At 41.1% G+C, this 144,179-nt stretch overlaps 2 protein-coding genes across 12 annotated transcripts; both read right to left on the minus strand.

Annotated features, from left to right (window-relative positions):
* Positions 1–19,242: 19,242 nt before the first annotated feature.
* On the minus strand, positions 19,243–41,461 carry NFIL3 (nuclear factor, interleukin 3 regulated). Of its 7 annotated transcripts, none has more exons than XM_078386211.1 (2): positions 41,327–41,461; positions 19,243–21,207 (listed from the first exon to the last, which is right to left on the minus strand). In XM_078386211.1, exon 2 carries the CDS (start codon positions 20,999–21,001, stop codon positions 19,613–19,615), a length of 1,389 nt encoding a protein of 462 aa, XP_078242337.1. In that variant the 5' UTR covers positions 21,002–21,207; positions 41,327–41,461; the 3' UTR covers positions 19,243–19,612. The 7 variants fall into 7 exon arrangements, with proteins under 7 accessions (XP_078242337.1, XP_020653208.1, XP_072848481.1 ...); XM_020797549.3 differs by lacking the exon at positions 41,327–41,461 and adding an exon at positions 40,910–41,317; XM_072992380.2 differs by lacking the exon at positions 41,327–41,461 and adding an exon at positions 40,154–40,810.
* Positions 41,462–45,462: 4,001 nt separating this feature from the next.
* Positions 45,463–116,554, minus strand: LOC144586986 (uncharacterized). Of its 5 annotated transcripts, none has more exons than XM_078386213.1 (4): positions 96,092–97,886; positions 95,764–95,837; positions 54,353–54,530; positions 45,463–47,071 (listed from the first exon to the last, which is right to left on the minus strand). In XM_078386213.1, the coding sequence occupies exons 1-4, from the start codon at positions 96,120–96,122 to the stop codon at positions 46,986–46,988; spliced, it is 369 nt and encodes a 122-aa protein (XP_078242339.1). In that variant the 5' UTR covers positions 96,123–97,886; the 3' UTR covers positions 45,463–46,985. The 5 variants fall into 5 exon arrangements, 2 of the variants coding, with proteins under 2 accessions (XP_078242339.1, XP_078242340.1); XR_013542100.1 differs by lacking the exons at positions 45,463–47,071; positions 95,764–95,837; positions 96,092–97,886 and adding exons at positions 52,727–52,971; positions 110,665–110,732; positions 116,436–116,554; XM_078386214.1 differs by lacking the exon at positions 45,463–47,071 and adding an exon at positions 52,727–52,971.
* Between the last annotated feature and the right edge of the window lie 27,625 nt (positions 116,555–144,179).

A 144,179-nucleotide genomic window follows, 5' to 3' on the forward strand; every position in this document is an offset into this window, starting at 1 on the left:
ATGGAATGCACCTGTTTTACTTCCATAGCAAATTCTGTACTATTTACCAATGTAATTGCAGCCTCACTGTGGGGCAGTCACTTGAAGCAGCAGATACAGGGTAGTGTGAGGGAGGGGCACTAGCTCCAGCATTTCTTTGTGTGTCCCATGCAAACTGCCCTGCATCCTGCAAATTCACCTGCTGCCTCAAGTGAGACAGAGGATGAAATCCCATCGACAATGCTGAAGGAAGTTTCAAGGAGTAGCTTCTTGTCCTTCACCTCACGCAACACAATGACTGGGTCATGTTGACACAAGTAGCCATGAGAATAAGAAAAAGCAGAGAAGGTAGTTTGAGCTCTTAGAAGGAATGGCAACCATACAGATGCCTACTTTAATGTGCTTTTTGAATCGATTCAGCTTTAATGTGTCTACATGTTGTTGTTGTTGTGGTGGTGGTGGTGGTGGTGTGCTGTCAATTCAATTCCAATTTCTGGTGACCCAAATATAATTGTCGAGATATGTGAGATGTTAAACTCTGGTTCACAATTACCACCCCTCAATATGTTTCCATAGCTGAACAGAAATTTGAACTCAGGTCTCCTGACTTCTAGTCTGACACTCTATCCAGAATACCACACTGGATCTGGGTCATACTTAAATAAAACCGGCTGAGCGCTGCCAGTGCTAAGGGAAGCTAGGATTGAAGAAACATTTGACATTAAAAACTATTTTTAAAAGTCTCTGAGAACACTGAATTGCTGTACTTTTTCCATTCAGTACAACTGCTGGTGACTAGATGGTGGAGGAACTTGTGGTCAGGCTAGCTGAAGAATGAAGAAAATATGTGTGCAAGTGTGAATGTGCATGTATGTGTGTCTTTGTCTTTCTGCCCAACAAAATTCCAATAATGCAGAATAAGATGAGACTAATTAACTTTGTCCTCAAATTTCCATGATTCACCCTGTGGGATTTCAACTATTTGCCTCAGATAGAATTCTATATAAAATACTGGGGTCAGAAAATTACAGATCCTTCAGAAGTTAGTTCTTCAAAAATGACCTTCTCAGTTTACAGGTTGAGATATTTACACATTATTAAGAAGCTGACTCAGTTAATCTGCTTTACAAAGAACTCCTTGTCATGCAGTTTAGCTTTTCACATAATAAATCACCCTCAAAAGTATCACATTTATAAGCATAGCTCTGCTTTATCTCCACATTCAAAAGACATCAAGAGCCAAATCTTTCCTAGCCTGTGTAATGTATCCCGGAAAAGCTAGCTCGAGCAGCATGTGTTTGCTTATGTGGAGTGTAATGTAAAACATTGATTCATCCCAGAAAATGCAGCCTAAAATTAAGGTGTCAAAGACAGAAAACTACTTTTGGGGCCTGCAAGATAAGGAAAAGATTTTTTTTTTGTTTATTTACAGCACCAAAGCTATCTGTGGTTATCTTGTTGCATACAGTAACTTCTAGTTCTTTGGAAGACACAACAAAAGCACAACCATATGTGGGGACCAAGGAGCAATTCAGTCAAGTGGTGGGGAAAGCACTTGGGGGCCAGGAACCGTGGGCAGCTAGTCTTGTGGCCAGGAGGACTTCAGCTAAAGGTTCCCTGGTGCCACTGAAATGCCTTTGTTTGGATCACCTTCCTATCTGATAGTGCAGACAGCTGAAGAACCATCTTTTCAGACAGGCTTTGAATAATCACGACTGAGTCTCTAAATCCCGTTTTCACTACAGATAGTTTTGAACATTTTATATATATTTTTAATCATTCTTGTATTCAAATCAGTTTTACATTTTGCTTTTAATGTAGATTTCATTTTGTTTTTAATTCTATTTTTTTCATATTGTGAGCCACCTTGAGTCTCCTTATTGGGAGAAAGATGGCCAATAAATAAATAAATAAATAAATAAATAAATAAATAAATAAATAAATAAATAAATAAATAAATAAATAAATAAATAAATGCTGTCACTATGAATGGTGTGAAGACACATCTGTTGCGTCCACCCAATGTCCTTTGTTTATTTTCCCTAAACACAAGTCCACCCACTGGGTGCGTTCCCTCACTTCACGCTGCCACCAGGTATTATTCCCTCAATACCAAATAGATAGATCTTAGACACGTGCTGCCAATACAACAGATTTATTCTTCTTATAAGTTATGCAAATCACAGGAATAAATCACAGATGTTTAGGATTATACATTAAATATCATTTGCTTTTACGTTCGTTTGTATGTGTACTGTATTTATTCACTGTTACAATATTCTTTGACTATCTATATATTCTCTATACTTTAAAACTCCTATTCTCTCTAGCATTCTCTCTCAACTTTCTAAATTCAATCTCCTAACTCTGTCTCTTCAATTCCCTATCTGCAACCTCTTTTCTCCAACTCCCCTCTCTAACTGTCTAACTGTCCTTTTTCGTTCTGCCCCTCCTGTCCTCTCATAGGCTCCTGCCCTTGAGCTTACCATTATGGACAGGCATGACGTGGGGGTTCCACCACAACATCTTTTTGGATTGCTATTATTAGATATAATTATTTTGATTGTTATTTAATATTATACTATCACGAGTCCAACAATATGAAAGGGAATGGATATTTTCTTGGCTTAATCCATTTTCCCTCCCACAATAAGGTTTCCTCAGACAAATGTGCTTTGACAATCACATCCACAAATAAAGCCTATAGTTACTTTCCAAACCACATTAAATACATGGCATGTAGGTGAGGTTATAAAGACACCTGGTTATTGTCTTTCTGTAAGTTCTGCTAACAACATTGCTGTGTGCATCTTGTTTGGCCTTATTTGATAATGGATTAAGGAAACATGTCGAGTAATCTCTGATAAGGTACCTTATCTGGATCAGGTAGGAAGACTTGAGACTGTCTGACTATAATATATTTACAGTGGTGCCTCTACTTACGAACTTAATCCATCCCATATGTTCTTAAGTAGAAACATTCGTAAATCAAATCAGCATTTCTCATAGGAATGCACTGAAAACTGATTAATCTGTTCCAGCTGTTCTTTGTTTGTATGTAGAGGTGCCGTTTGTAAGTCGAAGCATTAGTTCCCATAGGAATTAATGCAAAACGGTTAATCCATCCTCTACCACTAGGGGGAGATTTTTTTAAAACCCTAAAATGTATTTATTTATTTTTATTATTTTATTTATTTTATTTATATCCTGCCTGTCTGGTCGGTTAAGACCACTCTAGATGGCTAACAATGACTCAGGTTAAAAAAAGAGCAGGAAAGGAGGGAGGGAACTCAATGGGGAACAATTTTACACCAACACATTTTAAACCAAACACATTTTAAACCAAACAAATCACCTTTTAAATCAAACACCTTTTAAACCAAACGAAGCACCTTTTAAACAAAACACATTTTAAATCAAACCAAGCACCTGGGGAGCATAAAGAGAGAGAGAAGACAATTTGGGGGGGGGGGGGAGAGAGACTTGAGTCTAAACTCCATTTTAGAGCAAACCAGCCAGCACAGAACCTTGCAGAAAGGGTCTGAAAGTCCCATCAGAGCACGGAAACATAACCCCCCACACCTAGCCCAAACCCAAGCTGCAAGGGAAGCATGCAGGAAGCATTGCAAATGCACAGGAAACAAACGGAGCAGATCAGAAATGCACAGAGAACAAAGGGACAAGGTCGGAAACGCACAGAAATCAAAGGAAAAAGCAAGGGAAGCATGCAGGAACCATTGCAAAAACAAACAGAGCAGATCAGAAATGCACAGAGAACAAAGGGACAAGGTCGGAAATGCACAGAAATCAAAGGAAAAAGCAAGAGAAGCATGCAGGAACCATTGCAAAAACAAATGGAGCAGATCAGAAATGCAAAGAGAACAAAGCAAAAAGCATGCAAGACACATCAAAATGGGGACCCCCCCAAAAAAGCAACCAACACCCCAAAGACCCATCAGAAATGGGGGGGAAAACCAAAAAACAAACAACCCCCCCAAGACCCATCAGAAATGGGGATAAAACACTCCAAAAAGCAACCGACCCCCCCCATCAGAAACGGAGGGGAACCAAAAAACAAACCCCCAAGACCCATCACAGCACAGAAACATAACCCCCTAGCTGAAAACCATGCTGCAAAAATACCCAGAACAGTTTTTTAAAAGTATAAAGCAGCACCTTACATTAGCAGGCAACCTCCTCGGATCGCACACTCTCTAACTGCCGCGGCGAAAGAGCTACAAAGTAGCAGCCTCGTCGCCACCTACAGTTAGCAATTTAAATTTCCTGCCCCTTTCCCCTGCCTTTTTGTGTTTCTAAGTGAAAGCTCCATTCGCAAGTAGAAGCAAAATTTTGCGACCGGAGCTGTTCATAAGTCAAAATGTTCGTAGACAGGGGCGTTTGTAAGTCAAGGCACCACTGTATTTAAAATGGAAGCAAACCCTAAAGAACAGAGATGGGTTCTTTCCACCCCCTTAAAAATAAATTTGCTGTTCATTAAGGGACCTCAATTCCTAAATGTGATCTATTACTTAAAAACAAAACAAACACAAGCCCACACAAACACACATCAGATTTGATTGTGATGTTGTACGATGCCTTAAAATGTTTCACACAAATCAGTTCTTTGGTGCTATAGTATCTACCAAGTTAGTCTCGTAAGGGAAAACAAAATCTGCAAAATGAGAGTCCATTGATAAAAGATTGTGAGAACAGAGACACATACTTCCAGGAAATTATTTGCTGATGATAATGCTTGATCGAAATCCTTTCTTCCCCCCCCCCGCCTTGTTGACAATGTTCTAAATGCAAACCAAAGTCCATCGTCCAGCGATCTCTGTCATAAAGGCCAAAGTGTCTTCCCCTCCCTGCAGCCTCCTCCACGCTCCAAGTAGTTGTGGTTTCAGTTTGACAGAATCTGTTCACATACAAAATTCAACCATTTGCAGTGAAGGGGTTTGTGAGAATATAATAGTCAGATCTAGCTATTTTCCCTTGCACAGTTTTTCCCACGACTTTATATTTACTTAACTTCCAGCACTATGTTGTAGTTAATCAGCTATGCTGAGAGAAATTCTTTTGATTTCATTATATTTTTTGTTACCAGTTTAATGTTAGTTCCCATAACCTTTAAGTGCCAGAATTAGTCACTAGAACAGAGGAATTTGTGTTGCTGTAGTGGAAGTTGGGGACATGTGCTAACGCATAAAACAAACAACAGACCGTTTCTAGTAGCCAGAAATGGGGTGGATGGGAGGATATCAGTACATTTGCAGAAATACCCTGCAAAATTTATATACTAGCTGAAACTACAACAAAACATATTCAATCAACTGCTTAAAACATAATGCATATTTTAACTTGGGTTTATCATCCGTTTCAGAGAGAAAGAGGAAGCTTGGGGGCTTTTTTCTTTCTTCTCTTGCATTCAGATCTCATCATTGTTGAGGGTCTTGCTATCTTAATATTTACTATCTGGACATTTGACTTGTTGTACTGGAAATATATTTCTTGCATCATTGTTCCAGAAGAATAAACCAACAAGCAACTAGGTAAGCCACCACATTTCCAAGAAAAACACTTTGTGTTTCAATAATCTGCCTTCTTCTTTACAAGTCATGTGGTATTATTTGCTATCTCTTCCCTCCCTGTGACTGTCTGCTTGCTTCTTAGTCATCAACATTTGATACATGAGTATTTTTTTGAATTTTTTTAAAGTAGCTGTCATTTGATTCTTCTGTTCTAGTCAACAATATGTTCCCAGCTAAACTTAATTTTAACCTTCTTGCACCAAAATGGGATATTTTTGTTGTTTTTATTTTTGTTGTTTTGTTTTGTTGCAGAATCTACACTAAATGAGGTCTACAATGTCATGCCTTCTGCACCTTCTGTAAACAACAACAACAATGACTATGATGACTATGATGATGATGACTATGATGATGATGATGATGATGATGATGATGATGATGCATTTCTCCCAACAAGGGACCCTAAGCAGCTCACAACATTCAAATTCACACTATTTAAAAACACAATAAATATTAAAAGATAAACTAAACAATATATGATTTAAAACACAATCAAAAGATTAAAACATGAAAACATAAAACAGATTAAAATTTCTGCTAAAATGTGCTCAGATTCCATTCCTTTGCCACATAGATTTTTTTTCCACCAACAAAAACAGCAGGGACAAAATTACTTTAAAATATTGATGGATTTTTAAGCCTACAATGATGTTTTGTCTCTGCCAATATATTGTATTGGTACAAACAATGGATCTCTTCACACTGGCATATAGGTATGATATATGGATTGCTGATGGTACAGTTTGGATTGGGGAAAATCCCTTGTCTGGGAGTGTTTCTATTAGAATAACCCATCTTTCCCCTTTAAGAGCTGCCACACATCTTTCTGGCCCAGTGATAGGACAGACATTCTTTTTGGCATGCTTGTTGTTTATCCTAGAGATAGCCGCCCCCATCTACCTCTGCCATTGGGGCCACAAATTCTGAGGGAAGAGAGAAGAAGTGTGTGTGGGGGGGGGGGGAGAGAACAAGGAAAGGGAAGTGGGGAGGAAGGACGAAAAAGGAATGGAACTGGCAGAGGGAGAGAGGAGTAATGATAAAAACAAAATTTCACTTCTATGGCCCTTTGCAGGGAAAGCACTTCATTGACAGCTGATTGGACTGCAAGGGATTGCTTGCTGTTCAGACAGGAGGAGCATGCCAAATGGCACATTGCTCTTCCCTCCAAACTCAACAAATCCTTTGTAGCCTGATTCACCCCACACCCCAAATGGCCTACTGTCTCATGCCATCACTAAATCATGACATTCCCTGATTTGGTTGTTATCAGTACATTGGTCCTGTTCAAGAAAAATTAACATTTCTTCCTGAAGCAGGAGAGACATTGGACTGAATTGTGTAAACAAAATATGCCACAATGCTGGTACATTTCATTTCATCTGGTTTTATTTCACTTTTAATTCACTTTCTGCATTCTGTCCTGAGCATCTTGCTCGGAGCAAACAGACACTTCTTTGGACATGGGGCACCATTATAACTTTCGGTTAATTAGAGATGGGCCTGAAACAAACCACAAACCAAAACAAACAAACAAACAACCCCTGGGCTAGTTTGTGGTTCATTTCATGGCCCAATTTGGGAATCCTGTTTTGCTCAAGCAAAATGAAGCACCACATTTTTTTCCCCTTCGCACTTCATTTGCTTCAGCAAACCAAGATCAGCTGCCTCCCCCCTTCCCCCTTCCCTCCCTATTGCCTTGGCCTACCTGCTGCTGTGCTGCTGCCATAACCACTGCTGCCACCCGGGCAGTGCCCTGATCCCCGTGTGACACACTCAGAGGCAGTAACCCTGGAAGGGAAGCTGGGCCACTGCCTCTGAGCATGTGCCTGGCACTGAGGTGACCACGGTGATCAGCTGGGCACTAGGCGCATGCTCAGAGGCAGCTGCCCTGCTTTCCTGCCAAGAACTGGGGGGGGACTGACTCTGCCCATGTGCCCACTGCCCAGCTCACTGCCAGGGAAGACCTAGAGCCAGACTTTCCTGGCAACCAGTGTGTTGACAGGTGCATGCACAGAGGCTGCAATGCAGCTCCTCTGGCTGGCTTCTCTGCCACCACCCTCGCTTCTCTTGGCCACCCAGGGAGGCCTTAGGCAATGGCAGCCGGGGATGCAGAGATGGGCCTGAACCACCGCAAACCGGTTTGTTTTCTGGGTGGTTCGTGGCGGTTTGTGGTTAGCCCCAAACCACGAACCCTCACAGACTGCCATCTTTCTGGTTTGTTCCCATCTGTACTTTCAATACACTTAGTCAGAAAGTACCCCACAATTCACATAATGCAAAACTGAAAGAAAAGAAAAGAAACTGGTGCCAAAGGGTTAAAAAAATCAGACACTGTTCCTGACCTGGCCTGGCCCAAGGTCTTCAGCAGCGTGAGGCTGAGAAACAATTACCCAAAGCAAAGCCAGTTATTTTTGGCACCTGAAGTAGAAAATGCAACAAGAACCTCTCCCCAGTCCCTACTCAGTAAGAATGTAATAACAATGAATCAAATAACATTTTTACTCCTCTTTTATGACATCAAAAACTACTTGCCTATGGCAGCTGCCTCTTACCCTCTAACAGTAGAGCCAGAAGTTCAAAACCCACCTCCTGGCTTGCACAGATGGCTGTGGTGGGAGATCCAGTAATATATAATATTTAAACAGAATCTGTTTTATTGAAAAGATATATTGTGTTTAAATTCTGAATAGGCAGTTTGTCAGCAGCCAAATACATTGCTGAGGTAGGACTTTGCTTGCAAGTTTGTAACAGTCGAAATAATAGACATTTTTAAAATATATTTGGTTACCTTCAGGATGACAGAAATCTTTCTGTCAGTTGAGGGGAGCAGAGTATATGTGATAAAAGGGAATATTACTATTTAATATATATGGGCATGAAATATGAACTAAAATTAAGCCTTAATCAAGGTCAGGTTATAAAAATATTTCAATCTTTTTAGGGTTCACAGTCAATACCTTATCCTGCTTGGTTCTTTGAGCCCTACCTTTAGTCTTGTTCCATGTTTTCCCAGTCCCAGAACTGAGATTTTTTTCTTTCAAAAATAATTGGCATTATTCATTATAATAACATTGGAAACATAGTATGCTGTTACCCATTACAATTTTGAAACGGTAACTCACCGTGTTACTTGTTGTGCTGGTTGTTGCTTTTTTGTTACTTGCTGATTACATGCAACTTTACCTCTCCTTCACCATCTCTGCAGTGGATTCCGTCTAGAATCTTCTGTGATGCCTGGTTTTGTTTCTGGAATAGACCAGGGCTAACAGGCTCAATTTGAATGTGGACAAGATGAAGATTCTGTTCCTGGGAAGGCCTTCTGACAGGTCAAGGGGGTTGATTATGTTGTCTTTCCATTTAGGGACCAAGTTTCTAACTTGGGTGTTCTTCTCAACCCGGCTCTTTCTTGGGAGTCTCAGATGGTAGCCATGCCCAGATCTGCCTTTAAGCAGCTGAAGTTCATCACCTGACTCCACCCTTACTTCAACAAGGGTTCGCTCAGAACACTGGTGGAACTGGCCATCTCCCGGATTGACTACTGCAAAGCTTTTTAGGTAGAGCTTCCCTTAAGACTGACCTCGAGACTACAACAGGTCCAGAAGGCAGCAGCCAGACTGGTGGCTGGTGTGAGCAAATGTGATCATGTCACTCCAGTTCTGGCTCATCTCCACTGGTTACTCATTGTGTGGAACATCAGGTTCAAGGTTTCGGCGCTTAAAGTCCTTCATGGTTTGGATGATTTTACTTGTCGGAGCGCCTCTCCTGAATGTCATCTACCCAACCTGCCAGATCCTCTAAGGCTATGCTCCTCTGGGTATTTATTTATTTATTTATTTATTTATTTATTTATTTATTTATTTATTTATTTATTTATTTATTTATTTAATATCCCGCCTATCTAATCAGTTAAGACTACTCTAGGCGGCTTACAGTAGCAAAAACGACAACAATATAATTAAAAGCAATTTTACATAAGGAAAACTTTCAGCAAGATGGGACAGACAGTAAGGAGTGGAAGGAGAGGGGAGGGGGGAGGGGGGAGATCAGGAATTGACAGAAGGGAAGGCCTGCCGTTCTGAAAGGCCAAAAGGGTGAAAAGTCATCCAGAAGAGGTCAGGCCTTCTTCGCAGTGGCACTAACTTTGTGGAACCAGCTCTTGGTGGAGCTATGCCTGGCCCTGGTTAACCTTTAGAAGGCAACGTCTGCTGCTTTTCAAGGTCTTCCACACTGCCCCTACTTTATTTTACACCTCTTGCCATGCTGTCACATATGGAATTTGCCTTTGGTTGACATTTGTTTTTAACCTGCCTAATATTTTTAATCTTTTATTGTTTATTTGTACCTTATTATTATATTTTTTTCTCAAAGGCTTTCACAGCTAGGATTTGATGGTTGTTGTGGGGTTTTTTGGGCTCTTTGGCTGTCTTCTGAAGCTTGTTCTTCCTAATGTTTCATCGGTGTCTGTGGCCGGCATCTTCAGAGGACAGGAGTAGGAACCCTGTCCGTGCTCTGTTGCTGTTTGTTGGATAGATGAGTATAGTGGTGACTCGCAAGATGAATGCCTCGCAGGAGAAAAACCTTGCAAGACGAAAGGGTCTTGAGAGATTTTTGGTGCCTCACAAGATGGCCCATCTTGTGATGTTTTTTGTCTTGCGAGGTGCATTTCCCATAGGAATGCATTGAAATTTAATTAATTTAATTAATTCTGACTTAATTAAATTTAATTAAGTCAGAAACAAAAAAAGTCACTTACCAGGTAGCCCCGGAACAGCCTGAAAAAGAGTGCCAAACAGCAGAGACTTGGCAACCAGCAGGGAGCCGACAGCCATTTTTTAGTTGTCTCTGTTCCTGCCCCCTCCCCGCCTCTCAGCTGATCAGCGCTGGGTCTAAGTGTCTTCCCGAGGTTTGCCTAGCAGGGAAAAAGCCTCTTAGATCCAGAACCGATCAGCTGAGAGGGGGAGGAGGCAGGAGCAGAGACAACCACAAAATGGCTGCCGGCTCCCTGCTGATTGCCGAGTCTCCACTGTTTGGCACTCTTTTTCAGGCTGTTCCAGGGCTACAAAGGCACTGTGAGGAGCTGGGCTCAGTCTACAGTACCTGGTAAGTGACTTTATTTTAATTTTTGTTGGTTTTGGACTTTTTCCCCCCATAGGAATGCATTAATTAAATTTCATTGCATTCCTATGAGAAACCGTGCCCGCTAGACGGCATTAACCATGGAATGGATTAATTTCGTCTTGTGAGGCACCACTGTATTTATAGCTGTGGGAACAGCTTTTGTCCTTTTCAGGAGATTGGGTGATTATGGTGATCAGCGTGTTTTTGTTGTGGATGTATTGTTGTGATAAGAGGGAGAGATTATCTGTCACTGCGATTGATGGGTATTGTTAGCTGGTCTTTTGTGTGCAATGGTCCCTGGTCCTTGTGGCTGGGTAGAGTAAAACTCAACAAGGCCTGGCTCCCAGCACTGAAAAATACAGCCTGCAAAAGTTCAATGAACTCTACCCAGCCACAAGGACCAGGGATCATTGCACACACAAAAATATTGTAAATAAAAAAATAAATACTTTCTATTACATTTCCATTACTCCAAATCAAGTTACTAGTAGACCGTTTTTTTCCTAATAGATACTTATAATTTCTTCCCCCTACCAAAACCTAGTTACAGGTAATTGTTTCATTTGGAATCTTACTTCCAAGCTCTTCCTAGCCATGCAGTCCTTTATCTATATTTCAGCTTGTACAAAGCTTTCACTAGTGTTTTATATCACCTACTAGCAGATTTTTAGATAGCTGATCTGTGAGCAGTTAGAAAATAGTACTGTGGTTTCTAAGACCAAGCATTGATTTCTCAAAAATAAGTCATGTCAAACTCATCTCTCTCTCCCCGCCCCCCCCCCCACTTAGTAGATGAGGGGAATGCTATGGGATATAGGTTATCATGCTTTCAGCAAGGCTTTTGACAAAGTTACTCATGATATTCTTGCAGCCAAGCTGGTAAAAAGTGGGTTAGATTATACTACTGCTAGGCTGATTTATAGCTGACCAATGGGCTATGTTCAAAGAATGTTCACTAATGGTTGCTCACCATCAATGACAAATGGGGAGCCACATGGTTCTATCTTGGTCCTAGTGTTGTTCAACATTTTTATAAACAAGTTGGAAGAGAGTGTTGAAGCTATCCTCACAGATGACATCAAACTGCTTGGAGTAGACAATACTTCATAAGACAGAATAAAAATTCAGGTTGATGTGGAGAGACTGGAAAACTGAGCCCCCCCCCCCAAAAAAAAAAACCAAAATGAGTTTTAGCAAGGGAAAAAAATGCAAAGTTCTACATTGAGGCAGTTAAAACCACAGGCACAGATATTAGATGGATGGAAGCTGGCTTGGCAGTAGTACATCTAGGGATCATACGAGATCACAAGCTAAAGATGAGTTAACAGTGTGATGTGGTGGCAATACCTAAGCAAGCAAGCAAGTAAATAAATTCATTATATCAATAGATTATATTATCTTGGTCAAGGGAAATAACAGTATCATTCTATTTTGCTTTGGTCAGAACTCACCTGGAATGCTGTGTCTGGTTCCACACACCACAGCCTAAGAAGGATATCTGCAAGCTGGAACATGTCCAAGGGGGGAGGGGTGACCAGGATGGTAAGATCTGGAAGCCAAGCCATATGAGGAATGGTTGAGGGAACTAGATATATTTACCCTGGAGAAAAGAAGACTGAGAAATCATGTAATATTTGAAGGCCTTTTATATGGAAGATGGAGAAAGTTTATTTTCTGTCACTTCACAGGATAGGACCTGAAGTAATGGCTATAAATTTCAAGAATGGAGATTTTGCCTGGACATTAGGTGGAACATCTTGACAATAACAGCTATTAAACAATGGAATGGACTGCCTCAGTGGATTCTTGTTTAATTGGAGGCTTCCAAACTGAGGTTAAATGGCTGCCTGACAGGGATTCTTCCACCTGTAGGTTTCCTGCCTTGGCAGGCATTAGACTCATGCTCCTTCCCAGCTCTACAGGTCTGATTCTACAACAGACTGCATTCTCTGTGTCACTCACAGCTACATTTTCCCCCAGTGGTGTTACAGCCTCATAAATATACCTGTGGCAAGAAAACCTAGCAATTTTTTCTGGGTTCCCTCTTTTCCAGAATAGAATCTGAGGGAAATATTCCAGTGAAATAACAGACCAGCCATTATACGTCATATGATATTTTAAACTCAGGTAATTAGGTAACTGTTTCACTGTTTAGAAAGGGGCTTTTGACACATTTCTGTTAATTTTAACTGATGTGTTCTTGAATTGCTTGAAAATCTTTTTAGTTTCATTTTTGTTTATTTCTATCTGTACTTTTTAAAAACTTTCGGGAACTAATAAAGTTGTGTGTCTGGAAGAAAGAGAGAATGTGAATCAAATCAATCAATCAATCAATCAATCAGGCTTTACACAAAATCCCATCTGTGCTGCTAGATGCCTTTAGCAATAATTCTGTAGCCAAAAAATTAAGCCTTCATCATTATTATTCATGAGCAAACACATATGTGTGTATTCATTAATTTTAAGTACACTTCATTAGCACAGAGCTCTGTTGGGTGGATCTCTAATAAATTCCACAGTCTGCCCACACTGAAATAAGTCGTGGAATCACTCTAGTGCCATAAGCATTTTGATATGTAACTGTGAACCCTGACCAATCCACTTCTTAACAGGACAGCAATGTGATTGGCTGGGTGGTATATGTAGCCAGCCTAGCCTGGAGCATGAAGGAGGACGGGGTGTGTGTGTGGAATAGAGGGCTGCCATAATGAAAGCAGGAGAAGCCTGGATGTTTTGAGGGGTAAAATAAAGTTAAAAAATTAAATATAAGGGTTATGATGAAAGGGGGGAATTTAGAATTGAGCAAATCTTAAAGCTAAGGTGCAAGATAAGGAACTTGTGACTATGAATTATCTTAATTGGCTGTTGTAGCTGAAGAAAAACTCAAGCTCAAATTTGTTCCCTGTCTATTGTTCCTATGTAATTAAAAGTTATCATTTTCACTCTTCAGTTACCAGGTCTGGTGTGGTTAATCGCTGGTGTCAGCCACACTCCTGGAAAAATGTTTTAAAAGGTGACAGGCCTGGGTTGGAGCTGGTCACGATAACTTTTGAGAATCAGCAAGTGTTCTGATAAATGTATTGTATTGAAATTTGAAAGAGTGCTACTCTTACGTTACATAATTCCAGTGACTGAATTTGCAGCTGTATTTTTGCCAAGAAATGATAGCTTACTTCTGGCATGGCTCCAAAAATGTCCCATGTCTTGTCATTAAATGTTTATTGTTTTTCTATCCATGAGAAGAGGAAAGGAAGCTCAAACCTACATTTGCTTTCCCATTGGTATCAATGGGAGGGAGGGCAACGGAAGCACTCCCCCCACCCAAAATGTTTTTATAAATTTAATGTTTGTGACAGATATACTGTGTTGTAGCAACAAAAATACGCATGTGAATGATGCTAACACAGCACTGTGCAACTTGTGCCCTTCCTTAAAATTCCCGCAGATAGTCTTGTGCATCCTTTAAAGTTAATCCTACTGTCTTCAGCGGGGCTTTGCTGACGTTTCATCTTGTTAAGTCAGAACTGAGTTATAGAGACCCTAACAGGACTTTCAAAGTAAGTGACATGTTTAAGTGAGTTTCCACAACTGAGTGGGGATTTGAACTCAGGCTTCCTGAGTCCTAGTCTGCCACCCTATCCACTACACCACACTGGGTATCCCCAATGGAGCTTACTTCCCTAGCAAGTGCTGCCTTAATGCACTGGTAGATTTTTGCTGTCAAGGCTTTGGAGTGATAGGCATGATTGTCACTAGATCTCTTACTCCACATAGCTTTGTAATGGATATCCACAGGTCATTAAGTTCAAACCTTCACATTCTGTATAAGAGGCTGTGGCACTGTCCCCTCTCTGCCACACTTGTCACACCATGGGTTATTTTAAAAGGATAAGACAAATGTTATTCCTGTGCTGGAAAATGAAAGCTGAGAGCCCATGTTTCCTTGCAATCAGAGACATAATTGTACATTAAATAAGGATCTCAGTGCTTGGCCTTGTATCTTTTCCCCTCGGACGTGATGTTCTGTTCCAGAACATTCGTGCTACTTCAGCTTTTGCAATGAAATTTGTTTTGCTGTAATCATGTGGTTACTTGGCTTATGTTGTGCAATGAGCTGTAAAAAGTATTTTTAAAACAATATGGCTATAATAAAAGCCATATTTTTAACTTAGTGCTTCACTAATTTTACTGGCACAAGTCTAGCGGCACTTCTTCCTTCTTTTCAACATCCATAGCCATATATCACTATAAAGTAATTAAATGGAATGTCATGTTGGTTTAGCCACAGAATGCTGCATGGAGGAAAATATGTTTGCATTCTCATCAGGGTGTGGCTGTCTCTATCTTTTTTTTTACATACACAAAAAACCCAACAACATAGACAAGCAATGCAAGTATTGATGTCTGAGGGATGAAATGTGTATTAAACCGAAAACAAAACTTCCCCCAGAGCAATGACATCCTTAGGTCACTTTCTTCACTCAACAGTATAGTGCTGGAGCAATATGGATACCTTATGCTTGTATTACATGTTAATAAGACTGGCATGAAGCATACCATTTTCATTTTGCGTTTTTGCCCTAATTTTTATGTGAGATAGTTTATTCTGTGCTATGGCATCATTGTACATTTCCTGGCTTCCACATAGTTGGCTATGTCTCTGACATTTTGTGCCTAGGGTGCTCCACCCACTAAAACCTATGCCAAGGCTTCACAGTGCAGCTCTTTGGACACCATTGGAGTGCAACGTCTAACAGCCTTAGCCTAATCAGCGGTGAAAAATGCATTATCTGGAAGACTACTCAATATTTGGAAGATAAATGGTTTAGGGCCTCGATACTTGGTGGAACGCTTACTTCCACCCAGTTCTACCCATGTCACCCGGGCGAGTCAGGAGGTGAGGCTGAGGAGCCTGACGCCGAGGGAGGCCCGGAAGGAAAAAAACAAGAAACCGGGCCTTCTCGGCGGCGGCTCCTCGCCTCTGGAACAACTTACCTCCTGACATTCGCACAGCTCCCTCGCTGGGTATTTTTAAGAAACAACTGAAAACATGGATGTTCAGGCAGGCCTTCCCCCTTTCCACCTAATACCTAATTATTCTTTTTCTTTCTGTTATAATATACCCCGTTTTTCGCCATCTTTGGGAAAAATTTTATTCTATCTTTTAATTATGCAAATTATGTTATGTTATATGTTAAAGTTTTTAGTGTGTGTTGTAAGCCACCTAGAGTGGTCACAACTGACTAGATAGGTGGGGTATAAATGAAATAAATAAATAAAATAAATAAATACACTTTTCCAAGGCCTGATTTATATGTTAATTGTCCGTATATAGCTGCGCTGGCCACATGACAACGGAAACTGTCTTCAGACAAACGGTGGCTCTACGGCTTGGAAACAGGGATGAGCACCACCCCCTAGAGTCGAACACAGCTGACTAAAATGTCAAGGGGAACCTTTACTTTTTACCTGTGTATGTCTAAAGTCAGGGCTGTCACAGGCCTGCAGTGTTGGGGCCTGGACCAGCACCACAGCATCACTCCTACTTCATAGTGTGAATGTCCTACATAATGAATAGGACTGTTGTACTTCTAGCCATGTTTGCTCCTTTAAGTGCCTATATAATGAGTGCAAAAATTAAGCATACCTGTACGATCATATCTATGCACATTATAGGATCTATGTAGTGAATAATCAAATATCTGTCATTATGTTTTCCAATAGCAAATCTTACATATCTTTGTTCAGAAGCCAATCACTCTTTCAGTAAGTGTCTTTTACACTGAAACATTAAAAGATATGGGATATAAAATATGTGGATTTCCTAATTACTATTTCTCTATTAGGCCAAGACACTTTTTTAATGTGACTTGATAGCACTTTACAAACAGACAAAAATTAACACCTCCATTGTTTCAATGGGCTAACTGCAATTGGAACTAGTCATGAGATGTAGGCCTTCCCTCCCCATCTTCCATGGCACATATTTATCTACATATCGCATACGCACATAGAGATGAAAAAATAAATGCTGTAATTTAAAATTACATACAGTACATTTCATGGTAATGGGGAAGACTATAAATTGGTTTGTGTGTGTGTGTGTGTGTGTGTGTGTGTGTGTGTGTATTTAAAATATTTTTACCCCGCCTTTCTCTTTAAAAGAACCCAAGGTGACTTACATCATTAAAAGACAATATGAAAGCTAACAACAGTGAATATACAAACACTAAAAATATAAATGTGCTCCGAGTGTTAATTCTTGCTGGGCAAATTCAAAACTCTAAAAAGGGTTTCAAATATGACTAGCCTTTCTAAAGACGCATGACCAGATTTCAGCTATGTTAATTATTAGCTAAGTGAAATTTTGGGAGGTTTTTATGTCCCTTGTAATTACTCTAGAACTTCCACATGAGAAAGGTTTGAAACACCGGGTGCATCAGTGATTAAATCCATAAAATTTTCCATGTGGGTTTAACTTCCATAATCCAAAATAGCACCAGATTGACATATAACCTGATGGGTTTATTCCTCTGTATTGGATTCCAGTGCCTTTGGTGATTGCTAGCTAAATATGCTACATTTGAAGTGATGTGAGAAGATATGAAGGATCTATCTGAAGTGTTACACTGTCAGTGCTCCAATCATGTATTAAGGTAAAATTCAGAGTCACAGTCATCAAGCAGTGAGCATTCATGTCTGAAATAACCCTTTGATGCTAATTTTGCCTAGATGTAAAAACAAACAAACAAGCCCCCCCCCAAAAAAAAAACCACAGGGGGGAGCCCTGTATGTGCAGTTTAGGAAATTCCAATGAATTTGGTAAATGAGGGACTGAATTAGAGACATAAACTGTCAGCTGGTGAAGATATCGTAAGACAGATGTTTAGATAATTATTTCTTAAGGATAAAAGGCTTTATATTGATGACAGAAAAGGAGGAGGAAAGCTGCTAAGTTTAATGAAAATGTTTCCACTGCTAGCACTAAGCAGCATGATGGAAAGTTCAGTTCATGAAGTGCTTGAATGTATAACATTTTGCAAAGGATTCCAAAGAACATAAGGTGCAGCCTAAACACATTAGCAGCATTTACTAGTACAAGTTATTCAAAACACAGTGTACATCTAGATATTCTTTTAGCAAATTACAAGTCATTAGTCTAATAATAAATGTGTATTCCTGTTTTCAAGTGGGGGCTAAAGAGAAAGACTGTAATCTTCTTTCCTTGTCATATCTAATTCTCTCAAATGCTAGTTTTCCCAACTATCATAGTCTGTTATGGTAAGACTTATCCATATTCATTGGCTCTCTTGAAAATACTGTATGTCATTAAGGGCTCTGGAAGAACCAATGATGGATCATTTAAAAATATCATCTCAATTGAGAAGACTTGATTTTAAAACCAATTTAATAATTTAGAACTAGTCTGTGTCTATTAAAACAAGTCACTGTAATGTGGCTTCTTGTGTACTTCAGGTCTTTTAGTCTTCAAAAGTATATGGTCCATAAAGCTACACCTCATTTTGTGCTAAGGTCAGTTCCTGATTGAAACAGGTTAACAGACTATATAACTAAAATGATAATTACGGTACTCCATGAGTATATTGAATCATGTAGTTTGGAAATGGGCACATTGTGCCTCTTCTTACATTGTTGGACTTGAACTCCCATCAACCTTATCTAATGTTGAGGAATGAGGGATTTGCAGTTCAATGGTAACTGGAAGGCTACAAGTAGCCTGCCTCTGCTTTAGTTGTGTGATTCCTCCTGTTGCCTCTAGGGAGAAGAACCAGCCTGTGTAGCCTTGGCAAGCTTCACAGCCTCAGGGTGGCCACCGAAGAATGGTAAACCTCTTCTGTGTATTCTCTACCTAGTAAACCCTGGGAAGGGTCACTGTAAGTTAAAACTGACTTGCTGGCACACAATTATTGTCAATAATGGATTTAGACAAATTAGCATATTTCATTACTAATCACTTCTTAATGCCCTGGAAGCTCACTGATTAAAATATTTGTCAACTATCTTGAAGGTTTTGAGTCTTCAGTGTGAAAACATGTAGGAATACAAAGTCACTTGTAATCCTTCAGGAAATAGTTGGAGATAACATGAATTAGAGAAGCCGAAAGCTGGCCGATCAAATCAACAATGTCCACATCACTCCCTTCTATACAATGGATCTCAGTTCTACAAATAGATTTATCTTTCTTCATTCTCTTTATGAAGTCTCTGTGGGAAAACACAAATGCACTATCTTTCTATATCCACTCATAAGTTCCCCTGCATTTTTGCTTCTTTTAAAAAAATAACACAAGTGTTCTGTGAACACAATAATTTACTAAACTACGCTAAAAACACAAGGGCCGCGATCTTAAAAATTCCCTCTGGTGTTCCCAATGTTTCTAGGTATCTTTTGCCCTTATCTTGCCACTTACCTTGTGAGGCCTCCTTTAAAATGCTTTTCCTACAACCCACCTGTTTCAAAGACAGGTTGCTGTGCAATACAGCGGGAAGGGAAAGCTTCCATGTAACTAATACATATCTAAGAAAATGAGGACAGTTCTCTGCTGTGGCAAATATTTATTGGAGAACAGAAAGGGACTGACAGCATACTAGTTCTGTGCTTGTCACCAATTGTTTATTATAACTGGCAACTTTCACACTTTATAGTAACAGAAAAACAGAAAAATAATGTTCACTATATACAACCTTCGCACAGGCTACTTGACTATACACAAGGCATAGTGATCATGACACTCTAGTCTCCATAGTCATCTGTGCACAAAAAGACACCATCCATCAGACATTATGTGAACATTACAGTGAAATGACATCACAAGTCCAGTGAGAATTCAGCATAATACAAAAACATACCATTCTACTGCAAATTTGACATCCCTTAAAACAATAAGCATTTATTCAGTGGTTGTTTAGCCAGAGTCTGAAGGAGAGATGTGTTGTGTAGTTATAAGTCTTTTAAGTGAAGCAACCTCTGCAGACAAATTTGCTATGCCCTGCTTCAAATACAAGTTCTCTGTCTCAGACATTTTGTAGGAATTGTCTTTAACATGACCTACTGCAGTTTTGCAGCCACCCTGAATTTTTTCCGTGAGTTCTTTTTGATGATGCCAGTGTTCTGGCTTTAGAGACCAGTCCTGGATATTTGACACTTGAACAGAGAATGGAGTGTGAGAAGCATGTACCAAATTTTGTGCATTGTGCTTTTCAAGTTCTAAATTCCTTTTTGATGACATATCAATTGGTGACGATAGTTTTGGGGTAGCATCATATTCATTATCCAATGTTTCCACTTTGATTTGCATGGCCTTGGCCTTAATTCTCAGCTTATGAGGCAGCGCAGAGGAACTCACCTCTGGAACTTTAACTGTTGTGTGCACATTCTTCAGTTCAACAGGAGAGTGGATTGGACCTTTAGGAACTTGCTGCTCATCTTCTCCATCTGACGATTTCCCCACAACACCATCATCAGCCTCTGAAGTTCTTGGAGAGTTACTGGAGGACCTGTTAACTTGCAACAGTGGAGGGGAATGTGAGTAACTACTAAAGTTGCTTCCCATAAAGGTTGAATACATGGAAGTTGTATAGGAACCTCTTTCATCTCGAGAATCTCTTGCATAGTTCTCCATTTCCAGGGGCTCTTGCTTTATGATCTGAAACTTACTTTCAGGATTTCTGCAATTACTTTGTATAGGGCTGGCTTGAGTAGGGTCTATCGATGACACCTCAGATACATCAGATAAAGAACTCTGGGGTGAGTGCTTGATGACAGAAATACAGCTGCTGCCCACGATACTTGGTTCATGTTCATCAATGAAAGAGTTAATACTTGCTTTGGAATTCTGATACTCCTGAAAATAAACAGCAGTTGAATTGCTGAGTTTCTGGACCTCTTGGGCATATACTGAAGAGCTAATTAAACCAAACTTTAGCTTCAGTGAAAGTAACTCTGCTTTTAAAGTAGCATTTTCTTCTCCCAGTGCAATTAGTTTGTTCTCTAACACAAGGTCATTCAGTCGTCGCTTTTCACGAGACCGTTTGGCAGCTTCATTATTTTTCCGCCTTTTTTCCCAATACATAGCATCTTTCTTTTCATCAGGAATGAATTCTCGTTTTCTCCGACATGCTGAAGACTTGCTTTTTACAATACCTCCTTCAGTGAGTAGCATTTCATCACCAGTAGCTAAGTCATCAGATCCATCTGTTAATGTAGCATTAAGTACCATAATTTTGTCCACATTGCTACTTGTATCAGCAGGTGCTTGTTCTGTTTTAATGGACTGCATTTTTCTCAGCTGCATCAGAAGCAATTTTTAGCAGGTATGCAAACAGTAACAAGGTAAATTAATCTTCCAGGACTTCTTGAACCATAACAACTAGATAAATACAATAAATTTAAATCCCTAAGCATTCTGCTGTTTATTCCATAGTTTCCGATTTCAAGCTGGCTTGGTCAAATTTTCTTCTGAGTAGATTCAGTGGCAATCTTCCTTTTCAAAAAATAAACCTGTGGTACATGAAAGAATAATAAGAAAGATTTAGTTATTGATGTTATAGTCATAGTTTTAAATCATTTTCAAGCAAAAAGTATCATGAATCACTGAGCAACTTTATATACTGAAAGAGCTGAAATAATGCTAGCATGGTATGTCATCTTCTACCATTACAAGAGAATAGTAATCTTTGGTTTTACACAGTTTTGCATCGTAATTTTTTGGACACTTACTATAAAGTTATTCAGATGGCTGCAAAGGTACGTGCCTGAAAGGGTTGCTTTTATGGGACTGATCTTCACGGAAGTGACCTTTCCATCTGCTAGGGCAGTGGTGTCGAACTGTGGCCCTCCAGATGTTCTTGGACTTCAACTCCCAGGAGCCTTCACCACCACCTCTGCTGGCCAGGATTTCTGGGAGTTGAAGGCCAAGAACATCTGGAGGGCCACAGTTCGACACCACTGTGCTAGGGAATCACTCCAGCTCAACCTAAATAAATAGAAGCCCTGATCAAATGTTCTTATTTGGAATAAGAATGGGGTGGGGAAGAGTCAACTGCATGTCTGCCAATTCACTATATCCAGGGATACAATCAACACATCTATTGCCAACGATAATAGAATATACCAGATGGGCGGGATATAAATCAAATAGATAGACAGACAGACAGACAGACAGACAGACAGATAAGCGAAGTCTAGAAAGCTTTGTTCCCATAAATCTGATATGCTATTTCCATAGGTGTGCAGAGTTTGGTTAAGTAGCTTTTTTGGGCTACAACTCTCAGAAATGAGGGATTCTTGGTGTGTTCAAATTACTGAAGAAGGCATCATGGAGCACTGTTCTTCACTTCACTTCACCTCAATGAAAACATGGTTTGGCCCTGTAACTTTTTGTCCTTACGGGGTCTTTCATTCAATAATCCAGAGAAATAGCCCTTCCAATATATAATGATGCTGTATTGTGTGGTGTGTTTTTTTTTCCATATTTTTGGACTGCAATCCCCAGAATTTTCCAGGAATTAGCCCAGGAAGAATTTTGGAAGCTGCACCCACAAACATCTTGTGATGATGGGGTGGCTGACCCGCCAAAAAGGCACACACTCCTGAAGCTGGAAGATGATGACAGTCACAGCTCACTGCCCATTAGGCTTTCTAGAAGGCGCTTCCCAAAGATATCCAAGGAAAACCTATGACTCCCAGGTCATTTAACTTCTTTGTTTCTGAAAGTAGAAACAAGAAGGCAGCAACAAACATAAAAAAACTGGGAAGCTGGTCTGCAGGCTTATGTTTTTGGGTTACACTCCTCAGAATTCTGCCAGAGAAATTCCTGGAGAGTTCTGAGGGCTGCAGTCCATTTTCACAAGAAAAAGCAAACTTTAAAAGCAGAAAAAATCTCTTGTGCTATTGATTCCTGAGTAAAGCACAGTCCTGGCTATAGTAGAACCTCTCACTACCAGTGTCTTTTGATGTTTCCCCCATGAAGAATGAATATAATTATCTTCATATTAAATATAAAGGAATGGTTGGTAAGAAAAATGTCACCGATTGTGTCCTGAGCATTCTTCACTGGTTTAGGTTACTTCACACTTTAAGTTGGGACACTATACTGAATGGGATAGTCTGTTCCTCTTTATTTGAATGTCTGTTCTCTTTTTGTCTACATATTTTAGTGTATTGTTTTGTGATTGCCACATTTCACTTTAGGTGCTTTCAAAAGCTCTGTTCCTGACACAGGGGAATTAATAAGTGATAGCTTGGAATGTTAGGTAAATTAAGCCAGATATGCATGCTAGGTATCTGGAAGAAAATTGATTTATGTGCTCTAACCTACTGAGTGATACTGAATGTACCTTAGAAAGGTTTATATGACCAAATGATACACGTTACCTAGAGCAGCCTCCTTTCAGGTCTTGCTGCATTAGCAAAGTTCAAAGATGTTTGTAGCAAACTGTCCAGCTCCTCAATTTCTACACCTAAAAACATTTATTAAAATAGCAGAAAATTCTGCTAGTGCTGCTAGAAAATGGCATTGGCAATGCTAACACATAGCAAATGTTTCCCAGTGCACCATCAGTGTAAAAAGCATTTGGAATTCTTATCTCATACGTTTCCCTATAAAGACCCCATAACAATTATTTTCATTTTCAAATAAAAATCGGAGATAGAGTCACTTGCAAAGGAAAATTTCATGAGTTTCTGGCTAACCTTATCTTTTAAACCTAAACTCCCACTTCCTGGTCCAGGTGACACTCTACTCTGTTCAATGGACCAACCAGTTCTGATACTACAACTTACTACAACTTCATTATACAAGCATATGTGGTGAAAAGGAAAAATTTGGAACTCCCAATTTACATTTTCTGTTCTATTTTCACAAGCTGGAGCAAACTTTAAGAGTACACATGAAGCATAAATAATCTCATGCGCTATTAATACTTGAGTAAAGTGAATGTAATGTGTTAACTAAGCTGGCTTACTTTAAATAACAGACAAACTTGCCAGGTAATCAGTGAAAGACATTCTGCTAATAAAACCTGTTCAAATCATGCCCAAATGAAAATCATGTTATTTCATACCTGAAAAACTGTCCCAATTAAAGTGAAAATTAACTTCTAAGCAGATTAATAAAAACATTCCGAAACTACTATTTTGCTTGCTGTGAAAGCACCGCAGGTGTGAACCTGGTGTGAAGTAGTAAAGTATTCTCCCCTCAGCGAGCAAGACATTTTTGCCATTAGCGCACTGCAGCTCTACCGAACAGACATTAGCATGGCAGGTCCACAGAGCTAAAAGGGACTATCAGTGCCATAATTGGGGTCATCCAACAAGATAGCACTATTGTAGGATCCTGAAACTTAGTTGTTTTCTGAATATAGGAGCAAATCAGCAGATGAAAGCCCAGGTAATGGCGGGTTGTTCAAAGTATGGACTTGCTGAGATGACAATAGCACATCATGCAGGGCTGCCCAAGTAAGACATGACTGCACTCGCTGCTTATAAAAGGCCATTCTAAATCCATCACTTACAGCAACAATATCTTACAGATAGTCAGATGTATTCTGAACCTGACCTTAGAATTAAAAACATATTTTCACATATCTACACAAATAATAATAGGTGGTTAGCACATCTTCCAATTTAGAAAAGAAACACAATCTCATAAGCATTACCACTATGATGATATAGAAACCCATAGTCCACATTCCTTCAGGCAGGAGTATCTTGGGATGTGTAAAATGCAAGCTTGTTGCAGAGACAGAAGTATTACACAGCCCATATGTACTAAATAAAAATTACTCTGAATGAAGAAAATGGTACATGAAATGCTATTTCCTCTGTAAATGTGAGAAGTTCTCTTGAGGTCAACATTAGAATAATTTTCTGATAGCAAACTTGATATTCACACTAGCCAGAAAGCTACAGTTGTTTGCTTTCTCACATTGTGGAGAAATTTGTTATTTATTTATTTACCCAAAATTGATACCACCTATCTGGATACCAATAAGAGCTATTATTCTAAGCGATGTGCATTTGATAAATCCACTCAAGCTCTGCAGGTCTGCAATGGCCTTGGACAGTCTGTTGGTCTCAGGCTGTCCAAATGGCAAAGACCAAGACCCTCCCCACTGCATACTTTCTTTATATATATCTCCATGCTATCCGATAATAATGGCAATAATTATTAAATTAATAATTTAATAAAGCAAGCTATTTTTACCTGCCTGTTCCTTATAATTTATTGGAAAACATGAATATTTACAAATAAACAATAGAAATGCAATGATTCCCATTAATGTATTTCAAGTTCTAAAATTTCTCCTTAAGATTAATTTTGCAGATACTTTTTCTCTAAACACAATAGTAAGTGAATACTGCTATACATTAGTCACTCTTGAAAGAGCAACTCCTGCTAAATAATACAATTAAAGGTTGTTTGCCATCCTGAATGTCAAATTCAGCAATGTAACAAATAACAATTAATACTCATCCCTATTCACTTAATGATATAATCCTACTCACAGGTCTACACTGGGAAGACTTAATTTTAAGATAGCAATAAGATGTTTATGATGGAAGAGGTCTGCAATGTGGTGTCCTTTGGTTGGAAACCCGAAGGTAAACCAAGAGAAAGACATCCCAAACATGCATTTTGGGGCCAGCTCTATCATTAGGTAGAGTGAGCTAATTACTTGAAGCAGCAGGGTTTGGGTATAAAATTATTAATGCCTCTATAGCATTTTTATGAAATTTTACAAGGAGGGAAGAGGAGCTTCTGGGATTGTCTGCCTTGGGTGTCAAAATACTTACCTGGCTTTTGGTACTACGTATATAAGCTGACCCGAATGGGTGTGTGGGAACTGCAATTTATTGCTCAACTTGAGGCAGCAAAGAGCCTGTCCACACTGGCATGTAGTTATGATATATGGTTCCCTGATAGCACTGTTTGTCACAGAAAAAAGACCACATCCATTTGTGTTTCTATTTAAAACTATCCATCCTTCCCCTTTAAGAGCTGGCCTGTATCTTTCTGGCACAGTTATAGGGCATGCAATCTTTTTTGAGATGATTCATTAAGATGCAAAATAGGTCTCTGTTCTGCCTTTGCCCATGGGTGCTTGGGTTAAAACAGATTGCACTGAAGATAAGGATCTTTTAAGCACCAGCTGGATCACACCAAATTTCAGTGTGGACAGACCCAAAGTGTCAAGGTACCAGGTACCAGGTTATGCTCTTTTGTTTTGCCTTCTTGCCCTCCAGTGTGAAGGATCATTTAAAAATTGAATGGTCTGATCTTTATTCTGTTACAACTATATACTGTTTATTAGGCAAATAAATAAATTTTTAAAAATCCAGATACAGATTTGTAAAAGAGCAAAATGACACCTACAGATGAAATGGGAGTGCTAGCACTGGACTGATCCCATGGCTAAGGAAATGAAAGAAAGCTACATCAATAAGATTGAGTGAAAGATATTTGAGAAAATGTGTGTTTTGCCATAAATAGCAGAGTAAGATGCCCTCCTACTTGCATATGTGTACAAGTGACTGCAGGCAAGTAGCAACACCTTTTGCTTCATATCCTTTTCCTTACCAGTTCAGTAACCAAAACATGAATAAACCTCTAACACAGTTCTTCCCCTGCTATCCACTTGCTGGAGCACTGTTCATTTGCAATAACAGAACATTTGTACATTATGCAGTTGCAGGGTTATCACTATCAGCACCACCACCATCACTGTCCCAGGTTTGAATGTTGTCCTCCTTTATCTTTCCTGCTCTAGCTACTGGCACAAACACAAGCTAATATTTCTCCTACTATATTACTTGTGCATGAGAGTGCAGCAGTATATATCGTACAACATAGCAAGTCAGCATTTGATAAAGCAATTTAAAAAATGGGGTCACCCAAAGACAGAAGTATAACTTTGAAACTTGATCTCTGATGGGCACAAAATCTGGCCTATGCATAGCAGATAGTCTGCTTTTGCTTACTGTCAAATTTGGGGATGTTTGGGCAAATGGTTTTCACATTATGAGGTTTTTTTTTAAAAAAGTAAAACTACTCCCATGCAGATATCAACAACCTTTTCTGTCTGCAGATTGAAAACAGATGAAATACACTGAAAATACCAAACTTGCTTATCTTGAAAGACAATGGTCACTCCTAGCACCTTTTTTTATTTGGAAGGAATTTCAGCATGGGGGTGTGTGTTTAAACTAAACCCCAGAAAAACAATTTCAAATGAAAAAATATCTGACTTTCTGACTTTCTTATAAGCACCATTCTAAACATAAACAGTGTTGCAAGTTTCAGAACTTGGAAATGAGGCCTGAACTTTTAACCTTGCCAGTTAGAACCAAATTAAATGATTCTCGGGAAGAAAACTTTTTAACTCCTTCCTGGCCTAACAAACATTTAAGAGTTTTTGTTTCTCATGCAAAAATATTTTAAAATATATTTTAAAAAACAGAGAAGAAATATTCAAAAGCTCACTCATTTAAGCTGTGAAACTACTTTTTTTTTCCCTTTGTGGTGTTTTAGTGTGTTTTAGGATCCATGTTTCTAGAGACAAGTGCTGGAACATAAACTCAAGCAGCTGTTAACATGACAAACTCTATTCTACATACTAGAAACCTTACTTTCTAATGATCTTGATGAAACTGGTTTGTAAGTCAAAGCAGTTTAGATTCTATGCATTTCCTATAGGCAGAGTAGGCAAAGAAAATCCAGTAGCAGAGCTTGGTGAAGTTTGTTTAGTTCTTTAAGAGGCCAGGAGAGACTAACTATATCTCTCAGAAACCTCCAGCCCCTATAGCTGTATTAGAATTAAGGATTTACTGAGAAAATATCTCAATTAGTATTATATCTCTTACATCACAGTATTAATTTTCAGCCCTGTGTTCCTGACGACACATCATTCTCATGTCAATAGCTGTATAAGGGTGAAACCCAACTAGTGTCTCTGTGTCAGGAGAAAGCTTCTGTCAGAAAAACAGGGGTGACTACCCTCTTTCTGCAGCCCCATCTGAGAGGATGGGATGCTCTCTGGAGTACATCTGAGGTTCGGGAGGGAGGATGGGAAGAGAAAGTTCTCTTGTGTGTGAGTGGCTTGTTTAAAGTTCAAAGACTGCAAGATCAATCTGTAAGTAAAAATAAACTGGTGGCCAGTTTGCACACATTGAAGAGATTTCTCCTCTATATGATCACCAAATTCTAAAAGAAAGAGGAAAAACTGAAAACAGACTACAAACAAACACAAGCACCTAACTCTTTAGCAGCCTGTCTGCACTTCAAGATGATTTGGGATGGCAAGGGGATATGGAGTGAGACCACAGAGAGCTAGTAACCTCAAATATCTCCCTAGCATCTCATCCCAAAGAAGGGGCAGATCCAGTCCTTTCACAAGACAGCAATTACCTTGCTGGCTGTCAACCTTCTACTTGGGCCATTAGAACTAACATTTCTAGCTTGTGGCCTGGTTAAGGAAGATTCTTCTCAAAATAGCATTGGTAGGTAAGTTTACATGATAAGAAGGAAGCAACATCAATTGTAGAACAGGTTCTTCTTGGAGATTTGACACCAGTATGATTAGTACTAACCTGATTTGTGTGCCCAGACATATAAAAAAATTTTATAACCTAGCTAATATGAGCTATTTTATGTACTTTCATTGTTGTGGCATATTTTGTTTCACTGTTTCCATTTTATCACATATTAGGATTTTATTACATTTAACATGACCTGGCATTGCATGATGAAGGACGATATTAAAATATTGTTTCTAAATAAGTAAATAAATAAACTCATAGTCACAGAAACATAGATGAAAAAATTAGGAACATGCACAGCAGCTATGCTTCTATTTTGTCCAAATGAAACATTCAAAAGATGATGCAATGTAATCATAATAAATCACCCAGATACCAATAATTATAAATTAACTAATTCATAGTAGCACTTTCCAATGCTATGTTATGCAAATTGCATGTTTCAATTACTTTTCAGACACCCAAGTTTAATGGGCTCACATATGACTTATTTTCCATTGATCTGCAAAATCTAGTTTAGCTTACAATCCTAAACAATGCAAGAACCTTCCATTCAGTCTAATAAGATTTACTTCCAAATAGACATGCACTCAGGAGAAGGTTCATCCAAAATTGTGAGGGAAGATACTTTCCATATACTACCTAGGTATGCTACATACCTTTTTCCAAAATAAACAATATTTTATTTTTTACGCTATGTTAATCGATGCTGAGTGCCTAACAAAGGCTGTGTAATTAAACCAAAACTATATAAGATATATTATACTGTACGTAGATGTTTAAAAGGGGAAAGGAAAGAAGTAATAAAGCAACTGTTTTGAAGGTTTGTACTGCTTTAAAAGCCAATTGCCAAATCCCTTCTATTATGAAGGTTAGTGAAATTCAATAAGAAAATTGATCAGTGCACACAAACAGATACATGCTAGATACCCATGTTGTATACAATTTTCCTGATTCTATTTTGCTGTTCGTAATTATTTGCTAATGTGATCTTTATCAAATATCTCAGACTTCATGCAATATAAGCTTCTGTTGTTGCTATTGTCTTCCTCCCAAAGAGCAGACAAAGGGATAACAGAATTCTAATGATCTTCCTTGCATAAAATTTCTATTCTATTTAAAAAATGGTTCACTGCTAAATTAACTTTAGTATATTTCCATCATAAGAAAACAAACCCTACACTTAGCAAACCAACCATAGATCTCATGGTTCCAGCTGATTTCCACTATGTTTGCAAGGAAGCCACATCTAATCTATACAATAACCACATCGAAATTTAGCTGTACCATTCACAAAACTTTAAAATGTGCTTTTTCCCCTTATAGTGCTTTTATATTGATACTAAAGTGCAAAACTGCAATAGGACTTTTGTACCTTATCTTTAATTTATATAGGCAAGGGTACCTACTTGTACGAACTATGTCCATTAAAAATCTATATTTTTTACAACATCAAATAACACAATTTCAGAAAGCCTATTTAGATTGTTTGAAATGCAATAATATACCACAAAACTTTGCTGCTTTCTTAGCAATTTATTGGGGGTGATTTATGGTCAGTTGGTAAATCTGACTGAATAAACATTTTATCCAGGTAAAGTCTACTTGATATGTCCCAGGGTGGATCAGCCATACACAGCACAGCTTCCATTTCCCAGACACGAACTTGCTCTCAGACCAAGAGAACTGTAGTAGTGTGACAAAAACCTCAACTAGCCACAAAAATTGACAAATTCCATTTATCATATGGTGAGAGATCATATCTAAGAAAAAAACTGTACTGAATTATAAGCATTAATAACTAAAGAAAAAAACGTTGGGAATACAATACACTCATGAAAGACACCTGTGCTTGCCCATAAACTAGTTTTTCTGAGAGAGAAAAAAATTTAAATTTCCCATGGCTACTACTGAACATCTAGCCTTGATATGGCATTCATAGTTTGATAATAGAGAAATATAATAGAGGGGAACATGAAGCAGTTCTGTATATATAAAATATTGATTGATACAGTTTTCTAATTGCAGCTATTGCATACAAGGAATTGAGAGATGTGAAATTAACAATATCAGACTCAAAGTTGCCTCAAGTCTATTCAGTTTCATTTATTTATTTATTTATTTATTTATTTATTTATTTAGTAAAAACAATATTTTCATCCTGCCTTTCTCCTTAAAAAGAACCCAAGGCAGCTTCATTGTTAAAGCAAACATTGTGCCTTTTTCCAGTTTGAAGAGATACAAGTATATATATAGATACACATTCTACAACAGTCACAAAATTTCAGCTACAGCAATTAAGGATGTAGCAAATTTGTTATATTTCTGGAAGAGCATTTTGACACTGAAAAAACTGCCAACACTTTTGAGCTTTTTTGCTCCTAAATAAGAGCGAGAAGGATCATGGCTTTTTGGTTGTTTTTGTCAGCAACATTATTAGCAAAAAAATATATTTTTTTTGAAGAAAACCTCCTTAGATTTAAATAAACAAAACAAAATAACACTTGTATTTGTGTAAATAAAAAGCTTTCATGCACTTTCATACATTTTTGGGGAATATTCAAGTTTTTGCACAAAAAAGCACTTCTGCGGGGGTCTTCCCCCCAAAAAGTTGATGAATGGGGTAAATGCATAATCTTGCCCAGTGTGGAGAAGAGCATTTACATTTTTTTAAAAAAAATCTCATTTGAGAGAATGAAATAAGTGAAGATTTAAATCCCTAACAGTAAAGCTAGTCATGTTTTAGTGCACTTTTTCCCAGCTTTTCCAAGGAAAGTTGAAGATCTCATTAAATCTAACTTAAAAAGCACATTTCATTAAAGACTGTGGTGGGAGAAGAATGTGAAAGCAATGACAACTTTATTCTATCAGCATCAAGTCTTCCCTCAACCACTCTCACACAATGCAGCTTAAAAATGAAGGCTGAATAATTTTATAGCAGAATCCTACACATGTCTGTTCAAAAGGAAAATCCACTAAATTTAACAGGCCTTGTTTGTTATATGTCAAGTCACATTGTAGCAACCCTAATAAGGTTTTCAAGATACTGTATGTGAAAGTGGTTTTACTGTTGCTACTCCCAATGACTTTCCATGACAAGCACGGATTTGAAGCAACGTGTCCTGAATGCTAGTCTGTCACTCTCTCCATTACATCTCACTGGCTCTTACAAGATACTTAACTCCCAGTTAAGTTCATGTAACATTCCAGCCTTAACAAAAATATGATCAGATTTCACTATGACATTTCATTACAAAATACATTAAAAGCTTGGTTATCACAAAGTATACTTTATTGTTTTAAGGAAACACAGAATTGAATTTAAACTTCAAAAATTACCTGCCAATATCTCACACTTTTTGCAACAAATAGATGTCAATGGATTTCATAATATAATGCACTCCCAACACTGAAGTACCATAAAATTACTACACCTTTTCTAGAATAATGATCTATTTCATTATATCCATGCCAAAACTTAATGTTATGCAAATTTTGGCAAAGACCAACAACACAAGTGCAATTTACAAAGAACCACATACTATATCATTAGAATTGATTTAGAAAATATTATTTCTTTAGAAAAGATCCAAGGTTTTTTTGTAGCCATCAGTTTGAACAAAAGATAAACATGAATTTCAGTTGTTCGGTTTCTTACTTTTGGCTATCAAACATGTTACTGGTGTTGATTAAAGTTGCAAATACTCCACTTGAAATGTTTCTACAAACTGACATTTAAGCTAAATATGTTATTGGTTAAAATCCATCTGAGGTTTTGCCCGAGGACCTGCAGGATTTGTCTGTAACAAAAGACTGCACAGTCCTGGCAAGGGCTTCTAGAAGAATCTGCTAAGCTGATGAATCAGATATGTTGCCTAATAATATGCAACAACTCTGAAACAAAGCATTTTATTGTTGAGGTTATTGCATCACAATGATGTTATAATAACCACAGAGCAGAACAATAATGTAGCAAGGCAACCATCTGGAAAAAGAACGTCACTTCATAAATTAAGTTTGCACAACTTTTAGCAAAATAAACCCAGTTTAAAATAAGCAAGAGGTGTATGTTTTGTTTCAAGATAAAAAGTGCACAGCAGTTATTGATGTCCTGTAGAGATTATACATGCATTGCTAACACTGTTTTCCTTCACAGGAGAAGATAAATTGCAAGAAGCCTAAGTAAGCTTATATTGTATGTAGGGAGACTCAGCTTTTATTTTATTCTCTACCTACTACTTAAGAAAATAAAACAAAAGAAATCCAACAGAAATATTAAGAGTGTTAATTCCAAATCTAGAAAACTAGAGACCTTGAAGACTAGTAGCCTGTAATCCTTTAAAAAGTAAAATAGATTAAAAACAAATGCAATTGAAAATGGAAAGGAAAGAATAATTGGTGTGAACCATGTTAATGGTGAATCAAAAGCATGCTCATAATGGGGCATTAATTATCTGTATCCACTTGTATAAGGGATGTAAATGATTCATTATGGCAAGAGTAGAATTGTTAATGGAAAATTGGCCTTAAAACTGGGATAGTTTTTTTCTCTTTCGTCTGTAATCTCGGAGGGTTATCGGAGTCAACATTAATTTTCAGCTTCAGTTTTTATGTACATGCACATGGACCTCCAGACATGAATTGTGCAGTGTAGTAGGTTGCACTAGAGCAGCCCCTTGAATCAGTTGGGATTTGATGAGTCAACTCCTCCATAAATTCCATTGATTCAAATAGACCTACTCATGACTTACTTGTGGAACTTAAGCCGACTCACCTAATTCCCATTGATTCAATGGCCCTACTCTAGTGCAACTAACAAGATTTCAGCCACTGTATAAAAGATGCAGCTGAACAGAATTACGTTCTTAATGCTCTGATGCACAAATGAGTGTGATATTTAACCTCATCACCAGTTCTGCTAGCATGTCAGACAGTATTTCCCAAGTCACATGTGAAGATAACATCAATCTATAGTTTGCAAACTAAGCACATACTACAGTATTTGGAACTCAGTGCCCATCATCAGTTGATATTTACACTTGTATGATCTCTACAGAAATTAAACACACTAATGTATTTTATTGGCCAGAATTCTGCTGCTTAGCATAGTGATTGCACTAAAGTAGGCAACTGGATCAGTTAGTATTTAAAGAGTCCGCTCCTCTTTAACTTCATTGATTCAAATGTGCCTAGCTAAATAAAATTTCAGAAAACCTGACTGGAGGGACTGAGCCATAGCTGATTTTTGTGTGGCTTCCCCCCCTCCCAAACAAATATGCTGCCATATTGTAACTAACTTCCTAACAGAAAGAGAGTGATGATAGTGGAGAACTTGCAAATCTTTTGGTCTGTAATACATTTTGGTCCCAAATAGAAAAGGTCCATTGAATCCATGGGATTCACATAGGTTTCTCACTGAACATGTCTGATGAATTCAGTGAGTCTACTTTAGCTAATACAGTGGGGTCTTGACTTGAGAACTTAATCTGTATTGGAAGGCGATTCTCAAGTCAAAAAGTTCTCAGGTCAAATCTGCATTTCCCATAGGAATGCATTGAAAACCATTTGATCCGTATCTGCTCTTTTCCGTCCATAGAAACTAATGGGAAGCTGCTATTCCGCCTTCGACCACTAGAGGGGGATATTTTGTTTCTTTTTTTCTTAGGTCGAGAAAGGTTCAGGGAAGGCAGGGAAAATACAGTCCAGGCAGTACCAGGCATTGAAGATTGTCTCCCAATCCACTCTCTAAACGCTGGGAGGAGTCAGGAAGCAGACAGGCACCCTTTTCACTGGCCAACAGTTAACTGAAAGTTCAAATTTTGCACTTTCCCTGCCTCCCACGTGGTTTTTTTTCAGTTCTTAACTCAAATCTAAGTATGTAAGTCAAGTCAATATTTTCCTATGAGAGTGGTTCTTAAGTCAAAATGTCCTTAACTCAAGCCGTTCTTAAGTCAAGACCCCACTGTACCAGCAATTGAATTTAGTCCTAGAGTGGCATTGTTCTGAGAACTACAAAGGACAATGTATTTTATCTCATGTTTACATAGCTAAGTTGTGAACCTGTGTGTGTGGGGGGGCAATGTAGGTGATTAGAATTTAACAAGAGGAATCTTGAAGTGAAGGACAAGCATAACTATGAAAACAAAAACCTGCTTATGAAAACAGGCACATAAAGATGCATCTTTATGTACCTGTTTAGATGAAGATGTTGTACCCACCTTTTCAGAATTATGCTTGTCCTCCACTTCAAGATTCTTCTTGTTAAATTCTAATCGCCTACATTGCCCTGCGCGCACGCACACACACACACACACAAGTTCACAACTTAGCTATGTAAACATGAGATAAAATGCATTGTCATTTGTAGTTCTCAGAACAATGCCACTTTAGGACTAAATTCAATTGCTAGTGTTATATATAAAAACTGGCAAAAGTTATCCATGCAGGCAGAAAAGCAAAGGAGAAGAGCACTAGTGAAGCAAGTCAGGAAAAAAGTATAATAACCACATCATTTCATTGGCTGAAATTCTGTTGCTTAGTATAGTAATTTACAACTAGGGTAGGCCCGTTGAATCAATTGAACTTAGAGAGGAACTGACTACCAGTTTCCCATCGATGAGCCTTCTCTAGTTGTGACTTACTATGCTTAGCAACAGATTTCAGCCATAATCTCAGACCATTCAAGAAAAAAAGTTTAGGGATATAATTTTTTAGAGACTATCACAACATCTACTCCAACCCAAAACAAAAATGAGAAAAATATGCTTTCTCTCGTCACAATTCTTGACCCCAGCCAAACATCATGGCATAAACAGACTCTCATCCTTGCTCTGGCCACCACCACCCCCAATCCATGCTGTTTATGTAGCATTTCACTGCTTTTCTAAGAGCCTGTCTAACATTACGAACCAATGAACCCAAGTTTCCCACATCCACGATGAGCATATTGGTATGACAGGTGTTTGCCAGCAAAGAGAATGTCATATTCACAGTTAGATTTCAAAATACCATCCTATGAGTGTGACCTTAATCTAGTTATAGTAAGAAAGCTGCATTTTCTCTTCAATAGTTCCAAAATGATGGAAAATATAACCCTAAAACAAGTTTTCAACATGATGAACTACAGTTCCCTTCACTTCTCACCACTGGCTATGCTGGCTTAGACTGTTGAGAGTTTCTGGATGGCCACATATTTCCCATCTCCACTAACGTTTTAACTTTAAAAGTATGCTATTCAATAGCAGCACATTAATATTCATTTCAATGTCATTATTTGGGTGCCTGACTGAAATGTGCAGCCTCAGAGTTGGTACACAATGAAGTCAACAAAGAAGCTGCCTACTCCATTTCAATGCACTGCAGACCAGCCACAGATATCCATGGGAAAGCATTTTAATACCTCCCTAAACATTTTTATAAGATTATCGGGGTTGTCACAATGAAATCAGGGAATTCTCTCCACACACTCAAATAAAAGCTAGAAATCCTTAAAACAAAATTAGGGAGGGGTATCACAGAGGGAAGTCAAACATTCACCTTCTGCATCTCACTAAACTCCAAATGTACAGAGACACAATGCTTATCACTTGCCCAATAGTGGCTGTGTGTGATTGTGGTCCACAACATCTGGATAGTCTCAGCTTTGGAAAGACAAATCATTCTAATATATTAGAAGAAAAGGGTCAAAAGATATATATGCTGCATTTTTAATCATAATCATGGCATCTTCACTGTATTATTAGCTACATGAACTGCCCTCAATTAATTAACTTCTTTTTCTTATATGGCAATAGCTATTTGAATTATTATATCAGCGTTATATTGGAGTAACAAAAACTAATGCCTCTGTGACATAACAGCTGAGGTAATCAGACTGGGCTGGTTGTGTAAACAAATGGCACAGTAATTTTTAAATCATGGAAGTAATCTTGGTTACCTCATAGCTATTTACCAGCATGACTTGTAACTGCTGTCATACCTGGGCTCAGACTTTTGTGTGTAACCCCTCCAATTTAGGAGGCAATCCTATGTGCACTTATTCTGTAGTAAAATCCAATGAACTCAACAGACCAACACTTGCTTAGCTTCATAAGTCACACTAGAGTAGGCCTACTGAATCATTTGAGATTTGGGGAGTCAACTCCTCTGTAAGTTTGACTGATTCATAATGATTCATTTTAGCAACTTTCTATACTAAAGCAGGTCACAAACAGAGTAGGCCCTTTTGAATAAAAGGAATTTATGGAGCAGGTTGACTCACAAAACCCCACTGACTCAATGGGTTTACTCTAATACAATTCACTGTGCCATGCAACAGCCTATGTCTACTACAAATCCCAATCTATACTTGGGGGAGGGGGTTCTTGTGCATAAACATTTATGAAACCATGTTGCTTTCCAAAGCTTCTTTTTCCTGTCAACATTTAGCACCAGCAGGAGACCAATACATTTGCAACCACTGTGCAGAACAACCCTCCTGTATATTCAGATGCTGGGAATGACAAAACCAACAACACCACTTGGAATAGCAGTTAATCTTTTCTATTCTGAAAATGCCACCTGTTTTATTTATTTAATTTCCTCTCCATCTTTCTCCCTGTACAGGGACCAAAGAGGCTTACAAATGATTTATTTTAAAAAAGACCCAAAGGTTAAAAGAATTAAAAATATTAAGAACAATTAAATATATTCATTCTGAAGAGATACTAAGTAAAATTCTTTCACAACGATTGAAAAACTCATTTTAAAAGATTTTTTTTAAAAAAACCCAACAACTCTCCATTTAAAATCCCTTCCTGAGCAGCAGTTTACACGTTAAAAAGCAGAAAGATAATAAGGACAGGCTAGTCTCTCCTGGGCTGTTCCACAGTCTGGGAGCAGCCACTGAAAAGGCCCTCTCCCAGGGTGGCACCAGCAATACCTGTCAGGACAGTGGGACTGAGAGGCCTCCCTTGAGGTACTTAAGACCCAGAGGGCTGATATTACTCCCTGGCCGTTTATATAGGATCAGGCAATAGGTATGTAAGCTTGGGACCACACCACCACTGTTTTTATCCCCTAATAGCGACAACTTTGTTGCTTCACGTAAAAATCCCCTTAAAAGGAAAGAACACTGCACCACCCCCACCCTCCTCTCATGAAACCAACAGGTAAACCTGTCCCCAAGTCACAGGACGCCTCTGAGGGAAAAGCTTGGGCTTAGGTGATGCAGGTGAGCAAAACGGGCTGGTTTTTGCTTAGCTACAAGTGCGCTATGCGGAAACCGATAATCCTCTTAAAAAAAAAAAACTCAGCCTAGCATGCTTGGGGCTTCCCCTTTCCACATACCATCCATTAACAATATGATTTAAGAAATTAAACCAACGGACACATCTTGCCCGCCTGGAAAGGAAAAGCCATGCCAGCGCCGGGCATTGAAGTGTGAGAGAAATCCTCTCACGACCAGCCAATTCCCAGCGGACAAGGAGAGGTGCCCCTTTCCGTCTGCCAAAGCGAAGCATAAAGAGGCCCGAGGTCCTTCTGGTTGGCTCCGAAAGGAACGTGAGAGCCGCTGCCTGCCTGCCTGCCTGAACACAGCTCCCTTCCCCGAGCCAGAAGGAGCCGGGAGAGGGAGAGGGAGAGAGGGAAGGAGAGAGAGAGAGAGCCGCTCTCCGCCTGCCTGCTCGCCCGCCCTCCCGCCTTCCTCCCTCCTTCCTCTCATCCCCGTGTTGAACAGCGCGAGTACACACACTACGTGACTGGAGACGCATCCCTCCCTCTGGCCAGCTTGTTCTGCTCTCGCTCCCTGTCAGTACAAAACAACTGTTATCCCGCCTTATTTACTCCTCTTGCCTTCTGCCCCCGCTCAAGCCAGCCGGGCCCCCCTCGCTCCCCACCAAACCCCCCTCCGCCCCGCTGGAGCGCTGCCGCGTCTCGCTCTCGCCCGCCACAGAACAAAGGAATGCGAAGCGCAGCGGCGGCGGCGGCGGCAGCGCCATCCAGCCTCTTTTCCAGGGCGCGCTCCCTTCCCAGTCATAACAACCAACGCCAAGGGCTTCTGCGAGCCCTCCGCCAGCAGCTCCGCCGCTCCCGGCCCGGCCCTCCCTGCTCTCCGCCGCCCTCTATGCTCCCTGCCATGGTAGCCCAAGACCCGGTTGCCCCTGGGGGGGGGTGGAGAGCCGGCGGGCGGCGGGGAACTACGCGCTCTGGAATCTAAAGGGGGGGCTTATCCCTGCCCTCCTCTATCCCCCCCCAGGACGCCCCCCCTCCGCACCTCCCACGGTCTGCGGACTCATTTCAGGATGCTCCAGCTAGCCGGGGGGCGGGGCGGACATATCCATGGCAGCAACGTTTTAAAAGTGGGGGGAAAGCATTCAGTGGCACTGATGCGCGCGCCCCCCCCCTCTCTCATACACACACAAATACAGAGAGAGCCACCAACAGCCAAGCAGTAGAAAATAAACAATTGTTGAATCCCATCCCGGCCCCCCTCTCGTCCCCACCGCCCTTGGCAACACGCTAAATGGAAGTCGTTCAGGATTAGATCTCCCCCCCCCCCAAAAGAAGATTCCCAGCGCAGACGGGCTTAATTGTTGCAAAAGTCAGGGGGGGAGGATGAGGAGGGGGAGGGGTGGTGCACGTAACAGATGTTACAATCACGCGTTAAAATGACGGCCTTTTGAAACGTAATACTGACCTAGATCGGTTTCCCGAACTGTTACACAGATCACAATATGCCCGAATATAGACAGACCGCCCTTCATCATCGCCTCCCGTGTTACCCCGAGTCGAGCGCTGATCATTGCCCTTTGCGGGGCGGTGATGAAACGAGACACACTCACTTTTCCCGAAACGCGTAACAATCTCCCAAAGGGCCTGTTTTGCAAAGAGAGGGAGCTCTGCTTTTGTGTGTGTGTGTGTGTGTGTGTGTGTGTGTGTGTGTGTGTGTGTGTGTGTGTGTGTGTGTGTGTGTCTCTCTCTCTCTCTGTGTGTGTGTGTGTGTGTGTGTGTGTGTGTGTTTCTGCTGAGAATCGTACATGAAAGTCAACACCTACCAAGCCACTTGGCGTCTGGGCGAAACGCCTTCCTAAAAATACCAGCCTTATCAAAAACGTCTCCGAAGGCGTGGAGAGTTCAAAATGCACGCAAATGTCCTTGAACGTCTGTTTGCACAGCTCTGGAGAAAAGACCAAAAATAGCCCACGAAGCTACAATTGCTCAAATGTGATAGGGCTAAATATAGCCGTCCGCAATCTTTACTTTAAGGGACATGGCACACATTCAACAAGGCGAGCTGCCTGCCCGTTTACACAGCGATCTACTTTTTCTTCTCGGGGGCGAGGCGGGCAGTGAGCAAGAAGAACGACTTCGGAAATCAGTTACCAAGCTGACGTTTTTAAGACTGAGATTGTTCTAGTTTCTTTGTGGCCAGATTTATAAAATCGCGTAATTAGCTTCCTAGCTTGACTGCCAGCAGATTCTGTGATTACATAATACAACATTTCCAGGAATGATCAGCAAACGCAGCGCCTGAAAACCAGTGGCCAATAGGGAATAAAAGGCACCGCTGACCAATATTAAACACACACACACATATATATATATACTCTGTTTAAAAAAAATTGGGAAGATCAAAGGATTTGTATTCTTTTATAGCTATTTCAAAGTACAATCTTGGGATTTAATGTAAGGATTTTTTTTTTTGAAAAGGAAAGTCGTGTGCACAAAAGACACTGACCTAAACCCTTGCTTAAAGATTTTTTTTGGTCTTGTAAAATATCTAGAACAGATGTAATGTGCAACTGGTGACAGAATTCCCCAGCGCTGCACCAAAATTATCAAAGCATTGCACGCTCACGTTGTATCTTAAAGCCTGCCAATAATTCAGTGGACGGATTATGCAATCCATGAGAGCACAAGTCCCACTAACCTCCTCTCCGGCTGTAAAGCCATTCACGGGGGCAGGCGCATGTTTCAAAGCACTCTTCTCAAAAATATGAAAACTTACGAACAGAGGCGCTCCCCCCCCCTCGCCCCTTCTCTACCAGCAAGATTTTTTTTGCCTTTCCTTCCCGTTTCCCCGCGGCAACACCGAGTACTGTATTCTCTCTCCCGCATCTCTTCCCCTTTGCCAGCCCTGCTCAAACAGGCGGCCCTTCTCCTATCCTGGCGAGATCGCTCAGTGTCAGGATCCGCTCTCCTCCGCCCGCGCCCCGCCGTCGCTGGTCTCCTCTAAAGCACCCGCTTTCCCCAGACAAGGAGACATATTATGCAACAGCAACGTAGAGAGCCCAGAGCCAGCAAACAAGCGGCGGCGGCGGCGGCGGCCAGCGACGCGCGGAGTTCCCAGCGCCGCTCCGAGGGGCGCTGCAAACAAATCAGAGCCCCGGCGGCCACCCTTCAGGGGGCGAGTCCCGGCGCTGACGTGCCAAAGGGTGGGAGAAAAAAAGTTACTTTACAGATACAGATGCAAAGAGAGAACGAGAGGGAGGGAGCGATCGGCACAAATGTGCATTTTTTTCACGGACAGGCACGTGTAGAGACCTAATTAAGAAGAAGAACTCGAAACAGGCGGCAACACAGAGCGGTCCACAACGAGCAGAGAGAAAGAGAAGGAAGAAAAGGAGGAGGAGGAGGAGGAGGAGGAGGAAAAACAAGCTAGGGTCCCAAGCAGGGTTCTATATACCTTGGCAGTTCCCACCAGTGGTGAGAGCGAGAGTCGAGTCCCGTGCCTTCCCCGCAGCTCCTCGCCGCGTCTCCCCGCTGATCACCTCGGAGGGGGCGCGGGCTGAGAGAGAGAGGGAGGGAGAGGGAGAGAGCGCTCCGGGCGACCGTGGCGGGAAGGAAGACCCGCCGCAAGCCGGCTCCCCTGGGCGCTGCCTTTCCTTCCCAGCGCCAGACCCAGAGCCCTTTTCCCGGGCGCCGAGGAGAGCGCGGAGCGAGCGAGAGGTCCGGGAGCCCAGCGGAGCAGCGGACGCGTCGCCTTCCTCCTCCTGCTGCACCGCGGCCGCCTTTAACCAGCTCCGCCGCCGCCACCGCCGCCGCTGCCGCTGGGGAGAGATGTGTGTTAGTAGGTCAATACTGTATACTCCTCACAACGTACAATCCTCATGCCAGCCTCGGCGCTGATGACTGGCGGCGGCTCGGTTCCAATCAGAGCTCGGCGCTTCTCGGGGAGCAGCCAATGGATGCCTCTCGGAGGGACGTGACAGGGGCAGGAACAGACTTGAATTGAACCCCTTTCCCCTCCTCCTCCTCCTCCTCCTCCTCGCCCCTTCCCTTCTCTCCCAGCGCCCCTCCCCTTACGCTTTCCTCCCCCCGCCCTGTTGGAGCCGGGCGTGTGTGGTACAGTAGATGTGTGCGCCTGGGTATTGCATAACTAGGCAAAGCTGGTTGGAAAGGGGGGGTGGAGGAATGAAGGGAGATAGGCAAGAGAAGGCTGCTGACATTTACGTAATTGCCCAATGGAGAGCCAGAGAGGCCAGAACTGAAGTGGAGACTCGCGCCCCCCCTCCTCCTCCCCGCAGTCAAACGCGCCCGCCCGCCCGCCCGCTCGCAGACAGTGAGAGACGCTCGGCAACATGTAGTCATATTGTAGGACTGACATCACGGACGGGCCGGGGAGGCGGGGGGGGGGTTTGGAACGAGGCTTGAAAATAACACGGTGAGGCGGCGCCGACGCGCCCTGCTCTCGGCCCCGCATCTCCCCCCCTCCCCCGCAAAATTAGCACTGGAAAAACCGGTAGCTGTTGAGTTGTTGCTTCGACGTCAGCGGGGGTGGGGTAGGTTCGAGATATTAAGCGCCCAACACAAAGGGGAGATTGCGATCCCCGGTGGAAAAAAAAAGAGGTCTTCTTTTGGAAACCAGTTCGGTATCGTGGATAGAGCGCCGGGCTGGGACTCAGGAGGCTTGAGTGCAAATACTCGCCCAGCCATGGAAACTCACTGAGGGACTGGAACCGGTGAATCCACTCCTTAAATAACTCGCTTAGCTTGAAAGCCCTCATAGGGTCGCTATCGATCGGTTCCGATTTGACGGCAGGGAACGCACGATCTGTCAACGAAGAGGACTCGGCAATTTCACAACCCCCGGAGGAAGCCTCAATGGGCAAGAGGCCGGTACATAAGGGCTAGCGTTTCGTTTGCATTTAGGGGGATGCCCAAGATGAAAAGAACCTTTTATTTTATTTCCCATGTTGTGGAATAAATGCTTAAGGAAACAAATGGCCGAAACTAGAGTGGTGGTCCTATTTCATTATTTTCTGATCACTGATGTTAAACCTTGCCACTGATAGAAAGGAGACATATTCCTTTTAATTAAAATACAGGTAAAGATATAAGGCTAAAAGATATGATGCTGGAAGATGAGCCCCTCAGGTCGGAAGGCGTCCAACAGGCTACTGAGGAAGAACGGAGGACAAGTACAAGTAGCTTCAGAGTTAATGAAGTGGTTGGACCAAAGCCGAAAGGACACTCAGCTGCGGATGTGCCTGGAAGTGAAAGGAAAGTCCGATGCTGCAAAGAAAAATACTGCATAGGAACCCAGAATGTAAGATCTATGAACCTTGGTAAGCTGGAGGTGGTCAAACAGGAGATGGCAAGAATACACATAGACATTCTGGGCATCAGTGAACTAAAATGGACAGGAATGGGCAAATTCAATTCAGACGATTATCATATCTAGTATTGTGGGCAAGAATCCCGTAGAAGAAAATAGAGTAGCCCTCATAGTCAACAAAAGAGTGGGAAAAGCTATACTGGGATACAATCTCAAAAATGATAGAATGATTTCAATACGAATCCAAGGCAGACCTTTCATCATCACAGTAATCCAAGTTTATGCACCCACCACCAATGCTGAAGAGGCTGAAATTGACCAATTCTATGAAGACTTTACAACACCTTCTAGAACTGAGTCCAAAAAAGATGTTCTTCTCATTATAGGAGACTGGAATACTAAAGTAGGGAGTTAAGAGATAAAAGGAACAAAGGGTAAGTTTGGCCTTGGAGTTCAAAAGGAAGCAGGACAAAGGCTAATAGAGTTTTGTCAAGAAAACAAGCTGGTCATCACAAACACTTTCCCAACAACACAAGAGGCGACTGTACACATGGAAATCACCAGATGGGCAATACCAAAATCAGATTGATTATGTTCTTTGTATCCAAAAACAAGTCAGCAAAAACAAGACCAGGAGCTGATTATGGCTCTGATCATCAGCTTCTTATAGCAAAAGGCAAGCTTAAACTGAAGAAAGTAGGAAAAACCACTGGCTGTAATCTATGTAAACCAAATCCCTTATGAATATACAGTGGAAGTGAAGAACATATTTAAGAAACTCCATTTGGTGGACAGAGTGCCTGAAGAACTATGGATGGAGGCTCATAACATTGTACAGGAGGCAGCAACAAAAACCATCCCAAAGAAAAGGAAATGCAAGAAAGCAAAGTGGCTGTCCAATGAGGCCTTACAAATAGCAGAGAAGAGAAGGGAAACAAAATGCAAGGCGATAGGGAAAGTTACAAAAAATGGAACACAGACTTCCAAAGAATAGCAAGGAGAGACAAGAGGGCCCTCTTAAACGTACAGTGCAAAGATATAGAGGAAAATAATAGAAAGGGGGAAAAAAACCAGAGATCTGTTCAAGAAAATTGAAGATATGAAAAGAACATGATAAAGATGGGCATGATAAAGGACAAAAATGGAAGGGACCTCACAGAAGCAAAAGATATCAAGAAGAGGCGGCAAGAATACACAGAGGAATTATACCAGAAAGATCTGTATGTCCCGGACAACCGAGATACTGTGGTTGCTGACCTTGAGCCAGACATCCTGGAGAGTGAAGTCAAGTGGGCCTTAGAAAGCCTGGCTAACAACAAGGCCAGTGGAGTTGATGGCATTCCAGTGGAACTATTTAAAATCTTAAAAGATGACGCTGTTAAGGTGCTACACTCAACAGTGGACAGAGGATTGGAAAAGATCAATCTACATCCCAATCCCAAAGAAGGGCAGTGCCAAAGAATGCTCCAACTACCATACAATTGCACTCATTTCACACACTAGCAAGGTTATGCTCAAAATCCTACACGAAAGGCTTCAGCACTGTGTGGTCCAAGAATTCCCAGAAGTACAAGCTGGATTTTGAAGGGGCAGAGGAACTAGAGACCAAATTGCTAACATGCGCTGGATTATGGAGAAAGCCAGAGAGTTCCAGAAAAACATCTACTACTGCTTTATTGACTACGCAAAAGCCTTTGACTGTTTGGACCACAGCAAATTATGGCAATTTCTTAAAGAAATGGGAGTGCCTGATCACCTTATTGATTGATTGATTGATTGATTTGATTTGATTTGATTTGATTTATATCCCGCCCATCTGGTATTTTCTACCACTCTGGGCGGCTTATCTATCTCCTGAGAAATCTATATGTGGGACAGGAAACACTGATTGATTCAAAATTGGGAAAGGAGTACAACAAGGCTGTATCTTTTCTCCTTTCTTATTTAATTTATATGCAGAATACATCATGTGAAAGGCAGGACTGGAGGAATTAAGATTGCCGGAAGAAATATCAACAACCTCAGATATGCAAATGATACCACTCTGATTGCAGAAAGTGAGGAATGAAAGAACCTCATAATGAGAGTGAAAGAAGAGATTGCCAAAAATGGTCTGAAGGTCAACATCAAAAAACTAAGACCATGGCCACTGGTCCCATCACCTCCTGGCAAATAGAAGGGCAAGGTATGGAGGTAGTGACAGATTTTACTTTCTTGGGCTCCATGATCACTGCAGATGGTGACAGCAGCCACAAAATTAAAAAATGCCTGCTTCTTGGGAGGAAAGCGATGACAAACCTACACAGCATCTTAAAAAGCAGCAACATCACCTTGCCAACAAAGGTTCACATATTCAAAGCTATGTTTTTTCCTGTAGTGATATATGGACCATAAAGAAAGCTGACCACCAAAGAATTGGTGGAGGAGACTCTTGAGAGTTGCCTGGACTGCAAGAAGATCAAACCTATCCATTTTGAAGGAAATCAACCCCGAGTGCTCACTGGAAGGACAGATCCTGAAGCTGAGTCTCCAATACTTTGGCCATCTCAGTTTGACCCAACTCCGGTAGGCAGTGGAAGATGGGAGGGCCTGGTGTGCTCTGGTCCATGGGGTCACAAAAAGGCAGACACGACTTAACGACTAAACAACAACAACAATAACAACAACAACAACAAGATATAAGACATATGTAGTCTGAACTTTTTATTTATAAAGATCCTAAGAAGCCCAGACAGTGATGAGGATTTGTTAATATTTCTGGATGTAAGCAGAGTTAGGAAATGTATAGTTGCAATGACACTATAACACTTGAGAGAGTAAAATTCAACAGTCTATTTACAAATATACTGTACAGAAAGAACTTAGATTTCAGACATGAAACTGGCAGCATAATGTGCTACATAACATGATACGGTACATAATATAAAAATAAATGATCTGACTTATAGCAGATAACTTGTCCCCTTAACACAGGTCTTTTATACATTTTGGGATCAATCACAATGCACATTACATCATTGTACATTACCTAACCTTACATCATTTTACACCAGCTGCACAATATTAAGTCTTCAACCTTGATAAACACCTGAATCCACTTTATACAAGGTTCTGACTATATCAGGCAGTTTACATTCACTATACAACTTTACATTTAATACATTTATAGATTTAAAAATCTCAACACTTTTGAGTAAATGGAGGGAATATGGATCAATCATCAGACAATTAGGTTTACTTTTTGTTTACCAAAGAGGTCTTCTGAAAATATCTTGGTTAATTTAAAATGCATTTCCCGCTCTTATTCATGTTTATGTTTTAGCCAGAAGCTGCAAAGCTTAAAATGAATAAACTCACTTAACTTTAAAAATGAAGATTTCTGATCATTTAACTTCCAGCAGTCCATCTTCTGTGCATTAAATTCTGTGAATAGAAAAATGCATACTGTCCATTTTGCTGTAATTTTTCTCCATTTAAAAAGCATAAATGGATACTGTAGAAATATATGCACTCTAATTCTTTAAGTTCCACTGGGTTTAATGGGCTTCTTGCAGCCTAAGATACATCCATCACCACAATTCTGTATCTATTTGCCTAGCAGTGTGGACTTTTTCAGAAGCAATGCAATTTTGCATATGTTTGTATTTTCAAGTTCTAATATAGAGCTAGTCCAATCATTTTTTTTCTGGCTGAGGCAAAGTGTTGCTCCATTTGCTCCATTCTACCTACAGAAGCCAACTGTATGATAGCTGGACATTACTTCTGTGTGGGCAAAGGGACAGTACTCAGGAGTGTTTGAAGGCAATAGCAGCCTGAAGACAGGGACAAGCCAGGTAGCATATACGTTTCTGTCCTCCAGCACCTAAGGCATAGTTCTTTACTGTGGAGAATCCACCATTTGGACTTGCCACTTTGTTCTCTCTCCACTGCTATGGCCACCCCCTCCTAACATTTAGGCATCTTTAAGGAAACTTGGGAAGAGGAAGGTGACAAAGAATGGGGGAGGGGGGATATAATTCTATAGGTTGACCAGGGCTCAGTCTACCATTACACAGAATGAGGTTGTTCCCTCAGGTGGCAGATAATGGAAACAGCAGCAAGAAATTGTAGGGAGAGCACAGTGTGCTAAGCAGCTTGCTCCAAACTTCATAAATTAGTTGCTGTCCTTCTGCTGTGGTGGAGAATGCTGTTCCATCAATGATGTTCAAGCAAGAACGAAGTGCCAGGCCCAGTTGTCTTTTGTACGAGGGATGAAAAGGGCACCATCTGGTTCCTTGCCTTTATCTTGCTCTGTCCCCAAGGGTGAGAAAATGGAGAAGAGTTTGGCAACTTTGAGGGGCCCAGAGGTCAATTGCTCCCCGCAGTTACTCATCTGACTGCTGAATTTTGGCAACAAAACAGAACAACATTTCTATTCTTGTTACTCCTATCTTTTCCAAGTTTTTTCTCAGTTTTTGGTCAAAGTGCAAATAACTGTCTATTGTTTTTAAAACGATTTTGCAACCACAATTCAATGGCACAGGTTGGGGAGAGAGAGAGTTGCTTTCTTGGGTTGCAAAAATGTCATTCAGATGGCATATGCTCTGTGTGTTGATGTGAGACGTGAGGCAAGAGGGTAGAAGCTCTTACCAGAGTGTCATCCTCCCTCAAAAAGTAACAAGAGGTGCAGACAAACCCACCTACACCACCCATCGAGACTATACAGTGGGGAGTTGATACCCAGGAATTAGAGCGGGAACTGTCAAAGATGACAGTGGCCACTCAGACCGGGAGTGACTTGGCGGGAAGAGGAGAAAGAGGGAGGTCCCTCGTGGAGGTGGGAATGGGAGATATAAAAGGGGAGGTGGACATAATACTGGGGGGGGGGGTTAAAGGACCCATGGACCTGAAAATAGGAGAAGGTGTGGGTCCCTAGGGAAGAAGCTGATTACAGACGGAGAAGGGGGCTGCCACCGCGTCCTTCCTACCGGGGAGAGTCGGAAGCCAGAGAGTGGCACAGGCAGCTCAGGGAAGAGAAGGAGGTGGTAGAAAGGGAGGAAAAGGAACGTCAGTCATGGCATCTGGAGGAAGCCCAGAGGAGGGGATACCTGATGGACAGTGGGCCCCTCTTTGAGGAGAGGAAGACCCTTGTGAATCAGAGGGACCAAATGAAGAGACCACCCCGTTATTAAACCCTGAGGCAGAAGCTGCTGAGATGGAAAGCAGTAACCCCTTTGTGAAGGGACCTTGGAATGACTCAAACTGTAACCCCTTTGACAAAGACGTTTGGATGCCCTCGTGGGACCCATTGGTGATGAGAGACAATGCAGAAGTTGAGTTAGAGCATACGTACTTGCTGTTACATGTTCCAATAAAACTTAGTTATGATTTTCCAAAGCGAGTGTCCCCAGTGTCTCTGTTGAAACTAGAGGAGGTAAAATTTGAACCCTCACAGTTGACCGTACATACAGTAGAGTTTCTGTGAAGATTATGGGTCATGATTAGGAAATCTGCTAACAGTGATGTAATTGCCCTGTAGTAAGTCAGAATAGTAGGCATCTTTTAGTCTCAAGAGACTATGGTAACATGCTCTAAATAGAGGTCTTGGGACAGTGTCTAGTGTGGCTGAGAAGGCCAATTTGAGAGTGACAATCCCTTCCACACTGAAGACAAATAAGATCTGTCCCCTGTCCAGCTCCCTGATTTTGCTGGTTTGGGGACTGCCTCTTTGCCTCGGCCTGCTGAACAAGTATCTCTTCAAATTGGGAGAGGCCATGCTGCACTGCCTGCCTCCAGGAGGAATGCTCAGATGTCAAGGTTTCCCATCTGTTGAGGTCCATTTCCAAGGCCTTCAGATCCCGTTTGCAGATATCCTTGTATTGCAGCTGTGGTCTCCCTCTGGGGTGCTTTCCCTGCACTAATTCTCCATACGGGAGATATTTTGGAATCCGACCCTCAGCCATTCTTACAACATGCCCAAACCAACGGAGACGTCAGAAAGTTCAAAATTAACCAACCAATGAGATATCTAGTTTGCCTACAGAACAGATAAAAGCACAGATTTATCTACAAAGGAATTAAGCTTTATTATTGTTATGAAAAAAGGACTATAGCATATTTCTTTTTAAGAAATCGTCTTAAAGCATGTCAACCAGGGATTCCTCTGGCAGGTTAGGGGAAGGAAGACTTGTGAGACAGTCTCCAAATCACGTGGAAGAAAATGGGTCCCACAAGGAACCTCTTCCCATTTGCTGGGTGAAAGAGGTAGCTTGGAGGAGAGGTGTAATACTAGTGTAAACGAGTGGAGCCCTCTGTCCCCTTGCAAAGAGGGGCCTGAGTGAGCAGCCTCTACAACTCCTGTACTTTGACGAACTTCCATCAAATGAATTGATATGTACACTATATTTTGTACAATTTTGCTAATGAAAATACAAAGTGATGCAACACATTTTAAAAATACTCAATGCATCAAAGATACATGGCAGGACAAAAGTGATAACATCATGAACTGAAATACAATTTTATGTATGGCACTGAAGAGGTGTTACATAGAACAGATTTTTTTCCTAGTCCCATCATTCTGATTCCTAATTTTTTTTCCTACACATAATAGCTTAAACAATAAAACATTTCTGATTTATAACAAGAGAAGTTCGTGCATTACTGTCTCAGATACTGTATTTTGAGTACAGTACTAAAGAACCTAGCCTAACTGCACTTTCCAGTGTTCTATAGTATACTTAAGGGATGCTATTGTTGATGTTGCTTAACAGATGATTGCATCCAGTTCTAACCATTGTTTAAAATATTTCACTAAGCTCCTGCCCACAACTGCATCACAGGTAGAGCCAACTAGGTACTGTTTGTACTCTCATGTACGTTTACTTAGAATAAACCCAATGAAATTGATAGTTACATAGTAACTGAGACCAAAGTACGTGAAGCAATGTTTACTTGGAGCTGCTGAATGTGAAGAAACACCAAACATTGCGAAATAACCGCACAGGATGAAAAAAAAGGAAAACTGCTTGTATGTTTTGTTATGAACTTTCCAGTTCCCTGAGTGCAAGACATTTCTTTCCGGAAGGTTGTTGAAATGTATGGTCATTTAGAGATGTCAATTTATTTACAAACCAAGTGCATGGGAGAGCATCGTTATTAAGTGGAATTAAGGCTGTAGGAGGAGATAGCTTCCTTCCAGAGGCAGCACAGGAGGGGGAAAAACATTGCTGTTGAGAAGGCTGGATAGCATCAGAGGCTGTAGACCTTGAGTGATTTTCATACTTAACTAGTTGCTTCCTGTCAGGTGCCTGTTATGATTATACCACTGAGTCTTAATTACAGAACAGGGCCAAAACAGAAGAGTTGGGGGGCTTTGCCATATGTGACTGTCCCTAACATCTTTCATAGTTTTGGAAGATGTAACTTCTCTTGCCTTCTTTGGTTCTTGGGATAAGGTTTTGGGTTTCATTGGTACGCTAAACATGCAGATATGGCAGCTGTGAAGAATGAGTCTTTGCAGTGATGATTTTTAAAATCATTTCCTAATTTCTCCTAGGGCTGGATAGCTCAATGAATGGAAGGTTGGAAGTTCAATTTCCCACTGTGCCTCCTGTGAGTAGAGTCACCCTATGTGTCCTTGGGCAAGCTGTACAGTCCCAGGGCACCCCCAGAAGAAGGGAATTGTAAACCACTACTGAGTATTCTCTACCTGGAAAACCCTGAAAAGGATTGCCGTAAGTCACGGCCCACAACTATTATTATTTATTCCTCCCATTTGCAAGGTTGCCTATTGATCACATTTGGTCCATGGTAGAGATAAGCATGAAGCACTTGGTGCCAGGTCATCCTATGTCATCGGCATACCACTCACAGGCAGCGCTGTAGGAATCTCTGCCCCACCTCCTCATCTGAGTTGGCAGCTGCTGGAGGAGGCAGAGAAGTCTGTGCTCCTGCCAGGACTGGAAGAGTGTGCAATAGGGAGGGAATGAGCAGTGTGTGCCAGCTGCTGAGTGGAGATGCCAGCGTGGGGGTAGAAGCAGGGAACACCTGGCACCTCTGTTGCCATGCTGATAGCTTGGGACAACCCGGCATGAAGTGCTTCATGCCCATCTCTAGTCTACAGATACAATGGACTTTTGGCTTGAATTGGCTCCTCTTATGTTCTTAACAGTTTCAAAACAAATTTACATTTCACAAAAACATGCTCCCGATGCCTTTCTCATATACTAATTACAACAAAACGTAAGTTGAACCTCACATGCAAAATTATTCTCATTGTTAAAGGAGTGTCAGAGTCTTAACAATAAAAAGATGCAGCCCCACTGATTGACCCATTGTCATTAAGTAATTAGCTCAAGCTTTAGTTGGCCAATCAACTAAGTTAACTGATTCAAGTTTGTGGTTGAGTTTTTACATTTGCAGAGGCAGAGGTTAACCTCACATGCACAAATAGGTGGGGAACTACACTGGCTATTCTCTATTGTTTGGAGAGTAGGTACTAAGCTTTCTTCAACCAAAGCCGCCTTTCTCAAAGCTATTCAGGACTTTGATGGCATTCATATGTGTCTTCCTTCTTCCTTGCCCTTCTCCAACAAATATGATGTCATTGCTGTTATAGGCATCACCGAGTCTTGAGTTCAACCTTTTCCAGACTAACGGCCATTGGCCATGCTGGCTAGGAATGATGGTTGTCTTCTAACCTTGGGTAACCCTGGTGTTTTTGGACTGCAGTTCCAAGAAGCCTTCACCATCAGCTGTGCTGGCGGGGGTTTCTGGGAGTTGAACTCCAAGAACACCAGGGCCACCCTTGGCTGGGAACTATTGCTCTAACATATCAAGAGGGTGTCAGCTTGGACAACACTGAAAGGTTTTATTAACATCTAATATGGTAACATTAAATTGTGTCTGATTACCAAACTGATATATTTCAATTCTTCATTTGGCCCAGCCACACGAACCACTGTTCATTCTTAATCAAGTGAATAAAATTCATGATTATTCCTGTGAACAAAGGTTTATATTATTGGGCAATGGTAATTAGACAGCTTTGCATTTGCACCTAAATGTTTGGATTTCTGTCATCCTTGACCACCAGAGTAAGGAGAGCAATTTGACTAAAGATTCTATTTGAGGCATAATGTTAAAGAGCAATCCATTTATTACATTTACTGTTTTCAGAAGTAAGTTGCAGGATGAATTAATATATTCCTTTTTAACATAGAAATGCTGCTGGTGAAGAACTTGCTGAAAACTGTAGGCGCAATACACACATACATCATCATCATCATCATCATCATCATCATCATCATCATCATCATCATCATCATCATCATCCTATCTGCTATCTTCCCTTTATGGTTAATTTTTAAAATCTGGGGGTGCTAGCAGAGTGAACCCATCAGGACAAATTAACTTCTTGGGTTTCTCTATTTATATGTATAGACAATTTTTGCTTCCATTCCTATAAATATTTAAAAATGATTCTTCACAGATGGGGAAGAAACAAGGACACAACCTATTCAGACAATGAATCTTACTAAAAATTTTATATATCTGTTTTGTCTGATTTGTTTTTGCAAATCTGTTAAGTATTCTGTAAAACACAGTTTTTCCCCAGGTTGCTGATACTGCTGAGTGTTGGTATTGTGACTGTGATTTTCTAAGTCCAAGAGGCAGGAAAACTCTAATCAGTGTTAATATATGTCATGATAACTTGCCCAGACAAGCTGAGAACTAGTTGCACATTTATGTGCATAAGCATTTCAGGACATCTTCGTTAGTGTTTGGTTTCATATGGACATTATTTCAGAGGTCTGGGGGGAGGGAAGTGTACACATGTTTAAAGCCCATGTACTGTATGTCAAAATAGGCAAGCACATAAGGAAAGTCTGATGTCATATCTACACCGTGCTGTTGTTTTTCAGAAGAAGAAACCAATAAAGGGGATTCAGAACTATATTATTATTTTTATTTCATTTATATCCTTGCTTTCCTCCATGTAGCTCAGGGTGACATATGTAGTTCACATTCTCCTTACTTTATCCTCAAAACAACCCTGTGAGGGAGGTTAGGCTAATATGTTGCACCAAGTCCGAACTATTCTTTTTCATAAGAAGAAACCAGACAGATTGACTGAGCAAAGCTCACCAGTCAGTTTCATGGGCCAGCGTAGATTAGAATCTAGATCTTCCGAGTGCCAGTCCAACAACCTAAGCATCAAGGACAATCTACAGTAAAGGGGGAAATAAATTACATAAGAACATACGAAGAGCCCTACTGGATCAGGCCAAGCGCCCATCTAGCCCAACTTCCTGAATCTCACAGTGGCCCCACCAGATGCCCTTGGGAGCACACGAGACAACTAGATGCCTGCCTCCTGATTCCTCTCCCCTGCATCTGGCATTTGGAGGTACCTTCCTTTTAAGCCTGGAGATTATACATCCCCATCATGGCTTGTAACCTGCAATGGACTTTTCCTCCAGGAATCTGTCCAATCCCCTTTTAAAGACATCTAGGCCAGATGCCATCACCACATCCTGGGGCAAGGAGTTCCACAGACTAACAACATGCTGGGTAAAGAAATATTTTCTTTTGTCTGTTCTCACTCTCCCAACACTCAATTCAAGTTGATGTCCCCTAGTTCTAGTATTGCACGAGAGGGAAAAGAGCTTCCCTCTATCCACTTTATCCATCCCCTGCATAATTTTATATGTCTCAATTACAGTATGTTCCCCCTTAGGCACCTTTTCTCTAGACTGAAGAGCCCCAAACACTATAGCTTTTCCTCATAACGGAGGTACCCCAGCCCAGTCATCATTTTAGTCACTCTCTTCTGCACCTTTTCCAGTTCCACAATGTCTTTTCTGAGGTGAGGTGACCAGAACTGCACGCAATACTCCAGGTGCGGCCTTGACAGCATTTTGTACAATGGCATGATAAAGTTGGCTGTTTTATTTTCAATCCCCTTTTTAATGATACCTAGCATGGAATTGGACTTCTTCACTGCCGCCATACATTGGGCTGACACTTTCATCAAGCTGTCCACCAGAACACCTAGATCTCTTTCCTGATCCATCACGGACAACTCAGAATCCATCAGCTGATAAATAAAGTTTTGATTTTTTGCCCCAACATGCATTACTTTACATTTTCTTCTATTGAAACACATTTGCCATTTTGCCGCCATTCTCCCAGCTTGGAGAGATCCTTTTGGGGCTCTTCACAAACCCAGGAAAGTTTTGTGTCATCTGCAAACTTGGTCACCTCGCTGCTTATCCCTGTCTCCAGGTCATTTATGAACAGGTTGAAAATTACAGGTCCTAGGACAGATTCCTGGAGCACACTGTTTTTCACCTCTCTCTATTCTGAAAATTGTCCATTGGCACCTACTTTCTGTTTCCTGGTTCCCAACCAATTCTCAGTCCATAAGAGGACCTGCCCTCTTATCCCTTGACTGTAGAGTTTTCTGGTGAGGAACCATGTCAAACGCTTTTTGAAAATCCAGATAGACAATATTCACTGGTTCGCCCACATCCTCATGCCTGTTGACCTTTTCAAAGAATTCTAAAAGGTTTGTGAGGCAAGACTTACCTTTAAAGAAGCCATGCTGATTTTCCCTCAGCAACGCTTGTTCTTCTATGTGTTTTAAGATTTTATCTTGGATGAGGCTTTCCACCATCTTCCCTGGAACATGCCTGTAGTTTTCCAGGTCCCCCCTCCTTCCCTTTTTAAAGATTGGTGTGACATCTGCTATCCTCTGGCACTGTGGCTGTTTTAAGGAACAAGTTGCATATTTTAGTTTAAGAGATCAGCAATTTCATTCCTCATTTCCTTAATAACCCTTGGGTGGATGCCATCTGGGCCCGGTGACTTATCGATCTTAAGTTTATCAATTAGGTCTAAAACATCCTCTCTTTTAACATGTATCTGATTTAATTCATTAGTCAAGAGGGGCCGTTTGGGCAGCGGAATCTGCCCACGGTCTTCTGTCATGAACACAGAGGCAAAGAACTCATTTAATTTCTCTACAATCTCCAAGTCCCCTTTTACCTCTCCTTTACCTTCCTCACCATCCAGAGGGCCAGCTGCTTCTCTGGTAGATTTCCTGCTTCTAACATATTTAGAGAAGCTTTTATTATTCCCCTTTATATTGCTGGCCATACGTTACTAAAAGTCTTTCTTTGGCTGCCATATCATCTTCTTACATTTCTTTTGCCACAGTTTGTGCTCCTTTTTATTTTCGTCATTTGGGAAGCATATCCATTTATGGAAGGACCCCTCCTTGCCCTTTAAAGCCTCTCTAACTCCACTCCTTAATCATGCCAGCACCTTCTTGGACTTAGTTGAGCCCTTCTTTCTTAGCAGCATGCACTTCCGTTGGGCCTCTAGTACTGTTGTTTTAAACAGGCTCCATGCACTCTAGACAGATTGGGTTCTTTTTGCCTTCCTTTTCAACTTCTTTCTAACTAGTTTCCTCATGTGAGGGAAGTCCGCCCTTCAGAAATCAAGGGTCTTTGTTTCAGATTTTCTTGACACTCTCCCCTCAACATGCATGGCAAAAGAGATTGCAGCATGGTCACTATTCCCTAGCAGCTCAGTGACATTCATGACCCTGACCAGGTCCTGAGTACCACACAATATTAAATCCAGAATCATCTATCCTCTGGTGGACTCCATGACAAGTTGCTCCCCTGTCTCTCTTTCTTTACCCAAGCACACATTGACTCAGTTGATGTGAGGATAATTGAAGTCCCCCATGATTACAATCCTGTCCCTTTTGGATACCCCTCTGATTTCTCTCCTTATTTCAAGGTCCCGCTAAAGTTTTTGATCTGCAGGACGATAACAATCCCCCCCCCACACACACACTATCACATCACTCCTTAGGCCTGGTAGTTTTACCCACAGTGATTCTACGATGGAATCAGACGTGCTGCCTATCTCCACTCTGCTAGATTCTACCCCTTCTTTGGCATAGATGGCCACCCCACCTCCAAAACGCCCCTCCCTATCCCTCCTATAGAGTTTATAGCCTGGGACTGCAGTTTCCAACTGGTTCTCTGAATTCCATCAGATTTCTGTTATGGCCTAGTGTATGGTTCCGTGTTCGTTCAAGCGAAGCCCGTCCCCCTTGCACAAGCGAAGCCTGTCCCTCTTCTCCCAAAACGTTCCCCAATGCCTAATGAATCTAAACCCCTCCCCGACACCACCATCTCATCCACGCGTTGAGACCCCTGAGCAGCGCCTGCTTAGCTGGCCCAGCACATGGAACAGGTAGCACTTCTGAGAATGCTACCTTTTAGGTCCTGGCTTTGAGCTTCCTCCCTAACAACCTAAATTTGGCCTCCAGGACCTTGCAGCTACATTTCCCCATGCTGTTAGTGCCGACATTCACCACCACTGCTACCTCATCCCAAGCATTCTGTACCAGCCTATCCAGACGAGATGTGATGTCTGCAACCTTTGCACCAGGCAGGCAAGTCATTGTGTGGTCCTCACAACTGTCACAGACCCTTCGCTCTATGTTCCTGACAATCGAATCACCCACTACCAGAAGCCCCCTCCCCATGAGGAGTATCCTCAGTGCAACTGGATAGGGGCTCGTCACCCGTAGAAGGGGTCCCCCTCTAGGGGATGGTTTCTCTCTTGCCCACATTGGCATCCTCCAGCCTTCCCAATCCCAGCAGCTGAGGAGCTGCTTGTCTGTGGGTGGGATGATGCCTGAAGGTCCCTGTAAGTCTCATCATGGTCCTTCTCTCCCTGCCTCTGCTTCTCCCGGCCTGCAACCAAGACCTCAAGGGAGCAAACCCATTCTCTGAGTTCTTGGAGCTCCCTGCAACAAGGACACATCCATGATTTTTGCCCAAGGGGCATATAGTCATACACATGACACTCCGTGCAAAACATGGGAAAGCCTCCAACCCACTGCTGTCTGTCTGACTGCATGCTGATATTTGTTTAGAGCTTGCCAAACCTTTTCTCAAGGGAAGTAACAGTCAGTATCTGGGGCCCTGGCTTCCTTGCCCTGCTGCTGAACTCACACAGCTGCTAAACTCACTGTGTCTTCTTACCCTGCACTTTATTGCACTGGAGCACTTCGTTGCAGGAGGAACTCATGCTCGAGCAAGGGCACTTGCTACATACACCTTCTTTGAATTCTATGGGTTTACATATTAGGACATTTAGAAATCATCTGGTCCTTAGCAGGTCTGAAAATCAGGTAAAAACAACCTCAGGTGAACAACAACATATGACATATTACACTGTGCCATGATTAATTTTCACAAAAATAAAGCCAACATGGAGAAGCCATGTGTGAAAAACTTAAGTACACCTTATGATTCAACAGCTGTAATACTTGGAGTACTCATGAATTTTTGAGATGAGCATCTAAAAGAAGCACTGTCCAATTAAGTTAAAAAACTATAGGTATTACACACTGTTGCCAACCTTCTCTGTTCCTTTTCACATTATCCCATTTATTCTGCAACTTATTTCTAACTTTAGTAAAAAGGTAGCCTTATTTAGACAACATTCCGAGTGTTATAAATGGCAGGGGGACACAGGAGCATGTCACTGCCTCCCTCACCCTGCTTATCTACACAGTCCTCAGAAATTGTATTCTCTATTCACAGGTTTTAGATGTGGGTGTAGGAAACACCATTAGTGCCCCCCTCATCTTCACCCTCCCATCCTTGCATGCATATACACCAGTAATTCTAAAATTTGGTCCCTCAGATGTTTGCAAGTTTATCCCCCACTGAAATCCTTCAATATTGCTCACACTGCCTAAAGCTCCTGGGAGTTGAAATCCCAAACAGTCATAGGACCAAAGGTTGACAACCACTTATATACACAGATAAAAACTGATCATTTTATATTAAATGATCCTATCTCCGTTTCAAGGGATGCCACAAATACTACACATTTCATAGGTCTGACTTCTTACATAATACACCTAATAACCAGAACTTAGTTTGAATTAGAACAGTCCATGACTTTGCTCTAGAACAGTGGGTCTGAACATTCAACCCTCCTGACATTCTGGGCTCCCTAACACCACCATAATAGTTAACCATTGACTACGTCTGCTGGTGGATCATTGATTTGAAGTCCAAAATTGCTGGACTTGAAGTGCTAGTTTTAACCTATAAAGCCCTAAATGGCTTGGATCCAAGTTATCTCAAGGACTGTGTCTTCCTTTATGACCCCTTTCTTTTGGTCCCACCACCTTCGCAGGTGGTTTGGTGAGGACAAAGGAGAGGCCTTCTCTGTTGTTGCTCCCAGGCTCTGGAACTCCCTTCTATGGGAGGCCAGGCTGGCCCTATCTTTGTTGTCCTTCTGCAAGCAGATAGTCCTTTCTCTTCTAGAATATTGTGCCTTGTTGGTTTGAATCTGTTTCTAATGTTGATTTTGTTTACCAATTTGTGTGTGTGTGTGTGTGTGGTATTTGTTTCATTCAGTGTAATATTTGTATACTTACTGATTTCAGCATTTAAACATTGTCTTTTAATGGTATAAATCACCTTGGGCCTTTTTGAGGGACTAAGGTGAAGTGAAATATTTTAAATATTTAAATAAACCTTTGGAAGGCCAATGGTTGAGAACCGTTGCTCTAGGATCTTATTTGGCAGTGCCTAGGATGCAGTTTTGAAGTGAGAATGAAGGAGAAAATGAAAGATTGCGCCAGAGTTTGTGCATTGAATAGTCACCAGCCCATGTTTGAGGAGGAATGAAAGAATAAGAAGAAATTCTCCTAGTTTACAGGGCATGACTTCTATATAGGCTGGATGCCATGTTATTTGGGGGAAAGAAGCACACAGTTACTACTTCTAGTTTTATTTTTCATTTAAAACCAGTGTTGTGCTTGGTACAGGATAAAGAGCAAGATGACACAGGCCTTGTCTGAAGAGTTTGCAGAGTTGGCATTGAGACAAGGCAGCAAAAGTCAAGATGCATGGGACAGGTTAAGTCTGATGCCAGTGGAAAAGCTGGCTAGGTGAAACGAAGGTGATCCAGGAAAAGTTTATCTAAAGAAATGTCTGGAGGAAAGGTTTGAAGGAAGGGAGAGGGTGCCTAATGAAAACAGATGGCAGAGCTATTTCCATCCAAAAATGGGCACAAGATTGCATTGATTCAGAAAAGGTCTGGCAGGCTTGTTTCCTTCCCCCCTCCCTTTAACTGATTCATATAATTTTGTTCAATATTTTGCTGGCAGTATAATGGCACCACTCCATTTTCTTCAATATGTGACTCATAGGGACTGCTGTATATAGAAATGGGAAGGAATCAGCTAGCAACAAATACAGAACGTCTGGGTGGCACCTCCTTGCAGGAGTAGAAATAGAGTACTTCTTCAAAGCCCATTTTCTTTGAGATGGGCAAGGGTAGCCCAGCACCTTTCACGGACTGCTGCCTTATTTATTTATTTATTTATTTATTTATTTATTTATTTATTTATTTATTTATTTATTTATTTATTTATTTATTTATTTATTTATTTATTTATTTATTTATTTATTTATTTATTTGTTTGTTTGTTTGTTTGTTTGTTTGTTTGTTTGTTTGTTTGTTTGTTTATTTATTTATTTATTTATTTATTACATTTCTATCCCGCCCATCTAGTCGTTTCGACTACTCTGGGCGGCATACATCAAACACAACAAAAACAATTAAAATAGTATCAACATCCAAAAATAAAATAAATAATCGTTCAAGACGGAAAACAAAAATAAATCAAATAATATCCAGAGGGAAGGACTGCCTAAACAGTCATATTTTAATTGGCTTTTAAAGACACCCAGTGAAGGGGCCATATGGATCTCTAAAGGTACTGTAAGTTGTTCCACAACTGAGGAGCCACTGCCAAGGCCCAGTTTCTTGATTTTTCCTTCTGGACCTCTCTCGGTGTTAGGCCCCTCAGTCACACCTCCAGACTAGATTGAGTGATTTCTGCCTTGGTGTGGCGAGGGGCTTGATTAATTCAGAGAAGGTATGGGTTATGCTGTGCAGGGACACCCAAGACAGACAGGTCATAGTGGAGAGTTCTGACTATAGATGATTCACCTGGAGCAGGAACTGGCAAGCCACGCCAGTATCTTTGCCAAGAAAACTCCATGGACAGGAACAAAAGGCTAAAAGAGATGACACTGGAAGATGAGCCCCTCAGGTCGGAGGGCGTCCAACATGCTACTGAGGAAGAACGGAGGACAAGTACAAGTAGCTCCAGAGCTAATGAAGTGGTTGGGCCAAAGCCGAAAGGATGCTCAGCTGTGGACGTGCCTGGAAGTGAAAGGAAAGTCCAATGCTGCAAAGAAAAATACTGCATAGGAACCTGGAATGTAAGATCTATGAACCTTGGCAAGCTGGATATGGTCAAACAGGAGATGGCAAGAATAAACTTTGACATCCTGGGTGTCATTGAACCAAAATGGACGGGAATTAGTGAATTCAATTCAGACGATTATCATATCTACTATTGTGGGCAAGAATCCCGTAGAAGAAATAGAGTAGCCCTTATAGTCAACAAAAGAGTGGGAAATGCTGTACTGAGATACAATCTCAAAAACTGATAGAATGATGTCAATACGAATCCAAGGCAGACCTTTCAACATCACAATAATCCAATTTTATGCACCAACCACCCATGCGGAAGAGGCTGAAACTGACCAATTCTATGAAGACTTACAACACCTTCTAGAACTGACACCAAAGAAATATGTTCTTCTCATTCTAGGGGATTGGAATGCTAAAGTAGGGAGTCAAGAGATAAAAGGAACAACCAGTAAGTTTGGCCTTGGAGTTCAAAACAAAGCAGGGGAAAGGCTAATAGAATTTTGTCAAGAGAACAAGCTGGTCATCACAAACAGTCTTTTCCAACAACACAAGAAGCGACTCTACACATGGACATCACCAGATGGGCAATATCGAAATCAGATTGATTATATTTTCTGCAGCCAAAGATGGAGAAGCTCTATACCGTCAGCAAAAACAAGACCTCGAGCTGACTGTGGCTCTGATCATCAGCTTCTCATAGCAAAATTCAAGCTTAAACTGAAGAAAGTAGGAAACACTAGTCGACTAGTCAGGTATATTCTAAACCAAACCCCTTATTAGGTGGAAGTGAAGAACAGATTTAAGGAACTTCCACACAGTGGAAGTGAAGAACAGATTTAAGGAACTCCATTTGGTGGACAGGGTGCCTGAAGAACTACAGATGGAGGCTCATAACATTGTACAGGAGGCAGCAACAAAAACCATCCCAAAGAAAAGGAAATGAAAGAAAGCAAAGTGGCTGTCCAACAAGGCCTTACTAGCGTACAATTGCACTAATTTCACACGCTAGCAAGGTTATGCTCAAAATCCTACAAGGTAGGCTTCAGGAGTATGTGGACCGAGAACTCCCAGAAGTACAAGCTGGATTTTGAAGGGGCAGAGGAACTAGAGACCAAATTGCTAACATGTGCTGGATTATGGAGAAAGCCAGAGAGTTACCAGAAAAATATCTACTTCTGCTTCTTGACTATGCAACAGCCTTTGACTGTGTGGACCAAAACAAATTATGGTAAGTTCTTAAAGAAATGGGAGTGCCTGATCACCTTATCTGTCTCCTGAGAAACCTATATGTGGGATAGGAAGCAACAGTTAGAACTGGATATGGAACAACTGATTGGTTCAAAATTGGGAAAGGAGTACGACAAGGCTGTATATTGTCTCCCTGCTTATTTAACTTTTATGCAGAATATGTCCTGCGAAACCAGGACTGGATGAATCCCCAGCCAGAATTAAGATTGCTGGAAGAAATATCAACAACCTCAGATATGCAAATGATACCACACGGATGGCAGAAAGTGAGGAGGAATTAAAGAACTGCTTAATGAGGGTGAAAGAGGAGAGCGCAAAATGGTCTGAAGCTCAACATTAAAAAAAAACTAAGATCATGATCACTGGTCTCATCACCTCCTGGCAAATAGAAGGGGAAGATATGGATGTAGTGAAAGATTTTACCATCTTGGGCTCCATGATCACTGCAGATGGTGAGAGCAGCCACGAAATTAAAAGATGCCTGCTTCTTGGGAGGAAAGTGATGACAAACCTAGACAGCATCTTAAAAATCAGATACATCACCTTGCCGACAAAGGTCCACATAGTCAAAGCTATGGTTTTTCCTGTCGTGATGTATGGAAGTGAGAGCTGGAACATAAAGAAGGCTGACCACGGAAGAACTGATGGTTTTGAATTATGGTGCTGGAGAAGATAAGACTCCCTGGAAAAGCCCCTGATGTTTGGAAAGTGTGAAGGCAAGAGGAAAAGGGGACGACAGAGGACGAGATGGTTGAACAGTGTCACCAAAGCTACCAACATGAATTTGACCAAACTCTGGGAGGCAGTGGAAGACAGGAGGACCTGGCATGCTCTGGTCCATGGGGTCACAAAGAGTCAGATACGACTTAACGACTAAACAACAACAAAAACAACAAAGCCAAGCACAGCCCTCCAGATCTTGATGGGCTGGAATTGTCATTTGTCCAAGCCAGCATAATCAACGGTGAGGAATGGTGAGGGTGCTGCACTTTGCCCGGGGGTATATATTAATGCAAAAACAAACATACAAACAAAAACATCACACCAACTTATTTTCTTTGTTTGTCACTAAGTTTGTTGAATTTCTGTTAATAAAATCCCATTATAACTTGTGTCATGACCTCCAGGTACTCCAGCATCTCAAAAATGCAGGGAAATCTTCAAAGGGATCATATAAACAAAATTTCACAATTGCTATGAAAACTAATATTATACGAACCAGTTATAGAATTTTAAATACTGGGTTTAGTTCATTAATCTATTTGTAAAAAGTAATATGATTTCATTTTTATTGATCATATAAGCCAGTGGTTCCCAACCTTGAGTAACCCAGGTGTTCTTGGACTGCAACTCCTAGAAAGCCCTGACCAGCACAGCTGGTGGAGAAGATTTCCAGGAACTGCAGTCCAGGAGCACCTAGGTTACCCAAGGTTGGCAACCACTGACCTAAGCCACTGTTTCAGCCCAAGATATTTTGAAAAATTGCTTTTAAAAAAAAGTAGCATTCCCATCAGAGTTTTTACATGAGAAAAGCACAACATGCTGTGTACCTTCTATATTGGTTTGCTGTGTTTATATCAAGATTTTGAGTTGAGAGGTATGTAATATAAATAGAATACTCTTACAGATAGGAAGAACTGTTACCCCACAATCATTTGCTTCCAAGTAAATGCATTTAGGGCCTTTGTGCCAACTTGGCACTTACACTCATTTAGAAAAAACAGTTTTTTTAAAAAAATATTTCAAATAAGATTCATAGCACTTATTTAAGTAACCATTATATGGTTAGAATTTTCCTTGTTATTACATAGTCAGAGGAGAACCACTGAAGTTGACTTCTCAGGAAGGAAGGAAGGAAGGAATATTCCCCTGTACTGCAATTGCCTTTAAAAAAAAAAAAAGAAACATTATAGCCATAGGATACTTTGGAAACAGCTTTGCCTTTTCTTCATATACAAGGTTGTACTATGTCATCAGCAAAATATATGTTCTCAACTGACCTTTTGTTTCCTCCCCTTCGTGCGATATGTTCTCTAAATATGCCAATTTTTCAGTCTTCTGAAAACATAAGATTAGCCTTGCTGGATTAGACCAGACTGAAACATTTGTTTTTTGTGGCAGGGAAAAAAATGATGGCAGGTGTCAAATGGAAGGTTAACAAAATGGGGGAAAGTTCAAGAACTAATTGACACATTAACAAGATGCAAGTGTCAGGGGCCAGATGGTATTCAGCTGAAAATATTCATCAAGAGCTCTGATATGAAGTTGTGGAATTATGCATGGGAAAAGCAACCGAAAGGAAACACGAGAACGAGGATTCAAAATGGCTGAAACCACTAACTCTGAGAAGTTCCCTACAAAAATGGAGGAAGATTTTCTGGAGGGAAAATAAGGTGACATATCTTCCTCCTCACTCCAGAGGCATGTTGAGAGAATGGGAAAGCTTTGTATTCAGAAAATCCAGTGTTTCTCCTGATTCTCACACCACACAATGCCTTTTGCCTAGTGCATTTCCCAAAACACTAAAGGTAAAGCAATCAGGGCCATGGATGCTTTGCTGGACACAGCAGGAGCGAGGCAGCCTCTAATAGTTTTCTGGTTTCTCTCAATGCCTGTTTGGTAAATCAGTAATCTAACAGTCCCATCTTCCCCTCTAGCCAAGTACGAGCTTCTGATTTCCTTTTTTTTTAAAATCCGTAAATGGTAGATATAAATCAATATCAGTACTGATATAATCAACATCTTGCTTTTCAAATTCTTTCTTGGCTTGTATTCCTGTATATAAAAGGGCTTGTTCTGTGTTCTAATTTACACAAGACTTCCTCTTTTAAAACTGAGACATGACCCTTCCTGGGTCATTTTCTTTTCTTTTCTTTTATTTTGGTTTAGGTGTATGCACCTAAACCTGGACGTGGTGGTGCTGCGGGCTAAACCACAGAAGCCTGTGCTGCAGGGTCGGAAGACCAGCAGTCGTAAGATTGAATCCACGCAACGGAGTGCGTGCCTGTCACTTGTCCCAGCTCCCGCCAACCTAGCGGTTCTAAAGCATGCAAATGCAAGTAGATTAATAGGGACCACCTCGGTGGGAAGGTAACAGCGTTCCGTGTCTAAGTCACACTGGCCATGTGACCACGGAAGATTGTCTTTGGACAAAACGCTGGCTCTATGGCTTGAAGAGCGGGATGAGCGCCGCCCCCTAGAGTCGAACACGACTGGACAAAAAAATTGTCAAGGGGAACCTTTACCTTTACCTAAGCATATGCACTGGAAATGGCAGCAGTGACTTCACTCTCTTCCCACAGTAGCCCCGCCAACTCTCTGAAAATGGTATCCAAATTGTCACTCCTTATTGAATGGGTGAGCTTTGGGTGAAATTGGGCAAAGGGAGAGGACCTTCCATGATGATTAGCAGAGTACTTCCATTAACTGAAGGATGCATATCTGACATCTAATTCTTTGTTTTTCACAGTCTTTTCCTTTATTTTTCTGCCAGTCCACAGGTAAGGAACATTTGGCCTCCAAGTATTTTGATCTGCAACTTCCACAATCCCTTTTCATTGCTCTACTTGATGGGAACAAGAAGACCCCCTGCAAGGAGGAGGGTAAGGTATATGGTAAATTAATTTAGACAGACAGACAGACAGATGAATAGGCAGAGAAATGGGGCGATGACAGTGGTTCAGGCTCACAGAAACCTAATGCCCTGGCACCCAGGGCCCAAAGAACAGACTGGCCTACCACCTGATCCAGTGGAGGGCTTGGTGATTCGGGAGCCCGAACCATGGGTGGAGACAGGAGGAATACCAACCAAAGGACACTGGGCCTCAAACGGTTCATGGCCTAGAAACCCCAGGAGGAGGCAAATTCTAGGGTAGTGGAAGGAGTGTATAAAAGGGCCAGCAGGAGGAGGAGAAGCCCCAAAGGAAGTGTCCCTTGGAGACACCTGAAAGAGTTCCTCAGGGGTAAAGGACTCACTCCAAGAAGCTACCCAGGAAGTAGGAATACATTTATAAAGAAGACCTCTGGCATGAGGTACTTGACAATTGTGGATCCTTGAGGGGGGGAGGGGGAGAAGTACAAGAAAACCCAGTTCCTTTACAAATCTCTCTGCTGGAGGAGAAAGAAGAGGAAGGCTCAGAAGGAGCAGCTGTCTAGACTAAAGCTTGGAGAACCTACCACCACTCAGTTACAAAGCTGGTGGAGAAAGAGGCAACAAGAATGGCAGTCTGTGCCCTAAACTTTGAGGTCCAAATGCTATTGCAGAATACGACATACATAATGATGCTATTTTTGCCATTTGCTAGTTGTTGGTCATACAGTACATCTGATAATAATAGAACCATTTTGCATGCTCTGTTGTGCAGTTAGCAGATTCTGGGCATGTGACAGTAGCTGGCAAATTGCCTCCTATTGCTTGCATGGTTGTTGTAATGGAAAAGAATTCTAGCCATCCAGATTTTACATGAGAATCCACACTATTTGCAGTCTTAATAAAAATTATAATCATATATTGTCAAGTCAATTCTGACTTACGATGACTCTTTCTGAGGTTTTCCTGGTAGAGAATATACTCAGTTTACCATTCCCTTCTACCTGGGACAGTGCAGCTTGCCCACAGCCACACAGGCTGGCTGTACTCACAAGATCAAACCCCCAACCTCTGGCTCAACAGCCAGATACCTAAACTGCTGAGCTATCCAGCCAGTTGGTTTGTAGTCTTAGCGAACTGAGATCAACAAGGCTTAATTTAAGCAGGAGTCGCTTAGATCCCATTGATTTCAATGGTTCTGTTTTAAACATGACTAGATTTGTGTCCAACTTTATGCTTTTTTTTACACACAGTGCACTGTAATGCATACATACCGGTATATATTTATTTTATACCTAATATTCTTGTTTGTTTGTTACATTTATATCCCACCTTTTTTTCCAGTAAGCTCAAGGCAGTGTGCATAGCTCTTCTCCTCTCCAATTCATTCGCACCATACCTTAGGTCAGATTGAATGAAACTGAATGGCCAAAGATCACACAGTGAATTTCAGTGCTCAATAGGGGCTAGCTAGACTGTGGCTGTCCAAAGTCCCAGACCAGTACTCTAACTATACATCATAGATAACAGTATCTCACTAGTCTTTTCTCTGCAAGTTTATACCCACTACAGTATATGTCCAGGTACTATATACCTGGTTTTCTAGCTTGCTCATCTCGGCACTGAGCCTTCTGGCATTTCTGCATAAACACCTAAATACATTATGCTTCATTAAATGCTCCCTTTATGTATAATGTTCCCTTGGACATTTTATAATTTAGGTCTCCTTAATTTCCGTCTGCTTATTGCCAGAGGACACAGCATTTTTGAACATCATCTCTAATGGATGAGTCATTTTGAACCAGATGTTCATCAGCACCTATTGGTTTTCTCCAGAGGACCACAAACTCCAGAATGTAATTTAAGCTGCCATATGCTGTCATTATCAATCAGTTTCAATCAGGATCAACCTGTTTCAAATATGCCAACAAAATATATTTGTTCTTTTGTGAATTCTCCATATTGTGCCTAGTATAGTCAGAAAGCTAGATAAGACTGGCTGTTCTTTTCTGTTCAGACAGAACAGGGTGAATTTCAGTCACTTGAACACTGTGTGTCCAGATGTGTTGGAATACAAGTCCCATCATCTCTACCCAGCATGGGCACTGACATGATCCAACATATCCAGAAGATACTGATGCTGCTGTTTGTAATAATGCAGCTGCCATCCCCCCCAACCATCTATAACAATAAAGGAAAGTGTGATTACTGTGTCCCTGATAAGGGACAGAGGTGTTATATTCTTGCCAGGTACATGAAAGGAAGAAAGATCTGCTGCTTCCATATGGCGTTGTTTCCATATGAAGATAGAAGAAGAATCTGTGATTATGCTGCCTATACTTCAGCTATGAGAGTAGGGGTCAAGACTCACATGTTGCCAATAAGTAGGCCAAAACTGGATGCCAACATTCATAAAATTGTATATGCTATTCTATATGCACACGTACAAATTAGAAGATTTTAAAAAATTATTTAAGCAGAACTGCAGTGCATCTCACTTGTGTTACAAGGCATCTTGGTTGAGTTAGAATACAGTAATTGGAGATTATGGCCCAGATGCTAACTGTGGGTGAGCAACTTCAAGATCCCTAATCTTTCTCCTTATAGTTCTTTGTCTTTACATCAGACTTCAGGTGGAGGACTGTCCTCTGTAAAAGAGGATATGTGGCCTCATTAGATTAATATGAACTTCTCATTTCAAAACTTCACATGTAGAGATTCTGTCTGGCACTTCACTGTTAGACAGAGTGCTCCAGGTGTGGTGGAATTAAATAAGATCCCAACTACAGAAATTACCACTCTGAAGAGAACCTTATTTTTTTTCTGCTTCATATAAAGAACCTAGCAGCATCTTCCACTTATGAATGACAAAGTTAGTTGGTGGTAAAGGCTACCATCTGCCTACCCCCCTAGAGGTGAAAAGAAGGAAAATGAATGAGGCTACACAGCAGGATAAATGTGAATTTACTCATTGTGATGTTACACTGAAGAATTCTGGCTTCCTCAGTTCTGTTTGTATTAACTGGCCATAAAGAGAAAAGGAAATTAGCTAAATGGCCTTGTTTGCAGCTAGCCCTGCCGGGGCACAGTTACAGGAGAACTATCTTAATAAGCTGTAAACAAGGTCTACGTATCAATTTCTTCTCCTTGTTTTCCTCCTGTTTTTCTTTTTTTGGTTTTGTGTCTTGGTGCCCTAGCACAACAGTGCTTGCGCCAAGCTGTTTAAAAAGAAAATAAGAGAATGGCATTTGCTTATAAAGATCCAGCCCTCCTGGGTTAGATATTTGCCCCCATCCCCAGTGATCACATCATCACTGCAGCCACAGCACACACTTTTCTGCATCGGTTCAAGTAATCACACCATCTGAACCTATGTGAATTTTATTATTAATTTTATATTATAGAAAAAAGTAGAAACCCCAGAGGTGGAGAGGAAAAACTACAGACTTTTGCAGGAAAACTACAGCCTGATTCACATTTGCGGTCATGTGGTCAATGAAAAACAAATCATGTGATCAATTTTAAAAATTGCAAATCAGACCATCCTTATTCCATAGAATTTTCCCTAAGCTAGATACACCACACTTATAGCATTATTCAATTTATTAAGTTTTATGGATTAAAAATGGTATCCATAAAAGAATAGTATAAAAATAAAAACACTAAAAAATGTCCTAAAATAACTTTAAAGCAACCAAAAAAACTGTACTTGCTACACTAAAAAGATCACTAATATGGATTTCCTATTTGTCAAATGGTTACAAAATGTAATTACCTTAGGACTTTTTACTAAAAAAACACCCCTAACTATTTTCTGTTTCTAAGCCCTGGAGAAGACAAAACGAAAACAGTTCACCCTACAGCAGCGTGCAATATCAGAGGGCAATTTTGTGGTGTGAGTTCATGTGACTAGCTGTGATACTAATCTTGCTTGTCCTCCCTAATTCTATGTACAGTACTTTTCATAGGCAGTGAAGAAATATATTCTCATTAATTTAATAATACCTCACCCAGAAAATGTGATATGAGATTCTGGAGAATTTCAATTCCTGATTTTTTGGGGGAATCTTTCAGTAGGATACTAGAGGGGAATATTAATTTCCTCTTTATTTCAGGCCTAGACTACAAAATCATACTAAGAATGGCTTTTTAGCCCTTGTTCAGCAGCCGTCATGCGTTGCAAGTGATGCACTCCTTGACCCAAAATGAGCATTTCATTGCAGATCTTGTTTATCATAGCTACACGCCAAGACTTCCCATGGTGGGTTGATTCAATTTTTTTAAGTCCACCTGAAAGCTTATCAATATTGTTACAGAGATGCATAAAGAGGGAGAGTTTTGTTTTGTTATTTTTTTTAAAAAAAACTTACAGTTAGTACAACATGATTATTTAATCTGTATGATCTGGCAGAAGTGTTTTCAGAAAACAGATGTTGTTTGCCACTGCAAGATAATCTTCTTCCATAGAATGCAACATGCTTTGTTTCTTGTTTGGGGATCAGAGTTGCTCCACACTAAAACTAGTGAATGAAATCTTCCTATGAGCATATAAGCATTAATACCCGAATATTCAAAATACGGAATAGTCTGGTGTCGTCATGCAGATATGGGATACACAAATAGACAACCTATCTCCCTTAGAAATGCCCAGAGCACAAGCATGATGAAACCACTGGATTTTTGAAAGCAAAATTGTACATTTTACATGAACATTAGGTGCATATGGTGGCTAGACAGTAATATTAACATTCATTGATTCAGTACTTTTATATGACCTAACATTCATTGTTGCTCAGGTACTGGACTAACATGGGCTTAAATTTGTAAAGAAGGAACCTCTTTTCCTTTGGCTAATCCTAACTTTAAAGATTTTATTAAAAGCTTAACAAAACATACAACAGCAGTAGATACACAGACACTAGATTCCTTCTACTTCCTTTTAGCTCACATTCTGTGCATAGCATATATTTTATTATTGCCACACATTTACAAGCTTAGGCCTCCCAAGAGATGATTTTTCAGCTGGAGATCTTATGTTGTTTGGACTGTCATCCTCAACTCACAGTAGATAGAAAGCAATGGCAAACATGCTCTGCTATAATATGTGGTGTGTTTCTTGACTTTCACTGCTTATGTCCCATTGATTATATCATCATCATCATCATCATCTGACTTATGGCAACCCTTTTCAGAGATTCACAAGTAAAGAACGCTCCCTGGGACTGTGCAGCTTGCCCATGGCCTCATAGACTGCCTTTACCTAAATCACTGAGCAACCCAGCCAGCTAGATCCCATTGATTGCATTATATTAATTGATGGGCACTAGACACAGGTAAAGAACCTGTGAACTTTTTCCATTCTGTTTGGACAGAAATTTCATCTGAATTTAAATATGATTTGGTAGGAAAATGGGAATATCGGGGCCAGCCCTCCTGGTAGGCACACTGTTATCCACCTGCAAACTTTAGGCAGATGCTTGCAGGTATTTGAGCAACTGCCCTGTGTTCCTCAAGCTATCCTGACATCTTCTGGTCCACTAGAATCGAAGTAAGATGGCTTCTGAATATAGAATGTGAGGGATCATATTGTCCTTTGCCCCAGGAAACAGTATGTCTTAACCATGCTGAACATATAGTCACACTGCAGGCTATGCCCCACCTGCACTGCTGTTGAGTGGTAACACACAAAACCACAGTTTCTGCCAAACAAGTCAGACAACCTGCAGGCCACCAGCAGGAAACTGCTGAATGTGGAGGGAAGTACAGCAATTACATGCATTTGCCTCAGATTATTTTCTTGTGGTAGATACATAAGACAAAGGCATTATCCTGAGCAAGACTGATTACTAGTCCAGCTAAGATAGACCTTTCAAACAAAGCAGACATAATGGTTCAGTCTAAAAATGTGACTACATGGGGGAATTTGGAGCAATCCAGATTACATTTTAAAGGCTCTTTTCTTCAGTGTAATCTGTTTTGTCTCACACTTGAATGATCTTTCCATTCACATGTGAGACTTTTGTCTCCCATGAGAAGGATCCAGACATAAAAGATCAATTTTCCCCATTTTGATTAGTGATGCCCTCTTTTGCCTACATCCATGGCCCTTTCCCAGCCTTTTGTTGCAGCTGTGTTGTGGGCCATGCCAACATTCCCCTATTTGTTTTAATTTAGTAAGCGACTATAGCAATACATCAACCTATAATGGATACTCCCTTATATCTGAAATAGTGCAGTGTTGTTTAGGAGAATATTAAAATAAATGGTAAAAAGAGGAAAACGGAGGAGGCAGTTTCTTCACTGTCCTTTCCATTGTCACAACTCACATCAAAGGTCACAGGGTTGTCACCAAAGTAAACACCACCCATGGCTCTATTTAGAAGTGAATTAAGAAACCTCACAGACTGCACAATGAGGTGATCAGGAGCGCTCCCAGTCACACCAAATAAACTGCAGCCCTAGTGCTGTGCCAGAAAGGAGCAGAACAGCTTGCAAAAGGGGCAGATGGGCCACCATAAAACAGGGCAAACCAAACTACACCAAAAACAAGCAAAATAGCAAGCTTGTCTGATGGCCCCCTAAGATCAGGAAGGACTTGTCCTGAAATTAGGAGGGGTGGTTTTTAAAGAAATTGGGCTTTCTGGGACACATTTTTTGTAGTCTTAACTCCCACGTAACGTTTCTGGCATTGCAGCCAAAAATGGATTAAGTGTGAGTGGGGTATGTGACTTTACCACATGGCCCCTGCTTGTTTCCTCAAACAAAGGCATCCCGCCAGCAGATACCAATTGGGATGTTCCCTCTTTTCCTCACTGCCACCAGTAGATTTCCTTTGTCCACAATATATAAAGAACTTTAGTCAGGCACTTGTCTGGTTACTGCCAACAGAACTTATTTATTAAAATGTATTAAATTTAATCAGAGTCACAGATGTTCTTCATTCAGACCTGTTTTGACCCCAGCGTCCACTTTTCATCCACAAGTGCTCTCTTAACTCTCAGAGCCTTGGATTCTAAGCTAGCCCACTGGGTCTGTTCAAATCCTGAGGTGACCTCAAACAGAATTTTTCCCTCAGAGTCATTCCCTATATTTAGTTCTCCCCTCCCCCAGATGTGCGTTCAGAAGCCCTGCCACTAAGCTTTTCCACAAAAGCTCTAGCGAGTCACTCACTTCTTCACTACAGACCTCTGACTAAAAGCCACTCTTGACTTAGAAAAACTCATTTTAAACTTTGGCTTTACTGGAATCATTTCATATCCCACTGCTGCCACCACTTGTGACGTTTACCACATGATCTCTGCTTGTTTCCCCAGACAAAGGGCTCACGCTATGTCATCCCACCAGCAGATACCAATTGGGACATTCCCTCTTTTCCTCACTGCCACCAGTGGATTTCCTTTATCCACAATATATAAAGAACTTTAGTCAGACACTTGTCCGGTTATTTCCAACAGAACTGATTTATTGAAATATATTAAATTTAATCAAAGTCACAGATGTTCTTTTTTCATTACATACAATCAAATCACTAAAATGTCATATATCTTGCCACATAACTAATCACCACCTGCTCTATCCATTTATCCTGATCAGCTTATCTCTATTAGTATCTGTTCTCACTATCTCCCTGACTCTCTCTCTCTCTGCAAATTTTATATCTTCTCTTCATCTCTTCTGCCAAACCTTCTTATATCCGCTGACTCCACCCCTCGACTCCTCTCATAGGCTCATGCAAATGAGATCCTGAATATGAGTGACAAGAGTGATGTGGGGCAATCGTCACAGGGTAATCTTCAGCAAGCATCAACTATGTGGCTTAACAGTGCCATCAAATGGAACATCCCATTGCCAGGACTGCACTCTACCACTGTCTTTAATGCCATGTTTTAAGACACAAGCAACCCCAACTACATGCAAACATTTCTAGCATTGACTCTGCTACTAAGATCACACTTGATATGGGTCTGAGATTCCAGGGAATAAACAAATCACAATTTAAAACTCTTTTCCAGACAGACTAGTACATTTTTAGAAACAAAACTGTAGGGCAGTAAGATAGCAGAAGGTCACTGACTGACTGCCCCAAGGCAACATCCTTCAGACATCAATCCAGTCTGATTAAACCACTCAACCCAGATCATAGTGCACCAGAAGCAGTAAGCAGAAGCAAACAAGATACATCATCACACACCAACTGTGCACAGTGATTAGTTTGTATGTGCCATGCTGCTGCAGCTCCACAGCTGAGTTAAACCATTTCTACTGTCTCATTTTGACTGAAGAAAGAATCTAAACTGGCTTGTGACTCCTGTTGTTTTGCTTCCTTTTCAGAACCAGTGCTTCCTTCTGAAAAGTTATCAAAAACAGAATTAAAGGCACAACCCAAGGAAATTGGTACCTCCTTTTATTCTATTCTGGTGACTTTATTTTCCCTGTCCTCATAATGTTAGTTCTAATATGCTCTGCATGAATTATGATTATTCTCCAGACCTAGTTAAAAGAGTTCCAGCTCTTCATTTAGACAAAACAAATGAATTTAAGACTAATTGTAGAAGGGGTAGCCATCTTAATCTGTGCAAGGAGGTAAAAACAAAACAAAACAAAACAAGTTGAAAAAGACAATAACATAGTGGCACCTTAAAGGCTAACTTATATAGTTTTTAATGTGAGCTTTTGTGGACAAGTCCACTTCATCATGTCTGATGAAATGGACCTGTCCATGAAAGCTCACATTAGAAATATATGTAAGTTAGACTTTAAGGTGCCACCAAAAAGACTGAAATCCTATACCCACTCACCTGGGCATAAGACCCGTTGAACTTAATGGTACTTTATTTTAAAAAGATGCCCATAGGATTGCTCTATAAATTGTACTGCCAGATGTGCAGCAGTGCTTTCCTTGTAAAATATTTTTGTCTGCGTTTAAAATTAAGAAACACTGAGTAGTGAGATCAAGAAGAATGTGTGTGTGTTGCAGAGTCCTTTGCTCCTACCTGAAAAGAAAGGATACGTTGTTTACTATCTTCGTACATTCTGATTTCTGTTTAAGCAGTAGGATTATGTTGAAAGGGAAATGCTGCATTCAAAGAATACCAGTCTTGAAGCATTCGTTCAAAAAGGTGACAAGTTTGTTTTGCTGACAGCAATACAAGCTACAAAAACAATTCCAAATTTGAAAAAGCACAAGAGGTTTTGCTTGGAACTGAAGCATAGAAAAATCATTTTGCTTCAAGACAGGAAAGGTCATGACTATATCTGTAGTATTCCACTTCTTGCCATTGAAAATATACAGTGGCAAAGGACTTGGAGATGACTCAGTGATGGAAGGAGGTGGGGGGGGAGCAATGAGTGTGATTGGTGAATAAGCTCACCTCATCTATGAAATCATCAACACTGTGTGGCTGGCCGGATGAGCATCTGCTACAAAGACCCAGGGCTTGTTCCCATATGCCACAAAACACTTTTCCTTTCCTTTTACTTTCCTTGAGTGGTGACAAGGGAAGAAGGAGTGCTCTGCATATCTCTCTAATATTGCAGCATTTAATAATGCTTTGGGGCAAGCAAAGCTGCTAATAGAATCTTCGCAAGATCTTAGCCTCTGACATGCTGTCAATCTGGAGTGATTCATACACTGATGAGGAGGTGGGGGAAGAAGAGGAAGGGAGGGTAATTAAACTCTCTTATTTATGGTATTTCTTCTCTTATCAAGAAACGCCGCATGCTGGCACACAGTCAGCTCTGAAAGCTGCATGCAGAACCATTGTAAAGCCTGTTTAAAAGGGCTGGCTGGAACAGCGGCAAGATAGTCACAACTGGTGGATTGAGAGTGGGGTGGGGGGGGATGATGCAAGACTCTATCAGATGTTTATCTGCTTGCTGTACAGGATAAATTGTTTGAACAAAAGCACACCTATAGCCCAAGGCCGTGTGTATGCTGCACTTCCAAAGAAATCAAAATTACCTAAATTCTTTGCCAAAAAAGGTCAAATTGCTCAAAGTCACTACTACTCTGCAAATCCACACACACACACACACACACACACACACGCACATGCACACTCATAGACACTCTCCCCCCTCTTTCACACACACACACACATACGTCATATCGAGGTCAAGGGGCAGACAAGGAACTGTGGAGTTCATTGATGAAACCTAATGCCTTTTCAGCCCTGTATTCTACTTTAGCTTTGGATGCTTTCCTAAACATCACTCATCACACTGCTATAGTACAACTTATATATGCCTACTCAGAAATAAGTCCTACCGAGTTCAGTAGGATTTATTTTCAGTCTCAGATAAACAGATATAGTGTATTCTCGAGACTGGCGAAATGTTAAGAAAAAATTTAAGAACACGGCCAAACAGCCCGGAAGACCCTAAACAACCAGACAGGTATAGTGTTGGATCCTAAATGGAATAAACATATACAGTAGGACCCCGTAATTGCAGGGGATCCGTTCCACAATCTACCACAAGTGCCTGAAACAGTGGATAGCAGCTAACTCTATCATACAAAGGACACAAAGAGGCAGGACAAAGATCACAAAGTCCACCTCCTTGTATATTCTATAGAGATGGGCACAAATCGCTGGTTCAGCAGTTCAGCGTGGTTTGTTTCCCAGCTAATCTCAGCACTTCATCCCGCTGCCTCCAGAGAAATACTACTACAACCAGTACAAAGAAACAGAGGAAAACAAAATGGGGAAAAACAAGACTTATCTTCCTGAAAATCTAAGAAATCAAAGGAAAGTTTGTCTAGATTAGGAATGCTGAATGACCAACAAGGATGCATATTATTTGCCCAGATGAAAATAAAGAGAAGGTGGAAACAGTATACCAGAGGCTTATACAGAAGAAACAAAAGGATGACAGACTTCTTGGAAGAGAAAGCCTAGGATGAAGATCCTTAAATTCTTGAAAGTGAAGTGAAAGCTACTCTGAAAACACTAGAAAGAATGAAATTACCAGTGGTAAATGAAATACCAATAGAACTGTTTCAAGCCACAAAGACTGTGAATCTGTCCAAATCCTAACAAGAATATGCCAGAAATATTGAAAAAAAAAAAAAACAATGGCCAACAGACTGGAAATATTCAATACACATTCCAATCCTCAAGAAATGATGACAAGATCAGTCTATGCTTTATAGACTACAGCACAGACTCCTAACCTGTGTCTGCAGACCCTTGGGAGGCCTCAATGTCCTCACAGAGGGTCCACAAAGGCTTGAAGAAATGTTATGATCTTTTGCAGTTAAGAAAGAAAGAAAGAAAGAAAGAAAGAAAGAAAGAAAGAAAAGGAAACAGAACAAAATCTTAATTTCCCTTGCCTGTTTCTGTAAAACTTGGCTTTTCTAACCTACTGCCCCATTAAAAACAAACAAAAGTAAAAATTGGTTATGAGAATATCTGTCTGATAGCAAATTTTTTTTATATTTCTGCACATGTTGAGAACATGCAAATGAATGGTGCTGAATGGCTGAGGGACAGCATGTGACATATCTTGCTACTGCACAGACAGTCAGACCACGGGAAAAGAGAGTTTGAGTCAGTTAGTATCAGTGTGAGGGAGTGTTGATTGTGTTTCTTCTTCAATTTCTGCGAATAAAACCATTTGGTTATTGTCAAGTTAAGTGACTTTTCAATATTATCAGAATGAATTTTGTAGCAATACATTTTAGCTGAGCCCCAGAATGGATCACTAGCTGAATCTGAAATGTAAAAGAACTGATGCTCTTGATGAGAGTGCATCCTGTTCAAAGCAAAATGAAGCTTCTTCCAATCATCTTAAAACGTGTCATCATTATATCAAGGAATATCTGTCAATGAGACCCTTTATGAGAAACTTTAAATAAATATTTGATGCACTTTAGGGTTTTACATCTTGAGTTAAATCTTGGTTGTCCATGGCAACGAAAGATATTTAAAGGGGTCCATGATAAAGAAAAGGTTAAGAACCGCTGGACAGCTGGAAGCTTTTTACTATGTAGATCATGAGAAACTGTGGATTGTTCTGACAGAAATGGGTGTACCTCAACACTCGGTTGTCCTGATGTGTAACTTGTATTGTGGAGAAGAAACTACTGTTAGGACAGAATATGAAGAGACAGCTTCCTATAGGCAAAGATGCCGGACAAGGGCGCATCTTAAAAAACAGAAGAACTGTGCAGTTTTAGCATTGACAAAGAAGAAACTGAAATAGTTAGAGATTTTGTACACCTTGGTTAAATCATCAATCCAAATGGAAACTGTAGCCAAGAAATCAGATGAAGATTAGGACTATGAAGGGCAGCAATGAAGGAATCAGAAAAGATAATCAAATGTACGGATGTGTCATTGGAGACCAAGAGCTAAATCATCCACACTCTTGTATTTCCTATCACCATGTGTGGGTGGGAAAGCTGGACAGTTAAGAAAGCTGATAGGAAAAATAATTGATTCATTTGAATTGCAGTGCTGGAGGAGAGCTTTGCAGAAAGACAAAGAAGTTGTTTGTACATCAACTCAAGCCTGAACATTTCTGGAGGCAAAAACGTTGAAACCGAGACTGTCCTAATTTGAGCACATCATGAGGAGGCAACAGAAAAGATGGTAATGCTGAGAAAGACAGAAGTCAGCAGGAAAAGAGGAAGGCAAAATACAAGATGGACTGATTCCCTAAAGGAACCACAGGCTTGAGGGCAGAAGAGCTGAACATGGCAGTTAAGGACAGGACATTTTGGAGACTGCTAGTTCATAGGGTCACCATATGTTGTAGGTGATTTGATGGTGCACACAACAACAACAGGATTGACTGATGGAGCAACAAGGGCCTTTCATGCCAACAAAAACCTTTTGTGTGCCACCTCTGGCACATGTGCTATAGGTTTGCTACCTTTGTCCTGGCCAGTATGGCCATTGGCTATGCTAGCTAGAGGATTCTACAACTTGTCATCCACAAAATAACTTTTCTGTTGTTTTACAGGATTATGGTACGAGAATTTCAGACGGAGAGCAAAAAGCATACGCACGTACACATAAAAGCACTCGTATTCATGCGCACACATTGCACTGCATGTCTATATCTTCCAACCTGGAAAGAAGGTGTGAATATTGATCTTTGCTAAGAAAAGTTCAGCATGGTTATTGTACAGCACTGTTTCTACATGGGAAGATTTTCAAACAAGTGGCTGCCTGTTTATTTCTGAAATGATGGCACAGTATTATGTGACTGTCGGAATGTGTATATTTGAATCAGTCCTCAGATACCATACATTGACACAAAACAAGTTTAAGTTTGGATTTAGAATGCCACTTCCACCATACTTCTTATCTAAACAGTATTATTTCTTCTGATTGACTTACTATTACAATTAACTAGCTGTTTAAAAAAAGGTATCTTGCTGTTTACATTGTTCATCAAGCGATGTGCAGACTATGATGGAAAGGTAACATTGGTGACCTGGTAATGCAGTAATGTCACACAGGGCTTCTAAGTGATGGAACTGATAAAAACAATTATGAATGTAGGAAGTAAGGAATTTAATCAAATGTGTTACCTGCATGTTCTTAGTTTACATTACTCATTATGATAAATTGGCTACACCCCCACCCCCTTTTAAAACTTCTTACTGGCTCCTGTGGCTCACCACATTCTCTTTCAGTCTTGGTATTTTATTGTTTTTAGACGGACTAATAGAAAGCAAGAAGCAGAGAAATGGTTAATACTAAAAGGTTACTGTACAGTGCATAACGGATGGTTTTTGATTTCCCATAATCTAACTAGTCACATGATTTGGACAGAAACCTCCTGATATTCCCCTCCACAATAATCCCACCACCACTGTCCCACACAGGTGAGATCAGACTCTATGCTGTCATGCCTGAGTTTTGCATTCTTCCATGACACGGTTAAGTAAGTTGTGCAAAGAGTAGCTCCATCAAGCTCCTTCCTCCTTCAACTGACCATCTTCCTGTCCACTTGTATTTACTTATAATTTCTCATTCTGTACAAGAGCAGAATTGGTGCTCACTTCATTTCTGACAATACTGGTTATTATTATTATTATTATTATTATTATTATTATTATTATTATTATTATTATTATTATTATTATTATTATTATTATTATTATTATTATTATTATTATTATTGTTGTTGTTGTTGTTGTTGTTGTTGTTGTTGTTGTTGTTGTTGTTGTTGTTGTTGTTTGTTTGTTTGTTTGTTTGTTTGTTTGTTTGTTTGTTTATTTATTTATTTATTTATTTATTTATTTATTTATTTATTTATTTATTTATTTATTTATTTATTTATTTATTTTATATCCCGCCTATCTGGTCGGTTAAGACCACTCTAGGCGGCTTTAAGATTGTCTTTAAGGTGAAATTTCTGCTTTTAAAGTTGCAATATAGTGTGGAAAGTGTCATCACATGAAAGGGCCAAGAGGTGCATTCAGCTTTTTGGTTCTGTAGGTAACATACGGTAACATGGATTTTGAAATTTATTTTATGCCAACCTGGCTGTCACATCCTTTCTTTCCTGAGGGAGAAGAGAACAATGTATTCAGTTGTGTATTGTCACCAGCAAACAATATACCTTAGAACCCAGTGGCTATGGGCAGGACACTTGTGGGAAGTGGTAACAAACTGCGATGCTGTATTAGTAGTTATTGCAAGTCTCTAAGACTTCTTACAGCCTGTTTTACAAGGAATTCACTCAGTAGAGCATTGCCTTCCTCAGCCTTTGTGTCCAGCCTCAGGCAGACAGGGAACAGAAGTACACAGAGATGGGCAGGTGTGAAAGGCTTCTAAATCAGATGCTGGAGTTTTACAGTGGTGCCTCAACTTACGAACGTCCCAACTTATGACCCATTTGAGTTACGACCAGCTCCGACTGCAAAATTTTGCTTCGACTTGTGACTGGAGCGTCAAGTTACGATCGGGAAAAAGGCAGGGAATTCAAACTGCTAGCTGTTGGTGGCGAAGAGGCTGTTTCTTTGTAGCTCTTTCACCGCAGTGGTTAGAGAGTGTGCAGTTCAGAGGAGGCTTCAGGCTGCCTGGTAAGGTGCTGCTTTCTGCTTTTTGAAAACTGCCTGTTCTGGGTGGGTTTTGCAGCATGGTTTTGGGCTGGGGGTGGGTTATGTTTCTGTGCTGTGATGGGTTTTGCAGTCTTTGTTTTTTTGGGGGGGTTGTGTTTCTGATAGGTCTTGCAGGGTTTCTTTTATTTTTGTTTGGTTTTCCCCCCATTTCCGATGGGTCTTGCAGGGTTTGTTTGCTTTTTGGGTTTTTTTTCCTTTAGCCGGAACAGATTAATTGCATTTCTAATGTGTGTTGCAGTTGGTTTTTTTAAATTTTTATTTGTGTATGTGTGTGATTTTTTTTTCGCCTGGCCAGAACAGATTGTGTTTCAATGCATTCCTATGTGAAATGGTGCTTTGGCTTACAACCATTTTGAGTTATGGCCATCTTCTGGAATGGGTTAAGTTTGTAAGTTGAGGCACCACTGTACTGCCACATGCAGACAATCCTGAAGATATTTTATGCAGTGAGTAGACAATACTGAGCTGTGTGGACCAATAGTGTGGCCTTTTGTAAGGCACATCCTGTTGCCGTCTGTTATAGAAAGGTGTGGTGAAATTCTTCCTGTGAGAAAGAGACCTTGCACTAAACTCAAATTCATTGTTTTCCACCAACCAGTGACCCTATGTCCCCAAACTGGATTACACATTTGAGTTTGTTGTAGGTGACTTAATATTTCTAAGGGGGGGACCTAATGTTTCTGACTTTCCAGTGAGTCTGTGGGTTACTCTGGATTAATCCTAACAACACCACATCACTGAAGTTCCTCAAAGGTGGTGCATTTTTGTATGCCTCTGCATGCTTATTGTATCTCTTGGGCAGGCCACGGTATCATCTCAGTATGGATTTTGAAATTTATTTCATGCCAACTTGGCTGTCACTGCTGTTGTTCCCAAAGATAGCCTGTAAAAAATGATGGAAGTTGACTAAGAAGGATAAATCTAACAGAATATGCTCATTTGATACAGTCAGAGCCTGGCCATAGCCAGCCATACATAACTCTAGAGGGGAAAACAGATGTCCAGCTCTGATTTCTTAAAGTCTTTGGCTGAAACAAAGAATGCAGCAAGCAGAAACTCAGGCTCCCAGTTAAAACTGGCCTCCGCCAATCCTGAGACTTCCTGCTCCCAGCCAATTGCAGAGGCTGAGAATGCACAGATGATTTTTTTTCCACAAAGAAAAAAACTCAGAACTCGTATGTGTAGCCTGGATCCAAGTCTAAAGCTCTAATGATTTTCGAGACCTCAGCATACACTTTGTTTAAGAATGCCATTGAAATTATAATTCCCAATAGTCTTCTTTTGGCCAAAAGGGTTAAAGAAGAGCTTACTGTAATTGCTTTATGCTTCATCTATCCTTTTTGAAGCTGTCAAAATTACACCTGGCACTTCTTTCCTTGGTTTACACCCAAGACCCTGTGTGAACTGAGACTAAGTTATCATTCTAAGTCATCATCCACTTAAAAGCTTTGTAACCTTTGAAATACAGACCAGTTGTCTTTCAAACGATTGGAGGGTGGGGGCAGAGAGCAGCACTACTAATATTCCTGGAACTTCACCTCCTTCCCTCAGAGCTGGCTTTGACCCAGTCGTTGTTTTGTATTTAAGAGCACTGAATAAACGTTGATGCAATTCATGCTTTCTGGCCAAGGGCTGCTTTTGTTGGCACTGGCACAAACGTTTGATGTTGAGCATCTCTCAGCATCTTTCATGCCTGCCCTTTGCTTGGAGCTTTAGACTTTCTGTGACATTTTCCAAAAGGCACATAGATAGATGGCCTTGCATTTTATTCTATAGGTAGTTCAAAGCAGTCACCTTCAACCTTTTGCTTTTGGAGGTAAGTAGCTGGAGAAAATGTTAGGATCTATGTCGTGTGTAAAGAGTAATTAGTATTAGAAACACAAGAAGAAATGTGATGGATCTGATCAGGGGCCCATTTACTGCTGTGCTCGGTGCCCACTGTAGCCAATCAGATGCTGTAAGCTTATCCTGCTCATCATCCACTTGTCTTCACCACAACTAGTCCACAAACTTCCATGTGCACTGAGCAGTGGGTTGGACTTCACAGCCTTCTGGGCACCTTCCAAATCCTGTGACTCAATGTGAAATACAAACACTTTTGTTTCACTTTCTCTTAGATGTTAATTTACCACTTGTTCTTTTCCCATCTACTGTACAACAGATCTCAGGATGTTTTTCTCCCTTATATCTTTAAAACTGCTAAATCCAGCTTGGACCAAAGCAGGAAAAAGTGGCTCATGCCTTTCTTGTACTGGATGTAAACCAACCTCAGAAGGGTTTGATTCTCAAGGTTGCAAATGTTATGCTATACTTGTATAACTGGAAGTTGCCTCAGAAGGTTTTTTGATTCTCAGGTCTGCAAGTGTCTTATGTTACTGGATGCCCTTAAGAAGTAGCAATTAGACTTTAATTAAAATGGTGTTATGAAAGAAGGTATACCTGGGCGAGTCTGTTGACGGACTCTGATTCAATTCTGACTGCCCTACTTTTAAATGACACAGATGTGGAATGCAAATAAACAAAGTTCACATTCAGTCTCAGTTTTAAAGATCTTCCAAAAACGGGTTGCAAATAGCATTTTGACATTTGCCATCATGGCAAGTTCAAGGAGATAGCTCACAGACAGAAATACAGTCCTGGGAAATCTGCCCACTGAAAATTGGGAATGAAGGAAAGTCACATAAATCTGCTGCAAAGAAAAAACTGCAGAGCTGTAGAATAGTCTTTAAAATAATATATTTATTATACCATATTCAGTTGCAACAGATGCTGCAGAAAAATCTCTAGTCATGGAATGTGCATGCTTTAAGAAGAAAAATGTCTGAGTATATCTGGATTGAGAGATACCTCTGTAAAGTAATAATGACTGCAAACATTAATCTGGCCCAAACCTAGCTGAGTGAAAATCCTCACAGACATAGATGGGTTGGAAACAGTTGAGTAAATAGTAACAAGCAAATTATAAGAACTGAACAAATGGTTACATAAATGGATGATAACACCCCCCCTTGCATCAGCTCTGCAAATGTATGTCCACTAGAACAGGAGAGGCCAAATGAGGCCTTTCATAACCCCCAGCATTCTTTACCATTGGCAGTGATGGCTGATAGGATGTGTAATTCAACATAGGCATTGAAACATTAGGCCTGCTTCTGTGTCTGTGCCATGGACTCTGCATTAGCCGAATGGCTCTTGAGCTCAAATTATTGTCAGTTTCTATGGATGAAAATCTCACATTCTTCACTAGCCAGCCCCTTCTGGCAAATTTATGAAGGAAGTGCAAGATGGAAACTGTACCCACAAAGTGAGTTAACTTAGTGTTTGTAATATTGCTCATCTATAGATTCAAAACCTGAGGAGGGTGTGGTGACAAACGTAATCACACAGACAGTCTAAAAGTGTCACTTCCCACAAAGGAATTACACATCCTTACACCTCTCCAAGGCTGCTTCTTTACCAATTAGGTGCAAATATAGGCTTCTTTGTCTGGCCTAATTTTGTATTTCTTTCAGTCCACCCTACACTCAAGGAGGTGGGGTGTGCCCCACATTCCAATGGCTTGGAGTAGCAGGTGAGGTATCTTAAGCAAGTACTCCTGATCAAGTGTTGGGAGAGAGGAAGCCATCTTGCATAGCCATACAGGCTGAAACAATAGAAATAGATTATGTAGAAATAAAGTCGGTGCATATGACATATTGTGAGCTTGGCGTTATTAGGTGGGGCTCTTAAGACCATGGATGTTTGATCGTCAATTAGACAGCTTAAAAGTGCAAATAACAGTGGGATTTTGAGCACCACCACACAACTTCAATGCTCTTTTCTCTCCAAGAGACTAAGGGCCTGTCCAGACAGGAAAATTGGGAGCAGACTGGTTTGGGCTTAAAAGGTTCTTATCTTCAGTGCAATCTAGCTTGTACTTGAGCGAGACTGAGATGATTATTCTCCCATGAGAAGGGTTCAGGCAGATCTTTGGATTGCTGGTTTACTCGCAAGTAATGTTTACCCACCAAGCTCACTGCAGCATGAGAAGAAAACATTGGAGTGAAGGTCAAGGAGACAAGGCAGTAACTCCCTTTCCCCTCCTTTTCTCCTCAGTTGAGGCTTCGCTGGGGCTGCACTGCCTTGTGGGGACAGGGCCTGAGCCGGCAACCCAAAGAGAGTCACTTTATTCCTCAAAGCCAGTCTCCAATCCAGTGGTTGCTTTTATTTACTACCTTCCACACATCTCCTCTCTCCCCATACACCCCAGCTACCACTAAACCAAAATTAATGCAGGGTGGGAGGGAAAGATGCTGTAATTTGTATGAATTTGAGGGTGTGAGGCTTCCCCTCCTTTTCCTGCAGCCACCGTTCAGCAAGCTGCAATGACTTTCTTTTTGTTGGTGTTAAATAAAGTGACAGAGCGAAACAGCAATGCATTTAACTAGCATGGTACACATAATAGTGCCAATGTATCTTTTTATCTAGAATAGCACTGCATCAGTAAGGAAATATTTTAAAAAATAAAGAGGTAGAGAAAATGAAAATACAGGAGGGGGTTTCTTGTCACAACCCACTAGGGTTGTTGCCTCAGATAACATCACCCTCCGCTCCATTTAGGGTGGAAAGTAACCATCCACACAGGCAACACAAAGGGATAATTAGGAGCATGCCAAATGTGCCAAAAGAACCAACACACACACACCCCAAAAGCCCTAATGCTGTGCCAGAAAGGAGTGGGGCAGCTCTAAAAAAAGGGCAGGATGGAGCGCCTTAAGGCCAAATGTGTGGATGCATAATCTGATTCAAACCAGGCTGGACCAAACCCGATCCACATAGCGAGCTATATACCCATCAAGACAGTCCCTAACTCTAGCATTCCCAAGGGACAAAACAGAAATACATTATGTATCTTTTTGCATATTTTGTAAATATGAACCAAACAACAATGCTGCTTTTTTCCCCCTTCCCGTGCACCATGCAACAATCACAAGAAAACTTCTGCCCTTAAGCTGGGCACCTGGAATGTACGGACAATGACCCCTGGCTTTCCTGACTATGGCTTTCCTGACGACCTCCAAGAAATAGACGATATGCGCAAGACAGCTGTCATTGACATGGAATTAAGTAGACTACAGATGGACATTGTTGCCCTGCAAGAGACAAGATTGCCAGACTCGGGATCTGTCAAAGAAAAAAACTTCTCATTTTTCTGGCAGGGAAAACCATCGAATGAGACCAGGGAATATGGTGTTGGCTTTGCAGTCAGAAATACTCTCCTGAGATGCATTGTTCCACCTACTGTGGGGAGTGAAAGAATCCTGCCTCTGCAGCTCCACTCATCAGCAGGACCAGTAACCCTCATTAGTGCATATGCACCAACACTGTCATCCACTCCAGAAGTGAAAGACAAATTCTATGACGATCTGGCAGCTACTATCCAAAAAGTCCCTGAAAGAGAGGCACTGTTCATTCTTGGAGACTTTAACGCTAGAGTTGGTGCTGATCATAATTCTTGGCCCACTTGTCTAGGCCATTTTGGCATTGGAAAGATGAATGAAAATGGCCAACGCTTGCTGGAGTTTTGCTGTTATTATGGTCTCTGTGTCAGCAACACGTTCTTTAACACGAAGCTGCAACACAGAGTTTCCTGGAGACATCCAAGATCCAAGCATTGTCATCAGCTTGATCTGATCCTCACTAGACGTTCTAGCCTCCCTAGTATTACGATCACACGCAGTTACCAGAGTGCTGATTGTGATACTGATCACTCCCTGGTGTGTAGTAGAGTAAAACTACGAACAAAGAGAGTATATCACACGAAAAAGGAAGGAAGACCACGTATTGACATCAGCAAGACTCGTGATCAAAGAAAAGTGAAGGAATTCGCCCAAGCACTCGAGGAAGCCCTCCCAGGTCCGGCTAATGTAAATGCACCTAAACGATGGGAACACTTCAAGAACGCTGTCTATAACACCGCCTTGTCCACCTTTGGCAAGAAGACCAAAAAGATGGCTGACTGGTTCGAAGCCCATTCAGAGGAGCTAATGCCAGCCATCGAGGATAAGAGAAGAGCTCTAGCAGCATACAAAACCTGTCCTAGCGAGTACAACTTGCAAGCTCTTCGAGCTGCTCGTAGCCAAGTCCAACAGGCTGCCAGGAGATGCTCCAATGATTATTGGCTCCAGCTCTGCTCCCAGATACAGATAGCAGCGGACACAGGTAACATCAAAGGAATGTATGATGGTATCAAGCAGGCCTTAGGTCCAATGCAGAAGAAATCTGCTCCCTTGAAGTCTGCTACAGGTGTGCCCATCCAGGACCGAGCACAGCAGATGGAACGCTGGGTACAGCACTACTCCGAGCTATATTCCAGAGAGAATGTAGTAACCGAAGAAGCATTAAATAACATTGAGTGCCTGCCTGTCTTGGAAGAGCTGGACAGTGAACCAACCTTAGCAGAAATAAAAGCGGCCTTGGATTCCCTCGCCTCCGGCAAGGCACCTGGAAAGGATAACATCCCTGCTGAAGTGCTGAAGTGCTGTAAGGAGATCATCACCACTGAACTGTATGAAGTCTTTTGTCTCTGCTGGAGGGAAGGTGGAGTCCCACAGGACATGAAGGACGCAAACATCGTCACATTGTACAAGAACAAAGGCGACAGGGGTGACTGCAATAACTACCGTGGCATCTCTCTTCTTAGCGTTGTAGGGAAGCTGCTTGCCCGTGTTGTGCTAAAGAGGCTCCAGGTTCTTGCAGACAGAGTCTATCCGGAATCACAGTGTGGATTCCGAGCTAATAGATCCACCACTGACATGGTATTCTCCCTCCGACAGCTGCAGGAGAAATGCAGGGAACAACAACAGCCACTCTTAGTGGCCTTCATAGACCTTACAAAAGCATTCGACTTGGTTAGCAGGGATGGCCTTTTTAAAATACTTCCCAAGATTGGATGTCCACCCCGTCTCCTTAACATCATCAGATCCTTCCATGAGGGAATGAAAGGCACTGTAGTTTTTGACGGCTCAGCATCAGACCCCTTTGACATCCGAAGCGGAGTGAAACAGGGCTGTGTCCTTGCACCAACACTTTTTGGGATCTTTTTTGCTGTCATGCTGAAGCATGCCTTTGGAACTGCAACCGAGGGTGTCTATCTCCGGACTAGATCAGACGGAAAGCTCTTTAATCTCTCTAGATTGAGAGCAAAGACCAAAGTCCAACTGAAATGCATGCGGGACTTCCTCTTCGCAGATGATGCAGCCATTGTTGCCCACTCTACTGAAGACCTCCAACAACTCATAAATCGATTCAGCAAGGCCTGCCAAGACTTTGGACTAACAATCAGCCTGAAGAAAACACAAGTCATGGGCCAGGGTGTGGACTCACCTCCTTCTATTACCATCTCCGCACAAGAATTGGAGGTTGTTCATGACTTTGTGTACCTTGGCTCAACCATCTCTGACACCCTGTCTCTGGATGTTGAGCTGGACAAACGCATTGGCAAAGCAGCTACCATGTTCTCTAGACTCACAAAGAGAGTATGGCTCAATAAGAAGCTGACGACACATACGAAGATCCAGGTCTATAGAGCCTGTGTCCTAAGCACACTCCTGTACTGTAGTGAGTCCTGGACCATTTGTGCACGGCAGGAAAGGAAGCTAAACACCTTCCATATGCGTTGTCTCCGACGGATTTTTGGTATCACCTGGCAGGACAAAGTTCCAAACAGAGTAGTCCTAGAACGAGCTGGAATTTTCAGCATGAACACATTACTGAAACAGCGACGTCTACGTTGGCTTGGGCACGTCGTGAGAATGGCTGATGGTCGGATTCCAAAGGATCTCCTGTATGGAGAATTAGTGCAGGGAAACCGCCCCAGAGGGAGACCATAGCTGCGATACAAGGATATCTGCAAGCGAGATCTGAAGGCCTTAGGAATGGACCTCAACAGATGGGAAACCCTGACATCTGAGCGTTCAGCCTGGAGGCAGGCATTGCATCACGGCCTCTCCCAATTTGAAGAGACCCTTGCCCAGCAGGCTGAGGCAAAGAGGAAGTCACAAAAGCAGCAAAACCAGGGAGCTGGACAGGGGACAAATTGGATTTGTCATCAGTGTGGAAGAGACTGTCACTCTCGAATCGGCCTCCTCAGCCACACTAGACGCTGCTCCAAGTCCTCCATACAGAGCACGATACCATAGTCTTTCGAGACTGAAGGATGCCTAACTAACTAAACTAATGCAGCTACTTGTTCATTTTGTTTTTTCCAAGACCGAATTCTTTTTTTTTCTTTTTTCTTTTTGTGGCTCAGTTGGTAAGCTTGGCTGAACTGAACACATCAGCATATACCTTGAAAGGGTTTTACAGGGATACAGGGCTATGTGCATTGTAGACCACAGATAAGAACATAGCTCTAGATCAGGGGTTAAGAAAACCTGATGCCAATTCCAGAATTATTATGTGTACAGGTTTTTTAGCCTCACCAATAACAGATAATCACTAATTTAAACATATGTGCCAAAATTGAAAACACTCCATGTTTGATCTCTAGTGATATGGAAACCAAAGGACAAATTTACAATAATATTATTATGAAAGAAGAAATCTGGGCTAAACCACCCTGTCCCTAGACATATTTACTGAGAAGATCTACCGATTTCAGTGAAACTTAACTTACAAGTCCATGCACCCAGAATTGCAGTCTAAACACCCGTGCTGTTTTGCAATGCCTCTGTCTCTGGCTAGGAAGGATGAAAGACATGCTGAGGGCATTGTACGCTGAAGTTAGTCTAGACATTTTTTGTTCTTCTGTAAACTGTTCTTGGTTAGTACACAGTGTACCCAAGCATACATGACAAACCCCTATCAGCAGCAGAATCTTCTGCTGTACTATTTTTCCTACCATTTCAAACTTAATTCATGTGTTGAGAAATACTGTTTTTCCCATGCAAAGAGTGATCATAAGCATGCATGTATTCATGATTATAAAGGAGATCATTGATGCCACCTTACCAACCAATATCTTTTGCAGTTATCAACTTTTGAAGGAAGGAAGGAAGGAAGGAAGGAAGGAAGGAAGGAAGGAAGGAAGGAAGGAAGGAAGGAAGGAAGGAAGGAAGGAAGGAAGGAAGGAAGGAAGGAAGGAAGGAAGGAAGGAAGGAAGGAAGGAAGGAAGGAAGTCAAGCAAGAGCTGTAGTCCAGGGTACATTTCATTGCTAATAACCTTATTACCTTACATATTTGAATAAATAATTAAATGTTTCAAATGCTTACCTAAAAAAAAGAAGGAAAAATACCTTTCAGATACTATCATAGTAGAAATAGGTGATTGGCATTACTGTAACATGCTTGTATCCCGATCTTTGTACAAATAATCATAGACCTATTTAAATTGATGGAATTTAATTTAATTATGACTTAGGCTGTGATTACACTGGCAAATAGTACAGGATTTGCTGCAGAAGTAGAATGCTGTAGATGAACGCAAACTTTTAAAAACTGATCACATGATGGAAAAGCCAATGAGAATCAGCACAGCCTGTTTTGCTTCCGATGTGGAGTTTTTCCCCTCCTGCTAGCGGCTTCTGTTTTTTTCAAACTGGAATACTGTAATCCAAATGATGTTTTCCCCATGTGATTAGTTGTTTCATTCTCCAAAAGGACAGGGGGAATGACTGTAGGTGGTATTCTGGTGACGTACTAAACTGGGCATTATGTTTTGGATGTAAGAACATCCACCCTCCACAATCTTTCTCCCTGATTACCCCAAAGCTTGGTGTGGTTTTTTAAAAAGTTTCACACTTGATCATCTTATCATCACACTGATCCATCAGTTTAGCTCTCCTTCATCTCTGTCCAGACAGAAACAAAAATAAAAAAATCAATATGAAATAGAACAACTATGACCAACTCCACCAGACTACTATGTTTCCCTAGTATGTGTGTACGTGTTTGTACGTGATGGTGAACTTTGGAAAAATGTTCCTTTTCCTTGATTGCATGCAACACTTTAAACAGCCCACTGGCTTTACAATGAACCACAAAAGGAGAGTGGGATCCAAGGAAGATGGGCTGAGGGCTGTGGCATGGATCGAATTACATCAGATTGAGCAGCCACTGTGGATGCTGGTGCTGAAACAATCCATGGTCTTGGTGTGATCACTTAATCCGAACAGAAGTGCAACATAGGCTGCAAATCAAGTCTCAGCAAAGCCAGGTACATGCTTTTAAAGGAAATGGCTGAATATCTGAAAGTGAGGAATCAAACTTGTGACCTTTGCTTCTGCAACCAGATAGCCAACTTATGTATACCAAAAAGGTTCCCTGCAGAAGACCTGTGAGTGGTAAGAACAGTGTTGGAGGGGGTAAAACTACTATAGATGTTTTCAATCTCTAGGCATGAGGCATTAGTATTTCCATATTTCAATAGGTTCAAGTTGTTGGTTTTGAAATAAAAAGCCTTAAAGAGTTTGGGACCCTTCCACTTGTCTGAACATCTCCTGCCGAGGTCGATTTTCCATCTGTCCAGCTCCCCACAGACCTTGTGCCTGTCCATATTAATACATTGAGAGGCCTGGAAAACAATGATCCTCCTCTGCTGTGGCACCTTCTTTGTGGAATGAACTATCACAGGAGCTTTGCCAGGCAGTTAAAAAGCAGTTAAAAACAGGGCTGTTAAAGGAGGGTTTTGGGGAACCTCTCGCTAACTCATGGTTAGTGGAGGAGAAAGAAGAGATATGCTATACGCCGATTAATAAGTTTTTTGTTGCCTGTCCTGCCCATTTTTTGGAGAACAGGATTAACATATTATAAATTTGTTTTATATAAATTGTGCTTATTCCTGTTGTACACAGCCCAGCATAGCAATTTGCTAGATAGACGGTATATAAATTGAACAGACAGATAGACAAATTCATGGACTTCAGTCCCCAGAATTCAACAGGAATATCCTCAGCCAGAATTCTGAGGGCTTTAGTGAAGAAATTAAAATCTTCACAGGCATTTTCAGTTAAACTTGGTGAATGTAGGCTCTGGCAGCCATTATCTACGTGTGAGGAAGAAAGAAAAAGTGGCTTGAAAGAGTTAATCTCTATGGAGGCTGCAAGGAATTAAAAGACTGGTAGTCTCTCTGCCTATTAACCTCTGTAATAGGGTGCAGCAGTCACCTAATTTCTTGCAGTATAGCTTCTGCCAGTCATTTTTTTTTCTTTCTTCCTCATATGCAGCTAATGGCTGCTGGAATCATCCTTCTTCATTTGAGTTTAACTGAAAATTGAAACCCCAAGAATTCTTGTTCAGGGAATTTTTTACTGAATTCTAAGGGTTAAAATCCAACAAATAAGGAAGCCCCATGCCTATGAATCTCCCTCCTCATGCGTTTATTGTAGGCATAACTGGAACATCTGAATGGGTAGTCTATGTTTGAGGACTGTTTTCCATATTCCAAAGACAGTTAGAGAAGGAAGTCATACCAGTGCAAGAGTTTTGTGTTTGCCAGTTAAAAAAACTGCTCTCTCAGCTATGCTGTTCTCTTTACTGAGTAGCATGTTTGGACATAATTACATTACAACATTAAATAACATAAGATAAATTGTTCTGCTCATATAACAATAAAGAGCAATAGGAAGACAAAGGATTCAAGAATACAGTAGTCTGAAATGATAAAACATATAACGGTGATATTATATAAGATTTGTTACACTAGAGCAGATAATGTGACAGATAATGTGACAGGGATGGAAACACCTGACAAGCAGAATCAAAGTTTAAAAGATTCACAATTAGACTTTCCTGACTTTTTAACAACTCTAGAGTTCTGTGACTTTTCATAAAATTGTTAGCCATGTTTATAAATGAATCCCAGAAGATCTGGCGGGTGAAACCATCATAGCTTGCTTTACATGCAAAATTAAAAATGTGTGTTCATTTCATTTTTGGCAATTTAAAAAAAAAAACCTATCGTCAGAGTTTTGCTATCATTTACAGCTAGCATTGCCACCTCCTGGTTCAGAGAGAATACTAATTCCAGGGAGTTCCTCTGCAGATCTGGTTTCTCCAGCTCTGGGGTGAGAGTCTGTTCTCCACAGCAAGTGTGGGAGGATGTTAAGTATCTATAGCCACATAAATTGAGCAATGAAGATGGAAACAGCCAGATCGGATCAATATCTTTCCATGCCAGAGTTCTTAGACAGACCTACCTTGTCCACCTCAAAACGAAATTGTTTTGTGTTTTATTGTGATACCTATATAGTCCTCTCCTTTTTTCACTTTGCCATTCTCCGTTCCAAATTCTGCTTAATACTAATGTTTAACTGCCAGGCTGCATGTCTGTCCATCTAACCACCAGCATTAGGTAAAGGAGGCATGAAAACAGAAAATCATAAGCAACATCATTCTGAGTCCAAGGCCTATCATTCACATAATAAACATGTAGGTAACAGAGGCCCTTCTCTTGGTCCCACTGCCTTCACAGGCATGTCTGGCAGCCTTCTCTGTGGCTGCTCCCAGGTTGTGGAATGCCCTTCCTTCCTTGGGAGGCTAGGCTGGCTGGCCCTCTCCCTTGGTCGCCTTCCGGCAACATAGGAAGGCAATCAGACAGGCTTTTAACAATGGTAAATTCAAAATCTCATGCCTTGGTCACTATTATTATTTTATGTATGTGTTTTAAAGGTTTTTAAAACCATTTTAAGTAATTGTTTTAACACTGTTATCTTCTTTACTTGCTTGTAACATTATAATATAACATTATAATTGCCCACCAAGCAGAACAGTTAAGACTCGGACCACACGTTTTCTCAATAGTTTTTATCCCAGAGCTATAATTGCAATTAATAATGAGCTTAAAGACCACCAGTAGTGAATAATTAGTTGGACTGTGTTACTTGGCCTGCGATGTAGATGTTTGTATTTTTAGTGGGGGACTTTTAGTGGGTGGGGAGTGTTTGGGGAATTTTATGTGTGTGCATGTGTCTGGTCTCTGGGTGTCTGTGAATTTCGTTGTATGTGTATATACTTACAATGACAATAAATTATTATTATTATTATTATTATTATTATTATTATTATTATTATTATTATTATTATTATTATTATTTATTGTGGCATGTTTTTAATAATTGAGTCACGTAGGTGGGAGAAGGGAGGCATACAAAATAAATAAATAAATAAATAAATAAATAAATAAATAAATAAATAAATAAATAAATAAATAAATAAATAAATAAATGGTCAAGAGTGGTATACCAGTCTCATACTCCATGTAACTATAACCACACTAAAACATCCAAGGTCTTTTTGTGGCTATGCTCACTGACTCACTGTGAGCACAGTAACAAGAAAGGTCCATGTTCACCGGCATCATTTCACCAGCAGAATGGCATCATTTCACCCCACAGCCCCTCAAACATTTAAATATGCTCTGAAGTGTGAAGGAGCCATTTAACACAGATCTGGGGAGGCAAGGAAAAGAGGAAGGGGAAACCTCGTTGTGTAATATGATACTGGATGTTGCCCTTTTCTCATGCTGGCCCAAATCCTGTTGCTTAGCATAATAAATCACACTAGGGTAGGCCCATTGTACCAATTCTACCATGCTAAAGTGAGTTGCAATAGAATCAGTAGAACATATGGAGATTTGATTCACCGTGGCCCTACTCTAGTGCCATTTACTATGCTAAGCAACAGGTTTTTTGGTCAATATGTCCCTCTCCCAGCTCCCAGCCCTAGAAAACACATTTGTCACCATGGAAAAGATAGCTTATATATTCGTAAGAGATATCCTCCTCTGAAAAACTGAATGGGATAGTCTTTCAGTAGAAAAATATCAGAACACCAGGAAAATTCTAGCTGAGGAGCAGGGTTTTTCCTTAAAAAAATAACATTGATACATTTAAATCTACTTTCCTTAGGGAGAGTGTCCATTTTGATCCATGCAATTAGATTTCTTCTTTATGCATTCTGCCATGCAATGAAGAGAAATGCCAAATTCCTGTTTCCACACCTTTCCCCCACCTGTTGTCTTAGCATTCATTAAATGGACCTCATTTATAACTGCAGGCACGGTTACACTATTGAAATAAATCATATGATGGATTGGGATTTGAAGTCTATTTAAAGTCATGTAGCTTCACATAGCTTCTGAGTCCATCCATGTGTCCTCTCGGGACAACTTTTAATCCATTTTAAGGTGTATTGTATATAAGTTGAGGAGGCTACACAAGCTTTTAAAATTGCTGCATTTGAGTTTCTGACCTTTGTTTGTCTGCCCTCACGCTGATACTGTATGTGTGCTAGCACGTGTGGAGTTTGTCAAGTAACAGGTTTTGGGCTTCAGGGAAACCTTACAGTCCTATCTGTTAGTTTTCTTAGAAGAAAACTGTAATACCGAACTAGTGCTATCCCAGTTTGAAAGAAATAAAAAACAAACAAATTTTTAAAATAACCCCAGTGGTAGCAGCAGCAGGTGGCTATAAGAAGCAGACAATGTGAGGGTGGGCAGATGTCACAAAATGTTACATCCCTCACACCCTCAAACTGGCTGCCTTTCACAAATATTGCCTGCTGCTACCGCAGGCATTATTTTTAATATTTGGTTTTCTTTATTTCTTTCAAATTGGGATAGTGCTAGTTCAGTATTACAGATAGAAGGGTTGTCAAGGAGTGGATGCCAGGGTCATAGGTTCAGGCTGCAAGGACTCCTGGCAGTCTGATCTGTTTTATATTTTTTTTATATATATAACAAATCAGACTGCCAGGAGTCCTTGCAGCCTGAACCTATGATCCTGGCATCCACTCCTTGACAACCCTCCACAGACACCATTTACTCTGGCATGAGCAACTACATATGCCAAATTATTCAAAATAAATTGTATCCATGACTGAGTCATGTATCCTTGAGGCTGTTTAACATAACTCGCTTTCTGACCAAAAAAAATGTTGGGGTTATATTTTACAAAGAGCATTTCTGCTCAGTAAAGTTACAAGAGGGAAAGACAGGCAGGTGAGATTGAGGAGTTGATTGACCTTGAGAAACGCTGAATGCCTCTGAGTAAGATCAGTATAAAGGCGGCAATGGCAGCAGCAAAGCATGTGTGCTACATGTGTGTGTGTGTGTACATGTGTGAGTGAACCATGAGCAGCAGAAGAAGCAGACCAGCAGGAGAGAGAAGGAAGGAAGGAAGGAAGGAAGGAAGGAAGCTAGCTAGCTAGCTGCAGAACAAAGCAACAGAATGAAAATATACTGCCAGGTGAAGTGAGAGGAGTCTGCGTGGATATTTCCTCATGGGTGAGCGAAAACAGAAAATAAAACTGTTAAAAGGATTGATGAGCCCTGAAATTACAGAGGATGCAAGCGACTAATTTAAAAGCAAATAATAAGCAATGAAAAGCTGTTATACTGTATCTTTTGGACTATTAATATTTAAATCACATGAATTAAATGTGAATCATGCTTTTGTAAAATAAATACAGTAACTTTAACTTTATTCAACTTAAGTTTCTGCCATTGTGCACTCTGCTATATGCAAAGGGGACTACAAACCCCATCAAAAACACTCTTCCTCGACAAAAAAAGGCATGCTCAACTGTACGTCATGTAAACAGATATTTAAAATTGATTTCAGGCATGCTAAACCCAATACAAACCTAAGAGGTTATTTTGACACTTAACCGCACCCCAGGAGAGCCAGACTCAGAATTCAAACAAAAGGACATCCAGTGCAGTTGCCCAATGCCATTTAGCTTCCCATGTCACATATTAGAAAAGAACAGTACCTTTGGTTTGGCACGATAGCCATGTCTTTCATCTAATACTGTATCATCTAAAATATCAGTTCCACTGGTAAGATCTATTTCCAATACAAAAGTGACATATTCAGTAATAGTGACAATACCCTGGAAGAAAAAGAACCTAATTGTCATTTAATTATTTGCCATTTTAAGTATGATGACATGCTTACTTCTAACTTGTCAATTTGTTGATACCGGGCCCTGTAATTTCCATATAATTATATAGGATCTATACTTTGCTACACAAGATGCTTTGAAGACAAGAAGATTCATTATCTACACATTGTATAAAAAGAGGTGTAATACATACTACTCCTGAAGAATGTATCAGAATTGCTTTCCATAATGGAAGCAATTTTCCCACCACACGGTTTTTGGAAATTGATACAGTGCACGTGTCCAATGACATTAAAAAGATTCTGAACCTCAGATTCTCTGGAGCCTGAATGAACACCTGCTACAAATATAACAGCAGGGAACAAAACCAATAGTTTTCAGGTGAAAGTTGATGCTACAGACTAGAGGAAGGCATAAGTCCATCAGCAACAAGCAAGAGATAAGCATGATGTGAACTTACAAATAACCTCTTGTTTGGCACTTCCAGACTTCTGGGTAGGACCCAAGTTTTTCCCCACCAGACATGGGAAAATACAGAAATAATAATCATGAGCAGAAGGAAATGCTGCTTGTTTTCAGCTCCCAGCCCTGTATGGACAAAATGGCCTGCTAATTAATCATATTACTGCAGGCTCATCCACCTCACCCCAACTTCTACATATAAATCAGAATCTCTGAACAGTGTTTACATGAAAGTGTATTATAATCAGATGTTCTTAACAATGCATATCACTCAGATAGCCCACCAAGCAGAAGCTTTGTCACCTTGGCCTTATTTTATCAAATGAAAAGGGAGATATAAATAAAATGAACTTAAAATGAATGAACAGAATACAATACACATTTTGTATGTGCCAAGCGTCGGAGGTTCCAACCTTTTCTCCTCCACAACCTCATTGCGTATCTACACCACTAGTGTTGCTGGCTTGATTTTCCACAGGGGTTGCTATATGTTTTGTTATAATTTGGTCTACCATCCAAACGAACAATGCAACATAATATTACACCTAATCCTCTCAGTGGAAAGAAAAAAATCTGAGTTAATGTTGCAGTAGAATGTGGCCAGCCTGATTTCTCTTGAACGTTGGATGTCTTCATGGGAATCTATGAAGAGTCCTAAAATCCAGATTTTTCAGGTATTTCTTTACTGCTGCAGTCACTTTAGTGTTTAAGAATATATGTGCCTGAGAAATCATACTAATGAAAAATTGACTTATTTCCTGAAGAGCCATCACAAAGCAAACCAAAGAAACACTCCTGCCATGGCAGTGGGAACTTCCTCTGTTGTGTTATCTGTAAACTACAATTGAACTCTAAAATGCCTTCAGGCAAACTTCACTAATGATACACAGTCTAATTCATTGCTTGACATGCTGCAGGTTCTGGACCAGCTTTCCCTAACTTAGTACCTTCACATTAGAAAGACTATAACTCTCATCAAGCCAAACCAGCATGGCTGTATTAGCTGAGGATGATAGGAGTTGCCATCCAAGGCATCTGGAGGACATCAAGTTGGAGAAGGCAGCTCTAAGGAACTATGTAGCCTAGTTATACGTCTGCCAGAATATTTGATATTTCCTTTTGTTGCTTCTGTCTACTGTTTTAAATGGCTTGATCCATGTGATCATTCAAGAGGGATTTACCTCAAGCTATGATGTGGAGGTCAAGAGGTTGTAGGAGGGTTATGGTTATAGCTCTGCAGCAGATGTTATTTCCAAAGAATGTTCATAAAACCACCAACTGTATTACATCAATATTATTAAATCCTATGGAGATTTTCCCAAACACAGCTAAGCAGTTTTCCTCAAACATCTTATCTGTTTCTGTCATTGCACAAATCCGCCAACTATTTCAAACACTTCAGGGCTTGCTGAAATGTTAAATTGCTTAATAATATACTGAAGTGGGATTTACTGTGTAACAAAATGCCCGATTATCAATGTGGCTCTGAGATAACCACAAAAAAAAATATATCCTGAATTCTACATCTCCTCAAGTCATGCCTCTATTTTTTAATCAATGACATCAGTCAGCTTGTCTTCTTCAACAAGTTACTATTTTCCACTGTTTTCATAGCCACAGACTCAGAGGTGGGATTCAGCAGGTTCGCACCTATTCTATAGAACCGCTTCCTAAATGTACTATTGGTTCTTAGAACCGTTTGTTGGCCTGAGATGAATGAAGGAGGAGGGGCCAGGTGACCAGCGATGAGTGAGGGGGAGGGGCACAATTAACTGCCTCCCTTCCCACTCCACACTGACCCGTCTGAGGTGGGATATGGGTGAGAGAGATAAAGCCCTGGAAAGAGCAGAGGTGTCACTGGGGGAAAAGGGGGGAGGATGAGTCCTTGATGTCACTGGGGGAAAGCCCATGGCCTCGAGGCAGAGGGGTGTGTGTGATTGACAAGGCATGAGGGGAGGACACAGAGGGAAAAGTTTTGGGGTGAGACCACTTCAATCAAACAAACAACCGTCCTCGTTTTACTATGATTTTTTTCAAGTTAAAGGTACCACATAAGACTGTTGCTCTGCCTAGAAACAGTTTTTTTTAAATCCCAGAGAATATCCAATGCATGAACCAGTGACAGTCTCACTGATCCACGCAAGCAAGGTATGCAATAGAAAAGTCACTCACACCACAAAGAGATGAAACCTCCAAGCCTCATTTAGAGTAACAAAGAACTCTTCCTCCTGCCCCAAAACTGACAATTTCGGGAGACAAATGGCACACATATGGCCCACTCTGTTAGAAGGAGGAAGACAGCTATCAGTATTTTAACACTAGTAAGACTTACTATTCTTGAAGGCCATATATCCAGGGCCAAGAAAGGAAAACACATAAACATATCAATAGATAAGGGGAATTGAAACTCTTCTTTCCAGACATTCAGACGCATCTTGACCACAGGTCAACATGGGGGGTGGGTGGGGGCCGGAGGGACTCCGAGGGGGAGGGACCATCATGAGAAGGCAGCATTCTCCAGAAAAGACATACATGAGAGCATACTAATCAAGCATTTGTTGATATTGGCTGTTGTGGGTTTTTCGGGCTCTTTGGCAGTGTTCTGGACCGATTGAGGTGGTGGGGTTGAGGTGGAGTGGCAACAGATTGAAAAGAGACCATACCTTCCAAGCCAGAAGGAAGCGGGAGGGGGGAGAAGAACTCCTCAACAGGTGTGCAAAGGCAGCCTCCAGGTAACAACAAGCAGGGCTATCAGTCATTTCAGGAGCAGGAAAGGGGATGGAAGCAATTTTTACTGGTGAGCTATAGGGTGAAATAGGAGGTAAAGGGAAGGAGAGATGTGTCAGTTCTCTGTCAAACCTGGTCATAAGCACCCACTGTGAGGTGTGTATTTGTGTGTGTGTGTTTGGCACATGCCCATGGTGAGGTTAACAGCAGCGGCATGCCCAAACAGATACACTTATCCAGATATCTTAATCATGTGAGAAGTAGTTGTGATGATAGGCAGTAGGGAGACCACTGTAGAAGAAACTCTCATCGGATCCCACTGTCCTGGACATTTATTTATTTATTTATTTATTTATTTATTTATTTATTTATTTATTTATTTATTTATTTATTTATTTATTTATTTATTTATTTGCCATTCGGGCATAGAACCTGTTGTTAATTTATTTGAATCCCACCACTGCACAGACTAAATGGTGACATATAAAAATGACTCACCAGTTATTCTTTATAAAACGTGATTCCCCAGTCAGCACTTGTTTAGGGCCTTGCTTGTGGCCCAGTGAAAATGGGCACTTTCTGCTTCCAGTCTGGGGAAGCTTTGTGAGCTTGGTGGCCAGCTCAGGGACTGAGAACTGGTCAATTGTGTGAGAGTCATCATAGACATCCTTCAGTCTCGAGAGACTATGGTAACATGCTCTATATGGAGGACCTGGAACAGCGTCTTGTATTTTGAAGCTGTACGCGAAGCTGGAGTGTCCTCTCCAGGGCACGAAGCCTGGGTAAAATAATATGGAGGATAGGCTGTTACCCAACCAGCAAATCCCAACTCTCCACATCACTGAAATAGTCCAATGGAAAGGCAAGAGCCAACGCAACTGGTTTCAGCGACGTTGCAGGAGTTGACAGAATGACACAAATTGCCTCTGGGACTCCGGCTCTGGATTTTGACTCGAGGTTAACTCCTGAAACCTTTTCCATCAGTGGATATAGCCACAAGGCAATGGAGGTTTGGAATTGGAGTTTTCCTTCTCCTAGATGGGCTACCTTCCAGGGCTGAATGAGTCCCACCTACCCGGCCTGTTCCCTCATGGCATGGATGGCGATGGCGGCGCCTCAGTGGGGGTTTGAAATCGGAGTTTTCCTTCCAGGGCATGTTCAAAAGTATTAAGGCTAGAATGAAGTAAATCAAGAAAGGACAAAAGAAACAAGATAAAAAGTAGGCTGCAGAAATCCAGCCAAGCAAGAATGAGCTATGAAGCCTTCCTGGTAAACCAGAAGAAGAAAGTATTCAGTCTAGTCCAATAGTTTCCAATTTTGGGTCCCCAGATGTTTTTCGACTCAAACTCCCCAAAGCCTTCACCATTATCTGTGCTGGCCAGGATTTCTGGGAGTTGTAGTCCATGAATGTCTGGGGACCCATGGTTGAGAAACCACTGGTGTAGTCCATCCATATGGTATTTTAGGAGCTCCCTGAATAGTCTTCCTTGAGACTCCATCCATCTTTTTTTTTTTTTTCAAAGAAAGTAGCTATATGTTTGTACTTGGTTATAATTCTGTAGTGATGTAAGAAGTAGGGTAAATCTTGTGTCACAATGTCTGTAAACTTTGTCATGGTCTCTGAGATGTAGCAGAGGGCAGTTGGCACATAGGAGCAGACCCTGGTGAGGAAGATGGGCATCCGGCCCTATGTGAGGCATGAGATCTCGCTGTATGGGGATCAGGAGGGGGGCCGACGGGGGATGACTGGCTCAGGAAGGCCACTATAGCACATGCTCAAGCACGTGCGTGCATGTGCACACACCAGGTACAGAAGGGTTCCCCCTAGTGGGCACATGCCAAGGTCTATACTCAGCTCTGGTCTCCATCCTTGGTTACCTGTCAAGAGGAGTAAACGGGTGCTTTGGTTGGCAGGTGGGCCACCCAATGCAGGGATCCACTCCTCATGTTGCACCAAGGATATTCTGCTGCAACCAGTTGAAGCTATGGCCCTTCACTTACCTATTGTCTTTTCTTTCAATAAAATCCTTAAATATTAAAAGTTGTGTGTTTATTGTGGGCAAGAATAACAGGGCATGTCCTCTTGCTTGGGTCCACAGTTGATTCTTTTGTTTGTTTGCTTGTTTTTCGGGGTGGTCACCAGCGGCTATCACAGTTTCTGGAAAATCCCAATGAATAACAATCTGAAAGGAGTATTTTTTAAGATTTTATTTGAAATAACAGGTAACCAGGCTGTGAACTTTCCTAAGGATTTGAACTTTCCACAATGAAATAACGTTTGAAATGCCTACGGGATTGTGCTGGTTTAGAGTCACATCAAACGTTATTTGCAAATTTTCTCAATGAAAGGGAAAATTAAAATGATAATTAGCTTCTGCTTCTTTACAAATTGTGTATCTGTGGGAGTCAGTCCGGCTTTAGTTATGATCCCATGAACTAAGCATTCCTGTTGATGACATCAGCCTTCAAAGGGAAACCAGAAAAGGGATGATTATCCCTTTTCATTCCAGAAGATTATTGTTTTCACTTTGTGGTATTGTAGAGTGGAATGCTGCTATTTCGTTACAAAATTCACCACTGGCCTTTATGTTAAGCCTCTCTTATCAGAAGAAGACAGAAGTATTCTATTCTCAGGATAGGATTGGTTTTTGCCACAGGCTACCACAAGCAAAATGCAAACAGAGATTCTCTGGACCCCGAATTAATTTTTCACCCAGTCTCAAATTCAGTGCTTTCTCTTCATCCAGCGTGCACATGCGCGCGCACACAAACACACACAGAGACACACTCTTACATGAAGAATGCACACTTCACTACAGAAACATCTCATCCTCTTGATTCAGCAATTTAATAGGAAGCAGTTTTTTACTGGGATTGGCGGCCTTAGCTTTGTGTTGGTTCCGATTCTTATTCAAGGAGCGGGTCCAAAGAGTGCAGCTTGGGGATGATGTATCATCCCCTTGGATCCTCACTTGTGGGGTTCCTCAGGTGTCATCAATATCCCCAATGCAGCATCTATGTGAAGCCACTGGGGGAGGTCATCAGGAGATTTGGAGTGAGGTGTCATCAGAAAGCTAATGATACCCAGCTCTACCTCTCCTTTAAGAGCTCTGTAGTGGATGCTGTCCAGACACTCGAGTGTTGTCTGGATTTGGTACTGGAATGAACCACGGCAAACAGGCTCAAACTGAACCCAGACAAGACAGAGGCCATGTTCCTGGGGGAGGAGGGGTCCAATGAAAAATTGGGGGGTTGTCCCTGGACAGGATGGTGCTGCCCCTCCCACTTAGGGACCAAGGTCGGAATTTGGGCATATTTCTGGACACGGATCTTTCTTGAGATGACCAGATTGCAGCTGTGTCCAGATTGGCCTTAAACCAGTTTGGGCTGATCTCCCCACTCCTATGTGGACAATGGCTTCTTCAGGACCCTGGTGCAAGCATTGGTCATTTCCTGGATTGACTACTGCAATGCTCTCTACATGAAGCTTCCCTTGAGGCTGGTCTGGAGACACCAGCAGGTCCAAAATGCAGTAGCCAGACAGGTGGTTGGGACAAGCAGATATGATCACATCATCCCAGTTCTGGCTCACCTCCCCGATCGGGTTCAAGGTTTTGACTTTCATGTACAAAGTGCTCCATGATTTGTGCCCATGTTACTTGTCAGATCATCTTGCTCCAATGTCAACTGCCTAATCTACCAGGCCATCACAGACAAGGCTCCTCCCGGTTGACACCCTGAGGGAGGCCCATAAACCTTCTACAAGAGGTGAGGCCTTCTTTGCAGTGGCTCCATCTTACTGGAATCAGCTCCAAGAGGAGCTTCAACTGGCCTCCTCTCTGTCGACATTTAAGAGGCAACTGACGACATGGCTCTTCAGGGTGGCCTTCTACTCTGACACTAGTTTACTTGAGGTACTCTTACATCTCCACTCAGTCATTTGTTATCTGTATCTTTCCAGTTGGGCTTCAGGCCGCGCCATGGTACAGAGACGGCATTGGTCGCCCTGTACGATGACCTGTTGAGGGAGGCTGACAGGGGAAAAACATCTCTGTTAGTCCTCCTCGACACCTCGGCAGCCTTTGATACCGTCAACCACGGTATCCTCCTGGGGAGGCTCTCTGAGTTGGGAATTGGTGGCCTGGCGCTTGCCTGGCTCCGTTCCTTCTTGGAGGACCGTCCCCAGAGAGTACAGCTTGGGGAGAGTGTCTCGGCTCCATGGAGTCTCAATTGTGGGGTTCCACAGGGGTCGATTATCTCCCCAATGCTGTTTAACATCTATATGAGGCCGCTGGGCGGGGTCATCAGGGGGTGTGGGGCATCGTGTCATCAGTATGCTGATGACACACAGCTCTACATCTCCTTTCTTCCAACTGCAGGTGATGCCGTCCTGTCCCTTCAGCGCTGCCTGTGGGCCGTACTGCAATGGATGCAGGAAAATGGGCTGAGGCTGAACCCGGACAAGACGGAGGTTCTGAGGGTGGGTGCCCTCACTATCGGTGGCGTGGGTGACTCTCTCTCATTTGGGGGGGTGGCCCTTTCCACCAAGAGTGGGGTTCGCAGCCTGGGGGTACATCTGGACCCGACGCTCACCGTGGAAACACAGGTGGCGTTGGTGGTCCGCACCTTTGGCGGATAGCCCGGCTGCGGCCCTATCTTGATGTGGGGATGCTCACTATTTGGGTGCATGCACTTGTAATCTCGAGATTAGACCACTGTAACGCGCTCTACGTGGGGCTACCTTTGAAGTTGATGCGGAAACTCCAAGTGGTGCAGAACGCGGCGGCCAGACTCCTTAGTGGAGCGAGAAAATACCATCACATCTCTCCTATTCTGGCCGCGCTGCATTGGCTGCCCATTCAGTCCCGCATCGACTTCAAAGTTCTGATGCTTACGTATAAAGCCCTAAACGGTTTAGGGCCTCAATACTTGGCAGAACACTTACTCCCACCCAGTTCTACCCGTGTCACCCGTGCGAGTCAGGAGGTGAGGCTGAGGAGCCTGACGCCAAGGGAGGCCCAGAAGGAAAAAACAAGAAACCGGGCCTTCTCGGCGGTGGCTCCTCGCCTCTGGAACAACCTGCCTCTGGATATTCGCATGGCTCCCTCGCTGGGTATTTTTAAGAAACAACTGAAAACATGGATGTTTAGGCAGGCCTTCCCCCCCAGTTAACCCCTAACCTTCTCCCTTGCCTTCTTTATTATGTTTTTTCCTTTTCCATCTCATAGAATTTTTAATTGTGTACTAATTCCTTTTTATCTATATATTATTCCTGTAATTTTTTTTTGTGGTGTAAGCCACCTAGAGTGGTCAAAATTGGCCAGATAGGCAGGGTATAAATGGAATAAATAAATAAATAAATAAATAAATAAATAAATAAATAAATAAATAAATAAATAAATAAATAAATAAATAAATAAATAAATATGTTATTTTTTCTGTTTTATGCAGTTTTATTAATGCTGTGGTGCCCTCTGTTTTTATATGGTTAGACTGCTCATGGTTTTATCATGCTAACTATTTAATACTGTGTTTTATGTGAATTGCCTAGAATAGTGCTGTGTCACTAATGGCTCTAAATAAATAAATAAGCAAGCTTAAGCTACTCATATTTTATCTACCTAACACCATCATAACAGTTTGATACCACTTTAAGTACCATGGCACCATCTTACAGAATAGAATGTTACTTTGTCAAGAAACTCTCCAAGAGTTTTTCTAGGACATTCTCCCAAACTATGGCAGAGAATTGTTTCACTAGACAACAAATCCTAGGATTTGATAGGACAGAGCCATAGCAAATCAAGTGGTGGCATATTGCTAAAACTGCATAATGTAGACTTGTGTTGATGACCACATACTTATGCTTCTCCACTCTGCTGGTTATCAAGGAAGTCACACAGGTAACGGTTTCGGCATTGCTTACAAGGCATCCATGGATTGAATATAAGTCCAAGACCATTTAAATTTGCCAAAATAATGCTAAATGTGAATAAGATCTGTGTTCAGAAAACATTGTCATATACTTAAATATACAGTATTTATTTTGTTTTGACCAAACTCCGGGAGGCAGTGGAAGACAGGAGGGCCTGGCGTGCTCTGGTCGATGGGGTCATGAAGAGTCAGACACGACTTAATGACTAAATGACAACAAAATTTATTTTGTAAAATAACCTAGGCAAATCAATTAGAACAAGGTGAGAACCAGTAATTATCAATATACAGTATTGTTGAAGCTGTTGTCTGACTTCAATTATCCCCAGCCACCATGTCCAATGATCAGGGATTATGAGAATCCAACCATGTTTTGGGTGCTACACATTCTCCATATTTGCATGAAAGCATTCAGCATGCATTTGTGGGCTGCAAGTGACATGCTATATTGGAGTTTTATTTGCAATCTTGCATGTTACCTGTAGTTTGTTTGACTGAGAGGCACTTTTCTGGACAGGAGTGATTGTATATTTACCCAGCAATAACTAATAATTCCTTCCAGCCTTTGATTTCAAAGAAAGGCCTGTCTCTCTGCTGAGTGCTTTCCCCCCCTTTTTTTCATCTGCTGGAGGCAGTTGTTTGCTTGCTGCTGATCTCTTCAGTTGGTTGCTAAGCTTGTATGCAGGGGGAAAATCAGCATGCAAAGTTTGTAATTTTCAAGCAACTGTCGGAAAAGACATTTTAGGGTCATAGCTGGGATCCTACAAATGTCTCTGAGTGAGTTATTGAGACTTTAAATGCCCGTTAATGAGAAAAGGGTGGGGTTTGGAGAACTTGTAACTATTCTCCTCTGTGTGGCTCTGTACTTCTACTGCATAGCAAAAAGGATTTTTACCAGAATTTCAGAATTCTGCAACATGCTCCACTCCTGTTTTGCAGCCCTATTGCCTCCTGTGACTACAACCACAGCCAGCTGTGTTACCACAACTGCAGCAGCTTTTCTGTGTTCTCCTTATCTGTTGCCCCGAGGTGGATACTCTACCCTGCAGACTTCAAGGGCTTGCCAGTGAGGCATGGAATTAAGCGATAGTGCAACAATAGGTTCAAACAGGTCTAAGGCAGCTTTGCCCGATCCCCAGGAAGTTCCCAGTACCTGCTTTGTAAGGAGCCTTTGCACACACAACTGGAAATGCAGGAATATATCTTGAGATATTCTAACGCACATAGGTTTGAGCAGAACGTCCTCATACAGTTGTTTGTTCTACCAAAATTCCATTTACAGAACAGTTCTCATGTGTATGTGTAGGAGTAAGTTTGCACTCTCTGCTTCCTCTCTGCAAGTTCTGTATGTTCAGCAAACTAGAAGAAGAAAACCTACACATGTACAACGACTTTCACCATAGCTGACAGTATATGCAAGGCATTATTTGTCCTCATCGTCGCTTACAACGTAGTAACCAACCAGAGATTATTCATGCTGTGCCATTAAACTGTAATATAATGTTTCCATTTGCAAGGCATCTTCACGTTACTTTAATGCTAAATGAAACATGTAGCACACAAGTACGGAACATTGAAAACCCCACAAACTTTGGCTTTTGCTTCTTAGAGAGTGTATAGTGTGTGTATATGTGTGTGTGTGTTTATATATGTAATATAAAACAAAATTTACCCAAGAGAAAATAAACATTAAAGGCAGAAATATGTTGTGGGATTATTTTACAGGGCAAGTGCTGGAAATTGAGATTTTTGCCCTTTTGACCTATATCAGCAAATATGTGCCCATCCCAAGCAACTAAATTTTATTCTGTTCCTGGTTTGACCCCAACAGAGAACGGGCATTATGAAAGCCTCACTGTTCAGATTTCCACCTCATCTCTGTTAATACCGATTTTGATTCAAAACAGGCAGAAGTACATTAAGCTTCTTCAAATACTGTACAAGTCAAAGCTATTTTCAGTTTTTGATCTTCATCCATCTCAGAGAGCTGTAAACACAACAGCCTATTGAATGTTCCTGGCAAGGTGTCTTCTGCTAAGCAAACACATATAACGCACACTACATTTCCAACAGCAATTTGATTTTCTTAAAAAAATCATTCAGCAAGTATGTCTTTATGGCCCAATCCTAAAACACAGTACGTAATTCACATATATTTAAGGACATTAACCATGCCGGCTAGGAAGAGTAGCTTTTCCAAGTTCAGAAACTATTATATGTGGTGCCACAAAGCACAAATAAACTGGAGCGGGAGCACATGGGGCCCTCCACTTGTTTCTGGATTGTAATAATGCTTCATAATTGGGTGGGTTGACTAAAGCAAAGAGAAGTAGCAGCTCAGCAACACCTGATGGGCCATATCTTTCCAACCCCTGCTGTGAACATTGCCAGCTTCATTGTCATCACAATCTCTTAATTATTAAAGCACAACCACTCTCTTCTCCAAGATAAACTTTTCAGCATATCCTAAAAAGTCACTTCTGCCATAATTTTTTATTCAAAAAGTTACATTGCATAAATTAGGGAGAATTTATTTATTTATTTATTTATTTATTTATTTATTTATTTATTTATTTATTTATTTATTTATTTATTTATTTATTTAATATGCTGCCCACACTACCCAAAGGTCTTTTCTGATCTCAAATATGAATTCCAAGGTTTTAAAGGTTAGGTTTGTGGTTATGGTTCATGATTGGGATTAGGTTTAGTGGATAGGGGAAAAATTCCTCCTGAATTTCTGTGCTCCAATGAGAATTTTGACATCTCTCCCCACCCCCAGTAGAAATGCCATAATTAGGACAAAATGACTAGGGTTTTGACCCATTGTGCTGAAATTTGAAGGGCTCCCAAAAGATCTGGCTATTAGAAGGGAGTGATGCCACCTCCCAGCATTTCATGTGCAAAAGGCACAAACCCACCCAACTTGAGTGCACATGATGCCTCTACTCAGGCCTCCCTCCACAGATGGAAACACAAAACAGGCAGAATCAACACAGAACCAATGTAGCGTCACAAACTCAGTCCCAGGACATTCTCCCCATACCTCTGTTATCTCCCTACCCATGGCAGTCTCATATAACCGAAGCTTTATCAATGGGACAACAAAACCCTGGTTATAAAAAATTCTCATTATGATGTTGTAGACTCAGTGTCCCAGTTCTCTTGAATTTTATCTCTCAGTTGCGTCAATATGGGAGAGAAACAAGAGGTCACATGTGGTGATGTGGAGTCTAGTGTCACCCTTGCAGCAGTTCACTCTCTATCAATCCAGCCCAATGGAATCAACAGGCTTTGAAAGAAAGCACCGCTGTCAGTTTGTTTGCATCATCTATTGTGTTATAGTTGCAAACCTTGCTTCCTCATTCCACTGCATCTAATATTTGCAGATTTCAAAAGATTCCTTACACATCCAAGCTGTGTATCTTCCACCACTCAATGGCAATGATATAAAGTGTGATCCAGAAGATTTCTTAGGGTGTGAAAACTGAGCCACCCATCTACTATCAGTCAGTCAAGAGCTGATAGCGGGCATACTGTACACAGATGATGGGATAAAGTATTATGCTTTCCTGACTATGTAAACTGTTTGACTTCCCTGGAAGGTAATGGATTATTTTTCACTAAAGGTTTTTAAGTATCTGCCGGGTGATCGTCTATTAGCTGTGCAGTAGCAATGGATAACCTGGATTACTGGATGTTGGAATAGATTATCATTGAGGTTCCATTTAACTCCATGAAGCCATGTATGACGAAATGTCATATGTTTATGATTTTATTGTTAAAGCACTATGTGATAAACATTGGCAAACACAACAATAAGTCCTACAGTCAACCAGCCACAGTGACACCATAGATACCACCCTTCATTTTCAGGCTCACTGGAAATCAATAGAATTGAAGCTATTTCTCCCAAAATAGTCTATGGCATGCATTGCAGTGCTTCCTATCCATTTCCACGTCATCATAAATTAATTTTGCCCAGCATGCTCCACTTTATGAACCTTGTAAAATAACCACTGTGTTCTCATAGAACAGTATTTCAAACGTGTTGGACTAAACTTCCATCATTTACTGGCCAATGCTGGCTGGGTGTGCTAGGAACTGTAGTCCAACCAGACCTTTTAAAATGTACTTCTTTGGACTACAATGTCTAGAAGAATTTCCCAGCCTACAGACTCTGGAAGTTGTAAGACAAGCATTTTTTGCAAAGTTATGGAACCTTCCAGCAGTGTTAATCAGCCTGGTGTCCCTAAGGTCACTAATGTCCCATGATTAGAATTTTTAAGGAAGTTGTTTTGTTCACTTCATCGTGTCTGGCATCCAGCAGCATTCAGGGAGAAGTCATTAGATGAATCTAAAAAGTAGGAGGCTAAACAAACAGAGAAAGAGAATGCTACCCTGTCTCCAAAGAGTCATTTGTCTGAAAAAGTAATAATTTAGGCAAAGCTTGAGTTCAACATTAGAGATGGACAGAAATCAGAAAAATCATGATTTGTTTTGATTCATGATTGGTCAAGGTCAATGAATCACAAATTAAAATTTTATGATTTTTTTAGATGAACCAATTCGTCAATTCATTTTTAGTTTAAAACTCTATAAAATAGCCCTGAACACCTAGAGATATCAAATTCATGGGGAAGCTTCCTCTGACTCTCCTCTACAAGTCCAGCAAGTTTGGTGAAGTTTGAGTTTTGAATGTCCATGTTATACACCCACAAGGAGCCCCCCCCCAAGAGAGTTCCCCCAAAGCACATGGAGACATCAAAATCACAGAGGAGTTCCCCATGACTCTCCTCTACAATTTCTACAAGTTTGGTGAAGTTTGGGTTTCAGATATCCAAGGTATAAGTATTTCTACTACTGATATATACCCACAAAATGTCCCCCCCCCCGAAAGTGCCACTTAACAGCTGGCTTGAGGAAACCCAATCTTCACCAAAGGAAGCTTCTCTAAAATTTTCATATTTATAGGTGCCTGGGGGGATTGTTTTATAGCCAAACTAATCAACGAATCAAAAATTCCTAAAAATTAATTGATTTGTATTCATTGGGGCATTGATTTGTGTGAATATGAATCAATGAATTAGTGATTTTTGAACAAATGTGGTGATTCCTTTTTCAATTCCTTTTTAAATTCTCTGTTCAATATCTATAGACGTAACAAAAAGGCAGACAAAAAATTAAAATGTATGCAGCTAATAACAAGGGTCTTTAAGTGTGACTGATAGGAAAAAAAATCAGTCTCTCCAAAGAAGCCTTTAATTGGCCAAAGGACAATCTTGAGAGCGCCATCCCACATGCAGCAACCTCGCAGTCAGGTGCTGAATCTCACACTGGCTAAGAGACTGGTGGTCACTCAAAAGGCGGGGCATAAATAGAATGAATGAATGAATGAATGAATGAATAAATAAATAAATAAATAAATAAATAAATAAATAAAAAGGTCTGCTGCAAGAGAAAAAGCACGGGACAATTGCCTTTACTCACATAGTTTATCTTAGTAAGATTTTGGCCAAGGAATATGGATGGTAGAAATAGCTGTAACAATTTCATTATGGCTGCAATTTTGTGCTCACTTATTTAAAAGTAGGCCCCACTGAATCCAGTATGTTTTATATATAGTATAAGGAGACGTTCACTCACGATTTCCCAGTTCTCTTGAATTTTGTCTCTCACAGTTGTGTCAACTCCTCATTTTGGCTTTACCTCTGCTGAAAAGAAATGGTGAAAGCAAAGGTTTCTTTCCCACTGAGATATTATACCAGTTGCATAAAGGGTATGACCATCATGATATAAAACTCTTTCTTATCCACATCCAGTGCCTCTATCCCATTTTACTCAATGTCACCTTTTGTAAATAGCTCCATTCTATGAACACCTGGTTACTGCAATTCTCTGGAAACTTTCCAGACCCAATGAGACACTGTCACACACCCTCACTACTAACTCAAATGTTTGGCATGGTTGAAGTCTAGGCAGCCAAAACAAACTACACACAGAGCAAAATATTGTTGCCAGCTTTAAAGCATGGAAAATCTTTCCACCCGCTTCTATGCTTCTAAATAACTTGGCAAACCAACTGGAAATATGTATAAACTCTTGAATAACTGGGATCAAACAGATTCAGGCTAGAAGGCCCATGTAAGAGGAAACATCTCTAAACAGAGCACGTAGGCAGTTAACAAGCAGAAAAACTAGTGGAAAAAATATAATTGTTACATCAGTAGCTGTAAAAAGAGCCCTGTTCCAGGTCAGCTAGAGTTACATATTACAATCACAGAGAGCAATCAGGTTTATAATTACTTTCACAACAGAATTATTGCATGTGTAGAAGTCAAGAAAACTGGCCTTCTTCAAATGGGAAAAGTTAGCGGGGTTTTTTTTCCTTATAAGAAAAGGAATAACAGAACGGCCCAAATCCTGTTACACAGTTACACAAAAGGTATAATTTTTAGAGGCAAATTGTGGTAAGTTAAAAACTCTCCATAGATGTTATGTGTTGCATGGTGTGCTGTTCGGCATGCAACAGGGAATGGCTAAGGAGATTTCTTAACTTGAGGCAATTTGCCGCTAAAAGGTACACTTCTTCTGTAATTATGTTACAGAAATTTCCATCTACGTTGTTGTTATCAAAGGCCACTGAAAAGTATGGAAGAATAAAAAAGCAGACATTCTTGAGTAGACATGAGATTTTTTTATTACAAATCCCATGATTCTCCATTCCGGGTTTTTCACCTGACAGACCTACACCTACAGAGCCAAATGAGGCTCACCTGGAGAAAAGGCCTGCCTGGCAAATCTGTGAGGTTTAATATAGGTTAGCTCCACCCTAACTTCCTTCCAGCTAGCAGTAGGGCCTTTTCTCCAGCTGGACCACATTTAAATGTGGTCTCTCGTGGGGTTTGTAGCCTAAGTAATCCAAAAATCCCAAGCCTATTCCTAGGTGTAGAGGCTGCAAAATGCAATCCCTGGCATGAATCTTCTTTCTCTCCTTATCACACAAGGTGGTCTTAATCATGCCACTGTCTGTCTCCGTGTTCCATGCACAATACCAGGATTATTGCTATTGGACTACTTTGCCAGATTCTTAAAAGGATTATAGTAAGACAATGTCTGTGAAATGATTTAAATCATGACAGGACAAAGTGGACCAAGTGCACCTTGAATGTTCTGCTGGGGAAAAAATGCAAAACAACCATTTGCTGCTCTTGAGCCTCTAGGCGTTGGAGGATGTGTTAAAATGGAGAGTGCATTTTAACTCCTGAAACTCCAAAGCCCACAAAAATGAAACTAGAAGTGGACTCATTTGGTTTTCCTTTTTGGGTGTGTTGTGTGTTGGGGGCGTAAATCTTGGCAATAGAATATGGAGAGACAGAATAGTTTCATACAGCCAAAGCTGTCAGACAGAAGAGCATTTTATCCCCGTAGCTCTTCAATCTGTATGCAGAACATATCATACAAAAAGCCAGACTAGATTCAGGTGAAGGAGGAGTGAAGATCGTTGGAAGAAATAACAATTTAAGATACACAGATGACACTATTTTTCTAGCAAAAAGCAGCAATGACTTGAAATGACTTTTAGTGAAAGTGAAAGAAGAAAGTGTCAAAGCAGGACTGCAGTTGAACATTAAGAAGACCAAAATCATGACTACAGAGAGGAAAAACAACTTTAGCATTTACAATGAAGAAATTAATATAGTTAGATATTCTGTACACCTTGGTTTAATTATCAGTCCAAATGAAGACCGTAGCCAAGAAATCAGAAGAAGACTGATACTGGGAAGGATAGCAATCAAGGAACTAGAAAAGATCATCAAGTGTAAGGATGTGACACTGGACACAACACCAAGATCATCCATACTCTTGCACTTCCAATCACCATGTATGGGTGAGAAAGCTGGACAGCTAAGAAAACTGACAGGAAAAAGAATTATTTGTTTGAAATGTGTTGCTGGAGAAGAGCTTTGTAGATATTCTGGAGAAAGAGGAGCAAGTGGGTCTTAGATTAAATCAAGCCTGAATTTCCTGGAGGCAAAAATGTTGAAACAGGTTGTCCTGCTTTGGGCACATCATGAGAAGATGGGATTCTCGGGGGGGGGGGGGAATAATGCCGGGGAAGGTGGAAGGCAACAGCAAAAGAGGAAAAACCAAATATGAGATGGCTACGAGACTTGGATTTGCCAGAGCTGAGCAAGGTAATTGAGGACAGCATATTTTAGAGATTGATTATTCATAGGGTCACCACAAGCCTTAGGTGACTTAATAACACATAGCAACAAGTTCTTGGTGAGTACAACGAATGGACATTTTTTCCCCTCAGACCCTCAGAAATTGCTCACTCACCCCTGCTGCTTGACAGCTGCATTGCTTATTAACTCCCCCATGAATCTTCATCAGAGCATGGAAAAGTAACTAATCCAAGCTCTCCTCCATGTAGAGACCATTTCACCAGGGTGGCCAATGCTGCCTCTATCGCAAAATAAAAGATGAACCTAGATGCTCATTCAGAAAGCTCGGAAACCGTGTGCATTCAAGTAGGAATCAAGTAGCAAAGATAAGTTGGCTATAATTAGCTGGATACAGAAAGTACTGGATACTTTCTTAATTGTATTTAAAAATACAGACATGAGAAATTGGAACAAGACCTAGCTCATATTCTTTCGAAGGTGATGATCGTATCTTTAAAAATGAGAGAAAAACCTTCAAACGCAGAAGCCTGCTACCCTGTTTCCCCCCAAATAAGACCTAACCTGAAAATAAGCCTAGTATGATTTTTCAGGATGCTCGTAATATAAGCCGTACCCCAAAAATAAGCCCTAGTTAAGTGAAACTCCGCCCTCTACCATTGTGCAGCAGCCAGAAAATGATATGACCGTAAAATAAAACATCCCCTGAAAATAAGGCCTAATGTGTTTTTGGAGCAAAATTTAATATAAGACCCCGTCTTATTTTCGGGGAAACACGGTACAGTGGTGCCCTGCTTGACGCTTACCCCGCATGACATCAAAATCACTTTACAATGAGTTTTTTTGCGATTGCTATTGCAATCACAAAATGATGGTTCCAATGGGGTTTTTTCACTTGACGTCGATTAGGAGCCTGCTTCACGAACCATTTGTTCGCTAAATGACGATTTTTCCTGCTCTGCAAAATGGCTTCCCTTCGTAAAATGGCTTCTCTCCCTTCGCAAAATGGCTGTTTTCCAGACCCCTGCTTTGGAAGAAAGTGATTTTAAACAGCTGATAGGTGGTCTTCTATGGGCAATCTTCGCTGGACAATGAGGTATTTCCCCATTGGAACTCATCAATCAGTTTTCAATGCATTCCAATTTTTTTTTTCGCTTGAAGACGATTTCGCTTAACAGTGATTTTCCTGGAACGGATTACCATCATCAAGCGGGGCACCACTGTATTTAAAAAGGAAAATTTGAAGGTTCCATACGACGTTGTTTGAAAGGGCCCTCAATGCAGATGAAAAACTTGTATTTAGCATGGTGGTGAATGGAGTATGCTGTTACTTTGAGTAAAGGTGGCTTTTCAGAGACTGTATAGAGATTGAAAAAAGCAGTAACAAGTTCTTTAATAGTTCCAAATGCACAGTTCAATGACAGTAATTACTGTGATGTGTAAGGCAACAACAACTGGACACAATTTTAGCATTAAAAAGAAGTGTAGTAAGGCAACTAAAGGAGGTGAGGTAAGATACCCTTGGTTCAGATCACTAGGTCCCCTTTCATAAACTACTGTTATACAGCTTTGGCTTCCCATGAGAAATGGAGAGACAGTGATGAGGGATCCATTGTAGAAAGATGCTGTAAGACTTACAAGGGCAAAGACATGGTACACACTCTGAGTACAGAAAACCATAACAGTCTAAAACTTATGGGAAGATATTCATACAGAATTACTCAAAATGGCCCAAGCAACACTATCCTTGATCACTGTCTGAAGAAATTTAATGGATACAAAGAACGGCCCAAGAAGCATGGCTCTCATCTAAAATGTGGAGTCGTTGTCTTCAGAATGTTAAATTATAGAGAAAACCAGGACTTGAATTATGAAACATGGAGAGCAACATACACCGTTTTTGTTAACGCTGTACCAGGAGTTAGAACCTAACACAGACATACTAACCCCTGAGCTGTCACGTCGCATAAATGGCTGGAAATTACTCTGTTAGAGTTCAGTAAGGTACTATGGCTTCTGCCTCCCTTGCTTGGTTGAAGCCCATGTGCTGGAAGTCAGGACAACATCTCTGCTCTCTCCAATTGTTTTCCAGTCACTCTGACTTGTCTCTCACCAGACCCAGAGCCTGGAAAAGTTATTTTTTGGGTGTCAAGTTCCCAGAATCCCAGTACCACCATGGACACTAGCCCATACTGACTGGAGTATTCTGGAAATTATGGTCAAAAAGCATAAATGGAGGAGGGGGAGTATGTCATACTCATGTGCCTGCTCACATATCCCACTGCACAACAGAGATGTGTTTCAGCACTTTTGTCAGTTTGGCACAATTAGCCTCAGTAAGTTATGAAGACATTGCCACTAGGATTTCAACCACGGAAATAGAGTTATCGATGTCACCTTGCCAAATCCAAAGTAAGGTGTTTCCACATGATCCCATCTCCAAGAAGCAGAAGCAGCAGCAGTGGGATCAGAAGACATTTTTACTGCTGGTTCGTTCAAGATAAGCATGGCATCCTATCTTCAGAAGATAAGAAGCTAGAAATCTAGGTGCTCATTTGGCCTGCAGATTCTGGTTTACTACCAAGCTGTCTCTTGGTGGGGTGCCACGGTAAAGTGCAAATTATTTTGTTGCTTTCTGCACTGCTCAGAGATGGTGGAAAAGAGAGAGAAATGCCAAGGGCTTTGCTGAGAAACATGCGAGGCAAAAGGCAAATACAGAGAACTCTCTACTGGTACGTAGAATGTTATGTGCACACATGAAGAGGGTTGCAGTTCATGAAGGTCTATTCCAGTTAGTCTTTAAGATGCCTGGAGCTTCTTTGTTAATTTGGCAGCAGCACAGTGGCACAACTACCAAACTGGACTTTTAGGGGAAAAAGAGATAATGTTTACTATTTCCTGGTTGCAGCACCTACTCAAAATAAAGCTAAGGCACAGTGTGCATACAATTCTTAATTGTATAAACCAGAAGCATTCACTTCAGAACATCAGATTTGTATACACAAAAACACATAAGATGCATAAGATGTAACATTTAGCGTCTGTGTTAAAATCATAAAGAGGAAATTAGCCCAGAGGTATTGTCTGCTCAGTGTCTAAATTCAGGAGCCTTCCCGGCCTAGTTCAAGAAAAGGTTAACAGAAATGCTCAGAAATCAAAGGTCTGTTCAATTCAAGACACAACATGAACTTCTCCATGGAAATGCAAGTATCAGCTAGCTTTCCTTACCTTTAGTTGCATAAGAACTAAGAGTTGATTAACAAAACATGGAGGAAGACAACGGCAGGAGAATTTCCCAAAACAGATGTAAGTGTGCCATGACTCTGCCTGAGTTGATAAGCAGTACATTTGACTGGGGGGGGGGGGAGAGAAATAATTGAGTGGGCACTGTGACTTAAGAAAGGCTGTTTCTCAGAACAAATAATGAGTCACTCAAATACAGAAAGAATTAGTCATCCTCCTAACTGAGCTGCAAGCAGAATCCTTTCATGAACTATATAAGAAAGCTTGCAGTAGTGCCAGCACTGCCCCAAGACATTTTGTGGCCAGAAGTAAAGGACAAAATTGTGTCCCCGCCTCCACCCTTGTATTCACCAGGACTGACAGCTGAATTGTATTTACGTGCTGGCCATGGGAAAACTAGACCCACGGAAAACAGGGTGGCTGTAGAGGCAACATCCTGTCTTCCAGCTCCTGTGCCGTCTCTGCTAGCCCAGTATGTGCCACGGGCTGTCAGCTTCTGCTTAACAGCAGAACAGAATCAATTGAGTGACTCTCTGATAAACCAGGTATTAACTAACTCCTGACTTGTTTTTCAGAGAAGGATTAGCAAATCCTGATTGTGATTCTACTCCAGTGTAGAAATCTGTAGTGTTGTGCCTTCAGGAGAAGCACTAAGGACAGAAACAGACATGATAACCCATCATTAGGAAGGGAGAACCTTAATGGCCTGTTTCAGTGGGAATGTCACAGCAAGAGCTTCTCTCTCTTCTGAGAGTTTGCAGAGTAGCTTGATTTGTTTTGGTTTTGTTCTTCAGGATTTAAGCATGGGATTCCTTTGGAGTCTGATGACTAAGGCACAAAGGTCTGCCTGAATTAGAATCATAGGAAAAAATGGGAAGGGGCCTACCTTGGTTCATGCACTCGTAATCTCAAGATTAGACCACTGTAATGGGCTCTATGTGGGGCTACCTTTAAAGTTGACGTGGAAACTCCAAGTGGTGCAGAATGCGGCGGCCAGACTCCTTAGCGGAGTGAGAAAATACCACCATATTTCTCCTATTCTGGCTGCGCTGCATTGGCTGCCCATTCGGTTCTGTGTCAACTTAAAAGTTTTGATGCATACGTATAAAGCCCTAAACAGTTTAGGGCCTCAATACTTGGCAGAACGCTTACTCCCACCTAGTTCTATCCGTGTCACACGTGCAAGTCAGGAGGTGAGGCTGAGGAGCCTGATGCCGAGGAAGTCCTGGAAGGAAAAAAACAAGAAACGGGGCCTTCTCGGTGGTGGCTCCTCGCCTCTGGAACAATCAGCCTCCAGAGATTCGCACGGCTCCCTCGCTGGGTACTTTTAAAAATCAATTAAAAACATGGATGTTTAGACAGGCCTTCCCCACCCCCAGTTAATTCCTGATTCTTTCCCCTCCTCACTCTATTTGATTCATTCCATATGTTTTCCATCTTGCAGAATTGTTTAATTGTGTTATAATTTTTTCTTATATTTGTGTTGTATTGTATGTTGTAAGCTGCCTAGAGTGGTCGCTATGACCAGATAGGCGGAGTATAAACAAACAAACAAACAAACAAACAAACAAACAAACAAACAAATAAAAATCAAGTCCAACCTCCTGATAAATTTAGGAATCCAAGTCAAAGTAGATCAGACAGATGGCTGTCCAATTTTCTCTTAAATGCCTCCAGAGTTGGAGCACTCATCACCTCCAAAGATAACTGGTTACATTGTTGTACTGCTCTAACAGGAAGGTTTTCCTGATATTCAGTCTAAATCTGACCTCCTGTAGCTTGAGCTAGTTGTTATGTGTCCTGGACCTTAGGATGGTTGACAACAGATCCTGCCCCTCCTCTGTATGACAGCCTTTCAAGTATTTGAAAACTAATACCATATCTCCCCCTCATTCTTCTTTTCTCAAGGCTAAACATGTCCAGTTCCTTCAGTCTTTCTTCACAGTCTCCTGCTCATCCTTGTTGCCATTCTCTGAACTTGCTCCAGTTTGTTCGCATCCTTCTTAATTGTGGTGTTCAGAACTGGACACAGTAGTCTCGATGAACCCTAACCAGTGCTGAATAAGTGGGAACTAGTACCTCACAGGATTTGGAGACTACACTTCTGTTAATGTATCCTAAAATAGCATTTGCCTTTTTTACAGCAACATCACACTGTTGGCTCATATTCAGCTTTTGTTCTACAACAATTCCAAGATCCTTCTCACTTGTAGTATTATTGAACCAAGTATCCCCCATCTTGTAATTGTGCATTTGGTTTTCTCCTCACAGGTATAGAAGATTGCATTTATTCTTGTTAAATTTCATTCTGTTGTTTTCACCCTAGTGCTCAAGCGTATCAATATCTTTTTGAATTTTGTTCCTGTCTTCCAAGGTTTTAGCTATTCCACCTAATTTTATGTCATCTGCTAATAGAAGTATTCCCTGCACTCCCTTCATCCAAGTGAATTACATCTCTCCAATACTAACATGTGTTCAGTTCTATAAGTTCTGTTTCTGGTCTAAACAAGGATAAGTAGTATGAAAAGTCTAAACTTTGCCCTTTCCAAGCATATCAAGGACCTGCGATTGATGGGTTCTCAAACAGTTCTCTCCCCTAGAACTGCCCATATCGCCTTAAGGTGGGCAAAATTACTTTTTGGAGTGTAACTCCTACAACCTCCTGTCTATCATGGCGACTAGCTCTGTTGGTTGGGGATATTGTATAGTAAAAAAGTGCCATATATATGTTCTGAGCCTAGATCGCGTCTGATTTGGAAACAATTATGGAAAAAGAGCAGTCAGCTAGACTCAATTCTACTGCATAAATAGAAGGCCACAAGAGGAGTCTTTCTCCTGATCTTGAACTGCTTTTAACTTCTTCACTGTTCAGAAGATGCTCCTTTGTAGGAAGGGAGTAGCAGTAGCCATGCTCTCCGTGGCCTACACGGCATTAAGGACAGAAGGGGAAAATGTCTTCAGTGTCAGTGGGTAGGAGAGGTATATATTTCCAGAATGTGGCTTGGTAGAGAACTTCATGGCCTCCAAACCACAATGCTGGAGGCTGTGAATCCACAACAAAAGAGCACCGGAGAGAGAAATGAGTCTGCTTTTGTGTATCATGTCAGTGGACCTGTGGGCAGATGACATGTCTTTTTTCTTCCAGTAAGTAACACAAGCACTTGCATCATTCCTAGAGTACAACCAAGTCACCTGGGTTATTTGCTAGAATAAAAATAATAGTGGTAAGTGACCACATCCTACAATTTAGATATGGCTGGGCAATTTCAGTTTACGTGAAGACTATGAAGACAGGAATTGATCAGTTTTACCCAGGTGTGAAATATATACACATCCTGCACTGGAGGCTCATAAAAGAAAGAAAGAAACAAGCTAACAAGAAAAAAACAAAGGGTAAGATTATAATGCAATAACTACTTCATAAGCCTCAGATTCCACAAAAGATTTTTTTTACACTGTAGTTTTGAAAACCACAGACGCTCTTCAGTAATGAACCTTATGACCGAGCGGATACGTGCTTAGTTATTCTTTCAACCAGGATTGGCAACTTCCTTGCTTAATGGCCCCCTCATGAAATCCCCCAGGAGCATCACTACTGTTCAGTTTTATGCGACCCTGACATCCACCACCTGGCATTTGACTCCAGAAGCAGCTTCCAAATTTTCTGTTGCTGTTACAGCTACTGCTGCTAGGAGAGTGTGGAAGCACCCACCCCTGAGCCCTGAAAGGCAGGGAGACCATTTCTATTCCTGAAGTGAAAGGAAAAGAAGATCAGGAGGAAAGTTGCTATGGGATTGTCTTGTAGCAGAGTGGATGGTTGTACCAATCATTCCTGCCAGCAGTTTTGAGACAGCAGGAGTTAAGGCTGGGGAACACAGAATATGACGACTGGAAGATTCACGTTGTCCACCCTGCCATAAACCACTAGTGGCCAATATGTCAGTTTTGTTTTCTGATAGTCCCACTCATCTGTCATTTACACGATGGCTATTTTCTTCCAAAAAGAAAAGAAAATATCCCAGTATGCTAGCAGTCTGCCATATAAATAATATTTGAGCAAACTATCTGTACATGGCATTCTCAGTTCAAAGCTCCTGTGTATCGGTTTGTGATTAAATCTAATTAATTAATTAATTAAATTAATTAAGCTAGCATAATTTCAGTTCATCTAACCTGAGCAAATAATCAGATAATCTTATTGGAAATATTATTTTCTATTGTCTGAAATATTCATTTTCTAATTGAACTAGTCTATACTTTACTTCCTGGCATTTATTTTCATTATAAGACAAATAAGCCCACTTACAATTACTATAGCAAAATAGAAGGAGAATTCAAAAGACAACCTCCTCTTTTAAATAAGGTTCTCCATAATGGGAATAAATAGCATATTTGGTTTCCTGGGGCCCATGAGTCCTGGTTCTCAGAGCTGAAGGAGCCACAATTCTTGAAAGAAAGACCCCCCCCCAAGTATTCAAATAGCCTGTTAAAGCCCCCAAAATTTAATAAGACAACAAGTTAATGAACATCAGTGTGATAGTGGATTGAGGAAAGAAGCTCTCTTGTCTACTTTTCAATGGATTTTTACATGAATATTGAGAGATAAGTAAAGTAAGTATCCATCCATGAATGGACTTAAAATTCCATTGACTGATTAACAGTGAAAGTGATGGTGAAAGAACAAGAGTCACCAAGATACCTTTGGAAGTATGTGGCCCTTGACTTATCCTTGCTCATCTCTAAACGTGCATGGTGGCCAAGGACAAGTGACTATTTGCCAGGTCTTTTTTTCATATGACACTTTAATAAGTGTCTGCATATCCACCTAAAACGGAACAGAAAAACTACAGGGAGTCAAAAGTACTTTTCATTTTAGAAAATGTTCTGCTCTGCTTTTCATCTTGTGTTGACAGCTACAATCTCCGAAATAAAGACTCCATTATAGTTCCACAAAACGAAGAAATTGAAGTCTACTTTTGCTTGGGAGCCAGTCCTCAGAACCACACCTGTTGGGAAGCATCAGCTTACATTGCTTTCTATCAACTGCTACCACCATGAATGTACAAACCCGAAGCATGTCCAGAATTCTGCCAGCATGGACATGGGGCATGTCATGGGGAATCATCGGCAAATCCTGCCAGGAACAGCTTCCTTAAAGTGGTTGTGCACTCTCCCTGCAACAGTCGCCACCAGAGAAGGGTTGTGGTTCTTTAGAACTGTCACCAATGCGATGTGATCTTTACCATAAAGAAGAACACTTTGATGGAGACATTATACCTTGCCTTTCTTTTGTAAGAGACAAGTTGTTGTACTGTATGCAGGAGCTGGAACTTTAAAACACTGAGCCAGCTGAAAAACCTATGACGGTAAGCCTGTCCCTCCAACCAAGCCTAAATCTGACTCATGCATATGTCCACATGCAGCTTTGGTAGCCAACATAAACATGCTACTTCATCTGCAACACTTGATGTCACAAGAGGCTTGAAATTAATAAGTGTCAAAAACTGTCCTTCTTTAGATTGGAGTTATGCAATTATGTATTGAAATGGTGCTGATTTGAGAGTCTGTTGACTACTTTGCATCTCTGAGGGCTGTAATGAAAGACCAGCTTTCACAGCAGGGAGGCTAAACTGTTATCAATCAAGATGCTTCAAAATATGGGCTTCCTTTGAAATAATAAGAATGCTACCAGGAAAATAAATATATGTATATTTTCCTGGTAACATTATTATTTCAAAGGAAGTCCATATTCTGAAGCACCTATATATATATATATAATAAAGAGCCCCTTTTTCTGTTAGTATCAGCCAAGTGTTCCAAGCTTTTGACTGACTGTGGATGAATTTTAATAAGGGCTGAATTGGACTCAGAAGGAGGCAGTGCACATTTTCAAAGCAGTTTCAGATAAGTCAGTGTGATATTAGAAACACCACCACAAAACATGGCATAGTGTAATAAAGCTCTTTTGATGAAAGAGCATTTGAGGAACAAAAACTGCCTGAATAAAATTACCCCTGCTGCGTCCCATTCCTAAACCACAAAATTATTAACTCCATATCTCCATCTCTAATGTCCTCTCTTGCTTTCTGATGCTAAGTCATTCAGCATGCAGAAGGAGCTATTCTAAAAGACATACTAATTAAAATATTTCAGATGTAAATGTACAATGATCTAGCTACTCTCACACAAGAAGGAGTTGTTGCATCCTAGAATTCTGCTGGCTCCGGAGATCATGGGATGCTCTTGGTGTAATCCTGTGGCAGAACGGCCTTGTTTCCCCAGTCCAAGCTATTCGTCTGTAACTATAAATTATACCTGCCAATCTTCTATTATAACTGGCATGTGCTGATCTCTTCTCTGTCTAAGTACTTGTAAATAACTTTTTAAAAAAATTCTTGCTCATAAATTAGTAAAATGGTTACCTTTAATTACTTTCTACAGAACTGGAATGCTGGATTACAGCAGAACACATACCTGAGCAGTCTAAGACAGTATTAAAAAATAAAAACATATGCAGGATAGATTTTTTTGTGATCTGTTAAACGATAAATAAGAGAATTGCATGACAGCATGTCCAGATCCCCATTTTTTGTACTTCTATGCATTTTACTCAAAAGCAAATCCCTTGTGAATTTCACTGTATGGGTACACTGTGTATATACTTACAATGACAATAAATTATTATTATTATTATTATTATTATTATTATTATTATTATTATTATTATTATTATTATTATTATTATTATTATTATTATTACTACTACTACTCAAAAGTAAGGCATGCCAAGAAAGCATTCCCCAAATAGCCTCCTTTTGTGTGTATTCTACTTACACAAAACAGTGAAAAGCAGCACAATGTATGTGTGTATTACAAATAATGCTTCATTGGAAAAGGAAATTTCTGAAGTCCTAATTTTTAGACTTTCGTACCCCCTGCAGTTTACTTTGTTTTGTGATTAATCATCAGGAGGTAAGCCCCAGGTCTAGCTCAATCTGTCTCTAAAACCGAAATCAATGTATAAGGAGAGAAATTCCTAGTTACTGTGCACGTTCCGGCTCTGCTTTATATTCACAAGGTACAAATGCTTCTGAGCATATTATTAGACACACAAATGCCCTCCCTTGTGAGGCCCCACTTGGAAGTTATCGGGTTTCATGTTATAGATGTCTTCCATTTTCTTTCTCTTTTGGCAATGGGGGGCATGTGACTTATCCAAGTACTCACACCAGCCTCCCTGCATCATATTTCAATTACAAAGTGGCAAAAGACTTTTTTGGTGTGGTCCCAATACATTCCAATGGGAATAGGTAATAGATTTGTTGGGATGAATTTTGTCTATTAAAAAAAGTGTACAGTACATTGCAACTCTTCAACTGTACATGTCATTAAATCCTTTTTTTTTTCTTTTCTTTTTTTTGGTAAACCTGTTTTATGTAACTTCTGCAACAAAATATTCCCTGGGAACTAAAATGCCCCATAAAGCTCAGTAAGTTCTGGATTTCCTATAGGGTAGGCTGCATCCAGTACCATCTGTTGTGGAAATAATATTTTTAATGTGGGTATTTTCCTGATTCCTGTTGAATAACCTGCATACACTTTCATCTCTATGAAAATGAGTTTGGAAGAGATTTCTTTCCCTGTCATCACTGATTCCTGTGACACAGGCTTCATGCATTAAATCTGATGGAAATAATATTTTGCTGAAAAGTTCTGATTCCTAGGAGGTAGACTACATTGATATTCATCTATAGTAGAAATGAGATCTGGAATGAAGTTATGTCCCTCTGATCTCATTTCTGTGCTGCGGGGTGCATGCACTATGTTTAATGAAGCCAGTTTTTTGTAGTGGTTGGGATGTTGGCCTAGGCAAAGATCTGGGTTTAAATCCATGCTCAGCCATGAAATTCAGGTCATTACACTCTCTCAGACTCTGAGGCTATCATACTTGTATATCTCACGAGAGGAAAGACTCATTGGAAAATAAAACAATGCCAGGAAAAATGGAAGGTGGTAGGAAAAGAGGAAAAATGAACATGAGATGGGTTTGCTAGACACAGGAATTAAGTGCTTGACTCTCCATAAGAGTCCTACAGAAAGTCCATAGACCTCCAGGGAAAAATCAGAAGCCTGTGTTCATCACTGCTGCATTTATCCCAAAGAAGGATTAATTCCAGAATGAAACCAAACAATCATAGATAATCATATCTACATTCATCTGTCAAAATATAGTATACGTCTCTTCACTGTTGCAACAATTCCAAGCAACTTCACTTTCTCTATTCCTGCAAGCATTAATTATCTACATTGCTTCTATGTTCCATATACATAAAACAGCTTCAAAACGTAGCAAGTCGAAATGTACTGAAGACTGTCTTACAGTTGTAAGAAAAACTGTAGGCACAAATACATGAAAACGGAACTTAAGTTGTAGGTAAACCCTTAAGTCAAAAATATAGGAGCAACATATCTTTTGAGAGGGAAAAAAGAATTAAAATGTTTTGTTAAATTATATACATGTGAAAGCTTGTAGTCTATCAATGCAGAGGATGCAATATTTAAAAGTAAAAATATTAAAGCCTTTAAAGCCTTCTTGCAAATATATAGCCGCCTAGAGTGGTCTATTAGGCCAGACAGGCGGGGTATCAATCAATCAATCAATCAATCAATCAATCAATCAATCAATCAATCAATCAATCAATCAATCAATCAATCAATCAATCAATCAATCAATCAATCAATCAATCAATGTAGAAAAATATGAAAGTTCTTAAAATAAGTATATCTAAAATGAAAAACATTTCTTCAAGGCATGAAAGTTCTTAAGAATAACAATATATTAAAGAAAATCCCTATTTTCCTTAGCCTCTAAGCATATTATTAGACACATAGAAAAATATTTGCTCAACCAGCCATACCAAATTGAAATCTATGGAAAAAAATTCCATGTTGATTTTCTTCTGCCTCTATGCCTAGCTGCTCTGCTTGTTGTTGTAATCCGGCATGTGCAGCATAACGTGGAACCATCATATTATGAATGAATGCCCTGTCTTGTTCTGTGTGTGACCTACTTGCACATACAGTATTTATACTCTTACCGATTTCTTTCCTTTTCTTATCTTTTCTTACTAATCCAGGATTTTCTTACTCAAGAATTTCTGGGTGACCAAGAACAATGTAGAATCTCATTATTTTACTGGGTTTAAAATGTAATTCCTATCATTATGTTTGACTAGTTTTTGCTAATACAGTACAGGGAAGCTGAAAGATGAATTCCTGACTAAGGTTTTCCAAGCAATGAAAACCTATAATTCCTATATTCACTTTTCTCCAAAAGATGGCACTATTGGAATACAAATGCAATTTCAACCCCGCATAATATAATTTTGTTTACAATAATTTCATATCTATGTTTGCAAATTCTAACCACAACATTCATTCAAAAGTAAAGCAGTTATTCAGCTGCCAGGATTGTTTATACTTTCTTGACCTTGCTCTGCTGGAGCTCGCTAATTGTTTTGAAAAATGAGGATTGCTTTGAAAACAAAGAAGTAAAGGCACTTCACATCTATATGTTCAGTGCCCCTCAATTGGCTGGCTACCTGGGATTGAACCTGGTTTGTGAGCAGAGTTTTGGCCGTAGTCCTGCAGTTTAACCAGTGAGCCATGAAACTCCTGATTATACACCACAAAGCACAATGATTATAAATTATAATTAATGAGCAAAAAAGTTATTAATATTACACTTAAAGAGTTAAATTAAATTGAAGTATTACATGACTGCTGTTATGCAAAAAATGCATTTTAATGAATTAAATTCAACAAATTATTTCTAAACTCTGGTTGTACCCTATTTATTGAATAAAGAAACTAGTCATATGTAACTTACTATTTGTAACCAGTTCCTCCCAAGCTCTGTAATTATGGCAATACTCACTTACAGCTACAGGTAGTGGGGCTCAAATTACACCAGGAGATACACTATTCTTGATTTAATAAAGCTAAGAGATATTAAAGAGCAATATTCTTCTGATTTCTCTTTCCCATCTGCTTAAAGACCAGTCTCTCTCTCTCTCTCTCATTTGCTCTCAATTTTTAAAATTTCATTGGTTTAATCTGCTATTTCACCATTCTTTTCATGGAGAAGCTTTTAGATCACTCTCAATTGAATTGGTTGAAGAAAAGAAAAGAAAAGAAAAGAAAGAAAGAAAGAAAGAAAGAAAGAAAGAAAGAAAGAAAGAAAGAAAGAAAGAAAGAAAGAAAGAAAGAAAGAAAGAAAGAAAGACTTGGTGAGAAGTCAATATTTGCCAAACAGAACAGGCTGATTCTACCGAAAGGTTTCCATGACCTAGTGAGTCAAACTCAGTAGACTGAAGTAGGCTGTGAACGCTGGCTCTCTAAAAGGCTGATTCATTTGACAAGAGCTTGGCATGTTACAGAATGCCAAAAGCTCCCTGTCCATGCCTAATTTCTTCCTTTTGCTTGTCTAGCTGATTTCTTCAGCACCCTGGTGATGCACAGGATGGCTCCAAAACCAGAAGCAGAGATCGGTGAGGCTGCAGCTAGGAATGTGCATGGTAAAAACTTTCATTTTTATTTCATTTCAGGTTCTGGGGAGAGCACTCTCTTTTGTACTGTATTCATGTTTTTTGTGCACCAGTCATTTGTTTCCTAGAGAAAAGGACTGTCTCTTTCAGGCCATTTCATTTTGCGTTTCCCCATTCATGTCGTCTGGCGCTAGTCCAGCTCTGTCCTGCCCCGCAAGACCCTGTAAAAACTATTCCAAAGGAGCAGGGGCAAGACAGGCAAAAGAGAATCAATCTATTCCAAAAATGGGCAGCAGAGCAAGAGAAAGAAAAATCATTACAAGGCCTGTTCAGGGACCCACACAAATGAATGACATAGTGGCACCATCACAGACCTATAGACCCTCTGACCTATACACCCTCACAGAAGGAAAGAAAAAAATTCTAAACAAATCATAAAAGATTTAACAAAAGAAACATACAGTAAATTAACCAAATACCAATTTTTTAAAAACAGATCAAACAGGAAAAGAAATCACAAGAGAAAGTTTGCAAAACAAAAAGGTACACACAGAGCTCCCTCTTCCGATCCCAAGAAAAGCAAGCAAGCAGATAAAGGGGAAAAACACTCTCTCACACAATCTAAATCAAAACTACTGGAATATGGGAAGATATTTATCCCCACACCACTTTATGGTTTCTCCTCTTCCTTGAGTCAGCAGCTAGTACGCCACACAGGCAGCAGAGAAAAGAAAGGGCCAGAACAATCTGAAGCAGAAAAAAAAAATCCCCAAAGAAATAGGTGAAGAGAAATCCCCCCAAAAGAACTTTTTAAAAAGGGGGGGAAGGGGCGGGGGAAAGGAGCAATCCAAAGTGGAAGTGTCACTGTAGCACAATATGGAGGAGGCGAGGCACAATCCAAGATGGAGGACACCAACAGAAGCTCCACACAGTAATCCCACTAAGCAAAGAGCCGTCCTCATTGGTTTTCAGGCCCTTTTAAAGATTCGACATTCCTACCCCATCCCCAGGATGTTCTGATTGGCAGCTGGCAGCCTTTGTCACAATTCTGTTTGATGAAAAATTAATCAGGCAGTTTTACGTGAGACAGGTGAAAGAAAGATTACATGAAAGAGGGGAACATGAAAAAACATGGCACTTTTGTGTGCCTTCTTTTTTTCATTAAAATGAGTCCTTCATGGTTAACAGGCTGTCGTTTGGAAATCTACAAAAGAACATGAACATGAAAATAAGGGCCTCTTTCTTGTTTTTGTTCTTTCATGTCAACATTAAAGTGCCATCCCTAGCTACAATTACTGCCGATCTCTAGTAAGTTTGAACTGGCCTGTGCCCAATGGCTGCATATTTTGGTATTCATTGTCAGTGAAAACTCTTCTGTTGTCTTTGGAATGTTCTTTTTAGCAAAAGGTACAGAACTTAGAATATTAGCTCCTGTAACAGGTGGTGCTTTGAAAAGAAAGCCAGAGAAAAGGCAGCAGGATCTCAATGTTTCCAGTTCCCCCAGCCCATATCTGCAGGTCATTTCTTTCCATATTTGTCCTGTAAATATTCACGGCTGTCTACATGGCTTCTAATACATACTTTGGTCCAAGCCGAATATATGAGCATCCAGTTTCAGGTAAGCCCATTAAATGTAGATACATCATTTCTAGAACACTGTTTTATCTATTGCCACTTGTTAATCAGGCATCAAATGTTGGTCAAACGTAAAACAATAAGCACATTATATTGCCAAGTGCCGAGTATGTGTTTCAACGTGTGAGTGGGTTTATTAATTTACCCTTGGAGTTGACAGTCTTTTTGGGATACAATTGCAACCATGATTTTCCTAATCTTTTAATTATTTACACTTCATAACTGAACTCCATTTTAGTGGAATATTATTTATAGTATGAGAGTGCACTGATATCAAATATATATGAGTAAACATTTTGCCTTCATTATACATTGCTGAAAAGTGCTCTCATAAAATGTTCAGCATTTTACCGAGACCCTAATTATATCCTACAGCAGAGCTTTTGAGACTCTGCTACTATAAAACATTTGTGAAGTTTGTGGGAGAGAAAGGGTTAAAATTAAGTCCTTTTTCATATATGTTTTGTCTAACTTTGTATTACTATTCTCTTGGAGAAAGAGTACTTTCACACGGCAATAAAGATTTTAAATCTTGATAAGAGATTACCAAGACTTTACAGCAAAGTTAATAGCTTTTCTTAAATGCATTTAATTTACATGTAGGACATTAAACACGAAAACAAACCAAACTTTTGGTAGGTCTGTGAGCACAGAAAGCTGAAGCTTCTTTAAAAGATTTACATTGTATTTAAGACAGCTTTTCTTGCAAAGGGTTTAAACAGCTTATTTCATGTTCAGTATGGTAGATGTGCAGTTACTCATTAAACACTATGCTAGGGGAAAAATCCATTTGTCATCAATAGAAAGCGGGAAGCAATTTTATAACAGAAATATTTCTAGGACATCAAGTGAGACTTGAACTTAGGTCACCCTGACTCTTTTTCTTGGGAACAAATGCTATGATGCATTTCATGAAAAATGACAAAATACATTTTGTAGCAGAAGGAATATACAACTTTAAAAAAAGGGCAAGCATGGTCTAGAGAAACATTGGGTGGGAAAGAATCTGGAATGGCAACTTGCTAAAAGCTTAGGGCCACATTCTTAAAAATAGCACAATGCACTCCGGTCTGACAAAAGTATACTTTGGCACAAGTCCCATTTAGTTCAAAGGAAAGTGAGCTTTGCACGCCTTGAATGCATTGGAAGAACAAGGAAGGGGCTTAAAGGACTGTTCAGGTCAGCCAGTGGAGGCCAGCCTATTAAGGCAAATGAGGCACTGCCGTGTGTTATGTGATTCAGTTCTTCAAAACAAAACAAACAAAAAAAGAGGTTACTTACCTGTAACTCTGGTTCTTCAAGTGGTCATCTGTGAATTCACACTAATCTGTGCCTGTGCAGAGGTCTCCAGAATATTCTAGAGCTCAAATATGCACCAGGACCGCCCCCTTAGCACACGTAGTCCACCCGTCCTGGTGATTACCTCAGTTCTCAAACAGCCCACCACTGTAAAGAATAACAGACATGACGGACAGAGGCGAGGATGGATGGGAAGTGTGAATTCACAGATGACCACTCAAAGAACCAGAGTTACAGGTAAGTAACCTCTCTTTCTTCTCCATGGTCTCTGTGAATGCACACTAATGGGTGATTAACAAGCTTACCTTTCAGGAGGAGGGACATCATGGAAAAACAGAAGATAAAACCACTATTCCAAAGGCGGCATCCGATTTGGCCCTAACATCTAATCGATAATGAGATGCAAAGGTTGATGGAGTGGACCAAGTAGCAGCCTTGCATATATCAGGAATAGGTATGCCTCTAAGAAAAGCCGTGGAGGTAGCCACTGCTCTGGTGGAATGGGCCTTAATGTCAGTAGTCAAAGGCTTTCTTGCAAGTTGATAAGTAAGATGTATGGTTTGGACAACCCATCATGAAATAGTTTGGGGAGACACTATGTGGCAAATGTGGAGAAACAAATAGTCTTTTAGACTTACAAAAGGAAGCCATTCTTTCCACTTAAAATGCTAGAGCTCTCCACACATCCAGGAGGTGGAGGCTCAAGGTCCATCATTGGTAAAGGGAAGAAGGTAGGTAATATGATAGGTTGATGGACATGAAAATCAGAAACAACCTTAGGAAGAAAGGAAATATCAGGATAGAGCGTAACCTTGTCTGGGTGAATTGAAGAAACGGAGGGTCCACTCGTAGAGCTGCAAGTTCAGACACTCTATGGGCTGATGTAATAGCCACCAGAAATAAAACTTTAAGTGAGAGCAGATGTTCAGATGACCTTGCAAGAAGTTCTAAGGGTGGCAAGGTGAGGCAATGGAGAACAGTGTGTAAGGACCACTGTGGTGGTGGGGAAGGTCTAGATGGTTGCAAATTAGCAACACCTCGTAGAAACTGCTTTAGAGTAGGATGTCTGAATAAGGTGGCAGCAGAGTCTTTTGGCTGGTATGCTACAATTGCTGAAATGTAGACCTTAAGCATGGATAATGAGAGGTGACAATCGAAGAGATAAGAAAGGAAAGCCAATAATACCGGGAGAGTAGGTGGGGCCGTAGGGAGGTTCCGCTGCTGAGCAAACTTTTGAAAAGGGGATCACTTATAAGCGTAACGTTGATTTGTGGCAGGTTTTCTTGCATGAGTTAGAATCATGTTCAAAGAGGGTGGATCCTCCAAGTTGTGACATGGAGAGACTGGAGGTTAGGATGGTAAGTTTGTCCCTGGTGCTGAGTGAGAAGGTGTGGAAGTAGGGGAAAGTGGAGGGATTTGGAGGTCATTGATCGGAGTATTGGGAACCAGAGTTGTCTTGGCCACCAAGGGGCTATAAGGATGGCATTTGAATGATCTTGTCGCAGACAATGGTCCGGAGGAGGGGGGGATTGGTGGGAAGCGGTAAAGAAGTTGAGTGGTCCAACTTTCCATAAAAGCATCACCAAGGGACCCTCGACCTATGCCCGCTTGGAGAAAAACCAGGCACATTCGGTATTGTTTGTTGTGGCATTTCAGAATGTTGAAAAGTTGGAGGAATATGAAGTCGGCCAGAGACCATTCGTGCATCTGAGAATGAAGCCTCCTGAGAGTGTCCTTGGTTGTGCTGAGTGGCAATGCGGATTGCTATGGGAAAAATATGGTGATCCAGGCACCATTCCCAAAACTGGACCACAAGGTATAGGAGAGGCAGAGAGTGTGTTCCACCCTGTTTGTTGATATAGTAGAGCACTGTGGTATTGTCTGTAGTAACCTCTACCGCGATGCCGGTAATGAGAGGCTCAAAAGCACTTAAAGCCTTGAAGGCTGCAAGTAATTCAAGGTTGTTGATATGGAGAATTTTCTCATATGGAGACCAGGTGGCACGAACGTGTAGGCCTCTGCAATGTGCACCCCAACCGATAGGGCTGGCATCCATGGTACTTTCAGTTATCAATTGAAGGGGTGCAAACGGTCTGCCAAGGAAAAGGTTGACAGGGGTGATCCACCAAATCAACTGAGTTGCAAGTTCGGGGGTGGCCTGTAGAACCTTGGTGGGTGGGTCGGAAAAAGGGTTGAATAGGGACACGTACCAAGCTTGTAATGAGCGCATTTTTAATCAGGTGTGCTGAATGACTGATGTAGTGGATGCAATAAGGCTGAGAAGGTGTTGTGCTTGAAAGGCAGTTACAAACGCGTACGGTTGAAAATGCATGACAAGAGAGTGTATCTTCATCGATCATGAGAGAGAAAGACTCGTGCGTTCTGTGAGTCTAGAACGGCACCTATATAAGTGACTCTTTGTGAGGGGGTTAGGATGGACTTGTCAGTGTTGACTCTGAGACCCAGATCTGCTAACAAAGAAAGACTACAAGCGATGTCGCTTAGAGCTTGGGAGTGTGATTGGGCTAGGAACAGCCAATTGTCGATGTATGTCAACACCAAGATTCCCAGGGTGTGAAGGTACACTGCTACGGGAGCCATGCACTTCGTAAATATTTGTGTTGCAGTGGGAAGGCCGAATGGAGGGCATTGAATTCGTAAGTGGTTTGATCGAGAGAGAATCGAAGGAATTTGCGGTGATCCTGTCTGATAGTGGTGTGGAAGTAGGCATTGCTTAGATTGATGACAGCAAGCCTGCCTAAAGAGCCAGGTCTTAAGTTTGCTCTTAAAAAAACCCAGCGAGGGGCCAGACAGATTTCTGGGGGCAGACTGTTCCAAAGGCAAGGGGGCCACTGCTGAGAAGGCCCAGTTTCTTCTTGTTCTTTCCCTCCGGGCCTCCCTCGGCGTTAGGCCCCTCAGCCACCCTTCCTGGCTAGAACGAGTGATTCGGGTAGATCTAAGTGGGAGAAGGTGTTTCACTAGATATCGAGGCCCTAAACCATTTAGGGCTTTATATGTCATCATTAACACTTTGAAATCAATATGGAAATGAACGAGCAGCCAAGGCAATGCAGCCAGAGTGTGGGAAATATGCTGATATTTTCTCATTCCACTGAGAAGTCTGGCTGCCTCATTCTGTACCATTTGAAGCTTCCGCATCAATCTCAAAGGTAGCCCCACGTAGAGTGCATTACAGTAGTCTAATCTTGAGCCTACAAGCGCATGGACCAGAGTGGTGAGTGCCCTGATATCAAGATAAGGACGCAACTGGGCAACCCGCCAGAGATGAAAATAGGTGGAGCAGACCACTGATGCCACCTGGGTTTTCATGGTGAGCGCCGGGTCCAGATAGACCCCCAAGCTGCAAACTTCACTCTTTGTGGTGAGAGTCACTCCCCCAAAGGAGTGGGAGTTTCCCAAACCACCAATCAAGGGGCCATCCACTCACAGGAGCTCCATCTTTTTCGGGTTCAGCCTCAGTCCATTCTCCTGCATCCATTGCAATACAGCCTCCAGGAAGCGCTGAAGGGACGGAACAACATCCACTGTGGTTGGAGAAAAGGAGATCTTGAGCTGGGTGTCATCAGCATACTGATGGCACGAAGCCCCACACCTCCTGATGACCCCACCCAGCAGCCTCATGTAGATATTAAACAGCATTGGGGAGATAATCGAGCCCTGTGGAACCCCACAATTGAGACTCCACTTAAGAAGGGTTAAAAGACAATTAGCCAATTTAGAGGCTTAATTCAATTAGCTCAACAACTAGGAAAAGCAAGGTGGTATTAATGGTTGTTATGGAGGACATGAGATAGCCAATGTGGTGTAGTGGAGAGAATGAGTCTGGAGACCTACTTCAAATCCCTACTCAGCCATGGAAACCTACTGGGCTTTTGAACTAGTAAGAATACTCCTTACATATCTCATTTATCTTGAAAGCCCTATTAGATAAAGGTAATAGGGCTTTCAAGATTCAGTCATGTCTGACTCTAGGGCACGGTGCTCATCCCTGTTTCCAAGCCACAGAGCCAGCATTTGTCCACAGTTTCCGTGGTCACATGGCCAGCATGACCAGACACAGAACGCCGTTACCTTCCCACTGTGGTGATACCTATTTATCTACTCACATTTGTACATGCTTTTGAACTGCTAGGTTGGCAGAAGTTGGGACAAGCGATGGGAACTCACTCCATCACGTGGATTTGATCTTACGACTGTTGGTCTTCCGATCTTGCAGTACAGAGGCTTCTGCGGTTTAACCCGCAGCACCACCACACTCATTACGACTTGGTGGCATATAATATGGTGAACGTAGACCTGGAGAAACATCCCTACTTGGCCGTTAAGGTTATTGAGATGACTGAAATCAGGACCAAATTGTAGATGAGACCACCTTCATTATCAGAAAGTGAGAAAACATCATGAGCCATATCCTCTTCAGATGATCATGTGTGGGACAGAAGTCACAGAAATGGCTATGGCTTATTTGGAGAAGTGTCTAATACTTGCCAGTCATGTAACCATACAGTGGGTACAGTCCCTTCCACCCTCAATTGTGGGGCAGCCTGGAGTCATCACTATCTCCCATGCTGTTTAATATCTATGTTAAGCTGTGGGGCAGGTCATCATGAGATTCAGAGTAAAGTGTCATATCTCCTTTGCCATTTCTGCAGTGGAGGCTGTCCAGACCTCCACTGGTTATCTGTTGTGTCCCGGATCAGGTTCAAGGTTCTGACATTCGTGTATAAAGCTGCAGTACTACCACAGCTTCCCTTCTGCACATAGAGATCCATACAGGATACTGTACTGACCTATCTCTCCTGATCTGTATTCCTTCAAAGGAGGCCTGTTTATCTCCTGAGGACCACGCTATGATAAACGTTCCTTGCCTCTTAAAGAAGCTCCATTTCCAAACGGAAGCTGACATCTCATATAGCCTCTGTCCCAGCCTATTGCTCTTTCTCTCTCTGTGCCAGGCATACTTCACAGGGACATGAGGACAGAATGTTAGGGGAAACATGGATGTTACCCATAGAAAGGAAAGCCTTTAAAAACACCTGGGAGGGTGTCAGGCAAGCTTGGGTGTCACCAGAGCTCTGAAGGAGGTAGTTATCACAGTTGTTTTACTTTCGGATGGTAGAGGCTTGGGCAGACATCTCTTTTCAGACAACTTCATTGCCTAGTCAGAGTGGCGATTATCTTGGAAAAGAAAGCCTAAATATCCAGGTGAGGATGTGATATAACTGAAAGTCCTAATCACATACTGTATATCACCTACAGATGCTTCTCTGCCCTTTCTGGAACAAACTCACACAGACACAGGCAGACAGACAGACAGACAGACACACACCTCTTTTTTTTTGCTGCACCTTTGTAATTGAAGGCAATTGAACAGCATTTACTGCACGGCTGGTGCAAACTTGAATCAAACGTATCTCATTATTTAGAGGGCTCTTATGTGTGGGTGGAAAATAACTGCTGGAAAATTCCCCTTTTATGTAGAAAAATTAAGCTAATACGGTGGATGCTGTGCTATCTCAGTATCGGCAAATGTATTTCTGATTTCCCTGCCCTTAAAAGGCTCCATGGCAGAAGTCGACAGTAAGCGTAATCCTCCAGCGATATCCCCTGAGGTAGGCCCACTGAAGAAAATAGATTTGCCCATGAGCATAGAAATAATGCTCTAAAAATAAAAATACACTCATTCTGTATTAGTAAAGGCATACAGGGTTTCCTTTATCTTAGTGTGAAATAGCAAGGCCTATTGTCCCTAAGAAATTAGAAGCCAGTGGTTGAGTTGGGTTCCAAGCTTACAGGTCATATGACAGGGAGTGGGAAGAATGTGAAGACCCCAGTAGCTTCTATGTGTGTGCCATCAGGTCAATTCTGACTGATGGTGACCCTTTTCAGGGTATTCTAGGTGGATAGTAGAAGCAGTTTACAATTCCCTTCTTGTATTCGTGAAGGCTTTCACGGCCGGGATCTAATGGTTCTCGGGAACATCTTGGGACTGTGCTATGCAAGATGGCTCTTCTCCCTAGAAGCACAGTGGGAATCGAACTCCCAGTCTCTGGCTCTGCAGTCAGATACCTAACACAGACACCTACCCAGCTCTGACATCCAAAAGACATTGTCTAGCTCTTTCATCTTTTTCCCATCCCAACAGATTTTATACATACATACATACATACATACATACATACATACATACATACATACATACATACATACATACATACATACATACATACATACATACATACATACATACATACATACATACACTAAAAAAGACGATGAAGTGGAAGGAAATATCTACACTGAAGGCAACATTCTATGACTGAAGAGGAAGAGGGATAGGACAATAAACACTCTAGTTTGAAGCACATTTTATTTTTTTTATTGCTGTGATTTCACTATACAGTGGTGCCTCGCTTAACGAGCGCACCGTTTAACGATGAATCCGCATAGCAACATCGCAATTGCGATCGCAAAAGTGATCGCATTGTGATGTTTAGATAGGGGGAAATCGCTTTGCGACAATCGGTATGCGTTTCGCTTACCGATCTTCGCATAGCGATTTTTTAAAATCAGCTGTTCGGTGGTTCCAAAATGGCCGCCGGACACCCAAAATGGCCACGCGCAGCGTTTTTGCGCCCTGCCCTCGCTTACCGAGGGTGCGAAAATGGTGGCGCTATGGGGAAACTTCGCACAACTGTGAGTTTAGGAGCCATAGGAACACATTAAACTAAGTTTAGTGCGTTTCTATGGCATTTTTGGTTCCGTATAGTGATGTTTCCCCATAGCGACGGTTAATCCGGAACGGATTAACCTCACTATATGGGGCACCACTGTATACAGTTTTTAAATAGCTGTGAACTGGTGATCTAGTTCACTGAAAGACAGGACCAACTCCACAAGTGTAAGGATGGGCTCATCAAGTTTCCCACGATGAGCTCTCCATAAACCATGTTGGGCTATGATTTCCCAGGGGGAACTAGAAGCCCAGGAAGACCTTGGGGGGGGGGGGGCAAGAAGGTAGGACATCCAGAAATGCCCGAAGGGGTGTATCAAAGAAAAAGCCTAAGAAAGCCAGGGAACAACAATTAGAGCAACAATTAGAGAAGGGAAAAGACCAGTAGGAGACAGGGCCTATGAAAGGGGTCTTAGAGGCAGCAGAAGGGGGGAGAAGAAAGAAATGAAGAGGAGGAGGAGGGTAAGGTAGACACATCTGTTCGGAGTGAGTACTTTTCCCCTGAGGCAAGGGGAAAGAGAGTTGAAAGAGAATGATACCTGGGGTGACCCAAAGAAAGAGTCCTACTATTTCGAAATTGAGGTCCCCGAAGAACTCGAACAATCTGGAGACTGGAAATATATATAATACTCCAGTACATGGTCTTTCTTTTATGTATATAAAGTCCAGCTCAGAGTACCTCATAGCTATATATATATATAGCAGTATATATATATATTGCTATGAGGTACTCTGAGCTGGACTTTTAAACACACACACATATACACATACACAGACATATATGTGGTGTGTGTGTGTGTGTGTGTGTGTGTGTGTGTGTGTGTGTGTGTGTGTGTGTGTGTGTGTGTGTTTGTGTGTGTGTATTACCATACATGGTGGATATGTGATATTGCAAGAAAATATTGGATTAAAAGTCATACATGGATTAAGCAAATGTCTAAGCAAGAAATACAATTTAAACCAGAAATTATCTTATTGGGATTAATACCAAATAATATAAACAAGCAAAGCTATTATATAATATCACATGTCCTGACAGCAGCTAGATTAGCATGGGCACAGGTATGGAAAGAGGGAGATCTGCCAAAGGACGACTTGATTATCAAAAAAATATATTAGAATGTGCAGAAATGAACAGATTAACAAAGAGACTAAAAAGACAAGAAAAATCAATTTATTACATAAAATGGAACCTATTCTACGAATGGTAGAAAATAAAAGCTTTGTAACAAATAGAAAGTAAAGGAGTAAAATGAATAATATGGAGAAGATCTTGCCAAAAGGAATGTATCACTATACCAGATAGCTTGTAGGCTAAGCTTTACAATATGTATTGTTTTTAGATATATATATATAAGATGTTGTTTTTGTATATTTGTAAGTGTTATGTTGGGGGGGAAAAGGTTTGCAGGCAGGAGTTATTCTTAGCCTTACACAGAGGTTCCTGGTATTTCATGGTGGTTTTCCCTTCAAGTACTAACAAACTTTCAAAATCAGACAGGATCAGGTATGTGCAGGCTGTTTATGCCTACATAAATATCATGTGTCTCATGGCGCTGGTTACAGGCTGGCTATGAACGCATGCTTTAATGCAGGGATCCCCAAACTTTTTAGAACCCTGGACAGGTTGGGGGAGGTGGGCTTCATGCACGGGGGCAGGGACACCCTCCTGCTCATGGGTGGGCGTGTCATGCTTGCAGGTGGGCACATGAGCACAACATGCTCTCCGCGAGCGCACCATGCCCACTGTTTGTCCGGGGGGGGCAGAGATACGTCTCCACGGCCCAGTCCTGGGAAGCCCACGGACCGGCGGTTTGGGACCCCTACTTTAACACACTTCCTTCACACAGTGTTACATGGAAGTGCAAATGTCAGATTTGATCCTCATACTGAGTATAGGATATTGATTACTGTAGGCAATTTCTTTATCGTCAAAGCATGTGCGGCCACTTTACCTAGCAGTTGCATAAGTGTCTTGCGCAGGGCCAGTTTGAGGTTATGAGGGATAGGCAAAACCTCTCCAGTATCCTGTCCACACCTCAGCACCACTGTGGCCTCCTCTATTCCCTCCCTCCGCCATTTTACAGGGAATTTTCAATCATTTGGCCTGCTTTTGGAGTGTGCATTTCTGCTGTTACCCCGATCACAGCAATGCCACATATCCAAGGTTCAGTTTCCTTAGAAGGAGGGCACTTTGTACGTTTGTATTTCTGTGATTTAAGGTATCTTTATGCCCATGCTGAGTGTACGGACTGAGTATAAGTTGAGAGTCCACAGATTTAACACTTCAGCAGATTCCTGCTTCCCGTAAATTTCCAGGGAATATTCGTAGGATTTTCCTTCCTTCTTTTTGGTTCTACTTCCAACGCAGACCAACGTCTTGCTATACATGGAGACCTCATTTTCTCCCTCTCATTTTGTAATGGAGGAATGAGTCATTTCTCCCATTGTGGATTGTTCTAACTCCCACACATCACCACAGTGTTATCGTGTCCTTTAAGAGGTGTTGCTTCAGGTATCCACACTGATAGCTCTGCTTGAGTCATGACTTGCAGAGTTGGAGAGTATTGTTGTTATTGTTACTATCTGCATTATACACAGCCCACCAAATGTTGGCTGAATTTAGTTCTTTGAATATCAGATGATTCCCAAGGCCTTAGGATATTCATAGGTATTTCCTTAAAATATGTGCTATTCCAAGTTAAGACAGTCTTCTGCAGTTGGTGTATTGTGATCTCATTTATGCTTAGAATACAAAGATGGTTTTCTAGATCCTTTGGTGTTGCACCTGAAGTATGAATTGCAACTGGAACAATTCTGGATTTCTTTCACTATGCCCTTGAGGCAGAATAAACTCTATATAATGTGCAGACTTCAAACAGTCCCAGTTTCCTTTCACAGAAGCAAAAAAAAATTGCTTCCCTTGTTTTATTTATTTTTAATACTTTTTGCTGAATATGTATTATGTAGAACACATAATTTCTCCTTTCCTACCCCCACCTCGCCGACTCCACCCCATTTACTTATGTCAATTTCAGGTTTTGAAAGAAGTGTTTATGGATTAGTTTCAGTCTGCAGATTACAATTTAATGCATGGATAAGAATGAGACAGAGACTAAAACCTAAGGCAGAATTTTAAAAATTGCCAATGGATACAGCAAGGTGCAGTCGGGGTGCACACACCGTCCGTTCCGTGGCAGCTGCTTGCTTGAGCATTCTGGAAGGCACTGAGCATGATATAGACTTCTAACAAAATTGTATTTCATTTAATTTGTCTCTTCATGTCACAGTCTACAGGGCTAGGGAGGAAGAAGCCCTGTAACGTTGTAATGACTTGATCTATTAGATTTTTTTTTAATGTCTCAAAAAACCTAGGGCCTGACACCAAAGTCATCTAATATTGCTCAACGGCCAGAGCTCGGAATCTTAGTACACAGGGCCTTGATTCCTTAAGATTTTGTTTAGAAGGCCTAAAAGCTAATTTAGTCAGATCAACACCAGTGGGTAAAGTTTTTAATTTACTAAGTTAAATATTACATTATTAGTTAGTTTTAAAGGAAATACTAGAAGAAAACAGAATATGTTACTGTGGTTTATTCATTTAAAATATTTTTACCCCACCTTTCTCCTTAAAAAGAACACAAGGCAGCGTACATCATTGAAAGACAATATTTAAAGCTGAAAACAATGAGTATACAACGGAGGGTTACAACATTAGAAGGCAATATTAAAGTTTAAAAACCATAGTATAAAAGTACTAAAAAAAGAACAAATGCCACTCTGAGAGATGGCAAACTTTCTAGCTGAAAACAATGAGTATACAATGGTGGTTTGCATCATTGAAAGGGCTTTATAAGTCTGAATTGTGCCCGGAAACAAATCGCCAGTGGAGCTGCTATAACAGGGGGTTATGAGATCACTGTGACCAGCCCCCGTCAGCAATCTGGCTCCTGCATTTTGGACCCACAGAGGTTTCCTGACATTTTCCATTGGCACATGGAGTGTGTTACAAAAATCCAGCCAGGAAGTAACTAAGGCGTCTGTCACATTCACCAGATCCGATCTCTTCACAAACAGATGTATCTGGTGTACTAGTTCTAATTGTGCAAATGCACTCCTGGCCACCACCAAAACCTGGACATCCTTCTGCTAACACACTTTTGTTTGTTCTGTTCCCCACAGTACTCCTTCAGATTGACTCTTTTATTAGGTTAAGTCGGCTTCCTCCATCTGCATTTTCCAGATGGCTTAGACTACAAATCCCACTATGCAACTGCTCACTGAAGTTTGGAGGCCTTGTGCCACCACATCTGGAAGGTCTCAGCACAGCGCTGACACCACTCTTCCCTTCTCCTACCCCGCCACCCACAACAGCACTTACATTATTCAGCCACCCTTCAAACACCATGAAGAATTTGTCTGGATTATAAAAAAGGAAAATGAATAAAGGATGACGTCTTCATTCCACTTGAAGGGCCCTCTTCCACTAAAATTGGTGGTTACAAAGTACATGCACAACATTAGGCTGCTACGTCAGGGGCTGGGAGTTTGATTCCCATTATGTCGCCTTGAGAAGGGCTGGACTTGATGATCCATAGGATCCATTCCAGTTCTGCAAGTCTAAGGTGACGGTGACAATCCTGCACTGCTGACTAGAATTAAGAAGTGTGGTTAAAAGCTGAAATCCATTATCATCACAGAAAGAAGGGGGCGAGGGATTCAAACGACACTCACATCGCCCTCTTCTCAACTTCCTTCCAAATTTTACCCAGATTATCTCCATAGCCTTTGAAAAACAGCAGTTTGTGGCAGAGAGTCAAGCATCTTCCCTGTTCCTCCAATTAGATCACTGGTGGAGCCAGTCCAAAGATATCTTTTGAACATTTCATTGTGTACCAGTATGAATTTCTATATACACAAAGGGCAGCATGAGAATTAGTATTAAATGTTCGCTATGAAGCAACACATCTTCCTCTCATTAGGAACCCTTGCAGAGAAAATGAGTTTTCATTATAAAAACAATGTTTATACTGTTTAGTTGTTTTACTTTATCCTCTGCATCGGGTATAGCCAAGTATGTTAGATTAGTGTATAAGAAAAATAGTGTATGACCCCTTGAAGCACAGAGGGTTAGCTTTCACTAATAATATTCCTCTAATCTGTTGTCCCTATTTCTGACTGATACTTTGCTTGATTACGATTCATTTTAAGATGCCCCACAGGATGAGAGAACCAGAAGCATTTTCATGGTATGGGTGAAACTTAGTTTGTAAGAGTACATTTTTTTTACTCGCTATCTTTATACCAGAGAGTGGTTTATGTTCGCAGAGCTATTTGATTCATTTCTTCATAGTTACTGCACACGAACAATCGCCCTAGAAGTTGGAGTTTATCTGACTTCCTTACAAAATGGTGTCCCTTTGGGCTTGATGCCACCAACAAAAATATCCTGTTGTAGAAAAACAAAAACAAAAACCATTTAAACTCCAGTTTACACACAAAGAACATCCATGGGCCGAGCACTGTGCTAGGGGAGTTTTTCAGCCCCCCCTGCCAGAGATTCATTTATTTTGGGGTGGACATGGACTCAATTCATTGAAACTGATTCCACACATGCTACCAAATAGCCGGAATTTTTAAAAACCACAAAAGTACCAGGGTTTCCAAAAAAAAAGCCAGCAGCCACCCAGGCCCCCCTTTGTCTCCCCACCCCCTCACTCACCTGCCACCCACTCCTCCAGCAACTATCCCCATGCCCCCACCCTCATCTCTTATCTTTTTCCTTTTCATCCTCCTCCCCCTCCCTTTCTGTTTTCACCACCTCCTCCGGTCATATCCACTAGATACAAAATGGAGACAGTGGCAGCAGGGAACACAAGGTGGTGGCAAAAGCTGCGCTTCTTGTTGTTGTTTAGTCGTGTCCAACTCCTTGTGACCCCATGGACCAGAGCATGCCAGGCCCTCCTATCTTCCACTGCCTCCCAGAGTTGGATCAAAATTCATGTTGGTCGCTTCGATGACACTGACCAACCATCTCATCCTCTGTCATCCTCTTCTCCTCTTGCCTTCACACTTTCCCAACATCAAGGTCTTTTCCAGGGAGTCTTCTCTTCTCATGAGATGGCCAAAGTATTGGAGCCTCAGTTTCAGGATCTGTCCTTCCAGTGAGCACTCGGGGTTGATTTCCTTCAAAATGGATAAGCTTGTTCTCTTTGCAGTCCAGGGGACTCTCAAGAGTCTCCTCCAGCACCACAATTTAAAAGCATCAATTATTTGGTGGTCAGCCTTCTTTATGGTCCAGCTCTCACTTCCATACATCACTACTGGAAAAACCATAGCTTTGACTATGCAGACCTTTGTCAGCAAGGTGATGTCTCTGCTTTTTAAGATGCTGTCTAAGTTTGTCATCGCTTTCCTCCCAAGAAGCAGGCATCTTTTAATTTCGGGGCTGCTCTCACCATCTGCTGTGATCATGGTGCCCAAGATGGTAAAATCTTTCTCTACGTCCATATCTTCCCCTTCTATTTCCCAGGAGGTGATGGGACCAGTGGCCATGATCTTAGTTTTTTTGATGTTGCACTTCAGACCATTTTTTTTTACACTCTCCTCTTTCACCCTCATTAAGAGGCCTCCTCGCTTTCTGCCATCAGAGTGGTATCATTTGCATATCAGAGGTTGTTGATATTTTTTCCGGCAATCTTAATTCCGGTTTGGGATTCCTCTAGTCCGGCCTTTCACATGATGTATTCTGCATATAAGTTAAAGAAGCAGGGAGGCAATACACAGTCTTGTCATACTCCTTTCCCAAGTTTGAACCAATCAGTTATTCCATATCCAGTTCTAACTGTTGCTTCCTATCCCACATATAGATTTCTCAGGAGAAAGATAAGGTGGTCAGGCACTCCCATTTCTTTAAGAACTTGCCATAGTTTGTTGTCAAAGGCTTTTGCATAATCAATGAAGCGGAAGTAGATGTTTTTCTGGAACTCTGTGGCTTTCTCCGTAATCCAGCACATGTTAGCAATTTGGTCTCTAGTTCCTCTGCCCCTTTGCAATCCAGCTTGTACTTCTGGGAGTTTTTGGGCCACATACTGTTGAAGCCTGCCTTGTAGGATTTAGAGCATACTCTTGCTAGTGTGTGGAATGAGTGCAATTGTACAGTAGTTGGAGCATTCTTTGACACTGCCCTTCTATCGGATTGGGATGTGAACTGATCTTTTCCAATCCTCTGTCCACTGCTGAGTTTTCCAAACTTGCTGGCATATTGAGTGTAGCACCTTAACAGCAACATATTTTAAGATTTTAAATAGTTCCACTGGAATGCCATCACCTCCACTGGCCTTGTTGTTCGCCATGCTTTCTAAGGCCCACTTGACTTCACTCTCCAAGATGTCTGGCTCAACGTCAGCAACCACACTATCTGGGTTGACTGGGATGTCCAGATCTTTCTGATATAGTTCTTCTATGTATTCTCGCAACCTCTTCTTGACATCT

This window comes from Pogona vitticeps, chromosome 2, assembly GCF_051106095.1.
Source record: "Pogona vitticeps strain Pit_001003342236 chromosome 2, PviZW2.1, whole genome shotgun sequence".
NCBI lineage: Eukaryota > Metazoa > Chordata > Lepidosauria > Squamata > Agamidae > Pogona > Pogona vitticeps.

Coding starts and splice junctions, on each gene's coding strand:
- NFIL3 (XM_078386211.1), bottom strand. CDS start 21,001: ATGCAGCTGAGAAAAATGCAGTCCATTAAAACAGAACAAGCACCTGCT.
- LOC144586986 (XM_078386213.1), bottom strand. CDS start 96,122: ATGGAAAGCAATTCTGATACATTCTTCAGGA. Junction 95,838..96,091: donor TTCTGATACATTCTTCAGGA/GTAGTATGTATT, acceptor TATTGGAAATAG/ATCTTACCAGTGGAACTGAT. Junction 54,531..95,763: donor GCTATCGTGCCAAACCAAAG/GTACTGTTCTTT, acceptor TCCTTAAAACAG/CCACAGTGCCAGAGGATAGC.